Genomic DNA, 144,179 nt, shown 5'->3' on the forward strand with positions numbered 1-144,179 from the left:
TATATATTTTAATTTATCTGATATTATATATTTAATTCTTATTTGTATAGGAAATGTATTTATTTATATTTTTAGGTTATATTTACTTTATAAAAATATATTTTTTATAAATTATTTAAATATGTATTTATGTAAATATATTTTTATATATAGATTATTTGTATAATTATATTTATATATTATTAATTATCTAATTACAATAATTAAATTTATTTATCTTAAGAAACAGCTTGGTAGGGTCTAGGCAAGAGGTTAAGATCTGTGACACAACATGGGAATCAATGGGTGCGAGACTCAATACGTTGTTCGGAAGAGCTAGGAGGATGCAGGGAATCTTCATATGGCTCATAAGAGTCTTCGAAGACCTTACTCCCCAAAGGGTCTTCGAGTGACTAGTCTTCTACTAAGTCTGAAGGGTCTTCGAATGGGTGATACTGGTGGGTTTGTAATAAATGAACAATTAGAAGGCATGCGGGGAGCTTTTCCACGCTAGCTCTCCGATGCCTAAGTCAAATGATGATCCCATCAAGTAAAAGTATAAATATATGTATATATGCATGCGGTATGTTTTGGATGGGAGTCTTCCGATGGGTAGTCACTCAATGGGTTTAGGGTGGACCGGGCTCAAAGCCTTTGGGTCCTAAGTTCATGCATATGAAAAAGATAAAGAGAAAAAATGTCCATTTGTTGTGTAGCAAATAGGTATTTATAGACATTAGCGATAAGGACCACGTGGCATGCTAATGTGAGTCCCAACTCTTCGAAGAAAATACATCGGATGATGAGGCTAGAAGACTTGGAGGTATCTTCAGAGATAGAATGCCCCAATGAGTATTCTTTGGATGGGTCTAAAAACTTATTAGAGTTATTAGATGGCTTGGGACCGAAAGACTCTTCAGATGAGTCTAGAGCCTTGAGGGATGCTGAGGGTTTGGCTACCCCAGAAACTCTTTTGGGAGACTCTTGCCCAACTTTTCGGGGTTATCCAAGTCTTCAACCTTCATGGGATATACTTTCAGAATTTTTGAAATTTTTTACTTTGATTTTTCTAGCACACCCCCAACATATATAATTATATTTTTTGTAGAAATATTTTTTTCATTATATTTAAAAATATATATTTTAATTTCTATATTTTTTGTAATAAAAAATATTATTTTCCTTTTATTTTTGTTTTAGACTAGTATGTTTCTTTTATCTCAAAATCTATTTAAAATTTTAGAAGAATCTTTTTCACCGTAAAAATTTTGTTTATATCTGAGATAAAAAAAAAATCTATCTTTAAATATATGTCAAATCTCAAAAGAAAATTTTCATATCAAACACTATTTGAACTCTTAGATGAATATTTGACATCCATAAAAAGATTTCAAAATTCATTTAAAATCTCTCAAAATACATTTAAAATCTAAGATAAATATTTTTTTATCTCTATATTTGTATCAAATTTAAAAGAAAAACTTATCCGTCTCAAAATTCATCTCAAATCTTATGATAAAATTTTTTTATCTATAAATTTGTTTTAAATTTTAGATAATTTTTTTGTCACCTCAAAAATCGTCTCAAAATTTGTGTCAAAATCTCTATCAAATCTAAAACAAAAACTTTTGTTTACAAATTCATTTCAATTTTAAGATAGATACTTTTCCAATTCAAAGCTAATCTCACATTTAAGGTAATTTTCTTTTTGTCTCAAAATCCGTTACAAATCTCAAATAAATTTGAATCATCTTAGATTCCATCTCCAATTTGAGATAAAATATTTTTCGTCTCAATACATTATCTTAAATTTGTGACGGACATTCTCCATCTTAAAATATGTCTCAAATTTTTTTCACATATTTTTATATCTCAAAATTCATCTTAAATTTGAGGGCATGCTTTTCTGCCTCAAAATCTATTTAAATTTGAGGTGAATATTTTTTCATAAAAAAACCATCTCAAATTTAAAATGAATATTATTTTATCTCAAAATCTACATCAAAATTTGTCCCAAATTTTAGAGACAAAAAATTCTAAAATTCACTACAAATTTGAGATGGAAGAAATCCATCTCAAAATGGCTGTGTTCTTGTAGTGGGTGTCTAATGCCCAGTTTGGACAATTTGAAATGTGTTGTTTAAACCAAGTCACTATTGATAGTTTGTCTATCTTTCAAACTATAATCTAACTATTATATACTTGAAATCACACAAACCATAAGGTACTGGTTTATGTGGTCTGAGTAGTTTTAGGTGATTTTAATTATAATAACTAGCAAAAACTAATAAAAAATAAAAATGTACCAACAACAACAATATCTTTTATTTTTAGTTGAGAGTGATGTAAAAAAGTTAAGAACATTTTAATTATTTCAAAGGTTTTGTTTCAAATCATTAAACAAAAATTATGAATTTTTTGTTTTACTTCACTATTGATAGTTTGTTAGAAAATAAAAAAATTAAACTATTAAAAACTAAGTTATGATGAGCGATCAATTTGGTGGTTACTGATGCTCAAAATCCAAAGCAAAGCACTTTAATTTTTTTTTTTAAATTGTCAAACCATAGCTCATCATTTCTTTTACGGTTGGATGATTTGGTAGTTTAGATTGGCTTGAGCAATTTGATTTTGTCACCTTAGTTTTGACAATGTAAGAAAAAGAAAGAGAGATGAGAGAAACAGAGGGAGGAGAAGTTCAAATTTTGGATAAATTTGAGAGACCACACCTAATATTTTCTTAAATTACATTAATCACTCCTTTGTTTTCAAAAATGGTATCGGCCTTCCTTGAGGTCAATTACTACACAACACATACCTCTTTGCCATTAATTAATAGAGTCGTTTTACAGGGTCTGACGGACTTATCGAGCCCCTTACAGAAAAGGGGCAAGAAGACAAAATTGCCCTTGGCCCACTTTGCAAAGTGGGCGGGGGCAATTTTGTCTTTTTGCCCTCTTTCTGTAACTCTGTCGATAAGCCCATCGAGCTCTCTAGACTTTTTCTAATTAATAATAATTAATTTTGTCAAAATCCCTAAAATACTCTTTCTCATTCTAGTATCTTTTAAAATCACACAAAATGAAAAAAAAAATAAAAATAAATTATAGAATAGCAATAATCACTCTTGACTATTAGTGATGGATTTATTCCCCATCATTTACCATTAGTTATGGACTTTCACTAACCCTTGATGGGTGGGATAGAGAAAAAGAGAGTGTGCGTATGGTAGATTTTGACTACCCAGATCGAAATTTAGATTTTTAGAAGATTCAAATAAAGAGAGAAAAGGAGAAAAAATAAGATTCATTGTCCTCAACTAGCCTCAAATTTTGAATCAAGTTTCAAATGGTTCTTTGTTATGAGTTTAGTTGAACTTAGAAAAATATGGGTTCCTTGAAAGTTTAGAGAAAGAGAGAAAGAATAAGAAGATTGATTATTCTCGAGAAACCCATTGTGTTTTCTAAAAATAGATCATGTTGATTTGAAAAAAAACCCTTCTAATATTTAAAGTAAGAAGTATGAGAGAAAAACTTATCAGCTGTATTGATTTTCTTCATATTTATCTGCCTTTGCTTTGCTGTTGTCCTTTTTATTTTAGTGTCGTTATCTAATCTTGCTATTGATTTTTTTCACCTTTTGACCTCGTGGCAACTAATGAGAAATAAACCTTATTATTGACAATTAGTGATAACAAATGTCAATAGTTGATGGATAGCCATAGGTAATTGGTGATGTGATGTATTGGAGATAAAGATATATATAAGAGAGAGATATGAGATAGAAAGAGAGGAAATATCTTAAATGCAAGCGCAAAAAGATCATTTGGTTTGATTTGTAAACACAAAGGAGGTGTATGCCATTTTTGAAAATACATGAGTGCAATTTAAGAAAATTTTAAGGGTGATGTTTGAAATTTATTCTTAAATATTAGGGTAAATCGATTAATTTCTTATAAAGGGCACCTGACACTATGATTATTTATAAATCTACCTCTGATATCCCTTTTTAAGAAAAAGTAAATCACTGCCTGTCAAGTGTCCCACCAATCATACTAGTGACACATGTCCTATCGATTATAACAAGCCATGTGTCTATCAGTCATAGTAAGACACGCGGCCTATTCGCTCATCTATTAATTGAAGACACAATTCATGCTTAAGATATCCTATTTTATAACTTGAAAAACTCGAGAATAATCTTACAAAGATTTTGTTTGACAATCTCGAAAGATGATCATATTGAGGATCTCCCTCAATCATTTGAAGCACTATACATGTAAGGGTAAAATCTCTACAAATATTTCTACAAGTATTCTAGTATTCTTCTTTTTAACTCTTTTTCAAGCACTAATTTGATGCTTAATATATACTTGGTGAACTTCCCGAACAACCTTAACGGAGAGGGGTCGCCAGCTAACTAGCTAGTAGTTTTCCACACAGGGACCCTTCCATTAAACATAAAGCGCGTCGGACGGCATTCACCTTATTAATCTTAAAAATTTGATTGAAAAAAGAAAATAGATTTAAAGCTGAGGGGCCTTGTGCTTCTTCTAGACGTACGATGGAATATATATTAAATATTCATAACGTACGTAAGAGGCAAGGACAACAAACAAGAGACCGGGCCAAGTCTTAATGCTTTTATTTTCGCTTTGTAGTCTCAGCTGCATTTTGTAAAGTCTCTACGTTGATTTGGATGGTCCAACTTTGCCAAAAATACATTACATAGCAAACTAGGATGACCATACACGTGTTAGTCTATCTTAACTATTTGCTTAAATATTAATTCCTGGCAAAAGTGTCTTAATTAATTAAGTTCGTGACAACGAAAGAAATCTTAGCTATGCTATGTATCTTCCTTCCTTCAATTCATTAATTAATTAATTAATATACTCCCACCAAGCCTCGGAGTCTACTTAGCTTCACTGCCACTCCACGTTGACGTTTTCTCCTCTTAACAGGATGACTTTTCATCTCAGCCTAATTGCATTTAGGAGGAGATTTTTTAGTGTTAATTTCTATCTAAATAGATCTACAAAATTAATGTCAAGAACGAGAAAATCAAATGTCACTCGTTAAATGAATTTATTTATATCAACAAAATTTTACACTTTTTTGATGAAATTATTTTACAAATTCCTTGCAATAACAATGTGGTCTTATAATTGAGCCCATATTTCGATATTTTAATGGGCAAATAGTAAAAAATTCAATTTTTTTTTAAATTTGTAAATTTATATAAATGTTTCAATTTTGGTAATTGTATTTCAATTGACTCAATTTGGTACAATTTCGTCCAACACCTTAAATCAATTTGGGAGGCATATGTCGTTACTGATGTGGTACGTCATTTGTTATAAAAAAAAAAAAAAAGAGAATAAGATCTACATGTATACATATTAAAAAAATAAAAAAAAATTATATATATAGATTTCACTCATATGTGTATATGTAGATCCCACTCTTATAATGTTAGTAATGACACACGTCTCCCAAATTAATTTCAAGTGTTAGATAAAATTATACTCAATTAAACTAATTAGCATACAATTATTAAAATTAGAACGTTTGAATAAATTTACAAATTAGCGAAAAGCTTTGTTTTTTTTTTTTTTTTACTATTCACCCTATTTTAATTAGTTGGTATTTCCTGAGTCATGTAACAAAGATAATCTTAATTATAACTATTTAATAAACCTTTCTATTAGTTTTAAAAGGGTTTGAAGACCACAAAAAAAAGATGCTATTCTTGTTCCCTTAGGGACGGCAGACCAAGGGATCCTAAAATAATTGACATATAATGTTCAATTATTGCCAACTTGTGATGACCGCCAATCTGTGCATGAAACCAGTTTTTCAACTTACTATCAAATCAATCGACATAGAGTTTTTTCTTTTTAAAAATAAAAACGACAAGGAATTGGGACCACGGGCATAATAATTTTTTTTTTTTTTAGTTATAACCATGATGATAGTTTCTTGTTGGAGAATGCTCGATTTGAATTATAATTATTGTCGAAAAATTAATCTCGTCACCCTAATCTCTTTACAGTGTACAAACATTAAATCTTGTATTCATTTGTCCTTTTAGTAGCCAGAATGATTTATAAATACAATGAGTTTATGATTCAATTTAATTTTTTTTTGAAATGGTCGCTTTTGTATGGTTTCTTGTATCGTGCCCTCGATTATACATGAAAAATAAATCTCAAATTGGATCTTTAACTCTTGCATAGAGAGGAATCAAATTCACGACCCACTAAACTATATTGACATATCATTCGCCTTTTTGCCATTCGACCTATGCCCTGAAAACACAATTTAAAAAACTCTTAAACCATTAGATTATACTACAGTATAATCGAAAAGCAAACACATATTTTTAGAGTGTTGAGAGTTAGTCAATATTTTTGAAAATGAGAAGGACACGTTATTCATTATTTTCCACTTTCATTGTCAAACCAATAAAAGCAAAAACTAAAAGTCAAAAATTTACGACCCTATCTAATGGGCTGGTTGCGACTTTGAAATTATTTTTCTTAATTACAACTCTTCTTTATTAGAATTAGAATTGTATATTTTGAAACCAAACCTTGTTTGAAATATATGAAATTTGACCAGACACAAGATATATACTACCAAATTCTTTCCATGATTTAGCAACAACAATGCTTATAGTCTGCCCTCCATAGGAGTCGAAACAACCTAATTTTGCAACTTTGACTAACTTCTCCTAGAAAGAGCAAAAGGAATAGAAACCTTGTCGAAGGCTATGCCACATTTGTTGTCAAATTAGATTTTTGTTGTATTTAAAATACTGATAATTTGTTCTTTAAATGTATGAATATAGAGGCTTATATCAATATGTGGCAAAGATTAATTTATGGGAGACAAACAACGGGCAGTTAGTCTGCTGTCAGAGTTGGTTTTGACATGATATATCTTTTCGATGGAAATTGCAAAAACTAAACATTCTTCAAATACAAAATCCATTTTTAACCACTTTTTTTTGAAAAAGAAAATATTTTTAACAACTCAAATAGACTAATTGCATGGTTTACCCACTTTACCAGATTTGACCATTATTTTATTTAAAAATTAAAAAAAATAAATATTAAAATATCCTCACACACTTTAAATCCACAAAACCATGCAAATACCAAAATACCCTTACCCAATCTCACAAAATCAACAAAATTGATAATCATCCAATCTCTCTCACTACCATCACCATGACCATCGCCTGACTGTTGCCGTTATTGCCACTATCACCACCGTTAAGGCTGACGTCAAACTCATCATCGCTAAACGAGGTTAGATTTTGTTGTGTGATTTTAGTGGATTTAAAAAATGGTAGAACTTATCATCGTCGATCGTAGAGCTTCGTTCGCGACAAAGCCCAACGTGGGGCTTCATTGGAGAACAAAGCTTGGTCGATGGGCTTCGTTGGCCCCATGAAGCCCGATGTCGGGCTTTGTGGCCCGACAATGGGTTTCATAGGGGCAACAAAGCCCGAAGTTGGGGCTTAGTCGCCCCACGAAACTTACTATTGGGCCACGAAGTTCGACAATGGTCTTCATGGGGCCAATGAAGGCCACCGTTGGGCTTCATTAGGCTGAATTATTTTTTTTTTTTTTATAAATAGTTAACCAACAGACTAAATAATTTACTTATGTTCATACTAATTGAGTAATACCGTCGAGAATGCAGGTCACTATGCATTGTGGGATCAAACATCTTGATGCAATTCATGTGCTCTAGAGCGATATAAGTTATTGGATAGATTGGTGTAGTGCCCATTAGGACATTTTTCGGAGATCTCTCTATCCCTCCATTTGACTGCACCACAATTGATATATCATATTCTATTTAGGGAGGTGACATTTTCGGGTGCCTGTGATGATGAAATGTGGTTTGGAATTGGCGGCACACCATACATGTATGGGAAACAAGAGTTCATACTTATTAGTGGACGTTTGGGGTAATTGATAAGGAAAGTCTTGAAGCGAGGCTTGTTCAGCCTAATAGTTTACATGCACGACTATTTCCATCGCATAAAAAATGGGTGTCTGGATGACTTTTCATCTCAACCTAATTGCATTTAGGAGGAGATTTTTTAGTGTTAATTTCTATCTAAATAGATCTACAAAATTAATTTCAAGAATGAGAAAATCAAATGTCACTCGTTAAATGAATTTATTTATATCAACAAAATTTTACACTTTTTTGATGAAATTATTTTACAAATTCCTTGCAATAACAAATGTGGTGTTATAGTTGAGCTCTATTTCGATATTTTAATGGGTAAATAGTAAAAAAATTTAAATTTTTTAGTGAATTTATAAATTTATCCAAACATTTCAATTTTGATAATAGTATCCCAATTAACTCAATCGGATGCAATTTTATCTAACACCTGAAATCAATTTGAGAGACATGTGTCGTTACTGATATAGCACGTCACCCGTTATAAAACAAATATATAAGTGGGATCTACATGTACATATATTAAAAAAATAAAAAATAAAATTATACATATGAATCTCCCTCATATGTGTATATGTGGATCTCACTCTTATATGTATATATATATATTATTTTTTTATTTTTTATGATAAGTGTCTTATCACACGCCTGCCAAATTAATTTCAAGTGTTAGATAAAATTAAATTCAATTGAATTAATTAGGATACAATTATAAAAATTAAAACATTTGAATAAATTTATAAATTCGTGAGAAGCTTTGATTTTTTTTTACTATTCACCCTATTTTAATTAGTTGGTATTTCCTGAGTCATGTAACAAAATAATCTTAATTATAACTATTTAATAAACCTTTCTATTAGTTTTAAAAGGGTTTGAAGACCACAAAAAAATGCTATTCTTGTTCCCTTAGGGACGGCAGACCAAGGGATCCTAAAATAATTGACATATAATGTTCAATTATTGCCAACTTGTGATAACCGCCAATCTGTGCATGAAACCAGTTTTTCAACTTACTATCAAATCAATGGACATAGAGTTTTTTTCTTTTCAAAAAAAAAAAAAAAAAAAAAAAGAAGGAATTGGGACCACGGGCATAATAATTTTTTTTTTTTAGTTATAACCATGATGATCGTTTCGCGTAAGAGAATGCTCGGTTTGAGTTATAATTATTGTCAAAAAATTAATCTCGTCATCCTAATCTCTCTACACTCTCTACGGTGCAGAGACATTAAGTCTTGTATTCATTTGTCTTTTTAATAGTCAGAATGATCTATAAATACAATGAGTTTATGATTGAATTTAAAAAACTTTTGAAATGATCATTTTTGTATGGTTTCTTGTGCTCGTTGACTCGATTATACAGGAAAAGTAAATCCCAGAATGAGTCTTTGGCTCTTGTGTAGGAGAGGAATCGAACTCACGACCTACTAAACTATATTGACATATCATTCACCCTTTTGTCATTCAATCTATGCCCTGAAAACATAATTCAAAAAACTCTTAAACCATTAGATTATACTATAGTATAATCGAAAAGCAAACACATTTTTAGAGTGTTGAGAGTTAGTCAATATTTTTGAAAATGAGAAGGACGCGTTAGTCATTATTTTTTATTTTCATTGTCAAACCAATAAAAGCGAAAACTAAAAGTCAAAAATTTACGACCCTATCTAATGGGCTGGTTGGACTTTGAAATTATTTTTCTTAATTACAACTCTTCTTTATTAGAATTGTATATTTTGAAACCAAACCTTGTTTGAAGTTTATGAAATTTGACCAGACACAAGATATATACTACCAAATTCTTTCCATGATTTAGCAACAGCAATGGTTATAGTCTGCCCTCCATAGGAGTCGAAACAACCTAATTTTGCAACTTTGACTAACTTCTCCTAGAAAGAGAAAAAGGAATAGAAACCTTGTCGAAGGCTATGCCACATTTGTTGTCAAATTAGATTTTTGTTGTATTTAAAATACTGATAATTTGTTCTTTAAATGTATGAATCTAGAGGCTTATATCAATATGTCACTACAAGAGTTTCAACTTTTTCCAGCGGTGAAAAAATCGTCGGAAAAAGTTAAAAAATCTCCAGTAAAAATTTTACCGGCGGTAATTCTAACTGCCGAAAATACCTTCGTTGGGAAAGTTTTCTAGCGGTTGAAAACCACCGGAAAAAACTATTTACTGGCGGTTTTCATAAACTGCTGGTAAAAGTAATCATTCCCGGCGATTTCCAAAAATCGTCGGCAAAATTCTTCCTTTGCCGACGGTTTCCAAAAATCGCCAGCAAATGTTAATCGACAAAACCCAAAAATCGCCGACAATTTTTAAAAAAAACTTTTAAAAAACTATATATACAATCTATTCCGATGACAACAAATAACCTATATATAACCATGGCAACAAATAACCTGTATATGAACCACACAACAAAAAATCACCAACAATTTTAAAAGATTCACTCGCACACAATAAGTATAACAATTATATACTATCTATTTAAATACAACATCATTTAGAAAGATCAATCTTGTCTCATCTCAATACACAATACCATATAAAGCAACTCTAAACTAAAACATGTCCTAGTGGCCTCATATAACCCTTGATTACGCCACCATGCCATTCTCCAACCAAAATTGCATATCATATTTTATCAATCTGCATTGGAAAATAATAGATCTATTTAAGTATGTACATTACCAGCGGTTTAAAAAAACCACCGGTAATGGATCAACATCACCGGCGGTTTATTAAAACCGTCGGGGATGGGTCAATATCACCGACGATTTTCAAAACCACCTGGGATTGTGTTAAATCCCTGGCAGTTTATATAACCGCCGACCGCCGGGGATTGTGGTGTTTTCCCGACAGTTGTTCAAACCGCCGGGAAAAGTTCATCGACAATACCCCTACTTCTTGTAGTGGTAAAGATTAATTTATGGGAGACAAACAACGAGCAGTCAGTTTGCTGCGAGAGTTAGTTTTGACTTGATATTTCTTCTTCGCGAAAATTGCAAAAACTAACCACCCCTCAAATACAAATTTGTTTTTAATCATTTTTTTTAAAAAAAATATATATTTTTAACAACTCAAACAAACTAATTACATGGTTTACCCACTTTACCAGATTTGACCATTATTTTATTTAAAAATAAAAAAAAATATTAAATACCAAAATATGCTCACACACTTTAAACCCACAAGACCATGCAAATACCAAAATACCCTCACCCAATCTCACAAACTCAACAAAACTGATAATCACCCACTCTCTCTCACTACCGTCACCATGACCATCGCTTGACCACTGCTGTTACCGCCACTATTGCCATCGTTACGGCTGACATCAAACTCATCATCGCTAAACGAAGTTAGATTTTTTTTGTGTGATTTTGGTGGGTTTAAAAAATGGTAGAACTTATCATCATCGACCGTCGAGCTTTGTTCGTGACAAAGCCCAACGTGGGGCTTTATTAGGGAACGAAGCCTGGTTGATGGGCTTCGTTGGCCCCATGAAGCCTGATGTCGATGGGCTTCGTGGCCCGACAGTGGGTTTCATGGGGCGACAAAGCTCGAACTTGGGCTTTGTCGGGGACCAATCAAGCTTCGTTCTCAATCAACCGTCGGGTGACGAAGCCCGACGTCGGGCTTCATCACCCCACGAAACCTATTGTTGGGCCACGAAGCCCGACACTGGTCTTCCTAGGGCCAATGAAGCTCATCGTTGGGCTTCATTAGGCTGAATTATTTTTTTTTTTTACCCTAAATTGTTTCTTATAGATAACTGACCAACAGATTAGACAATTTACTTATATTCAGCTAACTAGGTAATATTGTCGAGAACGCAAGTCACTTCTCATTGTGGGATCAAACACCTCGATGCAATTCATCGTGCTCTAGAGCAATATAAGTTATTGGATAGATTTGTGCAATGCCCATTATGACATTTTTTTGGAGATCCCTCTGTCCCTCCATTTGACTACACCACAATTGATATCTCATATTCTAGTTAGGGAGGTGACATTTTCGAGTGCTTGCGATGATGAAATGTGGTTTGGAATTGGTGGCACACCATACATGTATGGGAAACAAGAGTTCATACTTATGAAAGTCTTGAAGGGAGACTTGTTCAGCCTGATAGTTACTACTTAGTACCAGACATGACCTGGTTTCAAAAGATGTCCTTAAACTGGTTTACATTTTTGTGGTCAACATGTTATTGTTGGGCCAGAATGAGTGCGTGCAGGTAGATGATTTCTTCTGGATTATGGCCGAAGATTTACATACATTTGATGCGTTCCCTTGGAAAACATACATCTATAGTAAGAGTCAACATTACATCCGGTTGACCACGAGTGATGGGAAGCTGACTGGTGCAGTTGGAAAGAAAGTCAACATTTATGGTTTTGTGTGGGCATTTCAAGTACAATCAGTAATATATTTCTCTCTGTATTGTATTACATTACATTATTGTATATGATTTGTTTATTACAAATTTTTGTAATAAGAAACATATTACTGATTTTTTCATTTCTTATTACAATTGTTTTTTTATCTTTACAGTAGTGGTTGATTGAAGCATTCTCATGGATTCAGAATAAATGGGTCGTCCGAATATCTGACTAAGTCATTCCCAAGTGCAGAAAATGGTTATCCAAGAAAAGACCACAAATAAAAAATTACTACGATTGCCTTACGAATGATGTAAGTGTGTAACCTAATTTAAATTTTGTTTATTTTTTAATATAACATCCATTTAAATAATACAATTTTGAAGGCATGAGATTGAGTCTGATGCTTGAGCTGACCGATGCTGAGGGGGAAACGTAATTTTGGATGTCTTTTAACCCTCAGTACTTAGCTGGAGTTGAAGTCTACAAATTTGAGGGTAGAGGGGGTGACGAGTAAGAGAAGAATGGTGAGGATAAGGAGAAGACAAGTAGGATACATAGAGATGAGAAGGGATGGCATGAGGATGAGGATGAGGAAGAGATTGTACATAAAGAGGTCAGGTCTAGGTAGGAGGGAGGACTCTCTGACAATTCGCACCACAAACACTAAGAGACTGAGGTATGATTATTATTATAATAAATATTTTAATTTATATTTTTTTATAATTATTTTTAATTTTTAATTTTTTTGGTTTCCTTTTGCAGATCACCGAGATGCTGACTTTAACGCTTGAAACATTGCAGAGGATGGATGAGGAAAGGAGTCAAATGAGGACATAGTTTGACCAGAAAATGAGTCAAATGAGGACACAGTTGCAGTGACTAGAAAAGGGGCTGACAGCATTGGAGAGGGGGTAGGCAGTAATGTGTACTCATCTACGTGTCCCACATATTAACGAGTCCCTAGATTACAACGACCTAGATTACAGTGATGATAGCAATGAGCAGCACCGAGGTGGTGATCAGATAGATTCTATATCTGGAGTAAGTTTCAAATTTACTTTTATAAGTTTTACATACCATTCTGAAATACTATTTTATAACAGTTAGTTTTTGTACAATTGTAGGAGGAAGAAGTGGTTAGGGTTAGGAGACGACTTGTGCGAGATAGATTGACATCGCAGTTTTGTCGACCACCTTACACTGATTCGACCCCATTGAAGGAGATAAAGATGGATATCTCAATAGAGAGGCAGGACATGGACCCAGTACTGACGATACTAGACCTAGTGCTGGACATGGAGACAGTGCCATTAGTGTCCAAGAAAGGGGGGACGATGATTTTACCCCCTCTGAGGGCTACACTAAGTTCATAGCCTCCAAAGAAGATATTATGTTAATAACAAGTATCATTTTTCTATTTACATTAACAATAAATTTTAATTCTTTATTGTTGTAGTTGTGACACCGATTACCCTCTCCATCTATCCCCGACTGACTTCCAATGCATAGAGGACGAGAGATAATGGTTGGAAGGGCATTACATTGATAATTATATGTGTTGCCTAAGACATATACAATCATGTCCTTTGTACGACACAAACTACGCTATCATGTTGACCAGGCTATATGTGAGTGATGCACACATCTTAAATTACTCTTTTTTTTTTTTGTTGCATCATAAATTAGTTTGTGATCAATGTTTTTATTTTATTTTGCAGGCATCTATAACAAAATTTTGGAAAAAAGAATATGAGGGGGACAACATGAGGGTTTTTGCGCTTTCTATGGTGACTGTCTGGAAACATTGGGTCAATAGACGCACTGATAGGAATCTGCCTTGGTGGATGGTCGACTATGTAAGTGTTATTTAATTTTATTTTATTGATGATTTATGTATGACTAATGTATTGAAATAAATGCAGGGGTTGCTTTCGTGTCATTACCGAAATTATCACTGGTTTCTTATCAAGATTTGCTTGAAGGATAGAAAAGTTGTCATATACGACTCTAATGCCAAGAGTGAAGACAACTGAAGGATCAAGGAAGAATATGTAAAATCATTAGTTAGCCTCTTACCTATTCTGCTGAAGGGCAATGCATATTACGAGCATGTAACGACAACCGCAACTCTAGATAGAGAATGAGATGTGGAGAGTACTGATCCTCAAAAGGTGCCTCATCAAAAGGACGGGTAAATTAACTAAAATAGAGTTAATTGAACTGAAAATATGGTTATTTTGTTAGTTTAATTGTTATTTATTTTTTTGTTTCTTTTTGCAGATCACCGAGATACTGACTCTAACGCTTGAAACGTTGCAGAGGATGGATGAGGAAAGGAGTCAAATGAGGACATAGTTTGACCAGAAAATGAGTCAAATGAGGACACAGTTGCAGCGACTAGAAAAGGGGCTGACAGCATTGGAAAGGGGGCAGGCAGTAATGTGTACTCATCTACGCGTCTCACATATTAACGAGTCCCTAGATTACAACAACCTAGATTACAGTGATGATAGCAATGAGCAGCACCGAGGTGGTGATCAGATAGATTCTATATCTGGAGTAAGTTTCAAATTTACTTTTATAAGTTTTACATACCATTCTGAAATACTATTTTATAACAGTTAGTTTTTGTACAATTGTAGGAGGAAGAAGTGGTTAGGGTTAGGATGCGACCTGTGAGAGATAGATTGCCATCACAGTTTTGTCGACCACCTTACACTGATTCGACCCCACTAAAGAAGATAAAGATGGATATCTCGGTGGAGAGGCAGGACATGGACCCAGTACCGGTGGTACTAGGCCCAACGCTAGATATGGAGACAGTGCCATTAGTGCCCGAGGAAAGGGGGACACTGATCTTACCCCATCTGAGGGCTACACTAAGTTCATAGCCTCCAAAGAAAATATTAGGTCAGTAATAAGTATCATTTTTCTATTTACATTATCAATAAATTCTAATTCTTTGTTGTTGTAGTTGTGACACCGATTACCCTCTACATCTATCATCGGCTGACTTTCGATGCATAGAAGATGAGAGATTGTAATATCCCAAGGAGCCTAGAGAATGGTAGTATATATCGAGGATAAGTAAGGAAGAAAAACATCACTAGTTGGATACGTTTTTGGGATGAATATAGGCACGAAACTCCCGGGTTAAGCGTGCTTGAGCTAGGGAAGCTCAAGGATGGGTGACCTCCTGGGAAGTTTGCGTACGCCCATCAGGGTAAGTTATTCTGGTTCTTCCTATCGCTCGATGTAGGATGTTACAGGTGATATCAGAGTCAACCCTTGGTGAAGGTGGTCCGATGAGGGCGGGGAGTGACGTTAGGGCTCGATGGCCTATATAAGGAGCGGCTCCTAGCAAGCTTCTAGGATGACAGCCTCTAAAGGGGAAAAGATCGGGGACTAGTTGTAAGGTCGCATGACGAGGACGTCATGTGCTCAAGGGGAGGAAAATGTAATACCCCAAGAAGCCCAGAGAAGGGTAATATATATCGAGGATAAGTAAGAAAGGAAACAATACTAGCTGAATATCTTTTGGGCTGAATGTAGGCAAGGAACTCTCCGGTTAAGTGTGCTTGAGCTTTCCTAGCTCAAGGATGGGTGACCTCCTGGGAAGCTCGCATAGGCCCATTAGGGTAAGTTGTTCTGGTCCTTCCTATCACTCAATGCGGGATGTTACAGAGATAATGGTTGGAAGGGCATCACATTGATAGTTACATGTGTTGCCTAAGACGTATACAGTCTAGTCCTTTGTACGACACAAACTACGCTATCATGTTGACTAGACTATATGTGAGTGCTGCACACATCTTAAATTACTCTTTTTTTTTGTTACATCATAAATTAGTCCGTGATCAATGTTTTTATTTTATTTTGTAGGAATCTATAACAAAATTTTGAAAAAAAAGAATATGGGGGGGGGAGGGGGGCAATGGGAGGGTTTTTATGCCTTTTATGGTGACTTTCTAGAAACATTGGGTTGGTTTCATCGATGGACACACTAACAGGAATCTGCCTTAGTGGATGGTCGACTATGTAAGTGTTATTTAATTTTATTTTATTGAAGATTTCTATACGACTAATGTATTGAAATAAATTTAGGTGTTGTTTTCGTGTCATTACCGAAATTATCACTAGTTTCTCATCAAGATTTGCTTGAAAGATAGAAAAGTTGTCATATATGACTCTAACGCCAAGAGTGAAGACAACCAAAAGATTAGGAAAGAATCTGTAAAATCATTAGTAAGCCTCTTACCTATTCTGCTGAAGAGCAGTGCATATTACAAGCATGTAACAACAACCGCGACTCTAGATAGAGAATGAGATGTGGAGAGTACTGATCTTCAAAAGGTGCCTTAGCAAAAGGACGGGTAAATTAACTAAAATAGAGTCTGATGTTCTACCCTTGTGTTTAGTTTTGATGATGAAAAACAATATCGTGTTTTATCCCCAAGTCATGAGTCAAGTTTATGGTTTTCAACAAAAATCAATTTCAAATACTTTGTTAAAATGAAAACCAAAAAGATTTATGATTTTCTATATTAGTTGGAGATTTACAAAGTCAAGTATTTAGTCTTAAAAGAATCTCCTAAAATATTTTTCAAATTAGCTTTGAAGTCATTGGTTAACATAGAGCTACAATTGTTCTAAGGCAAAAGACCAACTTGAACATAAATGTGTTTGATGAAAATCCAATCTTAAGTATGAAAAATCATTTATGTTAATCTCATTCTTCAGAATAAGCTTTCATATTTTGAAGCATGCATGAAAGGTTTTGGTTTGAAACTTAATCGTATGAAAAATCCTTTAGTTCATGCATCATGTCTTGAAACTCGTTTTGATAACGCTTCAATATTTTTTTAAGTCTGGAAGCCTAGCACCTTATAAGGAGACATATATGAAAATGTTTTCTTTTTAGAAAACTAACTCCCGATAATTTAATAACTAACATTCATTAGTGATAAAATGATTTTTAACGAATTTTTCAAGAAATGAAAAGTGTATATCTTGGAGGTGATAAAATCGCAAAATCCTAAGTTCCTACTAAAATCCAAATTCTACTTTTTTATCTTTATGGATTTTGATTTTTTAGATATTTTTATTGAATCCAAATGGGGGGTACTTTCTTATTTACATTTATGTATTAAAGTAAATGGAAGGTAAAATATAAATTAAACAAAATGAGGACATGCATAAGGATAGTCGACTATATCTTGCATCTGTCGACTATTTTTGCATCTGTCGACTATTATGAAAGGATAGTCGACTATGCTATTTCATCTGTCGACTATGTTTGTTCATGAATTTCAAAATTTTCTCTGTAAATTTTGATCTGTCGACTATGTAAAAGGATCTGTCGACTATGAGATTTTTTGTGTTTTAAGATAGTCGACTATGGCTAGTTTTATTTGATAAAATAGTCGACTAACCTATTTTCTCTGTCGACTATGTGTTTCGCAGAAAGCTTCCAACAGCTATTTTTTTAAATCCCAACGGCTCCAAACGGTTATATTTCTCTTCAACTTTGTGAGACACTTATATATACATGTCATGGATGATCAAGAGAAGGCTAATGGACGGAAACGAGATGATCTAAATATTACAAATCATTTTATTTGTGCTTACAGTGTTCTCTGTGCTTTCATTGTTATATTTTTCTATGCAAGGCTTTGTTCTATCATTGTAAATCTATTCTTAAGCCTAGTTTTCATTGTGAGAGAACTTGTAACTAAGAGTGTTAACTCTTAACTTCTCTCTTTCATTTGTATCGTTGTTATTTTCCTAGCTTGTGTAACTAGAGGGCCCATTTGAGTGGGAGGTTGTAATTCCTAGTCTCGGACTAGAGGACCTACTCGGGTTGAGTAGGGGGTTGATAGTGGATGGTTTGAAAAATCCTTAGTGAGGAGCTAAGGTAGTGGATTAGGCTTGGGTTAAGCCGAACCACTATAAATCTTTGTGTTCTCTCTTGCTTATGTTTCTTTTTATTTGTTTATCACTGCTAGCATTTCATTATCCTCACGTGCATTGAGTTATTTATTTTCAATCAAAAGGATTTCAAAGTTCTATCAATTAAGTTTTTTTTTTTTAAAATAACCAATTCACCCCCCCTCTTGGTGTGTGCCATAAAACCTACTGTTCTAACAGAGTCAATTGAATTGAAAATATGATTATGTTGTTAGTTGAAATGACAATTATATTAAGTATTATGTCTAATATAGGGCTAACTGTAGGTGCTTCGTTATAAAATATGTCGAGGACATCTTTTGGCATAATGAGGATCCTTAGCAGATACAACCACCTCTAGATGCCTGTACCTTTCGTAGGCAGATTGGAATATTTTTGTATAGACATAACACTATAGTATCGATGGATTATGAGGTTTTGTTGTGTGATTAGGATTTTCCATTTAGTTCAAATGATGTATATTTTGTATATGGATTGCTCAGTTGATGATTTTGCATATATAATGTGGTTTGTATTGTTGTTGAGGGTAAGAGAGAAGTGGTTGTGTAGTGGTTGATCTCTAATGCAGGTTCAATGGTCGAAAACATGGGAGATTTTGTTGAAAACATGGGAGATTCTACCGAAGTTTTCTAAAATTTTAATTATCTAAATGTGTAAACTTTAGAGAAAGAAGAAATATATCTCGCAAAGTATGTGGCTATAATCGAATATTGTATTTGGGAACGAATTAGTTTTAGTTATTGCAATTTAAAGAGATGATAAATTATAAATTAACAAAATTCATTTTCATGTTTCAAATAAAATAGTGGAGGGTATTAACTAAAATTGATTTTTGTTTTCTATATTGAATAGTACTACTTCTTCAACTGTGTATATTGATTAAATTACAATCCTATAAAAAAAATTAAAAATTGAAATAAATTGTATCGCTGAGTTTAGTGGCCCACAAAACCACTTCCATTATAGTTTTAGAATTACACTTCCATTGTAACAAGATGATAATTATGTTAGTGTACGTGTTATATAGCTATACATTTATAAATTAAATGGTTTACAATTCAATGATAAGCATTTTTACAAGTTGTGTTCTAGAATTAAATTTTGCTTTATAAAATACTAACATGTTATGTAGGAAAAAAAAAAAAAAAGTAGTAGAGAAAAAAAATAAACATTTTCATTCCATTGGGAACAAGAAAATGTACATGGTAAAAAAAGAAAAGAAAAGTACCAAAAAAAAAAAAACCAAAAACAAAATAAATGTCCATTACTCCATTAGGCTATGAGAAATCTTCACATAAGGCGCTGAAGATGAGGAAATAACACTGAATGGGACTTCGTCGAAGAAAGATTAATAGGAAAATAGTTTTTAAAAAGAATTAAATGAATAAAAAAATATAAATTTAGTTTATTGATGATTTCCAAAACCCTTAAGTTTGATAATTTTATACTCAAATAGTTTTTCAAAATACTTGAGTGTATGTTCATATTACTCGAGTATCACATAAAGCTTGTGAGAGCCAATCGAGTAACCTCTTTGTATTAATCAAGTATAGTTTTTTGTGAAAAATCCAATCAAGTATATTTTAAATCTAATCGAGTAATGCCCAGGTCATTTTTAAATTAGTCAATTACATGTATTAGTTTAATCGAGTAAAAATACTTTATAATCAATATCATAATCTCCTATTCGAGTATGTTATACATCTTTTTATCTTTTCAAACAAAATAATTGAGTAAGAAAATTTTCTAATTGAGTATCAATCTTTTGTACTCGAGTGAGCATTTCATATAAAACAAGTATAGTTGTTGCCCACAAGTTTTGTACCCTTGTTACTAGCCAAGCTCAAGACTTAAGCAAAAATAAGAGACCACTCCTTTTGGAAGCTAGATTGTTCATTTATATGTGCACAAACTTGTATTTATTTCAATCTATCGCCTAATGTTATTAATTTGTCGACTAACATTACTGCATCTGCCGACTAATGCCTTCAATCTGTCAACTAACAGAAACTTAAATTCAATTTGTCGACCGATTCTTTTCATCTGTCGACCGAATTCATCGCTAAAAGTCTCTAATGGCTAGTTTTTCAAAATCCAACGACTATAAATGGCTAGATTTCTCTTGAAGCTTGTGGGAAACCTATAAATACAAATCAATGAAGATCTAGAAGAGGTGTTGGAAGGGAATGAAGTGAAGTGAGCTTACAAATTATTTTCATACTTCTCAATTGTATTTGTGCTTTAACTTTTCTCTCAAAAGTTTTGTACTTAATTTGTTTCACTTGATTCAAGTCTTGTATTGTACATTGAAAGATCTTGTAACTAAGAGATTTATCTTTTAGATTTTTTCTTTAGGGTCATGTTTTTTGTATATAATTTATATACACATTGGGCTACACAAGGTACATAAATGATATAAATACCCCCACCTCATTGAACCTCACTATGCCTCACCACCTTAGGTGAGGGTATTTTAGACATTGATACATCATTGTGTAGTCCAAAGTGTACACAATGATGTATTAATAGCATTTTCCTTTTCTTTATTATTTAATTCTTGTATTTCCTAACTTCTAGAGGGCCTACTTGGAATCAAGTAAGAGGTTTTAGTGAATTAATTTAAAATTCTTAGTGAGGAGGTACGGTAGTGGATTAGCCTTGATTTAAGCTGAATCACTATAAATCATTTGTGTTCTTTATCTTTCTTGCTTTTTATCCTTTATGCATTACATTTGTCATTCTATATATATTTTATGTTTTAACTCACTAAAACCTCATTTGTATAAAAAAGATTTTAAGTTCTATCATATTTTTTAAATTACCCAATTCACCCTCCTCATGGGTGTGTGCCAACCATTTCAAACCTATTAGTCCTATGAGGACACCTTCTTTGAATGGAAGCCAATACTTTATCCTCTTCATTGATGATTTTACTAGGATGTGTTGAGTTTATTTTTTAAAGCAAAAATTATAAGTGTCTTCTATATTTCAAAAATTCAAAGCTTGGGTTGAAAATCATAGTGGATGTATGATTAAGGCACTTAGATTAGATAATGGCACTAAGCACACTTCACAAAAGTTTGATAAGTTCTGTGAAGAAGCTGGAATTCAACACTAGCTAACAGTTAACTATACTCCTCAACAAAATGAAGTAAGTGAAAGACAGAACATGATTGTTATGGCTAGGTGCATATTGTTTGAAAAGAAGCTTCTTAAGAAAATTTGGGCAGAAGCTATTAATACTTTAGTTTATTTATTGAACAGACTTTCCACTAAGGCATTGAAGCATAAAACTCCATTTGAAGCGTGGAATGGAGTCAAACCTATGGTGGAGCACCTCAAAATATTTAGTTGCATTTGTTATGCTCATGTTCCAAAAATGAATAGAGATAAATTGGATGAAAAGGCTAAAGTTGGGATCTTTGTGGGGTACAGTAACAATACAAAGGGGTATAGGATTTTCAATTTGAAGTTTGAAAAAGTATTGGTTAGGAGAAATGTCAAGTTTGATGAAGATGCATACTAGAACTAGGATAAATCGTACATTGAAGCATTGCATAGCAATCCAATTAGGTCAAGTATACCCCAAGAACAAGATGGCACTCGTTAAAGCGTGACTCAAAATTGGTTGAGCCAGTTGACAATTGGTATGGAAATTGTTGATTATTGGGTAGAGTTTGATGACAGATAGAATTAGCCTGTCGATTGGCATGATAAGTTTGGTTGTTAAAGACTGCAGCTCCAATGGCCAAATCCGATTTGTTTCTCTATCCTTGTTTATGTCTCACCTTGTAACTATTGAATGTCCTATAAATAAAAACATAACAAGGATGAATGAACACATGAAAACACTATTGTATTTGAAATTCTCTAAGTGTTGAACACTAGGATTGAGAGAAGAAAGAGAGCTTTTGAGTGTTGGGTTGCTTGGGTAAGAGCTTGTACTATGAGAAGTTCTAGTTGTTCTTGTTATCATTCTTGTATTGTTCTGTAAGTTCTAATTCAATATTGAGTAGATTGACTAAGGGAAGAACCATTGTCGTGAGTAAGATTCATTTACGAATCCGAACACGTACATCTTGTGTTCTCATGTATGTATTCTTCTGTTTTCTTTTTTGTATTTTTGTTCTTGGTTTTGTATTCTATTTTTTGGTCGTGTTGTTCAACAACTAGAAGATCCAACAAGTGGTATCAAATTTGGTTAGGCCTCAAGATTTAGAAGGCATTGTAAAGACTCAAAGAGAGATCAAGAATATAGTAAGGGAGATGGGTTTTATGAGAATGGAGATTGAAAAGCTTGTTGGCCACAGTGACTTCAACATGTGGCGCAAGAAGATAAGGGCTATTCTGATGCAACAAAAATGCATAAAGGCTTTGGGTGTAGAAAAAGATCTCCCCATAACCATGACCCCTTAAGAAAAGCAGGAAATGATCAAGATAACCTACAGCCTACTCATTCTAAACCTGTATGTCCTTCGACAAGTGAGTGATGAGGACACCACTTCAAAGGTATGGTTAAAATTAGAGTCTCTTTACATTACAAAAACGTTTTCTAATAAAATCTATTTGAAGGAACAATTATTTGGATCTAAAATGGACCCCTCAAGGTCATTAGAAGAAAATCTTGATGACTTTAAGGTGATCACCATTGGCCTAGAGAATATAGATGAAAAGATTTCAGATGAGAATCAAGCAATTCTACTCTTGAACTCTCTGCCAGAATCCCATAAGGATTTAAAGATTACTATCAAATATGATAGAGAATCCCTTACCCTAGAAGATGTCCTAGTAGCCTTAAGGTCTAGCGATTTTGAGATCAAGAAAGGTAAGAAAACCACCCCGCAAAAGGTCTGCAAGTAAAAGGCAAGCCTGATAGGAGGAGTCAGTCAAGGGGGAGAAGTACTTCTAGATTACAATCTAGAAATAAGGGTAACCTAAGAACCATAACCTATTGGTTTTACAAAAAGGAAGGTCATCTTAGGAAGCACAACCCAACTAGAAGAAAAGGTTTTAAAGGTTGTATTGAGAAGATTGATATAGCTAATATCTTAAATGGTTATGAAAGTGGGGAATGCTTAACCATCTTAGAACAGAGCCCTAGTGATGAGTGGATTATGGATTCAGGATGCACTTTTTACATGACCCTTAGAAGAGACTGGTTACTAAACTTTAAACCACTAGAGGGAGGCAGTATGCTTATAGGGAATGATCAATCTTATAGAATCATTGGTATAAGTTCTGCAAGATTTAAGCTGTGGGATGGTTCTCAGAGAGTTCTTGAAAATGTGAAATTAGTTCTTGACCTTAGGAGAAATCTAATTTCATTAGGCATGTTGGACTTAAATGGGAGTTCTTATAAGTTTGAAAATGGCATCTTAAGAGTGATGGAGGGGTTCACGGTAGTATTAAAAGGTCTCTTAAAGCAAGGGTTATATATCTTGCAAAGGGAAGCCATTTTTGCAGATGTTGTAGCCTCATCTTCAGCAAATGATGAGACTGCAATTTGGCATAAAAGAATGGGCTATATAGAGTCAAAAAAGGTTCAAGAACTATGCAAACAAAGTATTTTTGTAATGGACCGCCTCCTGGAGCCCCCGCTAGCATAGAGGATTTGTGAAATGGTCATTATTTGAATGATATAGAATAATAACGCAAACCAAAAATACACGCCCCAAACATCAATACATTAGAAACCATAAGTGACGCTTCATAACCATCTTTACATAACCAGCCATACGGCTTCTCAGGTCAAGTTCTTACATAACTATACACAACATGAGATGTTTTGGCACTACACATAACATACATCGACCTCAAAATCAAAAGAGCATTAACCTGACCAAACCAGAAACACACCCAAGACCCTTGTTTCGGGAGAACTCTGCACATACTATCATAGTTCAACGATCTGAACCCAACCCTATTGAACATGCTTGCCAACTCAGGCAATTCTCGTACCTGGAATGATGTTAAAAGGAAGGGTGAGTCCCAAGACTTGGCAAGTATAAGAAGGAATGGCGATAGGTTAACAATAAAGCTTTCCCTCACACCTCATGCATTTCATGTCAATATAGCAACATACCATGCCATGTTCACTACGTGCATTAGCTTTAAATGCATAGAAATAAAGTAAACTACACATAGAAGGTCCTTGGAGATCACATAAGATGCACACATTGGCTCTCAAGTCCCACATACAAACCTATTAGTAGCCTAGTATTGGCTACCATATCATTACTTTTAACATGCTCTTCATCACATCATTTAACATTTCTTGCCCTCAAACATAACATATTATCACAACATGTAGCTGTCGCGGGTCATACCCTCACGGTCTTACGCGCCTCTCTCATATCTCATAGTCCCTAATTCTCATCATGTAATGCAATATATAAAAAATGCAATGGATTTTACAACATTAATGTGATGATAAGGCCCCCATAAACCAAGCATCTGGCCATGTTACGCCCACATAAGAACTCACATAGGCAAAATGCTCTAAATGCATATACTCACTTAGTATACCCAAGTTGGCTCTTAAGCTCACTGGGTTAGCCAATGCGCACACTTCCCCTCCATACACAAAGCATGTCCCTCCAATGGATGCAACCCAACCCAACCCCATGCATCACAACAATATCATGGTATGCACATAGTGAAGATGGGTGACTGGTAGTACCAACTCTCCTGACTCGTCTATAACTTATCGTAACAGCTGATGACTAACACCCATACATCTAGCCATTGACTGCCACGACCCACAGTTGACAGTCAGTCACTTTGTATCCTACATCCTTAAACACACATAGATAACGTAAACTTATATACTTTAGACTTAGCATTTCGTAAGCTTTCCCCATGATGACTCATGCACTTGGCAACATAGACATCAATATACCAGTTTTGTTCTTGTCTCCTCTCATACATAGGAAACTATATCGACATACATATTACTGAACATTGCACTTAACATAACCCAATAAATTTGACCATAACAATCCCTCTAAGAACCTAACCCTAACAGGTTCGGCATAATTCCCAAAGAAAGAGGAGTGATACAAAGCCCCATGACGGACGTAATCAACAACACCAATAAATCATTTACTTAACTTATTCCATCGACAATAGACCCATCAATAACACATAAGTCATAGAATGGTTGCCACATGGATTTACATTATTAATGTGTAGAACCGAGTTACGGTAAATGAGAGAATAAAATATGAAAAACAACGGAGACTTGCATAGGGTTTAAAGAACGTAAGAAGAGGGTTAGGAGCTTGCCTTAAAATGGTCAGGTTCTCGTCTCTCCGGTGCTCTCGCTGCGAAGTAAAACATTTTGTAGAAAATAATGAGATTACAACTCCAAAATAACTAGATTTAACCGCCTAAAAGTTATAATTAAAACATATGACGCTTCTAATAATTTTACCCATTTACCTAGCCATTTTTAATACCGAATAATCCCCAAAATCTCTTATTTTCCTCCCATTTTTTCCCTTCTTCTTCCTGAGTTACTCGCATCTTCCTTCTTTCTCATTCATCTCTCCTCTTTTTCCTCTCTGTTTCAGCACCAAAATGGCCTAATTTTGGCCTTAAATATGCAGCAAAACGGTTACTTGGAGCGCAAGGCAAATGGGCAGTCTAGGGGCTGCCACGTGGTGCAGCCAACGACTACCACATGTCTTTCGCCTTGCCTCCTAAAAGATGTCATTTCGAGGCTTCTTGTGCTGAAATATTCAACAAAATCCCCCAACGCGCGCGCATGGCCGACTACTCAGACCCGTGACCTTCACCTACACGTGTGCCCACGTGACTGCCCGCGCTAGCTGCTTCCTCGATATATATATACACACCATTAAATTTAAGGAGACCCTCGGCCCTCTTCCCGAAATTGCACTAGCCCCCCAGGACTTCTGAAAACCAGCACTTGCACCCTATACCTCATTTATCCCTTATTCACTTACACCCTAACCGTTCTAGAATTTATTTAATTTAATTTATTTGCTTATTATTATTATTATTAAATGAAACAAACTAACGTTTATATTACCTGTGCTTTGAAACTTCTGGGAATCCTAATTACACCCAAATAAATAATTCCATAAATACTCTCAAACAAAATAATCAATTGTTTTAATTGCCCATTTCCTCAAAACAATATAAATTAATATTTTCTCTTAAGTCCCTCAAATATTCCATAATTACCTTAATTATCAAAATTAATAATTGTTATCTATCTCTAAAATTTTGAGATGTTACAATTTTGGATTCTAGAAGAATCAACACCTTAGACTTTTGTGAATATTGTATTATGGGAAAATCTCATAGGCTGCAATTTAATACCTCAATGCATTAGACTAAGAGTATCTTAGAATATATACACTCTAATTTATGGGGCTTTTCTCAAGTTCCCTACTCCCTATCTGGTGCTCAATACTGTATCACATTTGTTGATGATTTTTCAAGAAAGGTTTGGATTTATTTTTTAAAACAGAAAAGTGAAGCTTTTGCAAAATTTAAGGAATGCAATACCTTAGTTGAATATCAAATTGGAAAGAAGATAAAGTGTCTAAGGACTGATAATGTCATGTAATTTTGTAGCAATGAGTTTTCTAATTATTGCAAGCAAATAGGTATAGAGAGACATAAGACTTGTAGTGATACCCACAACAAAATGGTATTGCTGAAAGAATGAATAGGACCATCCTAGAAAATGTGAGATGTATGCTTAATGAATCAAGTCTATCTAAGAAATTTTGGGCCAAGGCTGTAGAAACTGCATGCTACTTAATCAACAGATTTCCATCATCTTCCATTGAGTTCCAAACACTAGAAAATTTACAAATAGGAAAATCACCTAAGATTTCTCACTTAAAACTCTTTGGGTCTATAGGGTATGTCCATAAGAAACAAGGGAAACTAGATCCAAGAGCCAAGAAGGCCATTTTTCTAGGATATCCCAAGGGAACTAAAGGATATAAATTGTGGCTAATTGAGGATAAGAAGGTCATCATAAGCAGAGATGTGGTCTTTAATGAACTCATGTTCTCTAAACCTAATTTGCTAGAAGTAGAACCGAATAAGAAGCCTGATAATTTTCAGTTTGAGGTAGAAAGAGGTGGAAAGATATGGACCTTTATGTGGAAACTTAGATAATTCAAACTTACAAAATTCTCAAGACAATAGTATGCATCCTATTGATAACTCACAAGGATATACAGATCATGTTTTACCTGTTGTTAATAATGATTCACTCAATTTGTCTCACACTCAGACGTTCACTAGTGGTCAGTAGGATCTAAGAAACTATCTACTGTCCAAAGACAGGGTAAGAAGAGAAGTAAGACCACTAGCTAAATATGCAGGGTAAGAAGAGAAGTAAGACCACCAGCTAAATATGCCCATGCTGATGTCACTGCATATGCCCTAAATATTAGAGACTCTATTGAATTAGATGAACTAATCACTTTTAGTGATGCCTACAACAACAAGGATAAAGAAAATTGGTTCAAGACAATGTAAGAGGAGATGGACTCCTTAAATAAGAATAATCCTTGGATTCTAGTGCAAAGTCCTACTAATCAAAAAGTAATAGGCTATAAGTGGATTTTCAAACGAAAATCAAGAATACCAGGAGTAGAACCAACAAGGTTTAAAGCTAGAGTAGTTTCCAAAGGATATTCACAGGTAGAAGGAATTGATTATCATGAAGTTTTTTCACTTGTGGTAAAACATGCTTCCATAAGATTGGTTTTGATCATGGTAGCTCTATATGACTTAGTGCTAGAACAATTAGATGAAAAATAACATTCTTACATGGCAACTTGGATGAAAGAATATACATGGAACATCCTATTGGCTTTGTGAAAGAGGGAACACAGAAGTTAGTTTGTCAGCTGCAAAGGTCATTACATGGTCTAAAACAATCTCCAAGACAATGTTACAAGAGATTTGATGAATTCATGTTAAGAAAAGGATATAATAGATGCAAATTTAATCATTGTGTATATTTCAAGCAGCTAAAAGAAAATTAGTTCATATATCTACTGATTTATGTAGATGATATGCTTATTGCTTGTAAAGATAAATGAGAGACCGAAAAGTTGATAAAGGCACTTACATCAGAATTTGAAATGAAAAACTTGGGGGCAACCAAAAGAATACTTGGCATTGATATTGAAAGAAATAGAAAATAAGGTATTCTGACATTATCTCAACCCGGTTATGTAAAGAAAGTTGTAGAATTATTTGAGATAAGTAATTGCAAACCTGTCACTACCCCCATACCTTCTCATTTTAAGATATGTGCTGTTAAGGGAGATTTGTCTAAAGAAGAGGAAGCATATACGAGAAGGATTCCATATTCAAATGCTATAGGTAGTCTAATGTATGCCATGATTGTAACTAGGCCTGATATAGCTTGTGGCATAGGCTTAGTTAGCAGATTTATGAGTAAGCCTTCCAAGGATCACTGGAATGCTGTTAAATGGTTGCTAAGATATTTGAAATGTTTAACAAATATTAAGTTGGTGTACAGATCAAATAAAGAAGGTGGAAACAACATACAAGGATATTGTGATTCAAATATGTTGCATACCTTGATAAGAGGAGATCACTGACATGTTATGCATTTACCCTTGGAGGAAATCTAGTAAGCTAAAAATCAAATCTCCAGCACATTGTAGCTCTTTCCTTAACAGAGGTAGAGTATGTGGCTCTCATCGAAGCTATTAAAGAAGCAATTTGGTTGCAAGGGATCACTCAAGACCTAGGAATGGAAAACCTGTGCCTAAGGTATATTGTGATTCTCAAAGTGCGATACACTTATCAAAGAATATTGCTTTCCACTAGAGAACAAAGTATACAGATGTCCAGTTACATTTTATAAGGGACGTCATAGCAAAAGAATAGGTTAAGGTTGAGAAAATTTCCACTAACATGACTCCAACTGATATGTTGACTAAATCACTTTCAGTGGCCAAGTTTGAGTAAGCATTTTCCTTGCTTAATGTTTTTCCCACCTACCAATAGGAGTGATACAGGTCCCTTAGTTTAATTCAACTCAATTTTGATTCAAGGTGAAATTTGTTAAGGGTGACTCAAAATTGGTTGAGTCAGTTAATAGTTGGTATGACAACTGTTGACCATTGGGTGAAGTCAATTGACAGATAGGATTAGCCTGTCGATTGGCATGATAAGTTTGGCCGTTAGAGACTATAGTTTCAACAGCCAAATTCGATTTGTTTCTGTATCCTCTTTTATGTCTCACCTTGTAACTATTGAATGTCCTATAAATAGAAATAAAATAGGGATGAATGAACACATAAAGACGCTATTGTATATGAAATTCTCCAAGTGTTGAACAATGGGATTGAGAGAAGAAAAAGAGCTTTTGAGTGCTGGGTTGCTCAGGTAAGAGTTTGTACTTTGAGAAGTTCTAGTTGTTCTTGTTAACGTTCTTGTATTGTTCTGTAAGTTCTGATTCAATATTGAGTGGATTGATTAAGGGAAGAACCTCGGCTGTGAGTTGGATTCATTTATGAATCCGAACACGTACATCTTGTGTTCTTGTGTATGTATTCTTCTATTTTCTTTTCTATATTTTTGTTCTTGGTTTTGTATTCTATTTTTTGATCTTGCTGTTCAATGGTCGAAAAATCCAACAACACTTTAACAGAAGGTGAATCAGATGTTGAGTCTGAAGAAGCAGTTAGAGGTACTAGGTCTTTGGCTGAGATATAGAAAGATGTAATGTAGCTATAATGGAACCTTCATGTTATGAAGAAGCAACAAGTTCGCCAGGTTGGAGAGCAGCAATGAAAGAGTAGTTGAATATGATTGAAAAGAATGAAAATTGGCAATTAATTGACATATCTAACAACAAAAAAGTAATTGGAGTCAAATGGATTTACATAACCAAACTAAATCTATATGGTTTTGTTAACAAACTCAAAGCAAGGCTGGTTGTCAAGGGCTATTCAAAGCAGCTTTGAGTTGATTTCATAGATACCTTTGCACTAGTAGCGAGGTATGAAACAATAAGGCTCTTGATAGCCTTAGCTTCTCAAAAGGCCTGAGAAATATTTTAATTGGATGTGAAATCAGCTTTTCTTAATGGTTATTTGGAAGAAGAAATATTTGTTAAGCAACTTGAAGGGTTCATTGTTAAAGGAAGTGAAGATAAAGTGTATTCGCTTAAGAAGGCTATATATGGATTGAAGGCGCCCCCAGAGTTTGGTACAATATAATTGATGATTATTTCATGAATTTGAGGTTCAAAAGAAACATTAGTGAGCCTGCACTTTATGTGAAGCAAGCTGGTTTTGACTAGGTAATTGTTTCCTTGTATGTTGATGACCTTTTGGTGACGGGAAGCAATTTCACTCTTGATGGATCTGAATTAGAAGCAATCAGAAGCCATTGAAATTTTTTGTGATAACCAGTCAACAGTTACAATAGCCAAGAATCCAGTATTCCATGGAAAAACTAAACACATTAAGATCAAGTATCACTTTGTTAGAGAAGCTGAAAAGGAAAAAGAAGTGAAGCTTGTACTTTGCAGCTTTGAAGACCAAATGGCATATATATTCACCAAGGCTTTGCCCAAAGCGAGGTTTGTGCAGCTAAGGAAGACTGTTGGTGTCTGTAGCAAAAGTGCCATGGAGAAGTCTTGAAGGCTATGCCACATTTGCTATCAAACCAGATTTTTGATATTTTATTGTGTTTAAAATATTAATATTTTACTCTTTAAATGTATGAATCTAGAGGCTTATACCAATATGTGGTAAAGCTTAATTTATGAGAGACAAACAGCAGACAATCAATCTACATCACAGTTGGTGTTGATTTGATATTCCTCTTGTACTATTTCATACATACAAGAAAGAATGAATGGAAAAAGAAGCTCTCTACAACTCTTGCTGAGTCTCTCTCTCTCTCTCTCCTTTCTTAGTTATCAAAAAAACCAACAAACCTAGAAATTGAAAATACTTGTAAAATGCCAGAGAATCCATCAAAAGAAATGTACCCATCACTCCAAATGCATAAGAAATTTGGGTTTTGGCAGCTTGCATGTTTCGGCAATTCAATCAGCCAATCTGAAGTGTGCTCAGAGCTTCATAACAGCTCGACGTCAAGCACCAAAACAAAACCATCGATTCCAAGTGCATTACATATAAATTACATTTTCAAACTCCAATCTTTTACAGGTGGCTTTGTACTAGATTTCACAACCAAGATGGGTCTCAAAGTACATCAATATTAAAAAAATGCTAAACATTACTATAGTTGTACGTTGAATACATAGTATTTACCGAATTCGTCTAATTGTTCTTCAACTTTGCATGCGAGACTTTTCCGAGCTTCTTCTTGAACACAAAATGAAGAGCTGCTCCTACCAATGGCCAACTCGATAGGATGGCAATGTAACCGAGCAGCCACATTGATGTTCTTTTCTGTAGAAAAAGCTCGTTTAAGCATCTTCCAATTCGATTGGTTATAATAGACGAGTTGCGATCCTTGACTGTGGTAGCTTGTTCTGAGGTCTGGGCTGCATTGGGTGGAAAATCAGGCAAGTGTTCAACATCATTGGCTATCGGCTCATTGCCCATTGCAGCCACCATTCCATCTGTTACATTTAGATATGGGCCCTGATCAATAGAAGATTGCAGTGAAGAATGTGGTCCGAGAGGATTTTGTGCCTGCAAAAATAGAAGAACGAAGAAATCAACCAGTAGAACTTGTCAGTAAGTTGCATCAGTTCGAAGATGGATCATCGGGAAATCTTCTTATGTTCTCTGACGATATGTTGTTCAGGAAGATGGCAGGCAACAGAGTCTTTTCTAAACTGCCAATGCCAACTGATATAAGTTCGCAATTTTAAACTTAACTAAAAGACTGGGTCTTTGCCAAAATTGTTGTCACATAGATTACGATCGTATGTTAAAATGAAGGTAGCCAGCATGTTTCACACCTTTCTTTTATGCATAAAAGGACTACAATGTAGAACACTGAGGAATTCGAAGGATGCCCTTACCCACCTGCAGACGAAAGAACCAAGTGAATGTCCACCAGTAATAATAATTAATGTGTTCCAATCAAGAGAGAGAGCGACAAAATTTTGACTTTGTAAAAATTTGCATGGAGACAGACGAGGCATCTTTACTTGTCAAAAAGAATTAAGTGATTTTGATCAAGGTTACAACACAAGCAGAATTCAAGAGTCCGCCTAGCTTCAGCCTTGTATCAGTACAATATCTAAGAATACCCAACAAAAGGATCGGCCCAGGAATCCTAGACGGATGTGATCATAACAAGCTCTTTGTGAACAAATAGTTAAAAGGATAGAGCAGGATTTTTGATGATGTGATGGGGTTTACTACGGATGGAACAATGTCGGGCAGGAAAAGTTATGCTTGTCAAAATTTGTCAAGGGTATTCCTTATATAGGCAATTCCCAAGAGATTAATATAATGGAGATTTAGTGTCCTGGTACAAGTTCATGTAAGTATACATAAGAGCAGAATATGGATTAAAATAGAAATGTAAATGACCAGAAACCAGTTCTCCTGGTATGAGTTCATGCAGCAGGAACAAGAGCAGAATATTGATCAAGATGAAAATGCAAATTACCAGAGACCAGTTGCTGTTAGTCCTTCAAAAAATGCAAGATGTCCTCCATGTCGTGTCGTAGCAAGAACAACATTTTTGTTTGCTCTATGATGGAAGAAAATATCAGCACAGTTGGAATTGTTTCGAGGGAAAAATGAGGATCTTGAAAAGAAAAAAGTATGTCAGTGGCATTCGGAACTTCACCACCTGCACTCATCCCAAGGTATGGCCTCCCTAGTACAGAGTGGATCATCCAAAGCACTGACACAGAGTAATGGGATGGAAACATTTCCCACAAAACTAGCACTGCTACATCGTCGGTAGTATGTGTCCACAGTCTTGATGAAATAAAGATGCATTTGTCAATAACATATAAGAGAAAGGCATTTAACACACACACACACACACACACACACACACAGATAGAGAGAGAGTCACCTCAAATTTCCCAACAAGGCAGGTAGCATAATTGTCAAAATCACGAATAGAACGTGACTTTTTGAACACAAAGAAAACCAAAAGGTAAATCCATTAGTTGGAAGGAAACATGAAGAAATTAAATAATTAAGGAAGGTAAATCCATTGAAATTCAGAAGGCAGGTTCTAAGGCTATTTATCTTTGATTCACAACTCTTAGATTCTAAGAATACATATACGTGTTAATCAGCTAAAGCTGAAAAATAACAAAATAATATATCTTAAGACTTGCATAGATGAATACAGCAATGTCACCATTACTGGGAAGTGGGAACTTATACAAATAAACCATCAAAATAACCAGGAACAGAAAGATGAATTCTCTTCACAAAAGCCATTAGATTCTAACTAGTTATAAAAGCAAGGGGTAATATTCATTTGTCTTGATACGAGATTAAATGGAAATGTCAATATAAGTTTTTGAATGTTGCTCTTGATTAACTGAAAATTCAATGCATCACAATTTTCTGAAAATATCAAAAATATTTTAGCTCTTGAAACAACTTACAAAGCCTTCATGTATTTTAACGGTCATGAAAAGAATTGTCCCACAAGTCACATGTTTTATTCCAAATGATTTCATCATTTTGCAATATATCAGAAAAATTATCCGTAACACATCCTGTCAAATTGATGTCATACAGGAATTCAAGTCAAATATTTGGAGTTGAAGTTGTTTCATCACATTGGACAGAACCAAAGATTCTTGTTTCCAACAAAGTTCATTAAAAGTTGAGCTGCTGGAACGTTTTTAGGCACATGGAGTAAACTACAACTAGTTTCATTCAACCATCTGACTTTATAAGCTTTACTAAGTTGATAAAATCATTATTTGGAAGACACATTTCCAGAGACAAAAAGAACCTTTTTAATGCCTTCCCAATCAGCTAGGCGAGAATAATGAGGTTGATGCCTGCAATAAAAACTATCTTAGATAAAGCCAAGCAACAGGGTATTACAGGATGGTTAATAATTTGAAAGGGATTTATAAGGGAAGTCAAAGTTACAATTATTTTGAAGTGGCGACGACTGCAAATCATGCTCAAAGACTTGACAAGAAAGAAAGTATCAAAGACTTACAATTGGGCATAACCTTGAAGACCAATTGTAAGAGCTCTGTCATAGAACTTTTGTATAAGCCTGCGAGATATGAACCTGTCACCAATCTGGGAAAGAAGTGAGAGAGACCTTTAGGGGCTAATCAGTAGTCAAAAAAAGGCCTTGGTTTCTAGGAAAATTTTCAAAGTAAATAGAAAACTGAAAATCATGTTTAAACGAATATTTTTCCAGATTTATCAAAATGGTCGGGAAAACACCTTTAGGATGCCTTTTTACTGTTTTCTTTACAAATGTGAGTCCTTTTTCCCATGTTTTTCAAATAGAAAATATGAGTTTCTAGATCAATTAAAATCAATATTAATTGTACTTATATTAATATCAATATACAAATATATGAATTTTAAAGTTGACTAATAATATATGATACCATATTATTAAAAATATTAATTTATGAAGAGAAACTGCCAAATCCTATAGACAGGTGTTGAGTTTTAGTATATGAACTATACTTGCCCTTTTGATAGTCTTAAAGAAACTGCTGACCAATTTCTACAATTGAGAGTCTTTTGCTTGACACGAAGTAACAGCTACTTCTGGCTTGTTGCAAAACAACTAGTTTCGCTATTCTCTATAAAATAGCCATTGTAGAGCTAAAAGAAGATTTTTTGAAGAGATTCAAAGAGAATTGATTGAGTATACACCAACAGCATTAAAGAGAGCTTTCGTTCAAGATATTCGATCAATCACTGTGCTTTTTTGTACTATTTGATCTTTAAGAGATCACTTTCCCCTTTGTATGTCTGGTTTCTTATTTATTGTTGTAAGAGTGAGGGGATTCACTCTTGTGGGTTATATAGCCAGTGAGTATACTAGTGCATATTTGTGTTGGTGTTATGATGAATCCATTCACAAGAGAGTAGATTGAAACTCTCTAGTGAAGCTCGAGAAGTGGATGTAGGCTTGGAAGAAGACGAACCACAATAAATTATTGTGCCTCCTTTACTTTATTGTTGTTTACTTCATTTTCATTATGTTATTTTTCTGCAAAACCAAATTCAATCCGCTAAAAGGATGTCAAAATTTTTGAAAACCAAAGCTTTTATGTAACCCAATTCAAACTCTCTAAAGAAACTAGAGGAGTGATGCAAGCTTGGAAGAAGTCAAACCACTATAAACTATTATGCGTTCTTTACCTTATTCTTGTTAACTTCATTTCCAAATTACTGTTTTAGCAAACCATATTCAATAAACAAAAAGGGTTTCAAAATTTTGGAAAACAAAAAATTTTATTCAATCCAATTCATCCCCCTCTTGGGTTATTGTGCTACAAACTTCTAACATAAATAGGTTCCAGTAATATATATGAAATCAGAGGCTGTTTTGAAGTAATTCTCCAGATCTCATCTTATTCATAGGCTGAGATACAAGTTATAGCCAAGGGAAGACCAGAATTAAGGAGTGAATTTGGGAAACAATACCTCCTCAATCTCTAAACTAGGAAACAATAGAAAAAAGGAAACAAACTAGAGAAAGGAAACAATTAAAAACAGAAACAATTCTCCAATAATAATCCCAAAATCATGGGATATCAATCATTCCCAGCTTGCTAACATTTGACTCAAAATCTGACTTCAATAGAGCTTTTGTAAGAATGTCAGCTTCTTGTAATTTTGTTGGCACATAATGTAAGGTGAATGTCCCATTGTAAATTTCTGACTTGCTGAAGTTTCTGTCAATCATCACATGCTTCATCCAATAGTGTTGAACAGGGTTATGAATTATGTTGATGGTAGATTTGCTATCACTGTATAACTTCATAAGTTCTTCCATTAGAATAGATAGATCTTGTAGTAACCTAATTATCTAGATTAGTTCACACACTCCTTGAACAATTGCTCTATACTATGTCTCAACACTACTTCTTGCAACAACTACTTGTTTCTTGCTTCTCTAGGTCCCCACATTTCCCTATACTTTTGTGCAATACCCAGTAGTGGATTTTGTATCTTTAACCGAACCTACCCAATTTGCATCTACATAGCACTCAACACTGTGGTGGTCATTTTTCTTGAATAGTAAACTGTTAATGAGAATAATGTGAATTGATTAAGTGTGTAATACAAGGAATATATATACAAAATTCTAAACTATTTACTTTAATACCCTCTTACTTATCTTATTTAACACTCCCCCTCAAGCTGGAGCTATACATATTGAGCATACCCAGCTTGGTACAGATGTAATTCGCACGAGACCCTCTGAGTGACTTGGTGAGTAAATCAACCAATTGATCGTTAGAACCCATATATGTTGTAACTACATCCCCAGATAGCACATTTTCTCTAACAAAATGGCAATCAATTTCAATGTGTTTGGTTCTCTCATGAAACACAGGATTAGAAGCAATATGCATTGCAGTCTGATTGTCACATATCAATTGCACAGACTTAACCTGCGTAACTCCTAGCTACTCAATTAATTGTTCAGCCACATTAGCTCACATTACAGCCATTGCCCTATATTCTGCTTCTGCATTGGATCTAGCGATAACAGTTTGTTTCTTACTTTTCCAAGATACTAGATTTCCACCCACAAATACACAGTATCTAGATGTGGATTGCCTGTCACTAGGTGATTCTGCCCAATTAGCATCCATATATCCCACAATTTGACTGTGTTCATGATTCTGATACAATACACTCCGACCGGGAATAACCTTAATATACCAAAGAATATGAATCACTGCATCCCAGTGACTATCACAGGGTAAATCCAAGAACTGACTTATCATACTCACAACAAATGAAATGTCAAGATGTGTGATTGTGAGGTAATTAAGTTTCCCAATTAGTCGATGATAACGCCTAGGGTCAGAAAGAGGCTCCTTCTATTTCGGTAACAGTCTGATATTGGGATCTATAGGGGTATCTGTTGGTTTACATCTAAGCAACCCTGTCTCCTCTAACATATCCTAGGCATACTTTCTTTGAGAAATATAAATGTCTTGCTTTGACCAAGCTACTTCAATACCCAAAAAATATTTTAAGGGACCCATATCCTTAATTTGAAACTGTTGGTGAAGATGTGCCTTCAATTCAGTGATACCAACATTATTATCCCTTGTAAGTACTATATCATCAACATACACCACTAGAAGAATGTGGCGGCTAGACTGAGAGTGATAAAAAACAGAATGATTAGCTTCACTATGGTTAACCCAAACTCAATAACAACTGAACTGAATCGACCAAACTAAGCTCGAGGAGACTGTTTTAAACCATATAAAGATTTTCGAAGGCGACACACTAATCTAGACTCCCCTTGAGCAATAAAGCTAGGAGGTTTCTCCATATACACCTCTTCCTGTAAATCGCCATGAAGAAGGCATTTTTAATATCCAGTTGATGAAACACCTCTTCGACAGATTATACCAAACATATAGAGGTTGCTCCATATACTCCTCTTCGACAGATTGTACCAAACATATAGAGGTCGATAGACATTTCATCAAGGAAAAATTTGACAATGGCTTAATAACTAATCTTTATATGCCAACAGAAAAACAATTAGCAGACATCCTAAACAAAAGGGCTTCCACTAACAAGATTTCAAGAGATTACATGCAAGATAGAAATGGTCAATATATACTCTCCAGCTTGAGGGGAAGAGTTGGAGAATTAATCTGTCGAAGATTCATCCCAATCAATTTCCTATGATTGTGGGTTTGGTTTCCATGCTTACTGTTTGACTTTTTGTACAGATTTGATTGTGTTTCCTTTTCTCATAATTTCCTTTTTGTAATCTTTCCTACTTTGTAAATCCTTACTTGTAAATATAGGGTGATCTGCTCCATTGTATGAATATACAAAACAATTACAATTTTCACACACGGGATATAAAAATCCTAGATTATTCAGAATCTTATTTTCCAACAATATTTATAAACACCTTTCTAACACTTTGCTACACATGTTTGTACATGGAAAGATGCACTAACCTCGGATCAAGACGGAAATGAGAAATATGCAAGCTAACATGCAAACTTCCAAAAATACCAAGACAAAACATGATCGGGACATGTTAAATAATAATAAAAAGTGTGATAAAATAACTTGCATTTTACATGATGGGGAATAAATGTGATACAAAGTCTTAATATAAAAACAACAGCAACAACATACCAAGCTTTTATCCTACTATGTGGGGTTAGCTACATGAATTCTAGATTGCTAAAAAGTCTATATATATTTTAAAAAATTCCATCCATGAAAAGTTTTGTAAGTCCAAATACTTAAAATTGAAACGTTTAAATGAAATAAAGAAAAATCCAATACAAATTTAAAACTTAAAAATTGCTTATCAGATTTATATTCATGGAAGACACAAACCAAAAGGTCCCAAGGGGAGCAAATAGCAACAGCCCCAGCAATAGGAACATTCTCTCCATCCTCTCCAAGATATTTTACCTGGAAGAAATAACTTGAGAAAGTAAATATCAAGTTGCTGATAAATTTTAAATTTTTCCATACTAGCAAATAGGATTAAATTTTTCTTGCAATGTAGAAAAGTCTGTGTCTTGATGACAATCTATAGTGAGATGCTGATGACAAATATATCGTAAAAGCATTGCAAGCAACAAATAAAAATATACAAGAGATGCAGAACAATCTATCAAAACGAGGTATGGCCAGTAATAAGCAACTCTCCATTTACTTTGGAACATCCATAGATGCTTTTCATTAAAACAACCAAATCTAATTTTATATGAAGGACAAGTCCAAAAGGCATTTCCTCCACTGCAAGTTATCTTTCAAACTAGTTCAACTCTTCATTAGAGAAACCACTCGAACAAAGAACCATGTTCCTTGAGGTAAAGACAAATGGCTAAGGTCCCTCTTTCCCTGCTAATGTGGTTTCTGTTCAGCTTCATTAGTGCCACATGGTGTTCCCCTTACCCAGTAACTTTACCTCGGAAAAAAAAAGGGAAAAAAGGCAGACAGCTAGTGCTGTCCCACATTGGCCAAGGAGCGGGGACTCATTCGATAATAAGCACAAGTGGCTCTTATTGAAAGTAAGATGATGGAGACGTGATTAAGATGGTTTGGCCATGTGAGAAAAAGATCAATATAGGTTCTAGTGAGGAGAGCTGGTGGCATGGAACAAGTAGTTGACAAAAGAGGTAGAAGACAAAAAAAAATTTGGTAGAAGACACTTAGGTTTGAAGAAAGTGTAATGGGTAGAAATGAGCGGAAATCTAGAATTCAAATAGCTGATCCCACATAGTAGGATAAAGGCTTGATATTTTTTTTTGTTATTGTTTTGGGGCTCCTTTTCAATCAGCAATTGCCTAAAAGTGGTGATTCGGTGGGTCCCTGTTTCCCTGCTGATCTGGTCTCTATTCAACTCTATTAGTGCCACATGCTATTCTCCTTCCCTAGTTATTTTACCTAAGCTAAAAAAAATGGCTAATGAGTTAAATGTCTATTGATAGTGCATGCTGGCTAAATAAGCTATCCTTCATCAAGAAAAGGTAGAATCAGAAGTGCAGGGGAGGAAGGCTGAGCCTTCACCCTGGTCACACAGTTAAATGTTCAACCAATGAATTTCCTCTCGTGTTCACATTAAGGGATTAAATTTGCAAACAGGTGTAAGCCACATAAAAGCCCTCAAAGCAGGGACTTTAATGCTGTATGCAGAGGAACAAAAATCATCATCCTGCTCGTTGCCGTAGGGGTTGAACAGATTGTTATTTCTAGCACGGAGATTTATTGATAAATTTTGAGGTGCCTCAATAATCATTTTCAAACCATATGTCATCCTAGAGAGAAAGTAATCATAAAACACAGTATTTTGCATTCGTGGCTCTGGACTTTACAGCAAAGTGTCAAGCCAAGATTCGCTTGTTTTGAACACATGAAGCCAACAAGGCAGAATCTAGTATTCTCTAGAATTTGCTAAATGGACCAAAGTCACCAAACTAAAAGAACCATCAATTATTGCAATGCAAGGATCCCTTACTCTTGTTTCAAACATTTGAGGTTTCAAAGACCACAAGTCCACGTACCAGAATGTTTGCTCCGATGCTGGTTCCTACAGCAAAAAGTGGAGCCTTGGCATATTCCTGATGGAGATAATGAAAAACTTCCCTTGCATCTTCAGTCCATCCAGCATTGTAAAAGCAATCAGACTGTACAAAATGGTAAGAGAAGTTGCAGATTGAAGTAAAAGCCAATAACATTTGAGTTTCTATGAGAAACTAGCTTGCTGATAAATGCAAAAGCAGGATAGTAACATGCCCACGATCACCCACTTAGCTGGAGACTACACATTAAACAAACTCATCACACTTTGTATGAAACTTCTATCTGAAACCTAACTAATTTTCATTTTTACCATTTAATTTATATGGAACAGTAGAATCCATGTAGCCAACCAACCTAATGGGATTAAGATTTGGTGGTTGTGATGTTTTAAATTAGCTGTTTTATCAAGAACTGGTGGAGGCACCATGAATTCAAATCCACGTATATAAACTAAAGGTGCAAGAGAGAAAAAAAAGCACGTTCATAAATTCCGTAGTATATCTTCCAATGCTCAACTGCATGTAGCAGTTGGTAACCCAGTCATTATTAATGTTTATGCAATATTAACAGCACAAAAAACTCCCAAAATTCTTGCTTTAAAACCATGACCTTAGAAAGGTCTAAGGAGTGAAGGTGTAAGAAAGAGATATAGCAAAATAATAGAAGACATAAGTTAGATAAAGTTGGAAAAGCACCAGGAGATAAGGTTCTCATAGCAGAATAATGCCAATTTACACTCATTGTAGCATCAGAGATCAAATACCTCCTGGACATTAACTCAAGAAGTACCATAAAATGCTTTATCAATATATGCAAAAGAAATTCTCCACTTAATTATAAAAAAAATAATATAAATAGTAGATGATTTTGAGGTCAGTGTCAAGTTAGTAGGGTTTCAGTAGGGTGTAGCAGTTTAATTTGTATCTCTAGCAGATTATTTCTGTAGAGGATTAGTTACAACCAGTAACTGATTTGTAACTATTGATTGGTTGGGTATATATAAAGCTAACCAATCAGTTTGGAGAATCAATCAAGCACTGAATTCCATTTCTCATTTCTCTCTTTTTTCCTCCACTTTCTCTCTGTTTCTTTCTTCCATTCTTCCTTTTCAATTCTATTCTAAAAAACCCTAGATTCAAGACTAGGTCTTGATAGTTGTGATATTAGACCAGTCGATTCTTGGACTGCTAATTAGATAGCTTGATTCGATTGGAAATGGCAGACAAAACCAAAATGAAGCAATTGGAGGCGCAGGTTAACCAAGTTAATTCCTTGGTGAATAATTTGCAAACCAAAATGGAAGCTTTGGAAGTAGGATCGAGTAAGCATCACGAAGGTGTTCAACCATTGGAGAACAAGTTGGATGCTTTGATGGATGGATTGGCTAAAAGTAGAGATGTCAAAAGGGCCGGCCTGGCCCGGCCCGAGTCAGCCCACGGGCTTTTTAAACGGGGCGGGCCGACCCTTTTACTAAAAGGGTTGGGCCAGGCCCGGGCCCTTTTGCCGTGGATAGGGCCCGACCCTTAGCCCACAAGGCCTAGCGGGCGGGCCGGTGGGCCTGGCCCTTTTTTTCTTTTATTTTTTAAATAATTTTTTTAAAAATAATGCATATAATATATACATATATAAATATTAAAATAATAGATATATAAAAATCAATTTTTTTCTTTTTAAAATATTTTTTATCTTAATTCTTAAGTTTTAAATATTATTTCATCATTTTATATTTCAAAATTCTATATGCCTTATAAATTTTCTTGTGAATTGATATGAAAAATAATGTACATATAAAAAGGAGAATGTTTATTTAGAATTTAAATATATAAAAAAATTTAACTTAAAAATTTTAAATAAATTGATGGTTATTATTTATATATATTACAAAATGTAAATCTTTTAGCATCCAATATCAATAATTACTAAAGAATAACAAAATTAAAAAAAAATGAGTAAGGGCTTAATTGACTAGCCCATAAGGGCCTCATGGTCCTGGCCCATAAGGGCCCAATGGGCCATTGGCCGGGCCGGGCCGTGGGCCCAATTTCTTTGGCCCAGCCCGGCCCGTTTGAATAGTAACTGGCCGGGCCAAAGCTTGGCCCTTTTGACACCTCTAGCTAAAAGACTCAATGGTTTCTTGTAGATGTTTTCTAGAATTCTGCAAATCAGCTTGTCGGTGGACTTTCTGTCGAAGGAGAATGCTGATCCAATTCTGGAAAGTAATGGCCCTAACCCTAGACCATAGACCATCTAGATTGCCTATGTTAGAGATTGAAAACATCTGTGAGAAAGAAAATTTAACACATCGAGTGGTTGATAGGAGATTGGAGAATAATTTTTCCAGTACTCCATATGTTCACAACAATGTTCCTATGCTAAAACTAGAAATTCCTCTGTTTGATGGAAAAAACCCTAGGTGGTGGATAAGAAGATGCCAAAAGTTCTTTTAGTTTTATAATAGACTAGAGTTCCAAAAGGTTAATTTGGCTTCAACTTATCTGAATGATACTGCTAATACCTAGTATCAAGGATGGGCAAGATTTAGGGTTGAATGCATATGAAAAGATTGTGGAAGAATTCAGTGAAAGGTTTGGGGATAAAAATATGACCGATGTTATAGAGGAATTTAATAAATTGAAGCAGGTTGGATCGGTGCTTGAATATCAAACAAAGTTTGAGGAGCTTGTAACGGGCCGCCTCCTGGAGCCCCCGTGCACTAAGAGGATCCGTGAGAGGGTCATTACTTAAATGATACCGAACAATAACACAACTACAACTCACACACAACCCTTATTAAAATCATAACCTTTTAATCATATAACATCTCATAATCATCTTTACATAACAATTCACAACATGAGCCCACCTAGGCTTACATGACATACACTTGACTTAAAAACATAAAAGCATTACTTTGAACCAAACACATGACACCTAGGATCTAGTTTTGGGAGAACTCTGCACCTGCTTTCATGACTTGACGATCTGGACCCAACTCTGTCAGACACACCTGCGATCTCAGGATATTCTTACCTGGAATGATGGAAAGCAAACGTGAGTCACAAGACTCAACAAGCTCTAGAAAGAAAGGCTGCAGGTTAACGACAAACTCTTTCCCAACATCCCATGCAATTCATGCCAGAGCAATAATACACCATGCCATGCTCACTACATGCCTTAACCTCAAAAGTATAACCATAAAGTAAACTACACATAAACGGTCCTTGGGACCCACATAAGACACACACTAGCGCCCAAGTCCGACATACAAACCTGTTAGCAGGTCGTATAGGCTACTTTATCATTATTCCATTGTGGGTCGTACCCCACTTCGCATAATCACTCACACTATGGGCCGTACCCCACTTCTCATAATCACTCACACTGTGGGCCGTACCCCACTTCCCCTAATCACTTATAGCCACACATCCTCACCATGCAATGCAACAAATAGGAAATGCAATGGTTTTTGTAGCATAAACGTGATGACAAGGCCCCCATAAACCAGACATCAGGCCATGCTACGCTCACATAGGAATTCACACATGCAATATAGTCTAAACGCACCGACTCACCTAAAGAACCCAAGTTAGCTCTTAGACCAACCAGGTCATGCAAATGCTCACACATCCCATCGCACACAAAGCATGTTCTTCAAATGAACGCAACCCGAGCCCTATGCAGCACACATAAAATGATATGCACACAATCAAGGCGGGAATCTGGCAGTGCTAGCTCCTCTGGCTCGTCTAGCGCTTATCGTAACAGCCAATGACTGGCGCCCATACATCAAACCATTAACTGCCATGACCCACGGTCGATAGTCAGTGGCTTTGTACCTCATACCCTTAGACACACATACAGATAACACTAAACTTTTATACTTTATACTCATCATTTCATAACCTCTTTTCATGACCCTTCATCCACTTAGCAACATAAACATCAATATACCCTCCTCGGTCTCGTTTCATCCCGTACATAGGAAGCCATCTTAATATACATGTTACCATATAGTACACTTTTTCTAGTAATACTTCATATAACCCATTTAAACCATAGTCCATTCTTCTAAGAACCTAGCCCCAATAGGTTCGACATCATTCCCAAGGGAAGCAGAGCGATACAAAGTTTCGTGACGGTCGAAATGAAAGACACCAAGACATCACTGCTTAGCTCATTCCATTAATAGTAAACCCATTAATAAAATATAAGTCATAGCGTGGTTACCACGCGGATTGTTATTATTAATGCGTGGAACCGAGTCGCGGTGAGGGAGGGAATAAAATACAAGAAATCACGGAGACTTTCACGAGAAATAAAGAACACGAGAAGAGGGTTAAGAGCTTGTCTTTATTTTCCCGATTCTTGCCATTTTTGCACTCTCGCTGCGAAGTAAAACGTTTTATAAGAAGATGATGAAATTATGGACCTTAATAATCAGATATGGCCGTGTAAGATATACAATCTAACCATGAAAAATCTATAATCTGAACATATAATACTTTTAATAATTTTACTAACTTACCTGAATATTTTAAATATCAAATAATCCCCAAAATCTCATTAATTTATCCCATTCCTTCCCTTTTCCTTTCTTCCTTAAGCTGCTGGCCGCGCACCATCTTCTCCCTCTGATTTTCTCCAATTTCATGGCTTTAGAATGGCCAAAATTTGGCCAAAATTGGCCTTAAATACACCAAGCAGCCAAGCTTGGCGGCCAAGGTGGGAAGGAGCTCCCAGTGCGCGCCACATGGTAGCCGTTGGGCTGCAAACGTAGCCACCGCCTCTGGGGCCGAAACGACGTCGTTTCGGCCCCTATTTGCCCGATTAAAATCAGCCAATTTTCTCTCTCACGAGCGCCTCCTCTCGCTTGAACTCGCGACCTTGGCCATCACCCACGCACACTTGACCAGCTGGGCTGGCCGCTCCCTCGTTAAATAAACGCCCCCCATTAATTATAAAGGAATCCCACGACCCATTTCCTAAAATTTCACCAGTGCCCCAACACTTTTGAAAACCTCACTTGCACCCCACGTTCAATTACACTAATACCTCCAAACTTCTGGGAATCCCACTTACACCAAAATTTCCAAAAATCCACTAAATTAATTCCTTCATTATTTCCTTACATAATTAAATACTCCCAAATAAAATTATTAATTACTTTAATTTCTTATTTCCTCAAAACAACATAAATAAATACTTCCTCTTAAATCTCCAAATATTCCATAATGACTTCAAATGCCAGAATTAATAATTATTATTTCTCCAAATTTTGGAATGTTATAGAGCTAAAGTCTTTAATGGTCATTACTAACCCTACCTTAGCTAAAACCTAGTTTGTTTCTAGTTTCATTAGTGACCTAAGTGAAGAGTTGAGACCTATAGTTAAAATGCTACAACCTGCAACAATCAAGCAAGTGGCGAAAAAGGCAAAATTATAGGAATTGTCAGTGGAAGCTCTATTCAAGAATCACAAAATCCTATTTAAGGGAATTGGGCCTAGTAGTAACTAGACTTCAACCTATACAGAAATGTTACTTTTGGGTGAATAATACAAATTCTTTTCCAAAGATTGTCCAAGGTCAATCTTCCACAAGACCTTACCAACCAAATGTAGCAAAAACTTCCAATGTAGAACATATGAAATAGTTTGGATTATGTTATAAATGTGGAGAAAAGTTTATTCCTAAGCATCAGTGTAAGAGGTAATTGTTGCAACTGGAAGGAAGAAATGAAGATGAGAAGGAAAGTACTGAAGAAATTGAAGTGATTGATAAAAATTTCCTTGAAGATGAAGATGGAGAAATTTCATCACATGCCTTGAAGAGATGTTCTACTAATAAGATCATAAAGGTTGAAGGAAAGGTAGGAAGTAGAAAATTAACGGTGTTAATTGATAGTGGTAGTACTCATAGTTTTCTGGATGAAAATACTACCAAAGACTTACCTTGCAAACTGAAGAGTGCATATCCTTTATCAGTTATTGTAGCGAATGCCAATAAGATATACAATAAATCCAAATGTGTTTATTTTTGTTGGGAGATGTAGGGACAAGAATTTATTACTGATCTACGACTATTGAAGTTGGATGGTTGTCATATAGTTTTGGGTGTGAACTGGATGAGAACAGTCAGTCCAATAATATTTGAATTTAACAAGCTAGAAGTTACTTTTGAGAAGGACGACAAACAATTAACTCTGATAGGTAGCTTTAACATGGGAGCTTGCAAGTTAATTTATGGAAAAAAAATATATAAATTTTTGAAGATTAAAATGACCCAAATGGCTCAAATGTTTTCTATGTGCTGTGGAGGTAGAAGAGTTAACTGAGGTTGATTATCTATAGCAATGGACACCATAGACTGCTTGCAGACATATGATTCAAACTTCACCGAAGGTACAAAATTCAGATTCTTTACATTTACTTTTGGTTGAATTTGAGGACTTATTTGTAGAACTTAAAACCTTACCTCCTTAACGACCTTTTGACCATGCCAAACCCCTTAACCCAAATGTTGAACCCATTAATATCCATTCCTACAGATAGCCTCCATTTCAAAAAACTAAAATTGAAAAATTGGTTAAAGAAATTGTTGAAACCGAACACTAATATGGCCCAAGAATCACTCAATATTCTCACCGAAACCAAACACAACACATTCACAATATCAAAAGTAAATATTTGACAGAATGTAAAAGAGACTAGAAAAACAAACCAATACAACACACCCGATTTACCTTGGTTCATGCCATAGAAATGACACTACATCTAACACTCCAACAAAGAGAACAATTCACTAAAAACTTTTAGAAATCAGTACAAGAATCCCTCACTCTCCTTCTCTTATCTCTCGAATACAATACTCACACGAAAAGATTCCAAGAACTATTCTATCACAACTCTCTCTCTTTTCTCACTGTACTCGAACAAAAGAGAATGGAATGACAATATAATTGATAATCTATTCTGGCCTCCATGCCCTTTTATTTATAAACCAGAGAGACGGATCTTCCTAGGGGAAATAACTGACTATTACAAAGTCTAAAATATCCCTACTAATTACAGTTAATTACAAATAAACCCTGCAATCTAACTGCCACCTGATCATCCTTATTCTCTTCACTGATTTCTTCTAGATTTCTAACACAACAACTCGGGCAAAACATCAACAAATCTCCACCATTTTGCCTTGAGTAAACCTGGAACTTCAGCATTCTTGTTCTATTCTCTTCTGGATATCCCTGAAACATGATCAATCAAACAATATCAAACTGTAACAGCCTTAAACAATGAAGTAATTTGGACATGGGAACAACTTTAGTGAACATGTCTGCTGCATTATCATTTCCTGCAACTTTAATAAGATCAATCTCCTTCTCAAGAATTTCTCTCATAAAATGATACCTAATGTCAATATGTATGTTTAGTCCTTTCATGGTGGCTTTGATTTTTAGCCAAGTGTACGGCACTTTGGCTATCACACTTTAGGATAACCTTCACATTATATCCTAGGAGTTCACTAATCAATCCTTTTAACCACAATTGAAATACATAACCGGTTGTCAATCTTCGTCTTTCTAAATCTGATGCATAATCTGCATCAGAATATCCTATAATGTTCGGCTCCTCTAAATCCTTAGCTCCACCATAGACTAAAGCTTTATTAATTGACCCCTTTAGGTATCTAAATACCCACTTCACAGCTGTCCAATGTTCCTTCCCCCGAATTTGCCATAAATCTACTTATCACACTCATGGCATGAGCTAAATCTGGCCTATAAAAAACCATTGTGTACATAAGGCTGCCAACAACATTAGAATAGGGAATTCTCTCCATTTCTTTCAAGTTCTCTTCATCCAATGGAGATTGGGCATGTGATAATTTGAAATGTTGTGTAAAGGGTATATTTACTACTTTTGCATCCAACATATGGAATTTTCTCATGGTTTTCTCTAGATAGGCTTTCTGGGATAGCTGAAGGATTCTGCTATGTCTATTCCTAACAATTTCCATTCCTAAAATTTTTCTTAACTTCACCAAGCTCTTTCATCTCAAAGGCTGACCTAAGTTTTAGGTTTAAACTTTGGGATTCAGCTGATGACTGACTTGCTAGGAGCATGTCATCTACATACAACAAGAGGTAGATTGTTATTTTAGAGGAAACATGCCTAAGGTAGACACAACAATCAAATGAGCTTCTAGTAAACCCTTGACTTATCATAAAAGAATCAAATTTCTTGTACCATTGCTTAGGGGACTGTTTTAGTTCATATAAGGATTTTTTCAACAAGCAAACCTTGTCCTCTTTGCCCCTAATTTCAAACCCTCTAGGCTGATCCATTTGAATTTCTTCTTCTAACTCGCCATGGAGAAATGCGGTAGTAACATCCATTAGCTCTAGGTAAAGGTCTAGATGGGCTATCATAGCTAGCAGAATTCTTATGGAGGAATGTCTCACAACCGGAGAAAACACTTCATTAAAATCTATCCCTGCTACTTGGGTAAAACCCCTAACTACTAGCCTAGCTTTATACCTAGGCTTAAGGCTATCTCCAGCTCCTTCTTTCACCTTAAATAACCACCTACAACCTACTATTTTTTTTCCCAAGGGTCTATCTACTAACACCCAAGTCTCATTCTTTCTTAAGGATTCCATCTCAACTTCCATGATAGCCTGCCATTTCTGAGATTCCTTAGAATTCACAGCCTCTTCATAGGATTGAGGCTCTTCTCCAGCCATCTTATCTGCACTTAACAGTGCATATGCCACCAAATCAGAGAAACAATATCTCACTGGTGGCCTACTAATTCTTTTTTGCCTATCTTTGCCTACATTATACCTATCTTCAATTAAATTACCTACTGTGATTGATGAACCAACACTGTCCATGTGTTGTTCTTCATCATAACTTGATGAATCCCTAATTTCTATAGATCTATTAAGACTATCTTGGCTTGAGGATCCTTCACCAGCACTTGGCTGGTCCTGGATAGGTTCTAGGGGAGTATCATATATAGCAATATCATCGTGTTGCTATTGTTCAAAATTTACATCTTTTTCCTTCCCTTTCCTATCCTTATTTACATTGTCTTGATCGATAAAAGAATTTTTATCAAAGGTTACATCTCTACTTATCATGGTTCTAGGCATTTCTTCTTCTAAGTTCCACAACTTATACCCCTTTACCCTAGATGGATAACCGATAAACACACACTTCTTAGCCCTAGGTTCTAATTTTCGTTGTTTTATATGTGCATAAGCTATACATCCAAACACCCTAAGATGATCTAGATTTGGCTTATGATTATTCCACAATTCATAAGGTGTCTTAAAATCTATGGCTGATGAAGGTGACTGATTTATCAAATAGGCTGCTGTAGCAACAACCTCTCTCCAAAATGTTTTTGGAAGCCTAGCATGAAACAACATACATCTTACCCTTTCAAGAAGGGTCCTGTTTATGCGCTTGGCCAAGCCATTTTGCTTGGGGTTACCAGGAGTAGTAAGATGTCTTAGGATGCCACTCTCATTACACAATTGGGTGAATTCCTTGTTACAAAATTCTAAACCATTATCAGTCCTAATAACCTTTAATTTTACACCCTTTTGGTTTTCAATCATAGTTTTCTAGGTCTTAAATGCATCAAAGGTATTATCTTTTGATTTTAAAACAAAGACCCAAACCATTCTAGAATAGTCATCTATTATGGAAAGGAAGTACCTAGCTCCACCATGAGTTAGAGTTTGACTAGGGCCCCATAAGTCTAAATGGACATATTCTAGTGGGCCTTTAGAGATATGGAGTGCCTTCTTAGGGAATTTTACTTTCACAGATTTTCCATAGATGCATGATTCACATGTATCTAAATCTGTTACCTTTTCGGAGCCTAAGATCCCTTGGCTAACTAATTCTCTAAGACCCTGGATACTCATATGAGCCATCCTAAAATGCTATAGCTTTGTGTGCTCATAGGTCTTTTCTTCCCCTACAGTTGCATCCCCACATATTATGGAAGCTATCATAACAAAAATTCCATTTTTAAGGACTGCCTTCATACATACAAGTGATCCTTTGGCCACCTTGAGAGTATCCCCATAGCCACTATAACTATAGACATTCTTAGCTAGCTCTCCTAGGGAAATCAGATTCCTTTTAAGGTCTGGAACATACCTTATAGAAGACAGGATCCTAACTGATCCATCAAACATCTTAAACTTAATGTCCCCAATTCCCTTTATACTACACTCTTGGTTGTTTCTTAACAAAACCTTCCGCCCACTAATGTTTCTATAGTTTAAGAACCATTCTATATGGGGTGACATATGGAAGGAGCAACCAAAGTCTAATACCCATACATCTTTATCCGAATGTCTTGATACCACAAGAGCATCCGAACTATCATAGTCAAAATCACAAATTGAGTTTGAAAATTCTGGTTTACCTTTATCTGAAAAATCGTGCTTTTTCTTAGGGCAATTTTTCTTTATATGCCCTTCCTCATGGCAGTGAAAACATCTAAAGTTTTTCTTACCATTTCTAGACTTAGATCTAGACTTCCCCTTAGCCTTAGTGTCTTTCTTTTTAGATCTATATCTAGTTGTAAGGGCATCACCAGCAGATTTCTTTAATTCTACTTTCTACTGTAAATCTTTAGAATTAAGGACACCTATAACATCCTTTAAGGATATGGTGTCCCTGCCATGCTTTAGAATGTCTACAAACTGCTCATATGACTTAGGTAATGAATGCAACAGAATTAGGGCCTTGTCCTCCTCATCATATGATATACTTAAGTATTCCAAATCAAGACACAATTTGTTAAAATCATCAATATGATTCTGGAGCTTTTGCCCTTCCATTTTGAAAGTTAAGAACTTAGCTTTCAAATATAACCTACTGGAGAGAGACTTAGTCATATACAATCTTTCTAATTTAAACCATAGAGCCTCAGCAGTTTCCATTTTAGACACTTCTCTTAGGACTTTGTCTCCTAAACTCAAGATTAGGGTGTTGAAAGCCTTTTCACAAATTTCTTGCCTTCGATTACTTGCTTCTAATCTTTGTTCATTAGTAGCAGTTTTTGAGAATGGTTTTTGGGGTTCTAAGGCTTCTTTCAACCCTAAGTTTCCTATCAAGGCTTTCATCTTAATCCTTCAAAGTCCAAAATTGTTAGTGCCATCAAATTTTTCAATGTCATACCGGGCAACAGGGGTCCCAAAAGCCATAGTAGACAATTATTCTATAGGTTTCTAAAGATTCTATGGGTTTCTTAATGGTTCTTGATTGAGTAACCTGTGCTCTGATACCAGATTGTTAAAACCGAACACTAATATGGCATAAGAATCAGTCAATATTCTCATTGAAACCAAACACAACACATTCACAATATTAGAAAGTAAATATTTGACAGGATGTAAAAGAGATCAGAAAAACAAACTAATACAACACACCCGATTTACCTTGGTTCATGCCATAGAAATGACACAACATCCAACACTCCAACAAAGAGAACAATCCACTAAGAACTTTCAGAAATCAGTACAAGAATCCCTCACTCTCCTTCTCTTATCTCTCGAATACAATACTCACACGAAAAGACTCCAAGAACTATTCTATCACAGCTCTCCCTCTTTTCTCACTATACTCGAACAAAAGAGAATGGAATGACAATATGATTGATAATCTATTTTGGCCTCCGCACCCTTCTATTTATAAACTAGAGAGGCGGATCTTCCTAGGAGAAATAACTGACTATTACAAAGTCTAAAATATCCCTACTAATTACAATTAATTACAAATAAACCCTGTAATCTAACTGCCACCTGATCATCCTTATTCTCTTCACTGATTTCTTCTAGACTTCCAGCACAACAACTCGGGAAAAACATCAACAAAAATGTTTACCAATTCTATCATTCAGCCTAGCTATAGCCCGTTTGCATCCTCGGTCCTTCTTGTCAAAAAGAAAGATGGCACTTGATGAATTAAAGGGTCAATTAGATGCTATTACCATAAAAGACAAGTTTTTAATACCAATTATAGAAGATCTTCTTGATGAATTAAAGGGAGCAACCATTTTTACCAAGCTTGATCTAAGGCACGTTATCAACAAATTATAATGAAACCTAAAGACATTCCCAAAACTGCATTTCGAACCCACCAAGGTCTTTATGAGTTTACAGTCATGCCCTTTGGTTTAACCAATGCTCCCACCACTTTCCAAGCCCTAATGAACCATATCTTGAGTCTACATTTGAGAAATTTCACACTTGTGTTCTTCGATGATATCCTATTGTATAGTAAATCTTCCTCTATTCCTTTTCTTGAAAGTCACAATAGGAAGGATAGAAGATGGCACGACAATTAGCATCATGGGTTAGCTTTTGAATGGAAACCAGATTTGTACACAATTTGGGAACTTGTAAGACACACCATAGGATTAGGTTACTGTCAATGAAAATATCCCCTATGCTTGCTATTGTGGTTAAGGATCCATCGGCTAAAACAACTTTCTTGGTACTAGGGCATGGTTTATAGGACATAAACTTGGTAAAAGACAGTGTCATATGGTCAGTTGCTTCGGAGTCAAGAATCCAAGAGTATTCAAAGGTCTTGTCTGAAACATATAAATTAAATGAGATAGAAGTTATACTATAAATGCTAGGTTTGATGAACTTGCATTTCCGTCCGAGCCTTTCTCCCCTAGCAAGGTTCTTAGCTTCTCTATCTCCTCCATTTTTAATTCCACTAGATCAGATTGATCTGCAGCCTCTTCCTCTGTATTTTGGTGACTGTTTGCTGCACATGCTTTCCCTTTTGATTGTCCTCCTTTAGCTGGTTTATTGTGAAGTTTCCAGCATTTGTCAATTATATGCCTGGGCCTCTTGCAGTAGGTACACCATAGGTTGTCCTTATTCAGAGTTTTAGCCAAATCAAGATTCTTTCTTTCCACCTTTGCTATCCTTTCCTGACCATGACCCTTTAGAGTCAATAAGGCTGAGTTTTCCACCGGCTATTCTTCCAGCATTACTCCTCTTCTGCCTTTCTCTGCCCTTACTATTGAGATTGCTTCCTTTCATGAAGGTAACTCAGGTTTACCAAGAACTTGAACCCTCACTACATCATACTTGTGAGAAAATAATTATGAGAGAAAAATCTAAGAGATTAGACATTACCTTGTTTGTTATAATAGGTATAACAGGCCTTAAACATCTATGGACTTAATCTAATTACAAATAAAACACAACAACAACATATCCAGCCTTTATCCCACTATGTGGGGTCAGCTACATGAATTCTAGACTTCCATGTATTTTTGTCTTTTGTCATATCCTCGTTTAGATCCATATATTTCATATCAAATTTTAATGTCTCTCCCAAAGTCTTCTTGGGTCTACCTCTACCTCTTTTTGTGACTAATTGTTCCATTTCATCAACTCTCCTCACAGGAGCGTCTCTTAGTCTCCTTCTCACATGACCAAACCGTCTTAGTCTAGTCTCTCTCATCTTCTCCTCGATTGGCACTACTCCTACCTTATTACGAATAACTTCATTTCTAATTTTATCCTTTCTTGTATGTCCGCACATCCATCTTAACATCCTCATCTCTGCTACACTCGTCTTTTGCTCATGCTGGTATTTGACTGCCCAACATTCTGAGCCATACAGCAAGACTGGTCTTATAGCTGTCCTATAAAATTTTCCTTTCAATTTTAATGGGATTTTACCATCACATAACACCCCCGATGCATTTCTCCATTTTAGCCAACCTGCCTTAATTCTATGTGCGACATCCTCGTGGATTTCTCCATCTTTTTGAATCACTGATCCCAAATATCAAAAATGGTCTTTTCTTTGTAAGATTTGGTCTTCTAATTTTATTATAACATCATCCACTCTTGCATTTTTACTAAATTTGCATTCCATATATTCTGTTTTCTTTCTACTTAATTTAAATCCCTTAGATTCTAAATTGTTTCTCCACAACTCAAGCTTAGTGTTCACTCCTTCTTTTGTTTCATCCACCAACACTATGTCGTCTGCAAATAGCATACACCATGGCACATCTGTCTAAATATCTTTAGTGAGTTCATCCATTACTAGGGCAAATAAGTATGGACTTAGTGCAGAACCTTGATGCAGTCCTATTGTAATTGTAAATGATTTAGTATCCCCTCTGCATGTTCTGACCCTTGTCTCTACACCATGATACATGTCCTTAAGGGCTTGTATATAGGTTATTTTGACTCCTTTCTTCTCTACAACCCTCCATAATACTTCTCTAGGGACCCTATCATCGGCCTTTTCTAGATCTATAAACACCATATGTAGGTCTTTCTGATGATCTCGATACCTTTCCATTAGACACCTCAGTAAATATATAGCTTCCATTGTTGACCTACCAGGCATGAAACCAAACTGATTTTCTGACACCTTTGTTTCCTTTCTGAGCCTCTGCTCTATTACTCTTTCCCAGAGTTTCATGGTATGACTCATTAACTTAATTCCTCTATAATTTTCACAGTTTTGAACATCTCCTTTGTTCTTGTATATAGGAACCAAAGTACTCTTCCTCCACTCATCTGGCATCTTTTTTGATTTAAGGATGGCGTTAAATAGTTGCGTTAGCCAGGAGATGCCCTCTTCTCCCATACATTTCCATGCTTCTATTGGTATATTATCTGGTCCCACTGCCTTATGATTTTTCATCTTTTTTAATGCTTGCCTTATTTCATTTGAACTTATGCGTCGATAGAATGTGTAGCTCACATTCCCTTCGGAGTTACTAAGATGTCCCAACCTAACTCTTGTGTCACCACCATCATTGAATAATTTTGTGAAATACTTCTTCCATCTCTTTTTAATCGCTCCCTCATTTACTAAAACATTTTGATTGTCAGCTTTTATGCATTTCACTTGATTTAAATCTCGTGTTTTTCTTTGTCTTGCTTTAGCTAATTTATATATATCCCTTTCTCCATCTTTTGTATCAAGTTGTTTATATAGATTCTCATATGCTTTTGATCTTGCTTCACTAACAGCTCTTTTTGCTGCCTTTTTTGCTTTTTTATAATTTTTTTGATTTTCTTCATTGTTGCATTGATATACCACCTTATAGCAAGTTTTCTTATTTTTAATTTTCAATTGTACCTCTTCATTCCACCACCAAGACTCCTTAAGGTTAGGGGCTCTATCATTTGTTTCTCCAAGGACTACCTTTGCCGTGCTTCTCAGAGCATTAGCCATTTCTTTCCACATTTAGTTTGTCTGTCTTTCTCCATTCCATTCCCTTCTACCCCTTAATTTTTCTTTGAAGATTAGTTGTTTCTCCCCTTTTAAATTCCACCACCTGATTCTTGGATTTTGTTTTATGTGATTTTTTCTCTTCCAATTTCTTACTTGGACGTCAAGTACTAGAAGTCTATGTTGAGTAGTCAAACACTCTCCCGGTATCACCTTACAATTCCTACAACATAACCGATCCTCTTGTCTCATAAGGAAGTAATCTATTTGGGTGCTTGAGGTGATATTTTTATATGTGATTAAGTGTTCGTCCCGTTTTTTGAACCTAGTATTGGTTATAATGAGCCCATATGCCATAGCAAAATCTAGGATAGATTTACCCTAATAATTCTAACACTCCTCCTTAAGCTGGAGCATAGATATCATATGCACCAAGTTTGTTACAAATATATTCCACTCAATGACCCTTTAGAGACTTGGTGAAGACATCTGCAAGTTGATCATTGGAGTTAATAAATTCTGTAATAATAACACCTTCAACCAGCTTTTCTCTAATAAAGTGACAGTCGATTTCAATATGCTTAGTTCGCTCGTGGAACACTGAATTGGAAGCAATGTGTAAGGCAGCCTGATTATCATAAACAAGCTCCATAGGGGACACTTCACAAAACTTGAGTTCCTGCAGAAGTTGTTTAAGCCAGATGAGCTCACAAGTTATATTAGCCATAGCCCGATACTCTGCCTCTGCACTAGATCTAACTACTACATTCTGTTTCTTACTTTCCAAGAAATCATATTTCCTCCCACAAGAACACAATACCCAAAGGTTGACAGACGATTAGAAGGAGATCCTGCTCAATCTGTATCTGCATAACAACAAATATCTCTATCCCTTATCCTCATAGAGTAGCCCTTTACTTGGCGCTCTTTTGATATATCTCAGAATCCGGATAACATCTCAGTGAGAATCGCATGGAGAACTGAGGAACTGACTAACTACACTCACAACAAAAGCAATGTCGGGACGAGTGACTGTGAGATAGCTCAACTTGCCTACCAGTCTCCTATACCTTCCAAGATACGAATAAAGCTCCCCCTGTCCTAGCAAGAGTCGGACATTTGGATCCATTGGGGTGACAACTGGTTATCAGTTCACCACACCAATTTCTTCTAAAATGTCAAGGGCATACTTCCTCTGAGCAATTGAGATACCATCTCCTGACTGAGCAACTTCAATACCCAAGAAATATCGAAGTTGGCCTAGGTCTTTGGTCTGAAAGTGCTAATGTAGATGTTCCTTCAGCTTCTATATTCCAACTTGATCACTCCACGTGATAACAATATCATCTACATAAACAACATGGTAGATACATAAGGAAGAAGAATGGTGATAGAAAACCGAATGATCAGCTTCACTTCGAGTGAGACCAAAGGCTTGAACCACAGTGCTGAACCTGCTAAACCACGCTCGTGGAGATTGTTTCAGACCATAGAAAAACTTCTTAAGTTTGCAGACTACATTGAACTCCTCTTGAGCAACAAAACCAGGTGGTTGCTCTATATATACCTCTTCCTGCAAATCACCATGAAAAAAGGCATTTTTAATATCAAGCTGATAGAGTGGCCAATGGCGCGTGGCAGCCAGAGAGAGAAAAAGATGAACATAGGCCATTTTCGCAACAGGAAAGAAAGTATCACTGTAATCCAACCCATAGATCTGTGTAAAGCCTTTGGTACCAAGCGGGCTTTAAGACGTTTCATTTAGCCATCAGGACCCATTTTGGGAGTGAATACTCACTGGTAACCAAGGGGAGTCTTTTCTAGTGGTAAAGACACCAAATCCCAAGTACCGTTCAAATGTAAGGTGTTAATCTCATCTAACATAGCTTGGCGCCAACCAGGATGGTATAAAGCTTCACCTATGGTTTTAGGAATAGAAACAGAGGAAAGACTTGAAACAAAGGCACTATAAGAAGGAGATCAACGGTCATAGTATAAAAAGTTATAAATAGGATGGCGATTACGAGTAGACCGTGTACCTTTACAAAGAGCAACAGGGAGATTGTCGGGCTCAGGATACGGAGCAGAAGGGACCACAGACGGAGAGAGCGAGTCAGGAGAGTCCTGCGCTAGAGGAACAGAATAAAGCGACTGCGTAGGGAACAAAAGGGAATGAGGAATTTGGTCATGTAACGCTGAAGATGGCATGCGATTGATCAGATAACAGGTAGTTAGAATAACATCGCCCCAAAATTTGGTGGGAAGATCGGCATGTAAAATGAGCGTCTATGCAATCTTAATAAGATGGCGATTTTTACGCTCAGCAATACCATTTTGTTGAGGTGTGAAAGGACAAGAGGATTGATGCAGGATGCCACTAGCAGTCATAAAGGTAGTGAATGGAGAAGAAAAATACTCAGGGACATTATCACTATGTAAGGCACTCATAGAAACTCCAAACTGTGTTTTTATTTCAGTAGTAAATGTCTGAAAAATAGAAAACAACTTAGACCGACTCTTTATAAGAAACAACCAAGTGCAACGAGAAAAGTCATTAATGTAAGTAACGAAATATAAAAGACCAAGAGTAGAATTAACGCGACTGGGCCCCCATACATCAGAGTGCACAAGGGAAAAGGGAGCCTCGACCCTATTATGGACTCGGCGAGTAAAAGAATTACGAGTGTGTTTACCATGCTAACATGACTCACAATTAAACATGGATAGTGACGAAAAGCTAGGAACTAATTTCTTCAGTTTGGAGAGGCTGGGATGACCGAGACGATAGTGGAGAAGATCTGGAGAAGCGGCACTGGTGCAAGCTACCGGCGAACTAGGCACAACAAGATGATAGTGATCCTGTGACTCACGCCTGACGCTAATTGTCTGCTCTATACCCTGGTCCTGAACACAAACAGAGGTTGGAGTAAAGATAACAGAACAATTAAGGGTTTTGGTGAGTTGGCTAACTGGAATCAAATTAAAAGGACTATTAAGATTTATAAAACAGAATTTAATGAGAAAGATGAGGTAGGTGTGATTTGGTCGATCCCTTTAATTGCAGTTTTGGTACCATCAACTAGGGTAACAGTAGATAAGATATCATAATAGGTAAGTGAGGAGAACATTACCACACATATGGTCAGTGGCACCAGAATCTATAATCCAAGGACTAACAAATGAGCCTTGAGCAACACAAGCAACGGGATTACCAGGATGAGAATGTTGGATGGCCTGGAACTTCAAGAAGGCACATACTCAGCTGTAGACATAGGTACCAATTGCGAACCTGGAGGAGATTGAGCAGGACTAGGATCACTCTGAAATACATAAGCTGCACTGGTAGATGATACAGGTAGAGCAGTTGGCCGACCATGTTTCTTCCAGCATTTGTCCTCAAGATGACCCAGTTTCTTATAGAAGGTACACTGTGGACGTGGGTGACCATTATTGCATCCTCTAGTTCCTCTACAGTGAAAGCTTAGACATAAGAGCTAAAGATCCGGCTAGAAGAACAACATGAGAAGAAGAAGGCATACCATATGCACCTGTCATATTCAAGAACCGTTTAAAAAAGTCCTTCATGGTAGGACTAGCGGAGCTAGACAAGATTTGATGCCTGATAGTGTCAAACTCTGGTTTCAGGCCGGAGAGAGCAATAACCATAAAAAACTTTTCTCGTTGAGCAATCCGTTAGGTGCGGGTCGTAGTAAGAGGAAGAAGAGAATCAAATTCTTGCATGAGAGCCCGAATCTGCCCCAGATAAGATTCCATGGACGACTCCTGCTCGAGATTCTTGATTTTAGAGACCACAGTGTACAAATGTTGGATGTCGTTTGTGTTGCACTCTTCAGCTTCCTTCCACACATCAACACAAGTTTCAAAGGGGCGAAAGAGCTGCATGATGGACGGATCAATAGACTGCCATAGGAGGCTACAGAACTCGATATCAACTTGTTCCAATCTAACCTGATTAGCTTCTGGCACACTTTCAGCCTTTGTGGTAAGATGAGTTGGCCTTGCCCTTTGAACCACAATTTGACAACAACTGCCCATGATAAATAATTGGTAGACCCTATCAACTTGACAGTGGTAATATCGGCCGTCCCAAGATTAGAGACAGTAAAGGATTGAGAGGCAGCAAGGGCAACGGCAGAAACTAGAGCGACAGTAGCATCGACATAAATTGCGTCATTGAGATTAGACATGGAGAGGACTTTGACACTGGAAGTAGCTTTAGGGATCATCGGAGGTCAGATCTGGAGAAGCCGGAGAAAAACGATTAGTGGACGCGCTGTCACGTGCCGACATGTCGAAGCGGAGGTAGCGCGTGGGGGCGCCTGGGTGGTCCGACGACGGCTATTCTTCGACCGTCGACCAATCTGGTGGCGGCGAACCCTAGGGTGGTGGCGGTGTTATCAAGTGGTGGCCGGACAGTGGGGTTCTGGTATGGGCAGTGATTGTGATGGTGGCAGCTAGGGTTTGACTGTCGCTGGAAAAAGATACACAGCGATGGCTAGGGTTTTCTCACCGGTGGCTCTAATACCTTGTGAGAAAATAATTATGAGAGAAAAACCTAAGAGATTAGCCTCTCTTAACTTGTTATTTATAATAGACATAATGGGCCTTAAACATCTATGGGCTTAACCTAATTACAAATAAAATACACACATATAATAATTACAATTGTACTAATAATTCTAACAATACTCAACCTTAAGGCTTGCCAGAAAATCATAAGTTCTCTCCTTCTCCACACACTTCTTATGAATAGCAGCATCCTCACTACACTTCATTTAGATGCACTGATAGTGATCCAACTCCTACCACAAGGTTTGCAACAAGTTTGCATACTCGGTCACTGTTTGAGTCCTTTGTTTAGTAGCATTTATTATAGTCCTAATTTCATAAATCTGGGCAACATCATTTACCTTAGAGTAGGTGATCTTTATAGCCTCCCAAATCTCTTTGGCAGTGGATAGAAACATTATTGTGTCGCTGATTTTTGGAACCATTGAATTCTAGACCCAGGACATAATCAACGAGTCTTCTTCATCCCACAAAGTGTATGCCAGATCGCTCTCCTTTGGACCAGTTCCAATCGAGTGACTTAGCTTCCCTTTGCCCTTTAGAAACATCCTAATAAGTTGGACCACTTAAGGTAGTTTTTTCCATTCAAACGGTATGTAGTTTGTATGTTCTGCAACTCACCACCTATGTTGGGTTTACTTGTTTAATAAGAAATTCGACATAACAAGTTGTAACGACCTGCTCCCACTTACGGGCGCCACCGGTAAATAATCGACCGGATTACTCACCCGACGAACCACAACTGAAGGGTTGGACTATGTTTTAATAGGAAATGCCCTAGGTGGGAACTAGGCTTCATCCTTCCCTTCGCTCCACTCAGGAATTGGTCCCAACTCAAACAAGAAAAATCCAGCGGACCGAGACCCGAAACCCGAGTGAGCTTCACCTCTCTTCAATTCGCCCCATAGCAAGCCAGAGGTGACCCAGGCACAAAGCTAGCATACAAACACTTCGCTGAGTATTGGGGATTTATGAGAACATACCTTACTGATCTTTACTCAGTCCGAACTTGGCTTCAACAACTCAAACCACATATAATCACGCAAACTCACAATCATCTAACACACTGATGATTATAACAATTAGATACATCTAACGCTCATCAACACTTACATTTTACTCACAAGGGTAAATATACACAACACCACATGGCTACATACAAGAGATAATAAAATACACAACTTGGGCAACACCGCTAGTTGCCACAACAGCCTCCCGGCACCATCGCTGCTTGCATATGGTCTTGCATCATCTACAACACGAGGTAAAACTTCATGAGTCATAAAGACTCAGTAAGGGTGCGATGCATGTAAATATGAATATAATCATGTTTATGTATGTCAAATGCATGAAAATGAGGCTAGGCCCACTCATCCTCACAATCCACTAAGGTTTGAGGTATCAACCTATCAGCCTCCACCACACTAGTCCTCCATATGGCCAGAGGTCCACTAGATCTCGCATCACGCAAGTGTTAACCGCTACATGCAAATGCAACATAAAAACATTATCAAACACATTTACTAACTTGCAAGGCCACCTCCACATGGGGCCGTCCCTTACCTGGCTCGAAGCCTCATCTCTGCCTCGGCACAAACTCCAGCCTCTTCTAGGATCACTACCTTCCCGGTCGAACCTAGATACCAATCACACAAAAACCCCACAACATCAAACATTAACTAATGCCTTCGCTTTTGCTTACATCGCAAAACCACCCGACAACAAATCAACTAAAACAACCCCAACCATGGCATAAACCAATCATCAATAATTTTTCAAACAACCCCACCCAAGGGTTCAATCCAACAACATCTCACATAAGGCATTTAACTTGAAAAGAAATTTGTAATTTACCTCGATTAATACTAGAGAAGACATCGGGAAAACGCTCACCCAGCGTTGCTTCCTTAGCTGCAAATCTTGTGCCCAATCTCATTCTCGACTTCTAGCACGCTTCTTGGGCCCCAAATTAATTTCCAGAACTTTTCCTAATTTTTCTAGAATTTTCCCTATTTTTCCAGATTTTTTTCTTTTCCTTTCTATTTTTCTTTTCTTTTTCTCTTTATTTTTCTTTTTCCCTTATTTTCTCCCCGTTGCTTCCTTCCCACGCGCGCTACTGTTCATTGTCTTCAACCTCTTCTGCGTGTCTTCTTCTCCTTCCTTGCTCATGGCCGCACCTCCACGCACAGCCACCAGCCTCCCAGTTTCACCGGCCGCCGCTGCTTCCTGCACCATCTTCGCCGGCCACGCTGCACCGGCTGGTCGCTGCCGCCATGAGCCATCATTGCACGCAGCAGCACGCGCACCATGCGCGCTGCCATGGTCGGTTGCTGCTGCATGCATCAGCCCATAGCAGCCTTTGAAAATTTCTGAATCTCTTCCAAATATGTTTGATATGATTGACACTCCACTCCACTTTGATAAACGATCCAAAGAACCTAGAGCTGAAAACAATAAAGAACAGAATGCGTCTAGTTTACAGGTGCCAAGCATAATGGAATTGGAACTAGGGGGAAAATTATTACAAATGGATTAAAGAAATCCGAAACCTGAGTTTCAGTTTTATATCAGAAGAAAATCTCAGAGAAATGCTATTGATCTGAATATTCTTCTAGTAACTGAGCAGTTGGCATCTTCGAATGATGGTCCTTCTTCCACTCAGGGTAATTCTAAACTTACTCCTTTAAATTCTTCCTCAGTTGATTTGTCAAATCTTGATGTCTCCATTGCCACTAGAAAAGGAGTAAGATCTTGTACTAAACATCCTATAGCCAAATACTTGTCCTATAAAAAACTGTTCAATAGCCACAAGGCATTTCTTTCAAATATTTCTAACTTGCAAGTACTAAGAACAATTCAGGATGCTCTAGGTGATTCGAATTGGAAGCTAGTCGTAAAAGAAGAGATGAATGCTCTTAAAAAGAACGGGACTTGGGAGATTGTAGAGCTACCAAGAGGCAAGACAATTGTAGGCTATAAATGGGTCTTTACTGTAAAATGTAAGGTAGATGGAAGCATAGAGAGGTATAAGGAAAGACTTGTTGCCAAGGGGTTTATCCAAACATATGGCATTGACTATCAAGAGACCTTTGCTCAAATGACAAGGATAAACTCTATTCGAGTCCTCATCTCTCTCGCGATGGCCCAAGATTAGCCTTTACACCAACTCGATGTAAAGAATGCCTTCCTAAATGGCAATTTGGAGGAAGAAGTGTATATGAACCTCCCACCTAGATTTGAGAAGAGCCTTGGTACTAACAAGGTATGTAGTCTAAAAGAATCCTTCTATGGTTAGAAATAGTCTCCAAGAGCGTGGTTTGAAAGGTGGTAAAAAGCTATGGTTATACTCAGAGCCAAGTGAACCACACAATGTTCTTCAAGCACTCTAGTGACGGTAAGAAAGCTATTTTAATTGTCTATGTGGATGATATAATAATGACTGGTGATGACTGGGGAGAGATTGAAGAATTTAAGAGGAAACTAGCGTATGAGTTTGAGACCAAGGACTTGGGACCCCTAAAGTACTTCCTTGGGATGGAGTTTGCAAGATCTAAGGAGGGAGTCTTTATCAACCAACGTAAGTATGTCCTGGATTTACTCATTGAAATAGGAATGCTCGGGTGTAAAATAGCTAAAACTCCCATCGAACCTAATTTGAAGCTACAACCTGTCGAAGCCAAAGATGTGGTAGAAAGGGAGAAATATCAAAGGCTTGTGGGCAGACTCATCTATCTGTCCCATACCTCGACCTGATATAGCATTTGCAGTAAGTGTAGTAAGTCAATTTATGCACTCACCAGGTTCACAACATTTTGAAGCTGTCTACAGAATTTTAAGGTACCTAAAGAGAACTCTTGGAAGAGGTTTGCTCTTCAGAAAACATGGACATCTTCATATAGAGGCTTATACAGACGCAAACTGGGCAGACAATGTTACTAATAGTAGATCTACATCGAGATACTGCACTTTTGTGGGAGGTAATCTCGTCACTTGGAGGAGCAAGAAACAAAACGTGGTGGCCAGAAGTAGTGTTGAAGCTGAATTTCGTTCATTTGCCCACGAGATTTGTGAGGTCATGTGGATAAAGAGACTTTTAGAGGACTTAAGGGTCTCCACTCCCTTACCAGCTAAGGTTTACTATGATAATAAAGCTGCGATTTTCATTACCCATAATCCAGTACTCCATGACAGGACAAAGTATGTAGAGGTGGATAAACACTTTATTAAGGAGAAAATTGATAATGGGGTAATTTGTATGCCCTACATTCCAACAGTTGATCAAGTGGCTGATGTTCTTACAAAGGGGTCACACAAAAATCAATTTGAAAAATTAGTGAGCAAGCTTGCCATATCTTCAAGCCAGTTTGAGGGGGAGTGTAGAAATGTAGGAAATGGGGACAATGTATCCATACTTTATGGGATCCTACAAATTGAGGAAACATGTATCCATGTTTCATGGGTTTTACTTCTCCATCTTTTGACGTGTATATAAGATGTTGTATGTAGATTACACGTAAACAACAAGGTAGATGCATAAAGAAGAGGAGTGTCGATAGAAAACCGAATGATTAAGTTTACTCTGGGTGAGACCAAAGGCTTGAACCACAGTACTGAACTTGCCGAACCATGCCCGTGGAGATTGTTTTAGACCATAGAGGGTTTCTTGAGTTTGCAGACTATATTGGACTCCCCCTGAGCAACAAAACCAAGTGGTTGCTCCATATAAACCTCCTCCTATAAATCACCATGAAGAAAGACATTTTGAAAATTCAGTTGATAGAGCGCCCAATGACGCATGGCAGCCATAGAGAGAAATAGGCGAATGGAGGCCATTTTAGCAACAAGAGAGAACGTATCAATGTAATCCAACCCATAGATCTGTGTAAAGCCTTTGGCAACCAAGCGGGCCTTAAAACAATCCACTTGTCCATCGGAGCCCACTTTTGGGGTGAACACCCACCGATAACCAACAGGAGTCTTTCCTGATAGTAAAGACACCAAATCCCAAGTACCATTTGAACGTAAGGCTTCAATCTCATCGAACATATCCTGACGCCAACCAGGATGCGACAAGGCTTCACCTGTGGTTTTAGGAACAAAAATAGAGGAAAGACTCAAAACAAAGGCACTATAAGTAGGTGACAAATGGTTATAGCACAAAAAGTTATAAATAGGGTGTGGATTATGAGTAGACCTTGTACCTTTGCGGAGAGCAACATGAAGGCTTTTTGGCTCAAGATCCATGGCAGGAGGAACCGCTGATGAAGAGAGTGAGTCAGGAGAGTCCTGTTCTGAGGGAATGTTGGCGCCGACAACAGGCTGAGGACGACGATGATATGTAAGAAGTGGCGGATTCGTGGAATGTGGACCAAAAGATAGTAAAGGGGGGTCCATAGAGAAGGAGACAGACAGACTCGAAGAGGGTAGCGAAAGAGAAGAAAAAGGAATAGGCGATACCTAGTCAAGACTCTGTGAATCGGATTGAGCAAACCGAGAATAAAGACTGTTGTTCAAATAAGGTGACATCAGCAGACATAAAATAACAGTTCAAGTTAGGAGAGTAACACTTATAGCCTTTCTGCAACTGGGAGTAGCCGAGAAAGAGACACTTGAGGGATTTGGCAGTAAGTTTTTCCTGTCTAGGTGAAAAAGAATGCAAAACAGATACATCCAAATACACGAAGGGGAACAAAATAAAGTGGTTGTATAGGGAACAAAAGAAAATGAGGAATTTTTTCTTATAACACTGAAGATGGCATGCAATTTATTAGATGACATGCAGTAAGAACAACATCTCCCCAAAATTTGGTGGGAAGATTGGCATGTAAAAGTAGTGCTTGTGCAGTTTCAATGAGATGATGATTTTCACGCTTAGCAACACCATTTTGTTGAGGTGTGTAAAGACATGAAGATTAATGTAAGATGCCATTAGCAATCATGAAAGTAGTAAATTGAGAGGAAAAGTACTCAGGGACATTATCACTACGGAAAGCACGTACAAAAACTGCAAACTGTGTTTTTATTTCAACAACAAATGTTTGAAAGATAAAAAACAATTCGGACCGACTCTTCATGAGAAACAACCAAGTGCAACGAGAAAAGTCATCAATAAAAGTAACGAAATATGAAAAACCTAGAGTAGATGTGACTCGATTGGGCCCCTATACATCAGAGTGCACAAGAGAAAAGGGAGCCTCAATCCTATGTAGGAGGGGCAGCTGGTCGACCATGCTTCTTCCAACAATTTTCCTCAAGATGACCCATTTTCTTACAAAAGGGACACTGTGAACGTGGGCGACTATTATTATATCCTCTGTTTCCTCTTAAGTTGGAAGCCCTACAAGAGCTGAAGAATCGGCAACAATAGAGGAAGAGGACATACAATGTGCACCTGATATGTTCAGCAACATTTTGAAAGAGTCTTTCATGATAGGATTAGTGGAGTTGGTCAAGATTTGATGTCTGATGGCATCAAATTCTGGTTTCAATCCTGAGAGAGCAATAACCATGAAAAACTTCTCTCTTTGGAAAATCTGTTCGATGCGGGTTGTAGTAAGAGGAAGAAGAGCATCAAATTCTTGCATGAGTGCACGAACTTGTCCTAGATAGGATTCCATTGATGTCTCTTGCTTGAGATTCTTGATATTGGAGACCATAGTATACAAGCATTGGATATCATTTGTATAGCACTCTTCGGCTTCCTTCCATATGTCGACACAAGTTTCAAAGGTACGGAAGAGCCGTAAGATTGATTGATCAATGGACTGCTATAGGATGCTACATAACTGGGCATTAACTTGTTCTCATCTAGCTCGGTTGGCTGCTGGCACACTTTCAGCTTTTGTGGTAAGATGATCAGCTTAGCCTTGTCCTTTGAATTACATTTTGACCACGGCTGCCCGTGAGAGATAGTTGGCAGACCCTATCAACTTGACAGCGGTGATGTTGGTTATCCCGAGATTGGAGACAGTACAGGTTTGATAGGTAGCAAAGGCATTAGATGCTGAAACGAACTCACCACAAGTAGGGGTGGTGTTACTAAGGTCAGACATGGCGAGGGCTGCAAATTAGATTTGAAACGGGATGGAAGGAGCAATGAGCAACGATAGAGGCTTGTTGGAGCATCGATGAAGATGGACGGTGACGAGCAGCAGCCGCCGCCGACGAACGGCAATGGATGGCAATGAAAGCACCGGGATCGGGATGGACTTAGGGACACGAGTCCAATGGTGGTGATGACGTCACAATCAAAGCACCAAATAGAGAGATCGGGCCAAAAACGTCTCAGTGCACAAATCTAATGGGTGGTGCATAGCAGTGCGTGGCGGCGACAAAAACGGTGGGGCTCCAGGGTTAGGCCGATCTAAGGCCGATGATGCAATGATAGCGGTGGCATGGGCAGTTAGTGGTCAGAAAGTGGGTGCGACGACCGACGGTTCATATCTAGCAGATTTGATGGGCGGTGTGTAGCAGGCAACGATAACAGTGGGGCTTTGGGGTTGGGCTGATCTGAGGACAACATACACCATGGTGGTCTTGGTACTGGAAAATGGTGGCTAGACAGTAGAGGTTTGGCCTTGACAGGGGCGACGAGGGGAGAGAAAAAAATTTAGGGTTTGGAGACCGCTGGAGAAGGATACATAGTGGCGGCTTAGGATTTTCTCATAAGTGGCTCTGATACCATGTGAGAATTTAGAGAAAGAGAGAGATAGTTTAAGGAATTTCTTTTATCATAAACTAAAAGATTGTACACCTATGTATACATATAACATGACATAATAACAATTATCTCTATATATAACTCAACAACTGTAATCCAAGCCAAAGATCTAAATGTACCCTTTAGCAACCAAATGCGCTTTGAGATGATTAATGGTTCCATCAGGGCCAATCTTGGGAGTAAGAATCCATCGACAACCAATGCTCTGATACCATGTGTGAGTGATTGAGAGAAAACTTGGTGAGATCTAGTGAGAAACACTAGTTTTTAGGAATTTCTATTCTTATCTAACTAATGGATTGTACATCTATATATACAAATACTAAATGGGCCATAAAGCTAACCCTAGGTGTAATATACACACACAGCAATTAGGACATCTCATAAATCTCACACCTTGATTCAAGACTAGGTCTTGACAGTCAGCAAATTGTTCATGATACATGCACATAGACTCGTGGAGAAAGTGAAAAATCAGTTGACTCACAATAGGAAGATTAATTAACACAGCTGATAGCCCAATGACTCAAAGATGAAAACTTAACCTTTTCATTCTGTTTTTTCAATTTAGTATGTTTCCTTAGTATACTATGATTTTTATGTATATTGATGGTTGACTCCTTATACAGCAGGGACATTCATGTCAAATATAAATGAGCAGAGAATCATACAAGACCAACACTAGAGCATTTCAATTTCCATCAAGCAGTCAAAGGAGCTATCTGATCATCAGTAAGTTAATTGCAATGTGTAATCAAATGATAATTGAATGAGCCGTACCTTAATCCATAAGTAAATAATGGCAGCAGTTACTACAACAATCAATAGATATAAGCTAGTGATCACACTAATGCAGCTGGAGTTGTGAGCATAAACATCAAAATGCAAGCAAGCTTACTCTGTATAAGGAACATATCAAACAATAGAAGTAATCTCAAACTGCAAGTAATGAAATTTTCTAACTACAAAAAGACTTACGGTGACAGAAATACCACCTAATCCTCTGTGGTTGCTAACAACCACATTCCATCCTCTTTTTGCTGTATCAAACGCAAGATGCTTTATGTACTGCAATATTGTGAAAAGGCAACATAACCCACAGTAACAAAAGAAAAGTTACAATCTACAAACATAAGCCACAGGCAATATTTACACTGCTGATAACATTTATTAACAGAATTACAAGGTAAGATACTTTAATGCTATACAGGTCTCTGACATTTTCTAAGCCATTTCCTACTCTTAAACCAATTCAAGTTGCATCAAATCAGCAAAACATCCAACTGATTTAAGCTTTCTGTAAGATTTATGGCAGAAAAGAAGCTTCCACTATGTCAACCTCAGATGCCAGAAATCATTAGTCAAAGCCTATCTCAAGAAGCCCAGTTTGTTTACAGTTGAACTTGACAACAAATGCACAATGGAAAGAGAACACCAGATTTAGATAAATTACTGATTACAATATTCAAAGGAAAATATATAAGAAATTATAAGATAAGCACAAGTTCCAGCGATTTTTCAAAATGCATTATGGTGTTACCTGCCTGTGAATTATTGAATTTTTATCAAAAATTGGCACATATTCAATCAACAGTTATCTCTTGGGTTATTGACAATCAAACTATTAATGCCCTAAATTTAGATTCGAGAAATTTTTCACTACTCAAGGTTTTGAAATCATTGTGAAGATATTGAAGTTCAAAATATAATTTTTCAGTAACCAAGTAAAAACAGTTAGCTCCACTAGATAATAATTAGACAGAGGTAAAAAAAGAACAACTGGTCACATAAGAGACAATGCACATTAAGTATGTATTCCCAGAAACACCAGAGGATCATCAGGAAGCACTTCAAGATATTAAGACAAAGAAGCATAACAATCACAGAACTTACAGCTGAAGCAGAATCACTTGTTAGACCAGGAATCACTACCACAATAGGGGTTGAGTCATCTTTAGAAATAGAACTACCCCGGTAAAACCCACCTTCTGCAACTGTTATGATTAAATTATTTATAAGTTTGGACTGTTAAGTAATCAACCTTACATCAATAATAAGATATAAGCACACATTGGAAACTATCATTCATCAACATGCTCATGCATGTAGATATTAATTATGCATATTGATCCATCAAACTGGGACATAAATATCCCCCCCGCCCCCCCCCCCCCCCCCAATATGATGGGAAAGGAGGGCTTGGCTATTAAGCCACACACAACAGAAACAAAACTTTCTCTAATTCTTTTGTGCAAATTAAATAGCCAAACAACACAATCAACAAATATAACCAACCAAAAGAAATTCCCATGCACGCGAGACACTCAAGCTAGAGATCACCACTAAATTATCAATAGCAGAAGTTCTTCAACTGGGAGTAAGAGAATGTGTGTTGATAGCAGGGCGATCAATAAAATAACCATTAAATACAGGTTTCCCATTCCAAGATTGAATGATATGCTTGACATGCTAGCTGGATCTCGTGTTTATTCCAAGATTGACTTGAAGAGCAGCTATCACCAAATCAGAATAAGACCTGGAGATGAATGGAAAACAGCTTTTAAGACCAAGAAAGGACACTAGGAGTGGTTGGTAATGCCTTTTGGATTGTCTAATGCACCTAGTACGTTCATGAGATTTATGAATCAAGGGCTGAAACCTTTTATCGGGAAGTTTGTTGTCGTGTATTTCAACGATATTTTGGTGTATAGCAGGGACAAGCAAAGTCACCTTGAACATTTGAAGGCTATTTTGCAACTTATGAGGCATAATCAATTATATGCTAACGTCAAGAAATGCAGCTTTGTGGTAGACAGGTTGGATTTTTTTGGGATATATTATCTTTGCAAATGGGATAGAAGTTGATTAATCAAAGATTGAAGCTATAACCAGCTCGCGTATTCCCAAAACTATTATAGAAGTCAGAAGCTTCCATGGTTTGGCAACATTTTACAAGAGATTTATAAAACATTTCAGCACCATTGTAGCACCTATCACAGAATGTCTCAAGGGAGGAAATTTTTCTTTGACCTTGGAAGCTGAAGGAAGCTTTGAGGAGATAAAGAGACGAATGACTCAAGCACCAATATTGGCCTTACCAGATTTTGACAAACTCTTTGAAGTTGATTGTGATGCATCAAAGATTGGAGTTGGAGCTGTTTTGAGTCAGGAAGGGACACCAGTGGCTTATTTCAATGAAAAGCTCAACAAGGCTCGACAAAACTACTCCACCTATGACCTAGAGTTTTATGCTATTGTTCAAGCTTTAACATTCTGGCGACACTACCTTATTCAAAGGGAGTTTATCCTGAATTCTGATCATGAGACCTTAAAATACCTCAACTCCCAGAAAAAGCTTAGTCGAAGACATGCTAAGTGGGTAGCATTCTTACAAGAGTATACATTTAAACTATGACATAAAGCTGGTTTACAGAATAAGGTAGCCGATACATTGAGTCGAAGGGTTTATTTGCTGAAGACTATTTCTGTTGCTATCATTGGGCTGGAAGTGATCAAGGAACAATACAAGAATGAGAAACAATACAAGAATGACCCGTATTTTGCTGACATTCTTGAGAAGCAAGCAAGGGGTGATTATGATGTGCGTGCAGAATTCGTTATGAAGGATGGATACTTATTTAAAGGTACCAAGTTATGTATACCCAAAGGCTCTTTGAGAGAATATTTGATATCTGAATTGCATGGGGGAGGCCTCGGACGTCATTTTGGTAGGGATAAGACGTTGAATTTAGTGGCTGAAAGGTACTTTTGGCCTTCCATGTGACGGGATGTATACAAGTATGTCACTCATTACTGCACCTGTCAAGTTTCCAAGGGGTAACAACAAAACACAAGGTCTTTACACTCCTTTACCAGTCCCTACGGCCCCATGGATTGACATAAGCATGGACTTTGTATTGGGTTTACCGTGGACTGCTAGCGATGTTGATTCCATCTTGGTCGTGGTGGATCAATTTTGAAAGATGGGCCATTTTATTGCTTGTAAGAAGACTTTTGAAGCAACTCACGTGGAAAATTTTTTTTTAGGGAAGTGGTTAGATTACACGGGATGCCAAAAGCTATCACCTCTGATCAGGACACAAAGTTTCTTAGCCATTTTTGGAGGACATTGTGGAAAGTATTGGCAACAAAATTGCAGTACAACAGTGCTTATCACCCACAAACAAATGGGCAAACTAAAGTAGTAAACAGGAGATTGGGGAATTTGTTGCATTGCCCTGCAAAAGACAACATCCGACAATGGGATCGAATTTTACCACAGGCTGAATTTGCTTATAACAGCACTTTAAACAGATCTACTGGGAAGAGTCCTTTTCAAGCGGTATATGGAACAAATCCCAATCAGATTGTTGATCCCATGGATGTCTCCAATCAGCATATGGTTAGTGATGATGCAGTTGCTTATGCTGAGAATTTGAAAGAGGTACAAGAATAAGTTGGAAAAGGTTTGAAAATGTGAACCAACATTACAAGGCAGTGGCTGATCAACATAGAAGGTATAAGGAGTATCAAGTGGGTGATTGGGTCATGGTTTTCCTTTGAAAAGAAAGATTTCCAGCAGGTTCACAAGATAAAAAGTAAAACAAGATAAAAAGTAAAAAAGATTTGGGCCATGCAAAATTCTACGCAAGTTCGGCAAAAATACCTATGAGGTTGAACTTCCTTAAGACCTTGATATATCATCAATCTTTAATGTGGCAGATTTGTATAATTTCCATGGCAATCTGCAAGTGGAATTCCAGGATGTCGAGTGTAAAAGTCCATCTCAGGTAACTTCTAGCAAAGGAGGAAGGATCCAGGCTGTTATACATGTGCGGGAGGTGAAGACTAGAGCTGGAAATTATTTTAGATTTCTGGTAAGATGGGCAGGCAAACCTAATTATGAAAATTCATGGATTGGCGAAGAGGATTATATGAAAATTGACCCTGAAATGTGCCAGGCAGCCAAGTTGACAACTCGCTCGGAGGTGAGTTCTTTCTAAGAAGGGGGGAATGATGCAAACTTGTACCTAGTTTTTATTTTCATGCGTTTTCTCTAATTGAGTAGGGGTATTTTGGTAATTTTTAGCTTTTGGGGGGCATATTTTGGTGTAAGTTAATTTTGGGGTGTCTTTTTGTAAGATCAAGTGTTTTATTGGGGTTCCTAAAGATTAGTGACTTTTAGGGGTAGTTATTTGCAAAATGGGAGTTGGCTTATCTTGGAAACTTGAAGAGATAGAAGTTGGCTTCCCTTGGAAGCTTGAGGTCTGGTATAAATAAAGGGTCTCCCAGCTACTTTGGAGACTTTTTCTAGCTTTTTGAAGACAGAAGCCTCAGCAGGGAGTTTCAGCTCCAAACCAGCTAGGGTTTTGAAGATTTGGAGGCTTGGGTTTTGAAGAGTCAACCCTGCAGCACCTACCAATCCCTGCACCACTGCCATAGGCGCGAGAGGGTAGAAAGAAGCTGTTGCTACTTGGCTGTTCTAGGATTAAAGAGGTGTGATCTCAGTTATTTAAGTGTGTTAATTGCTGTCCATTGTTTCAACACTAGATCTTTGTTGCGTTTGTGCTATTTTTGCTATCCCTATTTGCATCAGGATTCTAAGTTCTAACAACTAAAGATCATCCTAATGCAATACAATGGAATATTAACTTCAGAGTCACATCACACCAGCCTAATACACAATTAAATCTAAAATATCTACGTTGCACAGCAAGAGCCAGAAACACATAAATACTATACATGCATCCAAAATCTACAGCACATGATGTCAATGCATGTTCACATGTGTCAGTCTTTAATGATTCCTGAAAGAATTCAAAATTATGCTTTCATTGATAATTAATCTGATGGATACAGCAGTCCTCTTATAGAGGGAGAGATTACATCAAACATGGAAACTATCAAAAAGGAAACTATCTCTAAGGAAACAAATTAAAACACAAAGAAGGAAATATACAAAGAAGGAAATATACACTAAGATACATATGGACATAATCAATAAAGATTCCTAAATGATAATTAGAAATCTTTCCTAATCTAAGTAGATCTCTTAACATTCTGATAAGTCAACACTCCCCCTCAAGCTGGAGAGTGGATATCAACCATTCCCAGCTTGCTTATCAAAACATCGAACCTTCTTCCAGCTAGCCCTTTAGTCAACACATCTGCCACTTGATCTTCAAATGGCACATATGGAATTCGAATTAACCCAGCATCCAATTTTTCCTTGATAAAGTGCCGATCAATCTCTATATGTTTAGTTCTGTCGTGGTGTACTGGATTATGGGCAATATTAATAGCTGATTGATTATCACAAAGTAGGTCAATAGTACCATGAACCTTGATTTTCAAGTCTTATAAGATAATTTGAAGCCATAGAAGTTCACACAATCCAAGGGCCATTGCCCTAAACTCTGCCTTTGCACTGGATCTTGCCACAACACTTTGCTTTTTACACCTCCAAGACACTAGGTTTCCCCCAAAAAACACACAATAGCCTGTAGTGGATCTCCTATCAACCAAGGATCCACCATAATCTGCATCAGTGAATTCTTGTACATTCAATTCAGTCCCTACTTTAAACAAAATGCCTTTACCTGGTGTTACCTTTAGATAGTTTAGGATTTTCCGCACAGCTTGCATGTGCTCCTCGGTTGGATAATGCATGAACCGACTTACTAGACTGAAAGCAAAGGCAATATCAGGCTTAGTATGTGAGAGATATATCAATCTGCCCACAAGTCTCTGGAACCTCCCTTTCTCTACCATTTGTCCCTCTGAGTTATCCTACAATCTGAGATTAGGATCCACAGGTATACTAGACCTTTTTCCTCCTGTCATTCCAGTTTCAGCTAGAAGATCAAGAATGTACTTGCACTGTGATAGAAAGATTCCAGTCTTTGAGTAGGCTACCTCAATTCCTAGGAAATATTTAAGTACCCCAAGGTCTTTGATCTCGAATTCTTCAGCTAATTTTCTTTTTAAACTCTGTTGTTCTTCCATATCACTTCCAGTCACAACTATATCATCAACATACACTAAGAGTGCTGTAACTTTTCCACCTGAATGTTTGAAAAAAAGAGTGTGATCACCTCTGCTCTGAGCATATCCCATAGATTTCATTACCTTAGAAAATCTGCCAAATCATGCCCGGGGAGACTGTTTAAGTCCATATAAGGCCTTTTTAAGTTTACATACTGTACCTGGATCCCTTTCCTGAAAACCAAGAGGCACTTCCATGTATACCTCCTCTTCTAAATCCCCATGTAAGAAAGCATTCTTCACATCTAACTGCTGCATTTTCCACCCAAAATGAGCTGCCAGGGATATAAGAATTCTCACCGTTGTCATTTTTGCCACTGGTGCAAAAGTCTCAAGGTAATCTATGCCATAAGACTGAGTATAGCCTTTGGCCACTAGTCTAGCTTTATACCTTTCTAGTGTGCCATCAGCTTTATACTTCAAATTAAATATCCATCTGCATCCAACTGAAGTGATTCCTTTAGGCCTAGGCACCAATTCCCATGTCTGATTTTTATTTAAGGCATTCATTTCCTCTTGCATGGCTTGCTTCCAATTCTGGTCTTTTAGAGCCTCTTCTACTAACTTGGGAGTAACAATAGAGTCTAATGAGGTGAGAAAGCTTTTGTGGTTTTGGGAGAAGTGATGATAAGACAAGTTATCAGTTAAAGGGTGTAAAGTACAGCTTCTGACCCCTTTTCTCACAGCAATTGGTAGGTTTAAATCACCAGAAACAGGGCTAGAAAGGGATGTATCTAATGATTGTGCAGTTTCAGTACCTGGATCTGATGCTGGTGAGGGCTGAGACTCCACAATAGGTTGCCTCCTTTTGAACACATAGGGAGAACCCTTAAACCGAACTGGAGAGGATGGCCTGTGAACTGCTTGTTCAATACATTCTATAGGTAGAGGAGAGGGGTTAGGAGATTGAGCTGGAACAGCAGAGGAAGAAGAATTAGAACTAGAACTAAACAAAACAGGAGTTGGTGCTAGGACAGGAAAAATTTCAAATGAGTCTTGGTCCTCAATTCCTCGAGTCTCCCCCTGAGGACCAATGTCTGGAGAGCCAAAGAAAGGCTAAGATTCAAGGAAAAAGACATCTTTGGATACAAAGAACTTCCGAGTTGGAGGATAATAGCACTTGTAACCTTTTTGGGTTGGAGAATACCCTAGGAAGATACACCAAAGGGCACGAGGATCAAGCTTATCCCGATGTATTTTAGGGATATGAACAAAGCACACACAACCAAACACACGAAGAGGGAGAGGAGTATGCAAATAGTAATCGGGAAAAAAGGAGGATAGGCATTGGAATGGGCTACGGTGATTGAGGACTTTGGAGGGAACGCGGTTGATGACATAGGCCGCGGTTAAAATGGCTTCACCCCAATAGGTTTTAGGAACATGAGTGTGATGAAGGAGTGTCTACGCAAGAAGACTCATGAACAATACCCTCATGTTGAAAGAAAGAATTCAACTGATTATTAAAATAATCTTTAGCATTATCTGTTTTGAATTTTTGGACAGGAGTACCAAATTGTGTGGATACCATTTTGCAAAAATAAGGTAAGATGGTGCCAATTTCAGCCTTTTCTTTCAAGAGAAATACCCAACACATGCGAGTATAGTCATCAATAAAGGAAACAAACCACCGAGCCCCAAAACAGTTGGATATTTTGGATGGTCCCCAAACATCTGAATGAACTAGGGAAAAAGGTTTAAAAGATAATTTGTTGCTCATAGGATAAGACACCCTATGGTGTTTGGACAGCACACACACATCACATTGAAACATCCTAGGATCTAAAGATTTAAACAAATGAGGAAACATAGCTTTTAATAAAGGAAAAGGCGGATGACCTAATCTATAATGTTGAAGCCAAATGGTGTTGGATGCTGAAACAGAATGAGATGAACAAGCAATTACAGGTTGCTGCTTCTTTGTAGAATGGCCTGCTTTGTGTAAGGTATATAACCCATTGCGCTCCTCAGCCACACCAATCATCTTCCCCGTTATCATGTCTTGAAATTCACACATATGAGGATAGAAAATAGCACGACAATTTAATTCTTTGGTTAGTTGGTGAATAGATATAAGATTGGTAGCTAACTGTGGGACATGAAGAACTTGTTTGGTTGTTAGCAAAGGGCTGAATTTAACTGTACCTTGGCCAGCAATAGGAACAGTGGTTCCATTAGCAATAACAATCTGTTTAGGGCAAACAAGAGGTTGGTGAGTGTCAAAGGAATTTATGTGAGGGGTCATGTGATCAGTAGCTCCTGAATCAAGGACCCAATTGGTATTCCCAGCAGTTTTAAAGGCAGAAAAACACTCAGAATTGGTGAGTTTACCTTGCTGTGCAAGTGAACAGGCTCCATCTTGGAGAGTTTTGAGGAAATTCTTGAGTTTGTTCATCTCTTCTGCATTCAATTGTGAAATCTCAGCACCAATAGATTCAGTTTTACCTGCTGATTCAACTTCCCCTTTATCTGTGCTGGAAAAATAGGCTTGACGACTCTTAAATCTGCCTATCCTGCTTAGCACAACTTCTTTGCCATGGAGTTTGAAGCAATTATCCTTAGTATGCCTAGGTTTTTTGCAATAATTGCACCACAAACCTTCTTGTCCTGAATTTTTCCACGAATTTTCTGCCTTTCCTGCTTTCAACCGAGATCCATCTCTATGGCTTGACACCATGGCTGAGCCTTCAACATTGTGATCTCCTAGCATAGCCATCCTTCTGTTTTCCTCACTTCGAACAATGGAAAAAACCTCATTAAGAGTAGGTAATTTTTCCCTACCAAGCACTTAGATCCTCACTTGATCATATTTCGGATTAATCCCTGCTAGAAACTCTACAATCCTGTCCCTTTCTTGAATTTGTTTAAGTTTAACAACATCATTGCTACACTCCATCTTGATATCTTGATAATGATCTAGTTCTAACCACATCCCCTTCATTTTATTATAATATTCTGTTATAGTGGATGCCCCTTGCCTTGTCCTACTAATCTTAGTCTTAACCTCAAAAATCACCGAGGCATCTTGAACTTTAGAATAGGTTTGCCTCACAGTCTCCCAAATATCCCTAGTTGACGTTAAAAACATAAAGTTTTTACTTACCTCCGGCTGCATGGCACTCCAAAGCCATGACATGATTGATGAATCTTCAATTTCCCACGCTGTGAAGGATGGGTCCGAATCTTTTGGAGGGGTTCCGATCAGGTGGCCTAGCTTTCCTCAGCCTTTGAGGAATGTGCTCACAAGTTGAGACCATTACAAGAAGTTTCGCCCATCAAGTCGGTAGGAAGGATGTATCCCAGGCAGATCACCCCCTCTCATTGGTTGCTGATCACTAGGATAGGATTCAACAGTGGTAATGACCGGAGTCGCCTCTAATATCTCGGACATGTCTTAAGAAGATTGAGTTTGGGAAGGGAAACTAGAAGTGCAGCTGGAACAGAATTGCTGAACAACAGAACAGAACAAAACAAATAGCAATTAAGGCTGGGCTGAAACCCTAGAGGAGTTCAGTGCAAAGAAGTGCAATGAAGGCACTATTAGGGTTTCGAAAATATTGGAAGGGAAGGGAAAGGCTCTGATACCATGAAGGAATTCAAAATTATGCTTTCATTGATAATTAATCTGATGGATGCAGCAGTCCTCTTATAGAGGGAGAGATTACATCAAACATGGAAACTATCAAATAGGAAACTATCTCTAAGGAAACAAATTAAAACACAAAGAAGGAAATATACAAAGAAGGAAATATACACTAAGATACATATGGACATAATCAATAAAGATTCCTAAATGATAATTAGAAATCTTTCCTAATCTAAGTAGATCTCTTAACATTCTGATAAGTCAACAATTCCTTAACGTTATTATTCTACATTACCATCATTACTCAATAGCCAATCCAAAGCAATAGTTCCACCATCAGATGCATGAAATAACTGTCTGAAAGAACACAAAATAATATGTATTAGACAAGAATCTTGAGTTAAATTCAAAGAATAAGTTGGTGTTTAAAAGTTCTAACAGAGAAAGTTATCAAGTTCTAAAACAATAGATAAAAATATAAGGAGACGAAATAACAAAATCAGACATAATAATACATAGCATTCCTTCTGATGTAAAAATGAAGCACACAGTAAAACAAATATGAATAGCATCAGTTTTCAACTAAATGTTAGATGGCAAAAAAAGGAATGATTCTTCTATTTTGAACTGAATATATGCTTTACAATATATACTAGACAAGAAATACAGAAATGGAAAGAAAGACAACATATAAAAGGGAAAGAAAGAGAAAAAAGAAAGAAAAACAGGAAATCTCCAACATATTTAGGAATAAATCCTAAGAAATCTCCAACAATCTTCAACACTCCCTCTCAAATTGGTGAGTGGATATCTACCATTTCCAGCTTGTTATTTCCTAAAATCATGCAATAGAAAGTCCCTTAGTGAGAACATCTGCTAGTCGATCAGATGATGGCACATATGGAGTCCTACACAGACCACTGTCAAGCTTCTCCTTTATAAAGTGTTTGTCAATCTCTATGTGTTTAGTTTGATCATGTTGGATTGGATTGTGTGTGCAATGTTAATAATTGACTTGTTATCATAATACAACTTCATAGGCTAAGTTCTTTTAATCCTTAAGTCATCTAGGATTATTTTTAGCCACAACAACTCACAAAAATTACCTCATAGCAACCATGAACTACTTCTTGCTTCTCCATGTCACAAGATTATCTCCAAAGAACAAGCAATAACTTGTAATAGGACTTCTATCAATAGGTGATCCTGCATTGTTTGCATCTATATAAACTTCTCGGGTTAACTCACCACCTTTTTGGAATAACAATCCTTTCTCAGGTGTTGATTTGAGATACTGAAGTACTTTCTGAACCGCTTGTAAATGCTCTGCCTAGGATCAAGCATAAATTAACTCACTACATTGACAACATAGGCTATATCTAGCCTTTTATATGATAGATAAATTAGTTTCCCAAGTCCTTGCTACCTCCCTTTATCCACAACATCGTTGGTTTCTTCTAAGATTCAACAGTGACAATTTTGGTAGAATTAAAGAGAAATTAGAGGAGGGTTAGACTAAAAGGGGGAAGAACAACAAGAATTGGGGAGGATTTGGGAGAGAGAGAGAGAATACAGAATGTGAGGGAAAAGATTCATTTCTCATTGCTTGAATCCCCATCCTATTACAAGTGGCCTTTTATAGGCAGTTCTTCCATTGTAACAAAAATAACAACCATGTGCAAGACTAATAGAATTACAATAGAATGCAGGGTCGTGACAACATCTTAATGGAATTGTGGTAACAAGAATTATACCACCACTGAGCCAAAAGAAGCCACTTATGCCAAACCTTTGGTTGTAAAAAACAGAGACAATGAGGATAAGTCTCTAAACATTGGTTTACCAGTTCTGTTTGGCCATCTGATTCTAAATGGGTGCCCAAAGATCTAAAAAGTTCTTTCCATCTTAACCTTGTGAAAACCTTGTCCTTGTAAGAGAATATGGATTGTGGAACTCCATGTAACTTGACAACAAGATCTAAGAATGTCCGCGGCACTTCCTATGCTATAAAAAGATGTGAGAGACATAGAAAATGGGCAAATTTAGTGAACCAATCCACCACTACTAGAATATAGTCTTTGCCCTCTGATTTAGATGGTCCCTCTACAAAATCCATAGATATACTCACCCAAGCCTGCATTGGCATTGCCAATGGCTGTAATAAACCAGGAGCTGCCACTATTTCATGCTTACAGTGTTGGCACACATCACAAGACATCACAAAATCCATCACATATTTCTTTAAATTGGGCCAATAAAATATCTACTTCACCTTATGGTAAGTGCTATGAATACCTGAGTGACCTCCCAAAGGTGATTGTGGAAAATCAGTTGTTATCAGGCCATCAAAATCACCGATTCACTAGCTGTCTCAAGTTACTAAATATAACCTAGTCAACTCTTGTATTATGGGAAACAGAATTTGCATAACTGTAAATCAGCAGCAATTAGTTAGTTTCCCATTCCAACAATTTCCTATTACTATTTATGTTGGAAGAAAATAAGGAAGAATGAATGGCACGGGAGTGTAGATCAAGATAACAGAGAAATCCAAACTCAAAGATAAGAAAGAATAAGGATAAATCAGTCTCGAATTATCCACATTCTTGCTAATCTAAATCTGTAAATTAGATAGCTAAAGTGTTGTAATCTACTCCTATAAAATAAGAGACTAATTAGCAGAGTTTTCAGCAGGTTTTTTAGGAGTTTTCTGTATTTAAATCTCATAGATCAATGAATCATTCATGGCAGAATGTTTTCTTAATTCTTCTACCTAATTCTTTCATGGTATCAGAACCACGTTCTTGTGGCACCCGATAGCTTGTATTCTAGAATCCATCAGCTAGCGAGACTTCCACCACTAATCCTCTTCCAATGAAGAATACTCAAGTTCCAATCACTCCAACAGCCCTTGATAGCCATTCTCTCCAAATCACTCTATACAAGCTGAATGGAACCAACTTCAGAGAGTGGTCCCAATTAGTTCTGCTGGTAGTTCGAGGAAAGGGAAAAGTAGGCTATCTCATAGGAGCTATTTCAAAGCCAAGCCCCGAGTCAACAATTTATGGTGTATGGGATGCAGAGAATGCCATTGTTGTGGCCTAGTTGGTCAATTCTATGGAACCCAAGACTGGAAGAACTTAATTATTCTACAAGACAACTAGTGAGATCTGGAAGGCTATCCAAGAGATCTATCCAGACCTTAAAAACATAGCCCAAAGTTTTCAAATTCGGCCAATCATTTGAACCACAAGGCAAGGTAGTAATTCCGTCACCGAGTACTACAATACTTTAACTGAATTATGGCAAGAGATGGACCTTTTCTATGAGATTACATGGGAGTGTTTTGGCGGATGGAAGAAAATATGACAAGATAGTGGAGAAAGAAAGAGTATTTGACTTCCCCTACACGGCCTAAACTTAGATTTAGATAAAGTAAAAGGCAGATTACTCGGGACAAAGCCCTTCCCATCCATGAGAGAGGTTTTTGCTTAAGTAAGAAGAGACGAGAGTAGGAAGAAGGTGATGCTACTTACATCAGGGCATTCAAACAATGAGGTATGTACTCAAAACTTTGCCCTGAATATCTCACGTGTAAAATTTCCTACCACAACTAAAGGGGAGGTCCAAAAGGATAAACAGTGGTGTGACCATTGCAATAAGCCCTATCATACTAGGGAAACCTGTTGGAAGATCCATGAAAAGCCATCAAATTGGAAGCCAAGGAATCAATGAAAGGGAGGTCAATCTACATACATGGTAGAAGCTGAAAAAGGGAATTCAAGTACTGTCACCTTTATAGCTGATCAATTGGAGGCTCTATAGCAGTTACTAAACCAAGTCAAGGTGAATAAGGCTGAAAGTGCAGACAATACTAATCTAGTGGTATCCTTGGCAAAACAAAGTAATACAAGTCACTCTCTACTTTCTCAAAAGTTTTCAACAGACTTTTGGAACATAAACACGGGAGTATCAGATCACATGACAGGTTCTCTTGAAATTTTATCCAATTATGAACCTTGTGATCAAGGCATTGTTGTCTTTATGGTTGATGGTACAACCTCCTTAGCCCAAGGAAGAAGGACAGCTTACATAGTAGGCTTAACCTTAAAATCAGTACTTTTTGTACCCGATTTGAGGTGTAACTTGACTGCTCAGTAACACTTTTTCATTCTCATCGTGTTTTTTAGGACCTATCATCGGGGAAGATGATTGGCAATGCAGAGGAGAATGGGGGACTTTATCGAATTTCAAGACTTGATCATCCTACCGAATTTAGGTCATCTATTCAATCCTCTTTGGCTACTGTTTTAGAATCTGAAATAATGTTATGGCATCAACAATTAGGACATCCTAGCTTTGAGTATCTTAGGGCTTTATATCCTTCTCTTTCTAGTAAAAAAAATTAGAATTTTCATTGTGACATTGTATCCTTGCAAAACAAACCGAAAGTTCACATCCCAATCATATCTATAAACCCTCAAAACAATTTCATTTGATTCATAGTGACATTTGGGAATCAGCTAGGACTCCCAACCTAACTAACACTCGATGGTTCATCACATTTATAGATGACTATACAAGAGTTAGTTGGGTGTTCCTAATGAAAGACAAATCTAAAGCCTACCTTGTTTTCAAAATGTTTCATCAAATGGTTCAAAATGTCTTTCAATCATCTATTCATATATTGAGATCTAATAATGGCTTAGAGTATTTTTCCAATGAATTCAATTAGAACCTAACCGAGCATGGCATTATTCACCAAAGCTCATGTTCTTATAATCCCCAACAAAATAGGGTAGCTGCAAGAAAGAACTGCCATCTTCTTGATCAATTCCGAATGCCTATTATGGAGAAGTTGTTCTTATAGCACCCTATCTCATCAATAAACTCCCTTCAAAAATTCTGGAGTTAAAACTCCCTTGAATGTTTTTTTTTAATCTTTCTCTCACCATACCAGCATTCTAAACTCTATTTCTCCTAAGGTTTTTGGGTGTACTATTTTTGTACACAAAAACCAACTTACACAATCCAAATTGGACCCAAAAGCACTCAAGTGCATCTTTGTTGGATACTCTCCTACTCAGCAAGGATATAAATGCTATAATCCCACTATCCGAAAATTCATTATGTCTTGTGATGTCTCTTTTATCGAGCATCAACCATTTTTTCAAGACAACTCTTTGCAGGGAAACACCTCCAATACAGAAGATTATTGGAATTCAATTATGCCTATACCTAGTTTCTCCTCTCCTACTTCACCCACTGCTCCATTACCTACTCCTGCTCTTAATCTTGAAACATTTCATGCTATTCTTAAATCCAATTGAAATTCTATTCCTCCAGTCCTAAGCCATCAAGGGGGAGAGAAAGAGAACACCAAGATTCAAGAAGATGATCAAGTCCAAAATAAACCACCATTGCTGGTTTATTCCAGAAAATCTCGTGATCCTCATCCAACCAAATTATCTAATATGGAGATAAGTCCAGAAAATGTGGCTGAAAGAGGTACTAAGGCACCAAATAGGCTGGAAGATGAAAGGGGTAATAAAGAAGATGATCTAGGTATCCCAATTGCTCTAAGGAAAGGGGTAAGATTCTGCACAAAACACCCTATTTCAAATTATCTAGGATATTCAAGATTATCTCCTCAATACAGATCATTTTCTATTAGTCTTGCTAGTGTGGCTATCCCTAGAGACATTTATCATGCACTACAAAATGAAAAGTGGAAGACAACAATCATGGAAGAAATGAAAGCTTCAGACAAGAATGATACTTGGGAAGTGAGGCTACCAGAGGGAAAGAAAACAATAAGCAGCAAGTGGGTCTTTATTGTGAAAAATAAATCTGATGGGAGAATTGACAGATACAAGACTAGACTTGTAGCTCAAGGATTTACTCAAACTTAGGGCTTGGACTATGAGGAAACATTTGCTCCAAATTTCATTCGGGTATTATTACCCTTGGCAGTTAATCTAGGGAGACTACATCAATTGGATATCAAAAGTGATTTCTTGAATGGTGAGCTGGAAAAAGAAATCTATATGAGCACACTACCTAGTTTTGAGAAAAAAGACACAAAAGGGAAGGTATGCAAGCTAAAGAAATCTTTGTATGGTCTTAAACAATCTCTTAGGGCATGGTTTAAGAGATTTAGTGATACTCTATACCAGCTTCGATACAAGCAAGGGCAGGCATATCACACTCTCTTCACAAAGATTGAAAATGATGGAAGAACAATTTTGATAGTCTATGTAGATGATACCATCTTCATGGGAAACAACAGCCAAGAGATTGAAAAATTAAAGCATCAGTTGAGGGAAGCATTCGAGGTAAAAGAATTGTGAGAATTAAGATACTTCCTTGAATTGGAAGTGGCTAGAAGCAAGGAAGGTATCTTCATATCTCAAAGGAAATACATCTTAGATTTGCTAAGGGAAACAAGCAAACTAGGGTGTAAACCAGCAAGTACTCCCCTAGAGCCCAATTGGAAGAAAAAAGAAGAGAAAGAAGAATATCAGGTTAACAAAGGAAGATATCAGCGCTTAGTAGGAAAGCTTATCTACCTATCTCACACAAGGCCAGATATTGCATATGCTGTAAGCATTATCAGCCAATTTATGCATTTACCAACTAAAAGACATCTTGAAGCAGCTTACCATATCCTTAAGTATCTCAAAAGAACACCCGTGAAGGGGTTGTTGTTCAAGAAAAATTAGGACAGAGGAATCAATGGCTATGCGGATTCAAATTGGGCGGGTTCTATTGAGGATAGTAGATCCACATCAGGGTATTGTACCAAGCTATGGGAAACCTAATGACATGGAGAAGCAAGAAACAACAAGTTGTTGCTCGTAGCAGTGCAAAAGCTGAGTATCGAGCCATTGCTTAAGGGATTTGTGAGATAATATGGATAGAAAGATTAATGAAAGATCTATCTATGTCTATATCTTCTCCTAAACTACTGTACAGTGACAACAAATCAGCTATCAACATTGTAAACAATCTAGTATAGCATGACCGGATGAAGCATGTCAGAATTAATAGGCATTTTGTCAAGCAAGAGATGGAAAAAGAAGACATAAGACTCACTTGTGTTCGTACTGGAGATCAAGAAGCAAATATCTTGACTAAAGCAATGCAAAAACAAGGTTTTGAATCACTTAGAGGCAAGCTGAAAATGATTGACATCTATTCACTAGCTTGAGGGGGAGTGTTGGAAGAAGATAATGAAGAATGAATGGCACAGGAGTTTAAATCAAGATAATAGAGAAATCCAAACTAAAAGATAAGAAAGAATAAGGATAAATTAGTCTCGAATTATCCAAATTCTTGCTAATCTACTCCAGTCTTGAACCCATGGCAAAAATTTCATCCGAGTCTTATATTTCTACTCCAGTCCTGAACCCACATAAAAATCCTGAAACTCAGTCTAGTCTAGTCCAAATCACCACCATCAGGTTGAATGGTGATAACTTTCTACGCTAGTCTTAACCTGTTTGGATGTACATATGTGGGCGCAGCAAAATTGGGTATTTAACCAGTGATATAAGGCATTGAGCTAGAAGGATCTAGCCTACTCTACATGGGAGGCAAAAACTCCATGGTTATGACATGGATGGTGAATTTGATGGAAGAAGAAATCAATGCCAATTATATGTGCTATGCAACATCAAAGGAACTATGGGACAACGCCAGCCAAATGTATTCAGATTTGGGAAATCAGTCCCAAATATATGAATTGACCCTCAAGCTAGGTGACATTTGGAAAGGAGGAGATAATGTTACAAAATAGTTCAATTCACTAAAAAGGTTGTGGCAAGATCTAGATTTATTCAATGACTATTGTTGGATAATGAGGATATCCGAGACTAAGGCAATGGAGATTTGGTCTAATATAGAACCTTCCTTCTAGAGATATCCGAATTTGGTTATGATTAATTCCTAAACTAGAATTAGGATCTTTTCTTAAACAGTTGTATATATCTTTCCTTTTTTTCCTTCTTGTTGATTATCTTTCCTTTTTTGTTGTTTCCTTTGTTGTTGTATTCCCTCTCTATAAGAAAGTTAATTGTGTTCATAGTTGGGATGAATAAGATTATTGAGTTTCTCCTAAAGTTTAACATGGTATCATAGCCTCGTTAATAGGCCGATACACTAAAACCCTAGTGCTTCATTGCACCAGCCACCCTCCCCCCCCTTCATCGGGTTCTTCTTTCACTGTCGTTTTAGTCTGTTTGAGTGCCTTCATTGCGCTGTCGAGGCACCACCTACCAGCACTGCCACTGCCATTGGGTTCAGCTAGAGCGATTTGGGAAACCATAAGGCAAACTTACTCCAAAATCCTTGATGCATCAATTATATTTGAGGTTAAAACCAAACTTAGTAGTACTAAACAAGGGGGCATGAGTGTTACCGAATACTATAATAAGATGCATGAGTCATGGCTAGAGTTAGACCATTATTAGAATATTAAAATTGTATGCAGTGCTGATGTTGCAACTCTTAGTCAAATATTTGAAAGAGATATAGTGGTTGAGTTCCTAGCAAGCCTCAACTCAGAGTTTGATCAGGTTCGGGTGCAAATCTTACGGGAGAGAAAAGTTTCCAGCACTCCATGAGGTCTTCGCTATGGTTAGAAGCGAGGAGAATCGAAGGACAACAATGCTTCATGAAGCTGGATCAGAAAGATCAGCCATGATCTCCAATCGAAGGGCTGCTATAGTGACTGAAACTGGTCCAGAAAAATCAGCCATGGCGTCCAACAGAGGAGGCGGATCGAGGATGAAAGCAAGAAGGGGAGAATTTCAGTCTCAGGCTGCAAATAAAGAGGCGCTATGGTGCACCTTTTGTAATAAACCGAGGCATACTAGAGAGACTTGTTTCAAGCTCCATGGAAAGGAAGTGGTTTTGAATCGTTTGGGAAGTTTTAAAAATCTGGCAGCTAAGAATCAAGCATACGTATGCAGCAAGGGTCAAGAAGAGGAGGGATTAACTACCCAAATTGAGTCTGCCCCAAGTGCTGATTTTTTAAACACTGATGAGATCTCTAAGTTGAAGTTGTTCCTCAAGACCGTCTAAGACAGTGCATGCTCTCTTGCTCACCAAGACTCCTCAGGTAACTGCCTTCATTCAACATTTTTTTCAGTCTTTAAGACTGATAAACGAGATGTATGGATTCTAGATACTGGGGCCATTGATCACATGACACCCCATTTATGAGAGCTTGAAAGAAAACTTAGGGCAGAAAAAAAGGAGAGAAAAAGAAAGAGATTCTCAATATTCACCAGTGAATCCAAAAATGAATACTGTGACATAAAGAACTTAGCTGAGTTTATACTCAGCAAGAGGCCTAACTAACGCGCCTAAGCATGGCACCACTTCTAATAACAGAAACAGCTATAACAGTAACATAATAGCAAATAAACTTTACAATAAGCAAATAGCAAATACATCCTCTAACATTCTCCCTTAGTTGAAGCTACTCCTTGACTGCTGATTTGAGGGAAGCTCTTGGAAGTTCTGGCTTTTGAATAGGTGACATCCTTAGACGCAGCTTATCACATAAACGCTGAAAATGACTTCTAGCTAGGTCTTTAGTAAAAATATCGGCAATCTGATAGTTAGGAAGAAAATACCGAATTTCAACCTCCCCATTCTCAACTTTCTCCCGCACAAAGTAAATGTTAATCTCCAAATGCTTAGTGCGAGCATGAAAAACAGGGTTCTCAGCAAAGCTTTTAGCTGCTAGGTTATCACTCTAGAGAACAAGAACATGAGCACATGAATAGCCAAGCTCTGAAAACAAGGATTTTAACCACATAAGATTACCCTATATTTGGCTTCTCCCACTGACCTAGCTACAACCAACTACTTACAAGAACTCCATATAATCAAATTACTGCCAAGAAACACACATAGCCCACTGGTAGATCGTCGAGTGACCCTACAGCTGGCGTGATCAGCATCTATATACACTGTGAGAGAGAGATCAGCTGAGGAGGGAGAAAAGAACAACCCCAAACCGAGAGAACCTTTAAGATACCGAAGCAGATGCTTGCAAGCAATCCAATCTTGCTGCTCAGGAGCTGAAAGGAACTAACTGAGCCGATTAACAATGAAAGTAATATCTGGTCTGGTATAGGTGAGATATTGCAAGGATCCAATCATAGTGCGAGAAAGAGAAGGATTAGAGAAAGAATCACCCTCATCAGTCAAAGAGTCTGTTATGTTAACTGGATTCTCACAAGGCTTACAATCCAACATGGCTACTTTCTTTAACTGATCAATCGTATACTTAGTTTGAGTGAGGTAAAGATTATCTGTATTACAATGAGCCTCAAAACCAAGAAAATAGCTGATAGAACCCAAGGTTTTGAGAGCAAAATGTGTATCTAAATCCTGAATACAAGCTCTAAGGGCTGAGGTATCCGAACCAGTGATCAGTATGTCATCGACATAGATCAAAACAAATAGCACAAACTTAGCAGTTCTCTTAACAAACAAGGAGGCATCTGAAACTACTATAGGGCAAATCTCAGCTTTGTATACCAGGCCCTAGGTGCCTGTTTTAACCCATAAAGAGATTTCTTCAACTTGCAAACATGAGTAGGGAACCGGGAATGAACAAACCCTTCCTGTTGAGACATAAAGACATCCTCACTCAAATCACCATTTAAGAAGGCATTGTTGACATCCACTTGTTGGATGTCCCAACCAAAAGTAATAGCCAAGGAAAACAACTCTCGGATTGTTGGGGCTTTAACAACAGGACTGAAAGTCTCGGCATAGTCAATACCTGGATTTTGATGAAACCCATTGGCCACCAAACGTGCTTTGTAACGAAGCACTGTACCATCTGCCTTGTATTTTATCCGAAAAACCCACTTGCAGCCAATAACATTCATGTCTTTAGACAAATGAACTAAATCCCAAGTGTGAGTACGTTGTAAGGTAGTATACTCTTCTTCCATAGCCTTGACCCATTGTAAATCTAAGACCTCACGAATAGTAGTAGGCATGAGGGGATGAAGTGGTAAGAAGTTTAGCCTTGGACCGGGTGATCATAGGATGAACACAAGGTTTAGGAACACGAGAGACTACCGGAGGTACCAAAGGAGGCTCCAAAGAAGGAGAGGACAAAGATGATGAGGATACAAGAAAAGAAGGTTGAGTGATAGATGGTAAAGGCGGAGAAGAGGAAGCAGCAGGAGATGAAGCTGCAAAAGGTGGAGGAGAAGGTAAGGAGGAAAAACCCAGAGGTTGTGCTACTGCAAAGGAAGGAAAAGAAGGAAAGGACTAAAAGAACAAAGTAGATGGACGATCAGGAGCAGTAGAAGTAACACAAGATGAAGAAGAAGCTAAAACAAACTAGGATAAGGAAAAATCATCTGGATTAAAAAGAACACATCTAGAAACATAGACACGACCAAAAGGAGGCAAACACTTATAGTCTGCATGACCATGACCATACCCAATAAAGATACACTTGGTTGAATGAAATTTTAACTTATGCTTGGCATAGGGGCGAAGATCGGGAAAGCATGCACAACCAAAAGGCTGAAGGAGAAGATAATTGGGTGATTTAAGAGATAGCATCTCAAATGGTGTTTGAAACATGAGAGGAGCTAAGGGGAGCATGTTCATAAGATAAACTGTAGTTTGGAAAGCCTTAACCCAAAACTTAAGAGGCATAGCAGCATGACTTAACAATGTGAGTCTCATTTTAGCTATGTGACAGTGTTTTCTTTCAGCAACATCGTTCTGCTGAGATGTATGAGGGTAGGTAAAACGAGGTTGAATGCCATGCGAACGTAAATAAGGTAGGAAGGCTCTAAACTCCCCCCCATTATCTGTTTGTAGGGCTTTAATCTTAGCAATATATTGAAGTTCAGCTAGTTTGTGAAAGGTGATGAAAACAGATTTTAACTTTAGAGGGTATAGCCAGGTATAACGAGTGTAGGTATCAACAAAGATAATATAGTAATGATATCCTTCAGTTGATAAAGTGGGAGAAGGCCTCCATAGGTCAGAATAGACCAGTTCAAGTGGTCTAACTGCTGTGATTTCACAATCAGAAAAGGGAAGCTGATGAAGCTTACTAATTTTGCAAGAATCACAAAAAGGAAAGAGATGACAAAGAAAATGGAACTTGAATTTTATTCAACACCAATCGTAGTACATTGAGTAAAGGATGCCCCAGTCTTGCATGTCACTGGTTGCAAGCATTATTAGTTTGGGCAACATTTACATTTACAATAGAAGATAGTCCTGAACTAGAAGAAGCTGATTGTTTACAATTTTGAAAAGAAAAACTGCTACATGTTAAAGGAGATGTACTGCGTACAAAAGACCTAGGACTAAAAGAATGAGCTGGAAGCTTGGAATTAGCAGAAGAAAAAGCTGAATTCAGTTGGTATAGCCCATCCTTAAGCTGCCCTCTGAGTAACACTTGTTCGGTATTCTTGTCCTTAATCACACAAGTATGAGAATCAAATTTAGCAACAAGGTCATGATCCTTAGTTAACTGAGAGACACTGATTAAATTTTTTCGCATGTTAGGAACATGAAAAACATTAGGTAAGGTAAAACAAGACATAGGCTGAGAATGAGAATACAATTGTCCAAGGCAAACATTTGAGATTGAGAGTTTCTTACCATTACCAACTAACACTTTATCTCCACCACTGTAAGGGGTATGCAATGAGAGATTTTGAAGATTGGTGGTGATTTGATTTGTTGCTCCAGAATCAACAAACCACGACTGATTTGAAATAGGTGGCTGACGATCAAAAGGCTGTCAATCTAAAGGTTGTTGAGGAAAATGAGTATAGTGAGCACTCTGGACCGAACCAACATCACTCATGTAGACCTCATTAGAGTCACTTAGGGAGGCTAGATAAGCTCTACAATCTGACTGTGTATTCACTGATGAATTACCAAACCTGTTCTGACTTGGAACAGTTTCGAAGGACCTCTAGAAATTCCTATCAAAACGATGATAACATCGATCAACCAGATGCCCTAGTTTGCCACACAGTTGGCAATAAAAGCGTTTACCAAATTGACGCCCTCAGCCATGTCCACCTCGTGTACCTAAACCGCCTCCTCTTTGATTGTGACCTTGATAGAGCACCGATACATCACACATATCAGCGTAGGGGTAAGAAAGGAAGCAAAAGGGCAATTGAGGAAAAGGATATAGGGGTAGAATTGTCAAAGACGATTAGGAATAACAACCTCATGTGGTTGTAACCGTCAGGGGAATCTATATAAAAGGGAGTGGAAAGAAGAGAGGGGTGTGAAGAAACTTGAAGAAGATTCTAGGAGAGCAGGCCCTCTCGAACCAGCCCTTGTTTTCTTTTTTCCTTTTCTTTGTTAGTTTTCTGGAATTAAGCATTGTAATTCGGATTGATATCTACTGATTGGGATAGGAAATTGAAGTTTGAGTGGGTTTTCTATCATTTTGGTATCAGAGCAATCGATCCATGGGAATGACTATTTCTGAAAGAGTGGGTGAGCTAGAGGGGCATATGGCGGGTTTACAAGATAGTATAGAATCGGTGAAGGCAAAAGTCATGAGGGTGCAAAATATTGAAAAGAACATGGCGGGGATGAGCAGGACCTATTAATGGTGCGATGGGATGAGCAGGAGAGGGAGAGGAAGAGGAAGCGAGATGGGGAAGACCAACCTACGGGTTCATCCTTGTCTAGGGAGGGGATGCTAGCGGTTGGAGGGAGAAGTGGCAAAGGAGGCGACTGGGTTGATGGAGTCAGAAGGTAGGAGTACCGTGGGAGGCGCCTAGAAATGCCCATCTTCAAGGGAGATGATCCAGATGACTGGGTCTTCAGGGCTGAGCGCTACTTCACAGTAAACCAGCTGACTGATGCAGAAAAGTTGGAGTCAGCGGTCTTATGTGTAATACCCAAGATTTTTAGACTCAAATATGATGTAATACTCGAGATTTTTAGATTCGGATACTTGAAGAAATAGGACATTTCAAGGGATTGTGGAAGTCTTGAGTCAAAAATTCAGTTTTTGAGCTAGGGGCAAAATCGTAAATATTAAAGTTCGGGCAAAAGTGTAATTTACCTAAAATCTTGGGGTATTAATGTAATTTATCCTTTCTTCGAGGCTAAAATGCAATTAAAAAATGGACTGGGGACCAAGTTGCAAGGGCCTAAGTGCAAATTATCCGAAAAGTTCGGGCCAAGGTGTAGTTCTTGAAACCTTAAAATATCTCATCAAAATATCTCAAACTAAGTAGTTAAGGTAACCAAATATAGCTAACTAGTTAAAGGTGTAATGATGGGAAATGTAGAAAATCAATTAACCATGTGGGAGTAATGATGGGAAATGTAGAAAAATGAATTAAACCATATGAGATGTAATGATGGAAGTGTTGAAAATCTAATTAAGCATGTGAGGCTCAAAATATCAAGGACACATGGCAAGCTTTCACTGGTCATTTGGAAGATAAGATAAGATCACATGATGGCTCATAATGACCCCCCTTGAGGTGGCATCGCATGATTAGCCAGGGAAAAGCTTACTTAGCCTCCAAGTTTGCAAAAGTCTCCAAACCTTATCCTTAAGGACATGTGGCAAGCATTTATTGGTCACACATGAAAGGTAATAATAAGGCCTCATGATGATGGGACATGTGGCAAAACATGATTGGCCGAAAATGTCTATAAATAGACCTTAAGGTAGTTTACAAGTTTTAGGTAGAATTTGGGCAAGGTTGAGAGAATCAGAAGAGAGGATTTTGAGATAGAGAGTAAGGGAAAAATTCTGCAAAAGGAATGAGCAAATTTGGTGTAGAAACAGGAGCAAAATAGTCTCGCCAGAAAATTTGGGTCCTTTCCAACCAAGTTGAGGTAAGTACACTATGAACTATCTACGATGTTTAGGTACGCTCATGAATCATGTTTATGTGGTCCCTCATGTTAAGCAAGTTTCATGTTCTCAAGCAAGTTATGGGACCGGGGTTTAGTAGTGCTACGAACGGAGGTTCTTACCCTTGCAAGTTGGTAGAACCTATCGTGTCCCCTTATGTTATATATTCATGTTGCAAGTTCATGTTATGTTTAAATACGTTTGATAGTTCTCTTGTACTTACTGAGATTTGCGTAATCTCACCCCTTATGTTCCCCCCCCCCCCCCCCCCCAAGGTGATCATGAATGAGGAGATCGGGACGTGAACGTGGAGCGTGGTGGCTCGTTGACTTATGATAATCTCACCCCTTACTTAGTGTGCCCTTTAGGTATCCCAGAATGTGATATACAGCTGTCAAATGTTGTTGAGTTGGGGCATGCATAAATTGACTTATGATGCTCACTGAATAGGCTATATCTGGGCGTGTTAAAGACAGATAAATTAATCTCCCAACTAACTGTTGATACCTCTCCTTGTCTACTGGTGGATCATCATCGTTTTTCATATACTTCCAATTCCTCTCAAGTGGAGTTTGTCTTGGTTTGCATGCAAGCATTCCTGTATGTTTTAGAAGATCAAGAGTATATTTTATTTGAGATATTACAATACCTTCTTTCCTTCTTGCCACTTCCATTCCCAAAAAATATTTCATAGTCCCCAAATCTTTTACCACAAATTCTTCTTTCAACCTTTGTTTTAGAACTGCAATTTCATTAGTATCATCCCCTGTAACGATTATATCATCCACGTACACAATCAAGATACACCTTTTTCCATTTGAGTGTTTAATAAATAGAGTATGGTCGGCCTCACCTTGCTTGTAACCAAATTTTGTTAAAGTCGAGCTAAACTTTTTAAACCATACTCTAGGGGATTGTTTCAGACCGTAGAGAGATTTGTGTAGTTTGCATAACTTCCCAATCTTTTCTTCGTTTTCAAATCCGGGTGGAATCTTCATATATACCTCTTCTTCTAGCTCTCCATTTAGAAATGCATTCGTGATGTCTAACTAAAACAACTCCCAATCTAAGTTAACGGCAATGGATAGAAGTACTCTAATGGAGTTTAACTTTGCATTCGGAGCAAACATCTCTTCATAATCTATTCCATAGGTTTGAGAGTACCCTTGGGCTACCAACCTGGCTTTATAACGATCTATACTCCCATCTGATTTATATTTGATAGTAAACACACATTTGCAGCCTAAAACCTTCTTATCCTTAGGTTTGTCCACCAGTTCCCATGTGTTGTTGCTGTCCAATGCCTTCATTTCTTCCATTACAGCATTTTTCCAATTTGTATTTGTTAGAATTATTAGTATATATTATAATTATTATATGTGTGTTTTATTTTTAATTAGATTAAGTCCATAGGTTTTAGGCCCATTATGCTTATTATAAATAACAAGCTAAGCGATGCTAATCTCTTAGGTTTTTTCTTTCTTAATTATTTACTCACATGGTATCAGAGCCACTAGTGAGATAAAAAAACCCTAGCCGTCACTGTGTATCATTTTCTAGCAATTTTTAAACCCAACCGTCACTGCCCATACCGAAATCCCACCATCCGGCCACAACCTCACCACACCGCCACCACCCTCGAGTTCGCCGCCTCCAAATCGACCGACTACCGAAGAATCGTCGCCGCCGGACCAGCCACGCGCTACCTCCACCTCCAAGCGCCGGCGCATGACAGCGCATTCGCCAGTCTTCTTTCACCAGATTATCCAGATCTGACCGCCGACGACCCCTAAAGCTATTTCTGGTGTCAAAGTCCTCGCCATATCTGACTTCAGTGACGCAGTTTCTTCCAGTGCTACTCCACCTTCGGTTTCTGTGGTTGCCCCTACTGCCTCTCAATCCTTTGTTGTCTCCAATTTTGGAACAACCAATATTACCACTATCATGTTAATAGGGTCTATCAATTATCTCTCATGGGCAGCCTCTATCAAAATGTGGTTCAAAAGGCAAGGTCAAGCGGATCTTCTTACCACAAAGGTTGAAAGTGTGTCAAAAGCTAATCGAGCGAGATGGGAACAAGTTGATGCCCAGTTATGTAGCCTCCTATGGCAGTCCATTGATCCATCCATCATGCAGCTCTTTCGCCCCTTTGAAACTTTTGTTGATGTGTGGAAGGAAGTTAAAGAGTGTTATACAAACGACATCCAACGTTTGTACACTGTGGTCTCTAATATCAAGAATCTCAAGCAAGAGTCGTCCATGAAATCTTATCTAGGGCAGGTTCGGACTCTCATGCAAGAATTTGATGCTCTTCTTCCTCTTACTATGACTCGCGCCGAACAGATTGCTCAACAAGAGAAGTTTTTTTTATGGTTATTGATCTTTCCGGTCTGAAACCAGAGTTTAACGCCATTAGACATCAAATCTTGACCAGCTTCGCTAACCCTACCATAAAGGACTCTTTCAAAAGGTTGTTGAATATGACAGTTGCACACGGTATGTCTTCTTCTTCTCATGTTGTTCCTCTAGCCGAATCTTCGGTTCTTGTATCTCAGGCTTCCACCGTTGGAGGAAATAGAGGACGCAATAATAATCGCTCACGTCCACAGTGTACCTTTTGTAAGAAACTGGGTCATCTTGAGAACAAATGCTGGAAGAAACATGGCCAGCCAGCTGCTCCACCTGCATCATCTACCAATGCTGCTCATGTCTTTCAGAGTGATCCTAGTCTTAATCTCCACCAAGTTCACAATTGGTACCTATGTCTGCAACTGCATATGATGCCTTCGTGAAGTTCCAGGCCACCCAACAGTCTCATCTTGATAATTCCGTTGCTTGTGTTGCTCAAGACTCATCTGTTAGTCCTTGGATTATAGATTCTGGCGCCACTAACCATATGTGTGGTAATGAATTTCTTTTCTCCTCACTTACCTATTCTGATACTTTACCTACTATTATCTTGGTTGATGGTACCAAAACTGCAGTTAAAGGGATCGGCCAAATCACACCCACCTCTTCTTTCTCATTAAATTATGTTTTATATGTTCTTGATAGTCCATTTAATTTAATTTTAGTTAGCCAACTCACCAAAACCCTTAATTGTTATGTTATATTTACTCCTACCTCTGTTTGTGCTCAGGACTAGGGTACGGGGCGGGCAATTGGCATCGAGCGTGAGTCATAAGGTCACTATCATCTTGCTGTGCCTAGTTCACCGGTAGCTTACACTAGTGTCGCTTCCCCAAATCTTCTCCATTATCGTCTTGGTCATCCCAACCTCTCCAAATTGAAGAAATTAGTTCCTAGTTTGTCATCATTGTCCATATTTAATTGTGAGTCGTGCCAGCGTGGTAAACACGCTCGTCATTCTTTTTCTCGTCGAGTCAATAATAGGGCTGAGGCTCCCTTTTCCCTTGTGCACTCTGATGTATGGGGGCCCAGCCACGTCAATTCTACTCTTGGTTTTTTATATTTCGTTACTTCCATTGATGACTTTCTCGTTGCACTTGGTTGTTTTTTATGAAGAGTCGGTCCGAGTTGTTTTCTATTTTTCAGACATTTATTGCTAAAATAAAAACACAGTTTGGAGTTTTTATACGTGTCTTACGTAATGAAAATGCCCCTGAGTATTTTTCTTCTCCATTTACTACCTTTATGACTGCTAATGGCATCCTACATCAATCCTCTTGTCCTTACACACCTCAACAAAATGGTGTTGCTGAGCATAAGAATCGTCATCTTATTGAGACTGCACGGACACTCCTTTTACATACCAATCTTCCCACCAAATTTTGGGGCGATGTTGTTCTAACTGCATGTTATCTAATCAATTGCATGCCATCCTGAGGGTTACAGGACCAAATTCCTCATTCCTTTTTTGTTCCCTACACAGCCACTTTATTCTGTTCCTTTTCGTGTTTTTGGATGTATCTATGCGCATTCTTTTTCACCTAGATAGGATAAGCTTGCTGCAAAATCTCTCAATTGTATCTTCCTCGGCTATTCCCGGTTGCAAAAAGGCTATAAGTGTTACTCTCCAGACCTGAATCGCTATTTTTTGTCTGCTGATATCACATTCTTTGAACATCAGTCCTTTTTTTCGGTTGCTCACTAATTCACAGAGTCTTCACCAAGTTTTGCTTGTTCCTTTTTCTTTTCTTCCGTTGTCCTCCTCAGGTCCGTCTGTCTCCTTTGTGACGCCTACCCTACCGTTTTCCAGTCCACCTACCACAGCTCCTCCACTTTCTTACATATCACCGTCGTCCTCATCCCGCTACCGGCGCCAGCATTCCTCCAACCCAGGACTCTCCTGACTCGCTCTTTTCGTCTATTGTCCCTCCTGCCCCAGATCCTGAGCCCAACAATCTCCCTGTTACTCTTCGCAAAGGTACACGGTCTACTCATAATCCCCATCCTATTTATAACTTTTTATGCTATGATCGTTTGTCTCCTTCTTATAGTGCCTTTGTTTCGAGTCTTGCCTCTGTTTCTATTCCTAAAACCACAGGTGAAGCTCTGTCCCATCCTGGTTGGCTCAGGCTCTGTTAGATGAGATTGATGTCTTACATTCAAATGGTACTTGGGAATTAGTGTCTTTACCACCAGGAAAGACTCCTGTTGGTTGTTGTTGGGTATTCACTCCCAAAGTGGGTCCTGATGGCCAGGTGGAATGTCTTAAGGCCCGTTTGGTTGCCATAGACTTTACACAGATCTATGGATTGGATTATAGCGATACTTTCTCTCCTATTGCGAAAATGGCCTCTGTTCGCCTCTTTCTCTCTCTGGCTGCTACGCGTCATTGGCCACTCTATCAACTTGATATTAAAATGTCTTTCTTCATGGTGATTTGCAAGAAGAGGTATATATAGAGAAACCACCTGGTTTTGTTGCTCAAGGGGAGTCCAATGTAGTCTGCAAACTCAGAAAGTCTCTCTATGGTCTAAAACAATCTCAACGGGCATGGTTTGGCAAGTTCAGCACTGTGGTTCAAGCCTTTGGTCTCACTTAAAGTGAGGCTGATCAATTGATTTTCTATTGCCATTCTTCTTCTTTATGTATCTACCTTGTGGTTTATGTAGATGACATTGTTATCACAAAGAGTGATCAGGTTGGAATACAGAAGTTGAAGGAACATCTACATCAGCACTTTCAGACTAGAGACCTAGGCCAACTTCGGTATTTCTTGGGTATTGAAGTTGCTCAATCAAGAGATGGTATCTCAATTTCTCAAAGGAAGTATGCACTAGACATTTTAGAAGAAACTGGTATGGTGAATTGCAAACTAGTTGACACCCCAATGGATCCGAATGTCCAACTCTTGTCGGGACAGGGGCAACTTTATTCAGATCCTGGAAGGTATAGGAGACTGGTAGGCAAGTTGAACTATCTCACAGTCACTCGACCTGACATTGCTTTTGCTATGAGTGTAGTTAGCCAGTTCTTTAGTTCACCATGTGATTCTTACTAGGATGCTGTTATCCGAATTCTAAGATAGATCAAAAGAGCGTCAGGTAAAGGGCTACTCTATGAGAATAAGGGTCACACAGATATTTGTTATGCAGATGCAAATTGGGCAAGATCTCCTTCTAATCGTCGGTTAACTTCTGGGTATTGTGTTCTTGTGAGGGGAAATCTGGTTTCTTGGAAAAGTAAGAAACAGAATGTAGTAGCTAGATCTAGTGCAGAGGCAGAGTATCGGGCTATGGCTAATGCAACTTGTGAGCTCATTTGGCTTAAACAACTCCTGCAGGAACTCAAGTTTTGTGAAGCGTCTCCTATGAAGCTTATTTGTGATAATCAGCCTTACACATTACTGCCAATCCAGTGTTCCATGAGCGGACTAAGCATATTGAAATCGACTGTCACTTTGTTAGAGAAAAACTGGTTGAAGGTGTTATTGTTACAGAGTTTGTTAACTCCAATGATCAACTTGCAGATGTCTTCACCAAGTCTCTAAAGGGTGTTCGAGTGAAATATATTTGTAACAAGCTTGGTATATATGATATCTATGCTCCAGTTTGAGGGGGAGTGTTAGAATTATTAGTATATATTATACTTACTATATGTGTGTTTTATTTGTAATTAGATTAAGCCTATAGGTTTAAGGCCCATTATACTTATTATAAATAACAAACTAAAAGAGACTAATCTCTTAGGTTTTTTCTCTCCTAATTGTTTTCTCACAGTATCACCCAAATCTTCAGGTATATTACTGGGAATAGAAGCTTCATCCATAGTTATAGTGAATGCCTTGAACTGTGGGGACAATTTAGAGTAATTTAGATAATTCAATATGGGATATTTCACATAGGATCTTACTCCTTTTCTGACTGCAATAGGCAGATCTAGATCACTCCTAACTGCTGCATTGCTTTCCTCATTTATTGGACCGATCGCAAGTTCTAGCAACTGGCTGATTTGAGGAGCAGGATTTTTAGGCTTTCTTGAGTACACTTTAAGTTGTTTTTCTAGACTCAATTCTTCCCTTAGGTTAATCTCCCCTAGTTCATCTAGTCTGTGATCAAATTTTGGGTTTGTAGCAGTTGATGATTGGAGATTGCTGGGTTCAAACGTTGCAGGCTGTGAACAAACAACTACAAGATCATCATCAGTAATAGAGGGGGATATAGGCAATGTAATCGATATTGAAACTGTGGGATCCGAATAGTTCTCTTCCACCCGTGATGCAGCGTTGCTATGATAAAAAACTATTTCATCAAATATTACATCACAAGAAACAAAGAATTTTTGTGATGTAGGACAATAACATTTATATCCTTTTTGGGTAGGAGAGTAACCAATGAAAATACACTTGAATGACTTTAGTTCTAGTTTGTGATGATTTGGGCTGGTTTGATAGACATAGACCACACATCCAAATACTTTTGGGGTAAGAGTATTAAGAATCCGAACATAAGGAAAGGTAGTCATAAGATTGTGCAAGGGTGTTTGGTATTTTAGAACTTTGGTTGGGAGCCTATTAATCAAGTAAGCGGCTGTTAGAATGGCCTCTCCCCAATACCTATTAGGAGTGGAACTAATGAACATTAAGGATCTAGCAACTTTAAGTAAATGACGGTTTTTTCTCTTAGCTACCCCATTTTGTTGGGGAGTGTAGGGGCACGTGCTTTGATGAAATATTTCATTTGTAGTGAGATATTGGGTAAATGGGTAAGAGAAATACTCTCAGCCATTATCAGTTCTAAGGATGCAAATAAAGGACTAAAATACATTTAGGACAAGCTTATGGAAATTTTGAAAAATTGTACATATCTTAGATTTTTCTTTCATTAGGTACACCCAACATACCCTTGTATGATCATCAATGAACGTCACAAGCCACCTAGCACCATTCAAGTTTGAAACCCAAGTTGAACCCCATATATCACTATGGATCAAATGGAATGGCTTGGAAGGATTATATGCCTTTGTGAATATGAACTGTGAGTTTGTTTGGCAAGAATGCAATGGTCACACTTAAGCTCCAAATTGGCTCTATTTATGAATAAATCAAGAAACAAATGTTTCAACTACTGAAAACTAGGATGACCAAGACGTTTATGCCATAACAAGATTTCTGAATTCAAACTAATTGAAAAAGAAAAACTACGAGTCAACTGACTAAAAAAAACCTTGTTGTCCAATACCCAATAGAGCCCATCCTTCTCCTCAACACTGCCAATCATCTTCCCCGTGGATCGATCCTTAAAAACACAATGTGAGGAGAAAAATGTCACGGTGCAATTTAGATTTCTAGTGAGTTTACTCACAGATAACAAACTACACTTTAAATTTGGCACATATAAGACAGATTCAAGCACTAAACCAGCCACACACACTTTTCCTTTTCCCTTAACCGAGAATATTGTTCCATCTGCCATTAACACAGTTAGATCCTTATTTCCCAATTGAAAATTTTCAAACATAGCCATGGATCTGGTCATATGATCAGATGCTCTTGTATCCACAACCCAACTATTGTTGCTTATCCTTCTAGTAGTTAAGGAAAAAACTGAGTTACCTCTTTAGGCTAAGGATGATGCAGGGGTGGCTGCTGCTGGTCCATCTAAATCCTTTGGAATATGTGCATCATTCAATAATTTCTGCAAGAAATCTACCTGATCTACTATTAAATTCAATCCCATACCTCTTTCGTTGTTAGGAGTACTTGTAGTTGCAGGCATACTCGTGGTTGTATAAGCTGGTCTTTCCTTCTCCTTCTCCTTCTTGTTTCTTGGTTTCCAATTCAGTGGCTTTCCTTGAAGTTTCCAATAGTTGTTCTTTGTATGGTAGGGCTTATTAGAGTATTCACACCACTGTTTAGCCCTCAGATTTTCTGCTTTTTCGTTGCAGCAAGGGCAGATCCAGTGTTGGGTTCTACTGAAACAAGCATGACTCTCCTTCTGCTTTCCTCACGTCTAACTTTCGCGAATGCTTCTCTAAGTGTCGGCATTGGCTTGATGCCTAAGACGTGTCCCCGAACCTCATCCAAGTCAGAATTGAGGCCTTGAAAGAAGTCGAAAACTCCTGGACTGCATCCCATACCTCTTTTGCAGTCTTGTAAAACAGATAGGTTCGGCCTATCTTTGGTTCCATTGAATCGATTAACCACGCCATGAGAATAGAGTTCTCTACTTCCCATTGCTAGTAATCCCCGGACTCTTCTTGAGGTGTTGGAACGGTCCTAGTGAGGTAGCCAAATTTCCCTTTGCCCTTAATCACCAAAGTCACAGACTGAGACCATTCCCTGAAATTCCTGCCATTCAGCTTGTGCTGTGTGATTTGCAGGGTTTGGCTATTCATGGAGAGCATGCTGGCAGGAATGATGAGAGGCTGCACACTCGACTATTAAGGCACTGATTTGAGAGAAGACTCCTCAGTTGTAGGGATGGCTGCTAGATTAGGGCTAGCCATATTGATTAAGATACTCAGCTATGAAAAACTGAGCTCTGATACCATGAACAGATTCAGTCCCTAGAATAGGGAACCCGAAATTCAAGTCGAGTCATTGATGAATGTACTCAATAATCTAATTCAATAGATAGGAACCCTACTTATACAAGTTTCTATGTTATCTAATCCTAAAAAATAGGAGCTAATATACAACAAAATTTTAGAATATGATAAGATAAGAAAACTATTATCTCTACTCCTATTATTTTTCCTGATTTTTTAGGAACTTATCTTTTTGCATCTTATCTTCTTTTCTTGGTCAGCTGGAGACCTATCTTCATCTGTTGCATCGGCTTCTTATCTGCTCCAACTCCCATGACTTCCTCATAATCTAGGACTCTCCAACAATATGTGTGATCTTGTAACGTTTTAACGTGAACATTTTTATGAAGAAAGTGTAGAGAGCATTTTTATCCTAACTCTTATCTAAGCAATTCACTTGTTTAGTAGCGAATTTACTTGATTCTTATCACTCTTCCTTCTTCTATCTTAGAGTGTGGCAAATCAAAACTAGTATTTTCTTATTTGTGGCAAACTTTCTTATCAAGCAATGGGTGCTAGTATTTCTTTTACATTTTGGGCACATCAGAAAGGGAAAGTATGTAAATTAAAATCTCAATATTGTCTCAAGCAATCATCCCAAGCATGGTTTAAAAAATTTAGTGCAACACTCTTTTGACTCGAATACAAGCAAGGGTGAGCAGACCATACGGTCTTCATCAAGATGGGAGAAGGAGGAAAAAGATCCCTACAGATCATATATGTAAATGACATTATCATCACAGGTGATGACACATGCCAACTCTGGAAGCTCAAGCAACAATTGAAAATAGAATTCAAGGTTAAAGATCTGGGGGACTTGAGATATTTTCTCAATATGGAAATTGCAAGAAACCATAATGGTATTTTCATCTTTCAACGGAAATATACTCTTGACTTACTAAGAGAAATCGGGAAATTAGATTGCACACCAATTGAGACTCCTCTACAAGAAGGCTAGAAGTGGAAGCTAGATGAAAATGATCCTCCTGCAGACAAGGGAAGGTACCAGTGGCTAGTTGGAAGAGTCATCTATTTATCTCTCACAAGGCTTGACATTGCCTTTGCAGTAAGTTTTGTTAGCCAGTTTATGCATTCCCTAACTCAACATCTAAATGTCGTGGAACACATCCTCAAATATCTCAAGGGAACTCCAGGTAGAGGACTGATGTTTCAAAAACATGAAAAGCAAAATAATGAAGCCTTTGCAGATGCAGATTAGGCTGGCCAACTTCGAGGTTTTGCACAAAGTTGTGGGGGAATTTAGTCACGTTTTGAAGCAAGAAGCAGAAGGTGGTGGCTAGGAGTAGTGCTGAAGTAGAATTTAGAGCCATTGCGCAAGGCATATGTGAAGTTATTTGGCTAGAGAGACTAATGGATGATCTGTAAATATCTATTTCAGCCCCAACAAAGCTCTACAGTGATAGCAAATCTGCCATAAGCATCGTGAATAATCCAATACAACATGATCGAATGAAACATGTTAGAATTGACAAGAGCTTTATCAAACACGAGCTTGAAGAAGGTGGGTTCAATTGTGTCACATTTCCACTCAAATGTCCCCTTCGAGGCTCTCTTCGGATACAAGCCCCCTCCATTGCAAGCTATAGCAAAGCATCCCACTATAGCCTCAGTAGAAGAATACTTGCAGCAGAGGAGGATGGTATTGCAACAAATGAAACAAGAGTTGGCCTAAGCTCAAAATAAGATGAAGCAAGTTGCGGATAAGAAGAGAAGTAACAAGGAATTTGAGGTAGGAGAGAAGGTATACTTAAGATTAAGGCAACCCCACTTGAAGGCTATTACTCAAAGGCCAGTCTCAAAGCTTGCTCCCAGGTATTTTGGTCCGTTTTCCATACTAGAAAGGGCAGGAAAAGTGGCTTACCGTCTACAGCTTCTAGAGGGAACCCATATCCACCCAGTTTTCCATGTCTCCTTACTAAAGAAAACAACAGGATCTGAACAGGTGAACCCAGCAATGCCCACAATTCCTAAGGAGGTGGGTAAGGTGGAAGAACCGAAAGCTATTTTGGACAAAAGGGTGATTTACAACCAAGGAGTTCCACTCATCCAAGTGCTAGTTAAGTGGCATGATGGAACAACAGGAAGCAACACTTGAGAATACCTGCCTAATTTACTCAGACAATACCCAAGGGCTGCCAGCCTCCTCAGCATTTCTTGAGGACAAGAAAGGTGTAAGGGAGGGGGAATTGTCACGGAAGGCTCATTTGGACAGCAAATTAGAGTAGCAAAATTATGATTGTTTCGTTTACTACTATAATTACTTAATTGCTGTAATTTTGTTCTTTTACTACTGTAATTCCTCTATTCGTATTAGCTAGTAAGGCAATAAGATTCCCCACGTGGAGGAGGTAGAACAGGACAAAAGATTGGTTATAACCGAATGGGGAAGAGATCTGCTGTGGCAGCACCTACACCCTACCGGTTGTATATATATTCTCCTAAGCTATGCTGGGGAATTATTGTTGAATTGAATACCAGAAACTTCTTCCTTCTCTTGCTTTTCTCACTCAATCTCACTCTCTCACTCTCTTTCTCCCTCGCTTTGTTCTATTTTGTTCTTATCGAAATCATCTCCTAATCCATTTCGAACTAGGAGTGTACCAAATTCATGGAAGAGTCGTGACATTTTGGTATCAAAGCCACCTTTCATCGACCAGTTACTAAGGAAGAAGATGATAGCAGAGGGGACGCCAATGAAGAACTTAGAGTCCCAACTGCAACAAGCCAGCTCAACCATATCTAAATGCCAAAACCAGATCGATCAGTTGGAATTAGGGGCCACCTGGAGTCACAAGGCGATCATGGCGTTGGATCGCCGAGTAGGGAGCACCATAGATGGATTGGAGCGGCGGCTGGAAGGCTCTATTGCAAGGGTGCGAGATGAACTAGGTGCACAAAGGCAACAGTTCATGGTCATGTTTGCTCGCCAAAATCCAATAAGATTGTCCCTTGAATTCCCACCTAGAGAGTGTACAGAACCAATTCTACAGAGGAATAGGATGAATAAGGGACAAGGTACCTTAGAGATTGAGGTGGACCCTAAAGAGGAGTTAGAAGGTTTGATGGATAGGGGTCGGGAAGGCCCTATAAATCCTTAGCATCCGGGATTTCCAATGCCCCATATGGAGATTCCCACAATCAAGGGAGTCAATTCTTAATGGTGGCTAAGGAAATGTGAAATGATGTTTGAGTGGTATGGCATTCCTGAGAGGCAGAGAGTACCATTGGCTGCAGCCTATTTCAATGAGGTGGTTGATGCCTGGTACCAAGGGAGCATTAGACAAGGGAGGATTTACACATGGGAGGAATTTTCTAAAAGGTTATGTGAAAGGTTCGGGGAGAGAAGCATGGTGGACATCATAGAAGAGTTCAACAAACTGAAGCAAACCGGTAGTGTGGAGAGCTACCAAAAACGTTTTGAGGAGTTGAGATCTCTCATGATCCAACATAATCGCCTCTCAAAGACCTACTTTGTGTCGAGCTATCTAAGTGGTCTCAATGATGAGCTCAGGCCAATGGTGAAGGTGTTCAGACCTTAGTCGATGGAGCAAGCTTCAGAGAATGCTGGGCTGCAAGAGTTGGTGGTAGAAGCCTTAATGAGGAAGTAGAGGCAGCAAACGAGGGGAATGGTGGTAGGATCATCCAGTGTGGTTGGAAGGAACCTTAACCAGGATCTAGTAAAGGGAAATAGTGGGGTAAAGGGGGTGGTAGGTGTGAGAAAACAATTATGAGAGAAAAACCTAAGAGATTAGTCTCTTAGTGTGTTATTTATAATAGGCACAACAGGCATAATAACCTACGGACTTAGCCTATAGACTTAGCCTAATTATACATAGTTATAACAAATAAATAAATAAAAACACTAACAACAATATGCAATATATCTAATTATACTAATAATTCTAATACTCCCCCTCAAGTTGGAGCATAGATAGCATATGCACCAAGCTTGTTACAGATATATTCTATCCAATGACCGTTTAGAGAGTTAGTGAAAACATCGACAAGTTGATCAATGGAGTTAACAAATTCTGTAACAATAACACCTTCAACCAGCTTTTCTCTAATAAAGTGACAGTCGATTTCAATATGCTTAGTCCGCTCATGGAACACTAGATTGGAAACAATGTGCAAGGCAGCCTAATTATCACAAACAAGCTTCATAGGGGACACTTCACAAAACTTGAGTTCCTCCAAGAGTTGCTTAAGCCAGATGAGCTCAAAATTGCATTAGCCATAGCACGATACTCTGCCTCTGCACTGGATTTGCTACTACATTTTGTTTTTTACTTTTCCAAGAAATCAGATTTCCTCCTACAAGAACACAATATCCAAAGGTCGACCGACGATCAGAAGGAGAGCCGGCCCAATCTACATCTGCATAACAACAAATATCTGTGTGCCCCTTATCCTCATAGAGTAACCCTTTACTCGGTGCTCGTTTGATATATCTCAGAATCCAGATAACAGCATCCTAGTGAGAATCACATGAAGAATTGAAAAACTGACTCACCACACTCACAGCAAAAGCAATGTCGGGACCAGTGACTGTGAGATAGTTCAGTTTGCCTACCAATCTTCTATACCTTCTAGGATCTAAGTAAGACTCCCCCTATCCTGGCAAGAGTTTGACATTTGAGTCTATTGGGGTGTTAATCGGTTTGCAGTTCACCATACCAGTTTCTTCTAAGATGTCAAGCACATACTTCCTCCGAGAGATTGAGATCTCATCTCTTGATTGAGCAACTTCAATACCCAAGAAATACCGAAGCTATTTAAGTGGTCTCAATGATGAGCTTAGGCCAATGATGAAGGTGTTCAGACCTCAGTTGGTAGAGCCAGCTTCAGAGAATGCTGGGCTGCATGAGTTGGTGGTAGAAGCCTTAATGAGGAAGTAGAGGCAACAAACGAGGGGAATGGTGGTAGGATCATCCAATGTGGTTGGAAGGAACCTTAACCAGGATCTAGTAAAGGGAAATAGTAGGGTAAAAGGGGTGGTAGGTGTGAGAAAACAATTATGAGAGAAAAACCTAAGAGATTAGTCTCTTAGTGTGTTATTTATAATAGGAACAACGGGCATAATAACCTACGGGCTTGGCCTATAGACTTAACCTAATTACACATAGTTATAACAAAAAAATAAATAAATAAAAACACTAACAACAATATGCAATATATCTAATTATACTAATAATTCTAATATTCCCCCTCAAGCTGGAGCATAGATATCATATGCACCAAGCTTGCTACAGATATATTCTATCCGAGGACCGTTTAGAGACTTGGTGAAAACATCGATAAGTTGATCACTGGAGTTAACAAACTCTGTAACAATAACACCTTCAACCAGCTTTTCTCTAATAAAGTGACAATAGATTTCAATATGCTTAGTCCGCTTCATGGAACACTGGATTGAAAGCAATGTGTAAGGCAGTCTGATTATCACAAACAAGATTCATAGGGGACACTTCACAAAACTTGAGTTCCTCAAGGAATTACTTAAGCCAGATGAGCTCACAAGTTGCATTAGCCATAGCCCGATATTCTGCCTCTGCACTGGATCTAGCTACTACATTTTGTTTCTTACTTTTCCAAGAAATCAGATTTTCTCCCACAAGAACACAATATCCAGAAGTAGACTGACAATCAGAAGGAGAGCCGACCCAATCTGCATCTACATAACAACAAATATCTGTGTGCCCCTTATCCTCATAGTTAAGCCCTTTACTTGGTGGTTATTTGATATATCTCAGAATCCGGATAACAACATCCCAGTGAGAATCACATGGAGAATTGAGAAATTGACTCACCACACTCACAGCAAAAACAATGTCGGAACGAGTGACTGTGAGATAATTTAGTTTGCCAGCCAATCTTCTATACCTTCCAGGATCTGAGTAAGACTCCCCCTGTCCCGGCAAGAGTTTGACATTTGGGTCCATTGGGGTGTCAATCGGTTTACAGTTCACCATATCAGTTTCTTCTAAGATGCCAAGTGCATACTTCCTCTGAGAGATTGAGATCCCATCTTTTGATTGAGCACCTTCAATACCTAAGAAATACCGGAGTTTGCCTAAGTCTTTAGTCTGAAAGTGCTGATGGAGATGTTCCTTCAGATTTTGTATACCAACTTGATCGTTCCCTGTGATAACAATGCCATCTACATAAACAACGAGGTAGATACATAAAGAAGAAGAATATCGATAGAAAACTGAATGATCAGCTTTACTTCGAGTGAGACAAAAGGCTTGAACCACAGTGCTGAACCTGCTGAACCACACTCGTGGAAATTGTTTCAAGCCATAGAGAGACTTCTTAAGTTTGCATACTACATTGGACTCCCCCTGAGCAACAAAACCAGGTGGTTGCTCCATATAAACCTTCTCTTGCAAATCACCGTTAAGAAAGGCATTCTTAATGTCCAATTGATAAAGCGGCCAATGACACGTGGTAGCCATAGAGAGAAATAGGCGAACAGAGGCCATTTTAGCAACTGGAGAGAAGGTATCATTGTAATGCAACCCATAGATATGTGTAAAGCCTTTGACAACCAAGCGAGCTTTAAGACGTTCCACCTGTCCGTCGGGGCCCACTTTAGGGGTGAACACCCACCGACAACAACCAGGAGTCTTTCCTGGTGGCAAAGGCACCAAATCCCAAGTGCTGGTAGAATGCAAAGCACCCATCTCATCTAACATAGCCTGGCACCAACCAGGATGGGACATGGTTTCACCTATGGTTTTAGGAATAGAAACAAAAGAAAGGCTCGAAACAAAAGCACTATAAGCAGGTGACAAACAGTCATAATACAAAAAATTATAAAGAGGATGTGGACTGCAAGTAGACCGTGTACCTTTGCAGAGTGCAATAGGAAGGCTGTCAGGCTGAGGATCCATGGCAGGTGTGACCATTGACGGAGAGAGTGAGTCAGGAGAGTCGCAATCAAGAGGAATGCCGATGCCAGGAGCAGGATGAGAACGACGGTGATAAGTAAGAAGTGGAGGAGTCAGGGAGTGTGGACCAAAAGATAGAAGTGAAGGGTCCACCAAGGAGGAGATAGACGGATCTGATAAGGGCAATGGAAGATAAGGAATAAGCAATTCCTGGTCAAGACGTTGTGAATTAGGTTGAACAACCGAGAAGAAGGATTGTTGTTCAAAGAATGTGACATCAACAGACATAAGATAGTGGTTCAACTCAGGAGAGTAACACTTGTAGCCTTTCTTCAACTGGGAGTAATCGAGGAAAATACACTTGAGGGATTTGGCAGCAAGATTATCCTATCTCGGTGAAAAGGAATGCACAAAACAGATACATCCAAATACACGAAAGGAAACAAAATAAAGGGGCTAGGAGGGGAACAAAAGAGAGTGAGGAATGTTGTCCTTTAACACTGAAAATTGCATGCGATTGATCAGATAACACACAGTAAGAACAGCATCTCCCCAAAATTTGGTGGGAAGATTGGCATGTAAAAGTAGTATTCGTGCAGTTTCAATGAGATAGCGAATGGCGATTTTTACGCTCGGCAACACCATTTTGTTGAGGTGTATAAGGACAAGAAAATTGATACAGAATGCTGTGAGTAGTCATAAAAGTAGTAAATTGAGAAGAAAAGTACTCAGGTGCATTATCACTATGTAAAGCACATATAGAAACTCCAAATTGTGTTTTTATTTCAATAGTGAATGTCTGAAAGACAGAAAACAACTCAGACCAACTCTTCATGAGAAACAACCAAGTGCAGCGAGAAAAACCATCAATGAAAGTAATAAAATATGAGAAACCAAAAATAGAAGTGACACGACTGGGCCCCCATACATCAGAGTGCACAAGAGAAAATGGAGCCTCAGCCCTATTATTGACACGACTGGAAAAAGAACTACGTGCATGTTTACCACGCTGACATGACTCACAATCAAAAATAGACAACGATGACAAACTAAGAACTAATTTCTTCAATTTGGAGAGGCTGGGATGACCAAGACGAGAATGGAGAAGATCTAGGGAAGCAGCACTGGTGCAAGCCATCGGCACAACAAGATGATAGTGAGTGTGGTTTGGCCTATCCCTTTAACTGCAGTTTTGGTGCCATCAGCCAGGGTAATTGTTGGCAAGGTATCAAAATAAGTAAGTGAAGAAAAAAGAAGTTCATTACCACACATATGATCAGTGGCGCCAGAATTTATAATCCAAGGACCAAGAGATGGGCTTTTAGCAACGCAAGCAATGGGATTACCAGGATGAGACTGCTGGGTGGCCTAAAACTTCAAAAAAACATCATACTCAACTGCAGACATAAGTATCAACTAGGATCACTCTAGAATGCATGAGCTGCATTGGTAGATGAGGTAGGCAGATCAGCGGGCCGACCATATTTCTTCCAACACCTGTCCTCAAGATAACCCAGTTTCTTACAAAAGGTACACTGTGGACGTGTCCGAATATTATTACGGCCTCTATTTCCTCCTGAGTAAGAAGCCTGAGACACAAGGGCTGAAGATTCGACTGGAGGAACAACATAAGAAGAAGAGGACATACCATGTGCACCGATCATGTTCAACAACCTTTTAAAAGAGTCCTTCATGGTAGGATTAGTGGAGCTGATCAAGATTTGATGCCTGATGGCGTCAAATTTTGGGTTTAGACCAAAAAGAACAATAACCATAAAAAACTTCTCTCTTTGAGCAACCTGTTCGGTCTTGGTCATAGTAATGGGAAGAAGAGCATCAAATTCTTGCATGAGAGCCCGAACCTCTCCCAAATAAGATTCCATGGACAACTCTTGCTTCAGATTCTTGATATTAGAAATCACAGTGTACAAACGCTGGATGTCATTCGTATAACATTCTTCAGCTTCCTTCCACACGTCAACACAAGTTTCAAATGGCCGAAAGAGCTGCATGATGGATGGATCAATGGACTGCCATAGGAGACTGCATAACTAGGCATCAACTTGTTCCCATCTAGCCCGATTGGCTTCTGGCACACTTTCAGCCTTTGTGGTAAGATGATCGACTTGGCATTGCCCTTTGAACCACATTTTGACAGAGGCTGCCCATGAGAGATAATTGGAAAACCCTATCAACTTGACAATGGTGATATTGGTTATTCCGAGATTGGAGACAGTAAAGGACTGAGAGGCAGCAGGGGCAACAGGTGCAGTTGCGGGAGTAGCACCAACAAAAATTACGTCACTGAGGTTAGACATAGCAAGGATTTAACATCGAGAATAGGCCTAGGGAAGGGAGGCGAGCTAATCTGGAGAAGCCGGGAGAAAATGGCCGGCAAACGCGCCGGCACGTGGGGGCGGACGACTGCGGGTGGCAGCAGCGCGTGGGGGCTTCGGCGACTGCGATTTTCCAATAACAACTCGGCCTGAAGGCAGTGAACCCTAAGGTGGGGTCGGTTCCAGCAAACGACGGCCGAACAGTGATGTTCCGGCATGAACAGTGACGGTGAAGAAAGAAACTAGGGTTTTTAGGCCGCTGAAAAAAGATACATAGCAGTGGCTAGGGTTTTTCTTACCGGTGGCTTTGATACCATGTGAGAAAATAATTATGAGAGAAAAACTTAAGAGATTAGTCTCTTAGTGTGCTATTTATAATAGGTACAACGGGCCTAATAACCTACGGGCTTAGCCTATGGACTTAGCCTAATTACACATAGTTATAACAAATAAATAAAAACACTAACAACAATATGCAATATATCTAATTATACTAATAATTCTAATAGCAGGCCCTAACCCAACTCCTTTTGGAAAGAAACTGAGAGAACAGAAGAGATTAGCAGGTTTGCGCTTCCGGTGTGGGGAGAAATATCATGCGGGACATCAATGTAAGAGGCAGATACTATTGCTAGAAGGGGAGGAGGAAACTGACCAAGAGTTAACAAAAGAGAGGATTGTGAAGAAAGGGCAAAGGAGAACAATGGGGAAATATCCATTCATGCCTTGAAAAGGGTAGCCAACGACAAAATAATAAAGGTAGAAGGACAAATTAAGGGAAACACCCTGATGATCTTAATTGACAGTAGGAGTACGCACAGCTTTCTGGATGAAAGCAGGGCCAAAAGATTGAAATGTCAACTCACAGGGACACCACCCTTGAGTGTGACCATCGCTAATGGCCAAAGGGTGATGAGTACCTCAGCTTGTAATAGGTTCTGCTGGGAGATGCAGGGGGAGAAATTTGAAGCAGGCCTAAGGTTGTTACAGTTGGGAGGATGTGATGTAGTATTGGGTGTAGATTGGATGAAAGGGGTAAAGCCCAATTAGCTTTGACTTTAACCGGATGAAGGTATCATTCGAAAAGGAGGGAAGGAGGATGATATTGACAGGGGGTAAGGAGGCTGGGACATGCAAGATGATAATAGGGAAGAGATTGCAGAGGGTACTTAAAGGAAAATGGAGTCAGTTGGCTAGTCTCTTCTCCATCGTAGCAGCTAAGGAATTCCAAGGAGGTCACGGAAAGGCCTACCTGACTGTCAGTTCACCCATGGAACTCCCTGACTAGGTAAATCACTTGGATTGTATTAATGAATTGCTAGTAGAATATGAGGACCTTCGCATGGAACCTAACTCCCTACCTCCTACCAGATCATTTGACCATACAATTCGTTTAAAACCAAATACCAAACCCGTTAATGTGAGATCCTATCGATATCCTCCACTTCAAAAGAATGAAATAGAGAAAATGGTTAGGGAAATGCTCCAACAATCCATCATTAGACCTAATCAAAGCCCTTTTGCTTCCCCTGTCCTATTAGTTAAAAAAAAAAAAATGGATCATGGCAATTTTGTGTGGACTACTACCAACTTAATGCCATGACCATCAAAGACAAATTCCCTATACCCTTCTTGGAGGAAGACATTTTAGATGAACTTCACCATGCCCAATTCTTTTCAAAACTTGATTTGCGTTCAGGATACCACCAAATTAGGATGAGTCTGGAGGATATACATAAGACAGCTTTTAGGACTCACCACGAGTACTTTGAATTCGTGGTGATGCCATTTGGGCTCACCAATGCCCTGCCCACTTTTCAATCCTTAATGAACAAAATATTTGAGCCCTATCTTCGAAAGTTTATCTTTGTGTTCTTTGATGATATACTCATCTATAGCCCTTCCCTTGACCAACACCTAATTCACCTTAGGACCACTCTAGATATCCTCAAATCTAACAAGCTTTTCATTAAAAAATCTAAGTGTGCATTTGGTCAAGGGCAGGTAGAATATTTGGGGCACATCATATCCAAGGAGGGGGTTAGCACTGATCCAAAAAAAGTGGAAGCTATGGTGTCCTAGCCGAGGCCTAATTCAGTAAGAGCTTTGAGGGGATTCCTAGGACTTACTGGATACTATCGTCGATTTGTAAGAAACTATGGGATCATTAGCAAACCCCTAACATAATTGCTAAAGAAGGGGAATTTCAACTGGGACCTGAGGCAAAAGAGGCCTTTGAGAAGTTGAAGGAAGCTATGAGTGGGGTACCAGTATTAGGGCTACCTGACTTTAGTAAGCCCTTTATCCTTAAGACAGATGCTTGTGGGAGTGGTATAAGGGTGGTCCTGGCTCAAGAAGGGAGGCCATTAGCATTCTTAAGCTAAGCGTTGAGCCCCAAACATTTGGGGCTTAACATATATGAGAAGGAGTTTCTAGCAGTGTTGATGGCTATAGATAAATAGAGGCATTACTTAGAAGTACGAAGGTTCATAATAAAGACGGACCACGAAAGTTTGAAGTTTTTGTTGCAGCAGAAACTATAAACGCAGTTGCAAAGGAAGGGCATGGCCAAATTGATGGGCTTAGACTACTCAATACAGTACAAAAAGGGAAAAGAAATGTGATTGCAAATGCACTCTCAAGGTGTCATGAGGAGGGAAGTGTAGCAACCATAACCACTGTCATTCCCAAATGGTGCCAACAGGTGATAAAGAGTTATGAAGGAGATGAAAATGTGAGGGAATTATTAGAGAAGGTAGTAATGGGAACTGAGGGGGTTAAAGGGTATACTTTCGTGGACAGAATGCTGAGATATCATGGCCGGATTGTAATTGGGGATAATGAAGATCTCAAGAGAAGGATCCTGCAATCATTGCATGAATGTCTAGTGGGGGGACACTCGGGGATCCAAAACACTTACCTACGGGTGAAGCAACTCTTTCATTGGCAAGGGCTGAGGGCAGAGGTAAGGAAGTTTTTGTTAGGATGTGACATTTGCAGGAGGTGCAAGAATGAGAATGTGGCTTACCCGGGCTCTTACAACCCCTACCAGTGCCCAAGCAAGCTTGGTCTAGTGTCTTTATGGATTTCATCGAAGGGTTGCCTAAGTCAGAAGCGAAAGATAGCATATTGGTGGTTGTGGACCGATTCACCAAGTTTGCTCACTGTATAGGACTAGCCCATCCTTATACAGCCCAAGAAGTGGCTAGGATCTTCATGGATCAGGTGGTAGCTCTACATGGGGTTCCTAAGACAATTATCTTCGATCGTGACAAGATTTTTACAAGCATCCTATGGAAGGAGCTTATGAGGGCGTTGGGAACTAAGTTGAATATGTCTTCCGCCTATCATCCCCAAACAGATGGGAATACTGAGCAGGTAAATCAAGGCTTGGAAACTTATTTAAGGTGTATCTACATCTTGCAACCCAAGAGCTGGCATAGATGGCTCTCCTTGGCTCAATGGTTGTACAACTCTAACCACCACTCCTCCATGAAAATGTCCCCCTTTGAGGCTCTCTTCGAATACAAGCTGCCTTTATTGCTAGCTATAGGAGAGCATCCCACTACAGCCTCAGTAGAAGAATACTTGCAGCAGAGGAGGATGGTATTGCAACAACTGAAGCAAGAGTTGGCCTCAGCTCAAAATCGGATGAAGCAAGTTGCGGATAAGAAGAGAAGTGACAGGGAATTTGAGGTAGGAGAGAAGGTATACCATAAGGCAACCCCACTTGAAGGCTATTACTTAAAGGCCGGTCTCAAAGCTTGCTCCTAGGTATTTTGGTCTGTTTTTCATACTAGAAAGGGCGGGGAAAAGTGGCTTACCATCTACAGCTTCCGAAGGGAACCCATATCCACTCGGTTTTCCATGTCTCCTTACTGAAGAAAACAACAGGATCTAAATAGGTGAACCCAGCAATGCCCACAATTCCTGAGGAGGTGGGTAGGGTGGAAGAACCGAAAGATATTTTGGACAGAAGCATGATTTACAACTAAGGAGTTCCACTCATCCAAGTGCTAGTTAAGTAGCAGGATGGAACAACAAAAAGCAACACTTGGGAATACCTGCCTAATTTATTCAAACAATACCCAAGGGCTGCCAGCCTCCTCAGCATTTGTTGAGGATAAAAAAGGTGTAAGGGAGGGGGAATTGTCACGGAAGGCTCATTTGGATAGCAAATTAGAGTAGCAAAATTATGATTGTTTCGTTTACTACTATAATTACTTAACTGCTGTAATTTTGTTCTTTTACTATTGTAATTCCTCTATTCGTATTAGCTAGTAAGGCAGTAAGATTATGTGGAGGGGGTAGAACAGGACAAAAGGTTGGTTATAACTGAATGGGGAAGGGATCTGTTGTGGCAGCACCTACACCCTACCGGTTGTATATATATTCTCCTAAGCTATGCTGGGGAATTATTGTTGAATTGAATACCAGAAACTTCTTCTTGCTTCTCTTGCTTTTCTCACTCAATCTCTCTCTCTCACTTTCTTCCATCTCACTCTTTTTCTCCCTTGCTATGTTATGTTCTTACCGAAATCATCTCCTAATCCATTCCGGACTAGGAGCGCACCAAATTCACGGAAGAGCCGTGACAACAAGCTATACAAAATTTTGAGATGACAAAGCCAAACTACTTTTCTCTCACACACAAGCACATACTCAATCTCTTCCCGCTCAAGATAGAAAAATCATTGTCTCAAATAAGACCCCCCCGACCCCCTATTTATAATACATAAGGAGCGGACATTACAAGATAACAAACCGGCCATTATAATAGCCGTTACAATACTAACCAACCTTCTAGAAACTAACCTTTGAAATACTGAATACATCCCTAACCAATATCCTCTCAAGGCTTTTAACTAATCTAAGAGAAATGATTTAACACTATATATTTATCTCTTTATTTTTTGTATTTTTGTATTTCTTGTATTTTTGGGGGCTAAGATTAGGTTCATTAGAGGAGAAGATAAGAAGATAGGTTTGTTGGGAGAAGATAAAAAATAAGAATCTCCTTGATTATGGGAGATAGTTTTTTCTTTGAATTTTTAGGAGAGTTTTTTCTTTGAATTCTTAGGAGATAGCTGTCAAACCTGTATATATACAAGTGATTAGCTCAGTGGAAAAAGCAAGAGAAGAATTTATTCTCTAATACCTCTTGTTTCAAGATGAAACCAAAATCAAAATACTTCTAAAGATGCATAGCATCTAACTTCAAAATCCTACAATCCATGTGAGTTAAATAGAAACGAACAAAAAATGAAAACCAGACAGAGATAAGAGAGAGAGAGAGAGAGAAGGAAAAACTGTCTGAAAAATGCCTGGATCAATACTTCATTAATGATAGTGAACCCCTATTTATACAACTGACCTATCTCTTTCATAATACTTTAAACATAACAAATAACAACTACAAGTAACAGATATTACTAATCAAATACAATAGACACTAAACAGCAACTCAAAAGCTTCAACCAGCTTTAATTCCTTCAACAATCCAATCTATAAACTAAGTTGGTCACTTCAATCAAAACCCTAATTGCTGCAGCCCCTGCTCCATTTTCAAAAATCAGCTTCAACAGTACATGAGAAATCCTTGCTTCTAATGCAACCAAAGCCAAACTTTTAGCAAGAAGTTTAATTCAATATATCTAAAATTCCCTGGAATGTAGGCGACTACATCCTTACAAAAAAAATGACCAACTAACATTTGTTGATTAACCACTCTTTCTGTTTTTCTATTCTTGTTTATTCCTCAGAACACCATGCCATTCCTTCAGATCCAGTACAAATTTTCTGCTAATGATGTCCATGCCAATGCAAAAATTGGTTAGACTAAGACTAACAATTACACATAAAATTAATACTCTCTCTCTCTCTCTCTCTCTCTCTCTCTCTCATGGAAATCACCTACCTTACTTATGTATGCCCCATACCATATTACAAAAGCACGCTACCTCTGTTCTTTTTTTTTCCCTAAACCTGGCATATCTCATGCAACTCATCATGCACATACCATTCCTCGACAGTATCTGTGTATTATCCATTTGAAAGTAACAAAATATGCGTAAAACAGGATGCTTTAACTTTCTATGCAACTTCCAGTTTTAGTTTTCTTCCGCTTCCCTCCTCTCTTCCTTTCTCTATTTACCATGAGGCATGAGCTGACCTAAACTCCTTTTGAACCATTTCCACATTCGCTAGAGCAGTTTCAAAGAGTAAGTCAACATACAGCAATTCCAATTTTTTTTTTAAAAAAAAAGCTACAATATGCAGAAGTATAATTCTATTGAACTTGTTGACTTAAAAGGATCATATTCTTCACGTAAACAAAAAGAAAAAGAAAAAGAAAAAGAAAAGAAAAACCTCACCTTCTGTAACTGAAAACGGGAGGCCTACCAAAGAAATTCAAGAAAGTAGTCTGGATATGAGGACTTGCCAGCCACGGAGTCGCCAAATACCTGCACATTTCATGCACCAAACAAGATCCAACAGACACGCAAATAAAAAAAACGTAACTGTACATGATCCAATATCTGCACAACTAATAAATAAACAGAATAACCCATAAGTTCACAAGATTGCTGGTCATGCTATGCCTATGTGTTGTGTAGTTTGTACAAATAAACAATAAAAGATTGGATGAAATCAGAAGATTAATTATTTTAGGTAACTCTTTGAAGAGATACGACTTTAATCTGTATTTCTTCTGATTGGTCACCATTGAATAGGTGCGACTCTTTGAAGAGACTCGACCTTTGGTTGGGTTAAGTCTAGTAAAAGAGGAAACCCACCCACTTGATCTATTACTCATTTCTTTTCATACTGAGTTGTTCTAAAAGGAAATCTTCTGTATCGCAAACTAGAAATTTGGCGACTTCGATTAATCTTAGAGGTGATTTGCTATTAACCCTTTCAGCAATTCTAATAGGGGCAAATAATAATACAGTAAAGATGGTGAATCTCATTCCCGTTCAAAGCCACGTTATTCAGAATTCCCACCAAGCAAAGGAAAACGAAGGAATTGAGGCATTGGCTCATAGCATTGCATTTCCAAAGTAAATACTAGTTTCAAACAACCTAGTTGAAAATTTTGAATTCCTTTATCACCCAAATCAGAGACGATAGTAAGAAAACAAAAACCAAAAGAATCCTACAATTGCACACCTTCCGTGAAGTAATCGACACTTGGAGACAACGCCTTCATAAATCTCCGAGCAAGAATTGTACGCCAGAGAAACCGGGCTTCCGCGAAACCCGGTTCGGAAATCTTCCAGGATATGGAACTCCAAGAAATTGTACAGAACGGCAGTCACAACGAGCAGAAGACCCAACGCGTAATGCGAGATGGGTATCATCGATGCCGCCTTGTAGAGGAGGATGTATGCATATTCCGGCGATGCCGCCGATTCCAAGCAATCCATGGCGCGGGAAAGAGGGTTCTCAGAAACAGAGGAGAGGAACTGAAATCCCAAAGGGTTTTTGTTGTTTGTTCGGTCTGGCTTTGGCGGCCAAATTGCAACGAAACTGGTTTCTTTCTTGCAATGCCAGAGAGAGAGAGAGGGAGGGGAAATTGTTGGGTATTGGCGGAGAGAAGGAGACGTTGGGACGTGTTAATGTCAACCTGTCAACGTCCCAGCTAACCGCGAATTCAATTCTTAAGACGTCATGTACGTTGGAAGTTAGAAGCCCAGTTTTGTAGGACGCGTGGGAGGTCCCTATGCACTGCCATAGCTTGTGGTACTCTACTATGTAAAATTGGCTCTTCACGTTATATAATTGACAGCTTTTAACGTTATAAATTTTGGAATTAGACAATAAATTTAGAGAATAGCATGAAATGTAGTCTATATCAAACTTAACTCAATATAACATCAATAATTAAATATCGAATTTAAACAATCAAACCATTACATCCCTTCATCGAGTTTAGATAAAATAAAAGCAACTTAAACAATCAAAACAAGAAATTGTTTGAGTATAGATAATAATAAAGATAAAATTATCTCTTATTCGATCACCTTTTCCTTTTCCTTTTCCTTTTTCTTTTCTTTATGTGTTTGAACTACTTATAACATGTTTCAATATGTCAAATTAGATAATAAACCACTTAGTAACACCACAAAAATATTTTTTTTACACATAAATAATTACATGATATACATAAACTATTTACATTTATTATGACAAATGAGGTGATAATTGTTATATGTTATTTATCAAGTGAACAAATGTCGATAGAAGATGAAATGTCAATCACCCATTTGATAATAATGTATTTCCTTCTTTATTTGACAAGTTATAAAGGATGATGATATGATGATATATGCATGTATTCCATTAAAATTGAATTTTTATGCAATTACTATAACATGTATAAATTTCACAACAATGATTTACGCAAATTTAATAGGTAAATTTCAAGATACTCATGTAATTTGAGCAACAAAAAAAAAAAAAGATACATGTATGAATAACAAAATATAGCGAATCTAAGTGTAATAAATCAAAAGTTTGGAAGTAGAAGTGTCTCTTGCACAAACCCCCAAAACTTTTGAAAATGATGGGCAACTCTTCTTTCCTCTCCAATCTATTATTCAACATCAACGATGCTCCGATACTTACTGACCACCCTAAATGGCTTCTTTTCAACTTGAAAGTTTCCTTGTGACATCATTGATCTAACTACCAAAAACTATTGAAGAAATCCTGAAATGTTGCCTTTGCAATGTTTTTTTCAGCAGTGAACTAATCGTCAAATTAGTTTTTTTAGACACTAAAAGCGGGTTAATGATCACCCTAAAATATACCGCAAGTGTACGGGTCGAACAAGTAATATAATAGTAAGTAAGAATATTATTCCCACGAAGAAAAATTTCAAGTACCAAATTTTTAAACTTTCTTTATTATTTAGATAATCAAAAATTTCAGATTTAATAAAGAACAGAAAAAAAATTAATTAATTAGACTAATAAAATAAAATTGATTTGGAAGACAACTTGAATCAAAGAAATAAGTGAATTTTAATAACTAAGGTATATGTATGAACCTAACTATGTAATGCAAATCATATATTTTTATGTGAATGAATTGATAAATTGATTATGTGACGACGAAATCTCATAATGCATTCATTATCCTATTTCTAGGATATAACGAGTCTATTCTCATTTAATAACTTCCTATATTTCTATGAAAGTTTAACTAAATGAAAACGCATTCCAAAATTGTGAAATTTCTAGCTTATCGCTAAAAACCGCACAAAAAAATCGAGTTCTATTTCTAGTCGGTTTTACTTTATGATGTATGGTACCTATGATGCAATCCCCAACCTATCTCCTTTCGCTCTCAAGATTAGGCATCAAATCATGTAAATAGTGGCCAATTATTCACAAGCATTAAATCCAATACCACACACACAACATAACTCAATTTATTCAATCACATAAAATTATAAAAAAAAAATGCATCATCATAGTTTCGGCCAATACATGGCCTTAGTTTAATAAATTAGTTCATGACAGAATTAATTAAAACCCAAGATAACAATAGAAGCATAGGAGAATTGATTAAATCAGGAAAAAAAAAAAAAAGACAGAAATTGACCAGCCCAGATCTATTTAGATCTGGGTTAAACAATCTCTCACACGCATCCAATGCGGTTGCTTTCTCCACTGCTTTCCTCCGTCTTTAATCAAGCCGTGCGCCTTTGTCTCCAAGCCTTCACTGTGCGCTGCTTCCTTCCCAAAATCCTTAATTTCTTTGGCCACCAGTGCCTTCCAGTTCTCTGCCAAAACCAACCCTTAATATTATATATATATATAATATATATGTATGCCAGGCTCACGCACACCCTAAGACTCCACCTTCACACCACTTAATTTAATAAAATAATATATAACATATATGCCCCTAAGTCCAACTTCACGCCACTTCGCACACACATATATAATATATATACATAATATAATATTTAATATACTATTAATTATATTAATTTTAATTATTTATAATATTTATTTTTAATTATATTGTAATATTAATTTATAGTATTAACTTTATAATATCTTTTTTTATTTTATTTTATTTTTTTTTCAACGCAAACACAAAGTAACATTCATGTAAAATAACAAAAAATACTAAAAATTAAATATATATAAAAGAAGCTCAAAATACTAGATAATTATAGATAAAACACATATAAAATACTTAAAACACTATTCAATTATGACCAATAAATATGTGAATAAATTCTCACATCAGTTAATTACACCAATAATAACTCAACTTTGCATTCTATTACTGTTTGGTCACTGAACTTTGAAATGTTATCTGTTAGTCACTGATATTTCAAAACAGTTACTGCTTAGTCACTGAACTTTGAAATATTACATGTTAGTCACTGAACTTTAAAATGGTACCTATTAGTTATTGATATTTCAAAGCTGTTACACTAAATTTTAAAATATTACATGTTAGTCACTAATATTTCAAAATTGTTTCTCATTCATCACTCGTGAACTTAAAGTTCAGTGACTATCGAGTGACGGGTGAAAAAGGATTTTGAAATATCAATGACTAGCAAGTAATATTTTAAAGTTCAGTGTAATAGTTTTGAAATATCAGTGACTAATAGGTACCATTTTAAAGTTCAGTGACTAAGTAATAATAATTTTGAAATATCAGTGACTAACAGGTAATATTTCAAAATTCAGTGACTAAACAGTAACCGTTTTAAAATATCAGTGACTAACAGATAACATTTCAAAGTTCAGTAACCAAATAGTAATAGAATGCAAAGTTGAGTTATTATTGGTATAATTAACCCCACTAAAAGCCTTAGCTTTGATATTTTACTCTTGAAAAATAAAATCATGGTTTTGATAATGACTGTATGAAAATCAATCTCTAAATCTTTATGAGTAAGTATATATATATGGTCAAAGTTTTTTTAATCAATCTATATGAATGAGAAAAGCAATCTTTAAATCTCATTGAGCAAAGTTATGAAAATTTATATAGGAGATATATTGAAGTGTGGTTGAGTGTATTTAGACTATGTGTAAATATGTTTTTAATAATCTCAACTTGCTTCAAAAGAATCGAAATGAGAATTTGTTTAGTTTTCATTTTTTCAAATTGGATAGTCGACTATGTGATTTAATTCTGTTGACTATGCCTGAGAATAGTCGACTATGCTGTTAAGGATAGTCGACTATATTTAAGGATAGTCGACTATGCTGTTTTTATCTGTCGACTATTTTTCAGTCTGTCGACTATCATGTAAGGATAGTCGACTATGGCTTTTCATCTGTCGACTATTTTTGTTCTTAGAATTCAAAAATTTCTTCACATTTTTACAATAGTCGACTATGTAAAAGGATCTGTCGACTATGAAATTTTTGTGTTATAAGATAGTCGACTATGCGTTTTTGTCTGTCGACTATGTTCTGTTTTATTTGTAAAAATAGTCAACTATGCATTTTCTTCTGTCGACTATATCTTTTACAGAAAGCTTCCAACGGCTAGTTTTTCAACTCCAACGGTCACAAACGGCTACATTTCTCTTCAATCTCTTGGGAAGCTTATAAATACAAGTTGTGGATGATCAAGAGAAGGCTAATGGATGGGAACGAGTTGATCTAAAGAGTTCAAATCATTTTTACTCGAGCTTATATATATTTGCGCTTTCACTGTTGTATTTTCTCTCCAAGGCTTCATTGTTCTATCATTGTAAATTTATTATTAAGCCTTGTTTTCATTGTGAGAGAACTTGTAACTAAGAGTGTTAACTCTTAGCTTCTCTCTTTACATTTGTATCATTCTTATTTTCCTAGCTTTGTGCTAGAGGACTTGCTCGTTGAAGCAAGGGGCTGTTTTCCTAGCTTGTGTAGCTAGAGGGCCTACTTGGTTTAAGTAGGAGGTTGTATTTCCTAGCTTGTGTAGCTAGAGGGCCTACTTGTGTAAGTACGAGATTTTAGTGAATTGGTTCAAAATCCTTAGTGGGAGCTAAGGTAGTGGATTAAGCTTGGTTTAAGCCGAACCACTATAAATTCTTTGTGTCATTTATCCTTCCTGCTTTTACATTCATTGAGCTTTATATTTTTCATTTCATATGTTTAATGTTTTAAATCACTAAAACCTCAATTGGGTAAAAAAGATTTCAAGTCCTATCAAGATTTTTTAAAATAGCCAATTCACCCCCCTTCTTGGTGTGTGCCATAGAACCTACCCGTTCTAACAATTGGTATCAGAGCCTAACTCCTTGTTTCAAGGTCTAACAACCTAAGGAGAGATCCATGGCTCTTAAGGAAGGTTATCCTACTAATGTGGCACCGTATTTTGATGGCTCTTATTATGATTTTTGGAGAAAAAGAATTTGTATTTTCATGACATCCATCGACTGTTATTTGTGGCATATTGTGGAAAATGGTTTTGTTTCAAAACCAAAGATGGAATGGGATGATCATGATAAAATGTTTTTTTCTTTAAATATTAGAGCTATGCATATTTTACAGCATGCCCTAAGTGATGATATTTATATTAAAGTTTCTAAGTGTTCAAATGCTAAAGATATTTTGAAAACTCTTGATTCAATTTATCTGTCTAACAAATGTTGCAAGCATGTTGATGAAAATGTACAGGTTGAAAATCTATTGAATCATCAACAAAGAGAGAAGGAAGAAAATTCAAAACCCATCCCGTGCTTCATAGCAAATGAAGAAGATGAGGTAACCTCTACTTGTACTTATGATTTTGATGATAGTAATGATATTGAAAATGATCATGAGTCTAGTTCTTTGAATGCTAAAAATGATGATCATGATACTTTTTCAAATGCAGAGTTATTGAATGCTTTTAATGATTTATATGAAAATTTTGAAAAGCTATGTTTGAAAAACAAATCTCGTCAAAAGCAATTAGATTTATTGTCAAATGAATTGGAAGTTTTGAGATCAAAGAATGAATATTTGCTTGCTTCCAATAAAGAATTTTCAAAGGAAAAAGTTTTGGAAGAGTTTGAATTGAAATCCTTGAACAGTGCATTAAATGAGAAATCCATTTTAAAAGAAGAGATTTCAAATTCTTGTGATCATAACAAAGGTGTTGAAATTTTTCATAGTCCAAGAGCAAAAGCCAAGAGCTCACATTTACACACCTATCATGAAATTAAATGCTTTTATTGTGGTAAATTAGGTCACATTGCATACAACTGTCCTTTAAAAAGGAAATCATATTTTGGACCTAAAATGAAATGGATTCCTAAGGAAACTAAGCCTTCTAATGTTTTTCATTTTAATCCTCAAGGATCCAAGAATGTTTTGATACCTAAGAATCCTCATTTTAAGAGGAATGTGCATAAGGATAAGAAGCAAATAGTTTTCATAAAAAGGAAACAAAAATCTTTTTCTTCACATCCTAGCTATTGGTATCATTTTAGAAACAAATATCTTATAAGAAATAACCCACATAAGCTTAAACAAATTTGGGTTCCTAGGGAGGAGCTTTATGCTAACAATGGTGACTCCAAAGTGGTTTGGGCACCAAAAGCTTGTGGATGAGTTATTTTTGCAGGTTGCTTGACATCCAAATGAAACTTAAAATGAAATCCTTGCGGATGAATCAAGCATGAAAGAAAAGGGCATGAAAAAGAAATTCAACCCCAAAAGATGCTCATTTGTTTTTGCCAACCAAGAGTAAGAAAGATTGTTAAACTCAATCTTGGTGGTATATTTTCTATCCCTAAACTCTCTGTTTATAAGTTTTGATGATTTTGAGTTATAAGTGTGGCTTTATGTTTTTGTTGAAAACCTATATTGGTTTCTAAAATTGAGGGGGAGTTATAGTGTTAAATTAATGATTCTCAAATTTTATGCTTTGATTAAGGGGGAGTTTTCATCTAAAGAAAATGAATATTTTACTCTTGCCAATGAATGCTTGCCTCTGAATATATGCTTAAATTGAATAATGATTTCTATGAGGATTTGGTTTAAGGAGGAGCCTATTTTATTCATGCTCTCAGTATGTTCCAAAAAGGGGCAGTATTAATCTTTTTGATTTTGACAAAAAGGGGGAGATAAAATGAATGAATTGATTTTCATATTTGTTTTTGTCATCATCAAAAAGGGGGAGATTGATATTTTACTCTTGAAAAATAAAATCATGGTTTTGATAATGACTGTATGAAAATCAATCTCTAAATCTTTATGAGTAAGTATATATATATGGTCAAAGTTTTTTTAATCAATCTATATGAATGAGAAAAGCAATCTTTAAATCTCATTGAGCAAAGTTATGAAAATTTATATAGGAGATATATTGAAGTGTGGTTGAGTGTATTTAGACTATGTGTAAATATGTTTTTAATAATCTCAACTTGCTTCAAAAGAATCGAAATGAGAATTTGTTTAGTTTTCATTTTTTCAAATTGGATAGTCGACTATGTGATTTAATTCTGTTGACTATGCCTGAGAATAGTCGACTATGCTGTTAAGGATAGTCGACTATATTTAAGGATAGTCGACTATGCTGTTTTTATCTGTCGACTATTTTTCAGTCTGTCGACTATCATGTAAGGATAGTCGACTATGGCTTTTCATCTGTCGACTATTTTTGTTCTTAGAATTCAAAAATTTCTTCACATTTTTACAATAGTCGACTATGTAAAAGGATCTGTCGACTATGAAATTTTTGTGTTATAAGATAGTCGACTATGCGTTTTTGTCTGTCGACTATGTTCTGTTTTATTTGTAAAAATAGTCAACTATGCATTTTCTTCTGTCGACTATATCTTTTACAGAAAGCTTCCAACGGCTAGTTTTTCAACTCCAACGGTCACAAACGGCTACATTTCTCTTCAATCTCTTGGGAAGCTTATAAATACAAGTTGTGGATGATCAAGAGAAGGCTAATGGATGGGAACGAGTTGATCTAAAGAGTTCAAATCATTTTTACTCGAGCTTATATATATTTGCGCTTTCACTGTTGTATTTTCTCTCCAAGGCTTCATTGTTCTATCATTGTAAATTTATTATTAAGCCTTGTTTTCATTGTGAGAGAACTTGTAACTAAGAGTGTTAACTCTTAGCTTCTCTCTTTACATTTGTATCATTCTTATTTTCCTAGCTTTGTGCTAGAGGACTTGCTCGTTGAAGCAAGGGGCTGTTTTCCTAGCTTGTGTAGCTAGAGGGCCTACTTGGTTTAAGTAGGAGGTTGTATTTCCTAGCTTGTGTAGCTAGAGGGCCTACTTGTGTAAGTACGAGATTTTAGTGAATTGGTTCAAAATCCTTAGTGGGAGCTAATGTAGTGGATTAGGCTTGGTTTAAGCCGAACCACTATAAATTCTTTGTGTCATTTATCCTTCCTGCTTTTACATTCATTGAGCTTTATATTTTTCATTTCATATGTTTAATGTTTTAAATCACTAAAACCTCAATTGGGTAAAAAAGATTTCAAGTCCTATCAAGATTTTTTAAAATAGCCAATTCACCCCCCCTCTTGGTGTGTGCCATAGAACCTACCCGTTCTAACAAGCTTTTCCTTCTTTCTCGTTCTTTCTTTCTTATTGCAACAAAATTGAAAAATACATTAGCTTTTATAGCTAAGTTTGGTGGCCCCAACACACCACTATTGCCTCACCGATCGCATTCTCCATCCGCACATCTGACGTCTCTATCATCATCATCAATCACTTTTGCTAACAAGTGGCATATTCGTCTATTGCACAACCAAACCAAATTTGTTGATTTAAAGCCTGGATTTGGTCAATCTTGCATTGTCTAATGAACATTTCACTCATTTCTTTAATTTTTTTAGAGTTATTACATGAACTTTTGGCTTCAAATATCTTGCTTATCGATGGTCAAAAATTGGTGTTAGATGCACCAATTTGTTCTCTTTAATGCCTTCTTTAAGCATAGTAAAATGGTTGGGTCATTTGAAGCCATTTATTTAGAATTTGGCCTCAAAGTGGCTTACCAAATTGTTCATTATGTCTCAAATAACTTTTTTTGCAATCCTTTGAGCTCCATTATTTTCAATTTGATGGTTGATAATGAAATTCGGATATACCATTGTGTTCTTAATTATGCCTATTTTGACACCCATCTTTTAATTCATTTCAACCTGAACTCGTTCAATTTTTATTCTAGTTTAAAATAGGATATTTGACCAATTGATCATGCATTTCAACCAATTTTAAACTCAGATAACTTTTAATCCACTAGTTGATTCTCAATGAACTTGAGTCCCACGGATTTCTCATAACCCCACTTGAGATGCCTAATATTGGATTTGATCCAATTTGATTCTGTTTGATTGAATTTTGCGCTCAAAGTTAGCTCATTAACTTAGTAGAAATGACTTATTTGAGTAATTTTGGAGAATTATGCTTACACTCTATTTCTTTACAAATTTACCTTTAGTCCTCATAAATTCCTCTCAAGTCCCCATAATTTTCCCAAGTATCACGAAACCCCCCCCCCATTTGGTTTAATTTTAAATTAATTTTTAATATCCAATTTTAAAAAAAAAATTGTATATTACATCTAACACCCCTTAAAGAAATTTCGTTCTCAAAATTTTCTTGAATAAAATCTCAAGGTAGAACTTAGGAAAAACTCAAACTTCATTTATGGATTAGAAACATACTATTTGGTTATTATATCAAATAGATAAGGATAATTTATCTTAATCTCTTCCTCACATTCTTACGTGGTTTCTTCTTCCAAGTGGTTTCCCTATTATACCGCGACTAATGGAATCACCTTCTTATGCAAAACTTGGTCCAAACTTGGTTATTGCAATCCAAAATCTTCATGGGTTACTCTAGGTAGGTTAGATTTTCTTACACTTTTATCGTTTCCTTGGAAACCTCATGGGTCAAATCCAATTTATGTTTCTGACATTGAGACACGTGGAACATATCTTGTAGCCTAGATAGTAGAGTAGGTAGGATCAATCCAATCGTTTTCGCTATCTCATATAACTTAATATATCACAAGTTCACCTTTTCCTTTTTCTTGTTTATCCATTTGGAGTGGGAACACTTTCAAATAAGCCTTATCACCCTCTTCAAATTCCAAACCTCATTTTTGTTTATTTACATAAGATTTCTAATGACTCTAAGTTATTTGATCCTCTATTGAATCATCTATAGTTTCTCATTCGTCCCTTGCACCAATTTAGGACCTAATATCCTTCACCCACCCACCTCAATCTAATAGATAGAAGATCGAAACTTCCTTCCATATAATGCCTCAATTATAGTCATTTCAATACTACTCTAGAAGTTGTTGCCTAAGTGAACTCTATTAATGGTAGGTGCTCATCCCAACTAGTATAAAAGTCTAGTACACATAGTCGCAACTAGTAGAATAGTTTAAATATAAGTTGGGGAGAATAAGCAACTAACTAGGTTCATAGCCTCATGGTCAATCAAGCCACGTTAGGGCCTTCAGTCATGCCATGTTTTGGGTTCGAGTCGTAGGGGAAGCACCATTTTTTGAAAAAAAAAAAAAAAGAAAAAAGAAAAGCCATGCGCGCAGGTGCGAGATACCCCATGTTTGTATGAACTTGCCACATAATTTCAATAAGTTTAGAATACCGAAAAATTGGTTTGATAGCAATTATAAGTACCGAATCAACTATAGGGAATGTCTCGAAGTCAAATTATCTAAGGAAAATTATATGGTCTAGATGAGCGTTTCGAGATAAGATTTATGGTTTCGAAAGAAATCGAATCAAGAACGGTTTCAGTACAGCTAAAATGCAGCTGCTATTTAGGCTGCAAAATCGAATCGTTGTAAGAGGCTCCCGAAAAATCAACAGAACCCTAGGGGGGCTCTAATTTTGCGTAATGAGCAACCCTTCAGTGGTTTCGGGATGAAACAATGGCCCGGTGAGGACACCGAGGTAAAATCATCATTATCGAGTAATCTTGGATTATTAATTGTGGATTTTCAGTATTGTAATGCAAATTAATTTGAGGTTTAATATGTAATTTTTAAATTAATTATGCAATTTTCTATTAATGTAGTATATAATTATATATATGTATGCGTGATGTGTGTGCATATCAGTGCGCGTGAGGCCATGCCTCTTCAAATCATCCCACGCCTTGCAAATCTCTAGTGAATTACCCACAACCCTCATACCCTACTCTATAAGATTGAAGCCAAATCATGGCCTCCAGTGGAGGTTTCGCACGCAAAGAGGAATGGGCGAGGCTGGCATGTGATGCCTATAAATAGGGGAAGAATGAGAGTGAAGAGGCAGGGAGCTTGAGCTTCGGCTAAGAGAAAGAGAGCGAGCTGAAGCCACGAGAATGGCCAGAAGCAGCAAAGCCGCGACCATGCCAGCCATGGCCTCGAGCTCCAGCTACTGGGTAGCAAGGGGGTGATCGAGCAGCCAGCAAACCAAGGTCGGTCGAGGCAGTGGCGCACGATGGTGGTCGTGGAGGCAGCCATAAGCTTCCAAGCGGCCATGGCCGCGAGCTCAACAGCCAAACGCGAACAGGGGAGGACCGAGGCAGCAAGGGGTGGCCAGCGGAGGGACACGGTGGTGCGGGCAAGCGGCGGCAAGGCCGGTAGGTGGCGAGGGCCGCGAGGCAACCATGCACATGGGCGCACTGTGCGCGTTGGTGCGTTGCAGTGGAAGAAGAAGAAATGAGAGGAAGAAAAAGATAAGAGAACGAAGAAGAAAAGAAAGAAGAAAGAAAGAAAGAAGAAGAAAGAAAAAAGAAGAAGCAGAGAAGTTGCAGGCACGGTGCAGAGGAAGAAGAAGGAGAAGAAAAGAAAAGAAAATGGGAGAAAAGAAAATAAATAGAGAAAAATCTTGAAAAATCCCAAAAAATAAGAAATTATATTTCGATAATATCCCGTAGATTTTGGCGAGAAAAATGACCCGAGCACGTGTTTCGAGAATATGGCACGCATACCGAGGAAGCCAAAAATGCTAAGTTAAGGTGAGTAAAATTTCTTACAAAATTTCAAAAATTCAGAAATATTATTTTATGAATTGTCGTAATAAAATATTTGAGAAAATATTTTAAAAATATTTAGTTTGGATTTATTAAGGAAAAATATGAAGAAATGGAGAGAAAAATAAAGAAAATGCAAGAAATTATGAAAAAATAGATTTTAGTGCTTATTTAAATAAATATGGTAATTAGGATGCTTTGAGATTTAAGTTGAAGTGACTTGTGTAAATTTCGAGGTTGACACGCAAATCGAGGCGATGCATGAATTTTGAGACATACGCGAATATCGAGATAGCTCGATAAGTTTAAGAAGGTAAGTGGTACTTCCCAACTGGTTTTAGTTTTATAGAAAATGGTTGGTTGTAGGTCATTTATGTTTCAAACCCCGATCCTCAAGAATGCTTACATCATATTGACATGCTCTGATATGTATCCATCACGTAAACTGCACACATGAAATGCTATGAAAATGCATACATACACATTGATATCATTGATCACACGTATTGAGCCCATGGCAGCTACCTTACCAAGGGTGCCCCTATACACCCCGGCTTCAAAAGAGATGGCTGTAAAAATGGTAGGTAGCACAAGAGATGCAGTTGACACCTACCATGAGTAAGACATTGCATACACACATGATAAAACATTTTATACCCTTACTTAGATGATTCATCATCTAATTTGGGTTTTGCCCCTGGAATATTCAAACGTTCCAGATGGAGATTGTAGCAGATACGAGGATGAATGAGGCATGAAATGACACTTAATAGAGTGTATGGGGAATGAAATGTATGTTATGTAGCCCATGTATTTAAGTTCCGTTACTTTGAATTCTAAACGTTTTAAGGAATGATGATGTATGACCTTATTTAGGATTAATGTTAGTTGAGAATTTATGCTATGTATTAAGTTATGTTGAGGAACGATGATGTAAGAATTTCAATTAATGTTAAGATATCAGGTTCGATCCTTGCTTCCGCATTTGATGTGTATCATGATCATCTTTCAAGAAGAAAATGATTGGGAAGTTCTAGGACGGATACGAGGTATGATGTGCTTTAGGATTAGTTTGAAAGGAAAAAAAAAATTATTATCCCAGAATTGTCCCAATTTATGACGCGCCGGGAAAAGCGGGGCGTTACACTGTGTTGCACGTGGGATTCTTAGCTAAGCTACACCATACTTGTGTTGCACATGTCGGGGCCATTGGGTGTTAAACACCTATTGCTATGTTGTTGCAATTGTTATTAGCGGATGAAATATTTTAATCATTATCTAATAATAGTGATATAATTTTTCCATCTCTAATATTATGTTTCCCTATTTAAAACCAAAATGTGATCGATTTTGTGACCAATTTAGCAATGAAATTTTTAGCTTAAGCGACAAATTTTTTTCGTCTCTAATTAGCAATGTCTATTTAAGTGACAAATTAAAATTTGTTGCGAAAAGCCATTTTTTTGTAGTGATCAAGAAATGCATAAACTTCATAAATCGGTTTATAACCACCCATGTGGAGTCATTTGTGCTCACCGACCCACTGGTGAGACCTTAGAACCTTCACAAAAGCCTATTTCATTTAACCTACTAGGTCTAGCTAAATCATTAGATTGACAATATAAATAATTGTACTTTCAGGAGCTACCCTTACTACCAATGAGCTAAAAGCTTTCACCAATTACCACTCATAGACCATTAACCCAACCACCAAAGTAAGCTCCCTCCAATTTAAAGCATATGTCCTAGCATTTGTTCATCTTGGATGATATTATATCATGAAGTCATAGTCCTTCAAGAACTCTATCCATCGCGACTGTTGCATATTCATCTTTTTTTTTTTGGTAAGAACATATACTTCAGGCTTTTGTGATCCATAAAGATTTCAAACTTTTCCTTGTATAGATAATGTTGTCATAGTTTTAGAGCATGTATCACTGTTGTTAACTCTAGGTCATAAGTGTTAGATATGAGCCCTAAAGACCAGTTCCAGTGACACAAAAGGACTCGATCTTGTAATTCTTTAAATATTATTTAAATGGCAAGTTTATGTTTTTATTTAAATTGCAATATGGTTTAAATTATAAAACATATATCCATTAGTATAATAAGAAGTGGATACCATTCTTAAGTGTTAAGAATACGAGTTACGGATAATCCACAATTTGTTATACTATAAACATGTTCCTGGCCATAGAATTCCTATCATGGATGATAACAACTCGTAAAGGCCAGCACATTGTCTTCCTCCTTGTTTCAGTATGAGATACTGAAAGATAAGGTTGGTGAGTCTCGTGCCATTCTGTATGAGCTATAGAAGGAAGATAAGTGGGTGCTCGTTACAAGAACGAGTTCACTGAACGGGACTGTTAACATTAAATCACATGGGTTATTTCTCACGGGTCAATGATTTAATGTTAGCTGCGATTTTACAACTAGTCCTTAGACCTGAGATGACATGGATATCTGTGTATTGGTGGATTAGGATATCAACGATATCATGTGGTTGTTCTAATCAAGGATAATCATACGTATCTATGTGCCTGATTCAGTGATACATGAGGTATGTGTGCATTAGACATGGAATCTATCACCTCGAGATTTATGAGGAGGATATCCTATGCGATCCAGTAATCACTTGACGATAAATCCTTGGCCGAGGTAATATGACGATGGAATTTGTTCCATACGGGTTGTGTCATAATTTGTCAAGATTGATTTTGGATTTGGTCATATGACAAGATTAAGAGATTCGACCTACTGACCATGATCTCATATCTTGTCGGGATATAGGATGATAGAAGGACCGTATTGTATGATAACGTAGTAAAAGGTTCACAATACCCGCTTCACAATAAATTGGGTAATCATGATATATTGCTAGATGTCACTCATGATTTACGAGAATTAATTGTTGATTATTCTTGTTGCCAATTTATTTGTGGACCCAGAAAGTCCCACCCAAAAAGAAATTACTTTCAAAGAGAAAATAAATAAATTAGTAATTTTATAATTACTAATTATAGTGCATTTATTTATTGGATAAATAAGAATAATTAAATAATTATATTATGAATGTAATTATTTAATCATAGATTGGGTTGGGCCTTTTGCTAGTACATTAGGCTTGGCCCAATGGCACTATTGGATTCAAATAAATTCCATTGGATTGGGCTTGGTCCAATTGCATTAAATGGAATGGGCTTGAGAAGCCCAATCCATTTAATGAAGAATAGTTTTTAATTGGAACTATAAATAGCTCCAAACTCTTATTTTCTCTCATAAGTGTCTTCTTGATTCACTTGAATGTAGAGAGAATTTTGGAGAAGTGTTCTTGAATCCAAGAGGTAAGTTAGAAATTTTTGTGAAAAATTTCTTCTACTTATCTTCTCTCTTTGATATTCTTGAATAGAAGTGATTTCGGGTGGACCGACTCGGCATCCTATACTTGGAGGATTATACGGCGGGAAATCTAACGGTGAAATAAGATTTCATCAAAGAGGTATTTTTCGTTTATGCCTTCGTTTTATTAAACCATAATTTCTGAAAAACGGGATACCTCCAAATTAAATTTTAATTTCCGCTGCGCATATGATAAGATCTATGTAACTCAACAGTGGTATCAGAGCCATCGTTTTTCAGTTTTATGGTTTTATTCATGTGATTATTGGACATTGAATTGGTATTTTGAAAAATAAAACAATTTTGGATGAGATCCGAAGAAGAGTTGCATGCCGGCAGCGTTTTAAAACTGATTTAACACTGTTAGACAGTGCTGGAATCAGTTTTGGCGTAGCTGGAAGTATCGAAATTTGTTTCGGGACGGACGGGCAGTACCGGGTGCATCCCGGGGGGCAACCAGCACGCTGGGTGCGTGCTGGGCGCGCCCCAGCGCGCCCAGACGCGAGCGTTGGGCGCGCTGGGCGCGCATGGGCGCGCCCAGATGCGCGCCCATGCTCGCAAGGCGCGGGGCTAGCCCGCGCCGCGCGGGCAGGTGCGCGGGCAGGGCCCGCGCACCAGCGCCGCGCGCTGGTGGGTGCGCGGGCCCCGCCCGCGCACCACCGCGCGGAATGCGCGCGCAGTGCGCGCACTATGCGCGCGCACTGTGCGCGCAGTGGGGGCTGGCCCCCCCCCTCTGTCTGCCATTGGCAGATTTATTTATTTATTATTATTTTTTAATTGTTTTAAATAAAAAAAATAATAATAAAATAAATAATAATAATTGTTATTATTATTTGTTTTATTTATTTGTTTTATTTAAAATAATTAAAATAATAATAAATAAAATAAATAATAATAATTGTTATTATTATTTTATTTATTTATTTTATTATTTAAAAAAATACCAATGTATAATTAGTTATACAATTGTCCAATAATCATATGATTGCTTATAATATGCTTTTAATTGTTAATAGCATGTTGTGGATGCCTTGTTGCATATCGGTAATGGTCATGGACTTAGGACACTACATGGATGATGTATGTGTGATGTGGATGTATGGATTATTTTATTTAACGGCCTGCGTGCCGAAGGTAGCCGTCTTTTTCATGACGGTTGTAAAATAATTATTTATTGTTTTAATTTTATTGTAAAAGTAGTTTATAGTAAATTGTAAAAGCAATGGATTCACATCAATCGAGGCACGGCTTGGAGTGAAGTCATTGATGGCAAAATAATCAAGGAAATGAAGACCCTATGTGAAAGGGTTATGCTTGTAATAGTTATAGGCGTTTCCTTATTTATTCACCCACGAATGCACCGCACAATTCCAATGGCTGGAATTGCGCTTAGAATGCATGATTGAGTCCATGACCATATCGACTAATTTTATGCAATGTTTATTTACATAGTTGATGTATGTTAAAACGTTGCATGTGAAAAGTGAGACCAATTAATTAAAAAATCTCCCATATTTATAAAATTAAATTGTAACCGGTTGGACCTTAAGAGTTAAGACAATCTAATCGGGGCTTTCCATCACGGTAGAAATTGGGGCTTTTTAATTTGTGTGTTGATCGGCTATGGATACATAGGGGTTGCACATTGATTAAAATACTTTGATTTCTATTTAAAACATTTGATGAGATGGGGATGCACAAATATCGTGACCCAAGAATCTATTATGTGAGGCAATCGATATTCAACTGTGCAGACTTGTCAGCGTGATGGTATGATTTAACTATGTTCAATTGCCAAGAAACTATTATGTGAGGTACATTGGACTGGGAGCCGAAACAAAATATTTGGGCCGTACATAAGATGTACTGGACAAGCGTTGTCCACTTATTGAATTTATTATTCCAAGAATCTATTATGTGAGGAGTAATAAAATTAATAAGAATCCAAATACCCACTAGAATTCATGCCAATGTGAATTTGTTTTTTTTCTTCAAATGGGAGTAAGGAATTTGAAAAACTCAGTGGGAGGTACTGTTTGATTTAAAGACCAAAATCAGATAGTTAAGAAAACAAGATATCTAATAATCTACTTATTTTCTGCAGATATATCAAATGGCTTCACTAAATGCACTTTCTAAATTTGTTGACGCAAACCGGCTAACTGGACCAAATTTCAACGACTGGCTTCTAAATTTGAAATTGATTACAAACTTGGAAAAAATCACATATATCTTGGAAACGCCTATCCCTGAGCCAACTGTTGAACATATTACTCAGGAGGAACAAGATACACTCAATAAGTGGCAAGATGATGATCTTGTTGCTAAGAGTTACATCTTGCTTACTATGAGTCAAGAGTTACAGCGGCAGCATAATAAGATGCCAAATGCGTATTCGATTATTGCTCGTTTACAAGAGTTGTATGGTGAGCGAAGTCGAAGTGCTAGATATGAGATATCTAAATCAATCTTTCGAGCAAAGATGTCTGCTGGAGGATCAGTTGGAGACCATGTTCTCAAAATGATCTCCTGGATGGATAAACTGAATGAATTAGATGCTCCAATGCATCAATATCTTCAAATAGATGCAATTCTTCAGTCTTTGCCAGATTCGTATGGGGGTTTTATTTCAAACTTCTATATGAACAAGATTGAGTGTACCCCGGCGGAACTTATGAATATGCTAATAACGGCCCAGGGTACCATGAAAACAGGCACTGTGATGGCTGTGTCCTCTACTAGTAAGACTAGAAAGGGGAAAGGTAAAAAGAAGGCCACCCAAGCAACTAAAGTGATTGAAAAGAAGAAGGGAAAAACTGTTGCCAAAGGAAAATGTTTCCATTGTGGCAAAGAGGGACATTGGAAAAGGAACTGTAAAGATTACCTTAGTTCCTTGAAGAAGGAAGCGACAGGTATGATGATAGTTCATGAGTATTTTTCCATTGCTTACTCTTCTACTTTATGGATTCTAGATTCTGGAGCGACAACTCATGTTTGTGCATCTATACAGGATCTGGAACAAAGTAGAAGGCTTGCAGATAATGAGATTGTGCTAAAGGTAGCAAATGGGGCAAGAGTTGCAGCCACAGCTATCGGCACTGTATCTTTAATTTTATCACATGAACATAGTTTAATTTTAAACAATTGTTTATGTGTACCTGGAGCTTTTAAGAACATTATTTCTATTCCTGTATTGGTGAAAGAAAATTATGAATTTTCTTTTAAGAATAATGTTTGTGAAATTTATTTTAGAAATAAATTGATTGCTACTGGTAATTTTGTCAATAGTCTTTACATTTTGAATGTGACTGTTGATAATAGTGAGCATCTGCATGTATCAAATAATAATAAGAGACCACGTGATAACCCAAATTCTAAAATTCTGTGGCATTACAGATTGGGTCATATAGGGGATGACAGAATCACTAAGTTGGAGAAATATGGGCTTTTGGGTCCATTAGGTTCTGAACCATATCCAACTTGTGAATCTTGTATCCTTGGAAAGATGACCAAATTGCCTTTTACTGGGCAAGGTATAAGGGTCCCAGAATTGTTAGGACTTATACATTCGGATGTGTGTGGGCCTATTAATGTAATAGCCCGAGGAGGTTATCAATACTTTATAACTTTTACAGATGATATGTCTAGATATGGATATGTTTATCTCATGAGACATAAATCTGAATCTTTTGAAATGTTCAAAGATTTTAAAGCTGAAGTAGAAAATCAAACTGGTAAAAAGATAAAGGCCTTACGATCAGATCGTGGAGGTGAGTATCTTAGTAACGAGTTTGAAGATTTTCTTAAAGTCTCAGGTATTATTTCACAACGGACCCCACCAGGAACGCCTCAACTGAATGGAGTTTCAGAAAGGAGGAATCGGACTTTATTAGATATGGTTCGAAGTATGTTAAGTTGTACAGACTTACCTTTGTTTCTATGGGGACACGCCCTTCTTACTGCAATATATATCTTAAACAGAGTTTCTTCCAAGTCAGTTCCTACAACACCACATGAGATATGGTTTGATAGGAAGCCCAGTCTTAAACATGTTAAGATTTGGGGATGTACAGCTTTTGTGAAAAAGCTTAAATCAGAGAAACTTGAGACACGATCTTTAAAGGGTAGTTTCGTGGGTTATCCTAAAGATACCTTAGGATATGAGTTCTATATTCCTGAACTGCAACAAGTAGTTGTAAGCAGGAATGCCATTTTTCTTGAAAAAGAGTTTATTCAAGAAAAAGGCAATGAAAGGAAAATAGAACTTGGTGAAGGGTTCACCGAGCCTGAAACTATGCCACGAGATGTCCAAGTACCAATTGAGGAGCCAGGGTCGAGTGTTGCACGTCCCATTAGAAGAAGTGAGAGGATACCCCATCAACCTGAGAGATATGGTTTTCTAAATGAACAAGAGTTGTTCTTTGTAGGAGATAATGATCACTCAGATGATCCTACCACTTACCAAGAGGCGATATCAGATATCGACTCGAAAAGATGGCTAGAAGCCATGAAATCTGAAATGGATTCCATGTATGAGAACCAAGTCTGGACTCTTGTAGATCCACCAGAAGGTATAGTACCTATTGGATGTAAATGGGTCTTCAAGAAGAAGATAGGTTCAGATGGAAAGGTAGAGACCTATAAAGCAAGACTTGTGGCAAAAGGTTATCGACAAAGACAAGGGATTGATTATGAAGAAACCTTTTCTCCGGTCGTCATGCTTAAATCCATTAGAATTTTACTAGCCATTGCTGCTCATTATGACTATGAGATTTGGCAAATGGATGTGAAAACAGCCTTCTTAAATGGTTATATAGATCAGGAAATCTATATGGAACAACCTGAAGGCTTCACACCTAAAGTTAACGCAGGGAAGGTATGCAAGCTTAAGAGATCCATTTATGGTCTTAAGCAAGCATCCAGAAGTTGGAACATTCGTTTTGATGATGAAGTCAAATCGTTTGGTTTCATACAAAACGTTGATGAACCCTGTGTTTATAAAAAGGCTAGTGGGAGTGCAATAGCATTTTTGGTCTTATATGTAGATGATATCTTACTCATTGGGAATGATGTAGGGTTGTTGTCAAAAATAAAGGTCTGGTTGTCAAGTAAGTTCTCCATGAAAGATTTGGGAGAAGCAGCCTATATTCTCGGTATACGGATCTATAGAGATAGAACCAAGAGATTGATAGGACTCTCCCAAAATAAGTACATAGAAAGAGTGTTGAAGAGGTTCAACATGGAAGATTCCAAAAGAGGACTGTTGCCCTTTAGACATGGAATCCACCTCTCTCGTGATATGTGCCCCAAGACACAAGAAGAGAGAGAACGCATGTCTAGGATTCCTTATGCTTCAGCAATAGGAAGCCTAATGTATGCAATGCTATGTACTAGGCCTGATATTGCTCATGCTGTAAGTGTTACAAGCAGATATCAGTCTAATCCAGGTGAGCAACACTGGATTGCCGTTAAGAATATCCTTAAATATTTGAAAAGAACTAAGGATTTGATCCTTACTTATGGTGAAGGAGAACTGAAAGTGGAGGGTTACACAGATTCTGATTTTCAATCAGATGTTGATGATAGAAAGTCTATCTCTGGATATGTGTTTACCTGCAACGGAGGAGTATTCAGTTGGAAGAGTTCCAAACAGGATACGACTGCCGATTCTACAACAGAAGCCGAGTATATTGCAGCATCGGATGCTGCAAAGGAAGCAGTCTGGGTCAAAAAGTTTGTGACAGAACTTGGAGTGGTTCCTTCTATAAAGTCTGCCGTCCCCTTGTTTTGCGACAACAATGGAGCCATAGCGCAAGCTAAGGAACCGAGGTCTCACCAGAAGTCCAAACATATTGAAAGACGCTTCCATCTCATTAGAGAGATCATTGGTAGAGGAGATGTCAATGTGCAGAGAATAGATACATCACAGAATGCAGCAGATCCACTGACTAAGGCCATGAACCAGAAGCAACTAGATTTTCATCTAGATAGGTGGGGTATGAGATACCACACTGAATGGTCTTAGTGCTAGTGGGAGATTGTTAGATATGAGCCCTAAAGACCAGTTCCAGTGACACAAAGGGACTCGATCTTGTAATTCTTTAAATATTATTTAAATGGCAAGTTTATGTTTTTATTTAAATTGCAATATGGTTTAAATTATAAAACATATATCCATTAGTATAATAAGAAGTGGATACCATTCTTAAGTGTTAAGAATACGAGTTACGGATAATCCACAATTTGTTATACTATAAACATGTTCCTGGCCATAGAATTCCTATCATGGATGATAGCAACTCGTAAAGGCCAGCACATTGTCTTCCTCCTTGTTTCAGTATGAGATACTGAAAGATAAGGTTGGTGAGTCTCGTGCCATTCTGTATGAGCTATAGAAGGAAGATAAGTGGGTGCTCGTTACAAGAACGAGTTCACTGAACGGGACTGTTAACATTAAATCACATGGGTTATTTCTCACGGGTCAATGATTTAATGTTAGCTGCGATTTTACAACTAGTCCTTAGACCTGAGATGACATGGATATCTGTGTATTGGTGGATTAGGATATCAACGATATCATGTGGTTGTTCTAATCAAGGATAATCATACGTATCTATGTGCCTGATTCAGTGATACATGAGGTATGTGTGCATTAGACATGGAATCTATCACCTCGAGATTTATGAGGAGGATATCCTATGCGATCCAGTAATCACTTGACGATAAATCCTTGGCCGAGGTAATATGACGATGGAATTTGTTCCATACGGGTTGTGTCATAATTTGTCAAGATTGATTTTGGATTTGGTCATATGACAAGATTAAGAGATTCGACCTACTGACCATGATCTCATATCTTGTCGGGATATAGGATGATAGAAGGACCGTATTGTATGATAACGTAGTAAAAGGTTCACAATACCCGCTTCACAATAAATTGGGTAATCATGATATATTGCTAGATGTCACTCATGATTTACGAGAATTAATTGTTGATTATTCTTGTTGCCAATTTATTTGTGGACCCAGAAAGTCCCACCCAAAAAGAAATTACTTTCAAAGAGAAAATAAATAAATTAGTAATTTTATAATTACTAATTATAGTGCATTTATTTATTGGATAAATAAGAATAATTAAATAATTATATTATGAATGTAATTATTTAATCATAGATTGGGTTGGGCCTTTTGCTAGTACATTAGGCTTGGCCCAATGGCACTATTGGATTCAAATAAATTCCATTGGATTGGGCTTGGTCCAATTGCATTAAATGGAATGGGCTTGAGAAGCCCAATCCATTTAATGAAGAATAGTTTTTAATTGGAACTATAAATAGCTCCAAACTCTTATTTTCTCTCATAAGTGTCTTCTTGATTCACTTGAATGTAGAGAGAATTTTGGAGAAGTGTTCTTGAATCCAAGAGGTAAGTTAGAAATTTTTGTGAAAAATTTCTTCTACTTATCTTCTCTCTTTGATATTCTTGAATAGAAGTGATTTCGGGTGGACCGACTCGGCATCCTATACTTGGAGGATTATACGGCGGGAAATCTAACGGTGAAATAAGATTTCATCAAAGAGGTATTTTTCGTTTATGCCTTCGTTTTATTAAACCATAATTTCTGAAAAACGGGATACCTCCAAATTAAATTTTAATTTCCGCTGCGCATATGATAAGATTTATGTAACTCAACAATAAGTTGGATAATTCTTCTTATGTCATTTCAATTCTCAAAATCTATAGGCAATCATCCTCTCATTATGTATCAAGGCACATTCTAATCCCACCTTTAAGGCATCACTATACACCACAAAGCCTCCTGAGTCTTCTAGCATCACCAAAATAGGTGCATAAGTCAACTTATCATTAAGTTCCTAAAAACTTTTTTTTGCACTTATCGCTCCATTCAAAGTTGACTCCTTTCTATGATAATCGAGTTGATGGTGCAACAATCTTGGAGAACTATCAACTAATCTCCAATAATATCTAACCAAGCCTAGGAAACTTCGAACCTCAATCATTGAACTTTGGTTGTTGCCAAATTTTTCAAGCTTCTATCTTAGTTGAATCCATTGCTATTCCTTTTACCAATATCATGTGCCCCAAGAATGAAATTTATGTGAGCCAAAATTGGCATTTTGAGAATCTGACATAAAACTCATGCTTCTCTAAGGGTTTTAGTACTTCGCTTATGTGTTTCTCCTCATTAGTAGAATACACTAGTATGATGAAGACAATGATGAACTTATCAAAATAGGGTCAAAATACCTTATATGAGGTCCATAAATGTAACAGGAGCATTCTTTAACCCATATGGCATTATTGGGTAGTCATATTGTTTGTATTGATACAAAAAATCTATCTTAGTATATCATCTGGCTTGATCCTCAACTGATGATAATACCCAAACCTCAGATCAATTTTTGAAAAGATCTTGATTCCTCGTAACCATCGAACAACTCTTTAATCCTAAGAAGTGGGGACTTATTCTTGACCATGACTTGGTTCAAAACTACCACTAAATGTAGTAGAAATGGATACTTATTCTTGATCGTGAGTTGATTCAAAACCGCCATTAAATGTAGCCTATGATAATTTTATAATCGCTATGAAGTAATTTATTTTCTAGAAATTTTCTCATATTTTAGTGGTGGTTTGTAACTGTTGGTAATGGTAGCTGATTTTGTAATCAATGGTATATTTGTAGTAGTTTTTATAAGTTTTTACAACAATTTTCGAAAAAGAAGTTTCAACTGGATCTAGGCGACCTAGATATTGCAGCCAACTTGACCCAACTGTGTTGGGATATAAAGGGGGAGAGACCCTTCTCTAGCTCAAACCCTAGCCCCCATCTCTTTCTTTCTCTGTCTAGTCACCTCCATCTTTAGGGGGTCTTTAGCTTAGCAGTTTGACCACTTATAAGTTATCAATGATGCTTAAATGCTTTATAAATTATTTAGTTACACGTTTGTTACAAATTAAAGAACTTAAACGCTGCAAAGCTTAAATGCTATTTGACAACCTTTTAAAAAAGCTTCCCTCAGCTTTTCTCAAAACACTGTACATAACTTATTTAGTTGATCAAATATTTTTAATTTTTCCCTCCAACAATTATGATATTTTCAACCTTATCCCTCCCCTCTTCTCTATTTCACTATCTCCCTCCATCTCTTTCTTGTCGCCTTCATTACACCACCTCCAGCCCTATCACCGTCACCATCTCTCGCCTCCTGTCTCCATCTCCTCCGTCGTGGCTGGCACCTCCAACTCCTTCATCGCGGTTGTCATCTCCTTCTTGTCACCTCCATTGGTCTCCTCTAGCCTTATCGTTGTTTCTACCTCTCACCTCCAACTCCTCAATTGTGGTTGTTGTCTCTCGCCTCTATCTCCTCCATCGCCACCTCCAACTTCCATAATATAATATATTTTTATTAATTATATTAATATATATTTTTTAATAAATGCATATAATTTATCAACATGTAATAGTAAAAAAATTATCAGTTGGATATTAATTTATAATTTATTTTTATTAAAAATTAATATTTTTATGAATTTATTTTTATTTTCAACATGTCCATTTTAGTTTTTTTTTATTAAGTTTTGATAGTTTATCAATTTTTTCAAACCAAACATATAATTATATAAATAATAGCTTAAAACATATTTATCCAAATACGTTGTCCACTTAAACGCTAGCAAACTTAAAGTTTTACATAGCTTTTAAGTAGAAAAGCTTAAAAGCCATTTTAAAAAATGGTGAGCCAAACATCCTCTTAGCCAACTTAAAGTTTTACATAGCTTTTAAGTAAAAAGGCTTAAAAGCCATTTTAAAAAATGGTGAGCCAAACATCCTCTTAGCTAAACATCCTCTTTTCCAGCACATATTATTCTC

General features: G+C 37.3%; 1 protein-coding gene across 1 annotated transcript; it reads right to left on the reverse strand.

The window, feature by feature from the left end:
• Positions 1-31,490: 31,490 nt before the first annotated feature.
• LOC127808223 (embryogenesis-associated protein EMB8-like) lies at positions 31,491-119,507 on the reverse strand. The gene is made up of 14 exons (XM_052346659.1): positions 119,071-119,507; positions 118,275-118,364; positions 79,050-79,111; positions 70,018-70,118; positions 69,103-69,192; positions 40,546-40,668; positions 38,870-38,947; positions 34,503-34,588; positions 34,287-34,335; positions 33,384-33,440; positions 33,153-33,283; positions 32,967-33,050; positions 32,308-32,374; positions 31,491-32,035 (listed from the first exon to the last, which is right to left on the reverse strand). Exons 1-14 carry the CDS (start codon positions 119,325-119,327, stop codon positions 31,658-31,660), a joined length of 1,653 nt encoding a protein of 550 aa, XP_052202619.1. The 5' UTR covers positions 119,328-119,507; the 3' UTR covers positions 31,491-31,657.
• Positions 119,508-144,179: the final 24,672 nt, after the last annotated feature.

Source organism: Diospyros lotus, chromosome 8 (genome assembly GCF_014633365.1).
Source record: "Diospyros lotus cultivar Yz01 chromosome 8, ASM1463336v1, whole genome shotgun sequence".
NCBI lineage: Eukaryota > Viridiplantae > Streptophyta > Magnoliopsida > Ericales > Ebenaceae > Diospyros > Diospyros lotus.

Coding starts and splice junctions, on each gene's coding strand:
- LOC127808223 (XM_052346659.1), bottom strand. CDS start 119,327: ATGGATTGCTTGGAATCGGCGGCATCGCCGGAATATGCATACATCCTC. Junction 69,193..70,017: donor CAAGTGATTCTGCTTCAGCT/GTAAGTTCTGTG, acceptor ACAATATTGCAG/TACATAAAGCATCTTGCGTT. Junction 33,284..33,383: donor GCCTTGTTGGGAAATTTGAG/GTGACTCTCTCT, acceptor TATTTCATCAAG/ACTGTGGACACATACTACCG.